Source organism: Arvicola amphibius, chromosome 2 (genome assembly GCF_903992535.2).
Source record: "Arvicola amphibius chromosome 2, mArvAmp1.2, whole genome shotgun sequence".
NCBI classification, from domain to species: domain Eukaryota; kingdom Metazoa; phylum Chordata; class Mammalia; order Rodentia; family Cricetidae; genus Arvicola; species Arvicola amphibius.
The window spans coordinates 39,209,063-39,353,241 of record NC_052048.2 but is presented as its reverse complement, the minus strand read 5'-3'; the positions used below and the strand labels follow the sequence as shown (position 1 = coordinate 39,353,241).

The following is a 144,179-nucleotide window of genomic DNA, read 5'->3' as shown; positions in this document are numbered from 1 at the left end:
GTATCTGGGGTTATCAACATAGTACTAATCTAGAACCAATCTTAGACAACCAAAACCAAGATCTGATGCAGTACTTGCTTATAATCCACAATAATTCTTCTGTGTACTTTGGGTCATTTCATGATTTCTTTTCCTTTTGGATTTTTGAGGCAGGGTTTCTCTGTAACTTTGGAGCCTTTCCTGGAACTCACACTGTGGACCGGGCTGGCCTCGAACTCACAGAGGTCCACCTGTTTCTGCTTCCTGAGTGCTGCTTCCCAAGTGCTGGGATTAAAGGCATGTGCCACCACCACCTGGCTCAGGATTACTTTTAATCCAATTTTGTCTTATCTAAATAGCTGTTTCTCTGTTTTATGTATGGAATAACAGCAAGAACAAAATCCTTCATATGTTCAAGGCCATGCTAATGTTTTCCCACTATCTTCAATCCATAGTCAGTTAACCCTTCCGATGTGGAAACCATGGCTACCTGGGGATAACTGTACCGTGTATTTACATGGCAATCTGATGAAGCTGATCTTGGTGTGTTTCCTGCATTTGGTGGTTCAGAGTCTCAGTTCGTCTCAGCCATGTCTCTGCCACAGCTTAGTGTCCTTGGCATCTCCTGCATCTGAAAGGAAAGGGAGAAAAGAAGCCCAGCTTCTTTTAACTGCCTTGGTCCAGAAGAGATGCAGGCCTCTCCTCACAGTCCACTGGCCAGCACTGACACGTGACCTTATGCAGACATGAGGGTGTTGTGATAGGTCTTCTGTCCCTGAGCAGCGACTTCTCAGCACCAACTGTGAACCATGGAGAGTTGGATGATGGGGAGCGATGGGAGAGCCAAAATGAGAAAGCATGATGCCATACATGCATGAAAATACATGAAGAAGCACACTGAGTGATGGCTCAGTGAGTAGCGGTGCCTGCCACTGTGCATGATGGCCCGGGTTCAATTCCAAGAACTGATATGGTTGGTGGAGGGAGGTAACCACCTCCTGGGGATTGCTCTCTGCCTTCCACACGTGCCATGGCATATTCGCGCTCTCTCTCTCTCTCTCTCTCTCTCTCTCTCTCTCTCTCTCTCTCTCTCTCTCAAAAAAAAGTCCATAATTTTTAAACAACAACAAAACAAAAAGGAAACTCTATTTTATTTAATTACTGAAAAAAGTTTGATGAAAAATCAGTTACAACTTCTGTGGACTTGAAAGTTCTCAGGTTTTTGTCATTAATGTGTTTGGAATATATTGGAATCTGTTGAAGACTCAAAGGTCCTTTCAATATGGCCACATTTTTGCAAGGAATGAAGAAAAACCACCTGTGGTGGGCTGGGGACGTGCATGCCTGCTGAGCATGCACAGTGCACCACATAAACCAGGCATAGTGGGACACCCTGTATTCTGAGCACTGGGGAGAGAAGGGCAAGAGGAGCAAGCATTGAAGGTCATTCTCAGCTACACAGTGAGCTTCGGGCTAGCCTGGGCAAGGAGGACTTGCAAACCTGTGATTGAAAGAGAAGGGGGAGGAAGGGAAGGAGGGAGGGAGGAAGGAAAGGGAACTACCTTGCGGGTACACTCTGCTTTGAGGCATCGTTTCAGCACCTGAGAACTGACCCTATCTGAATCCCTTTTGATGTTCTAGTCTGTGTGGTCTGTTGCACGCTTCTGGACAAGCGAAATGGACACCAGAGGCAGTAACTTCACTCAGGCTCCATTACTGAGTGTGGAGAGAGCAACTCAGAGTTTTTTAACATAATGTTTAGAAATAAGCATCTGAGAAGTGTGGAAACATGCTGTCCTGATTTACTCAGCCCCATGCTTAAATGCTGGCATTAGCACCACTCGCTGAATGTGGAAAGTTGTCTAAAAATGAGTCACCTGGCACCAAAAACCATTTATGCACAGATTCCCCCCCCCCCAGCTTTTATCTTAGCATCAACAAAACAGCTCTGCAAGCTTGTAAATTCTGTGCAGTCTAGGAGAACAAGGGTTCCCCCAAGTGGTGTGTGGTTGTTCATCGTCTAGTACAAGACATTAGTTTCCTGGAACTGATGTGGGATTCTATATGCTGTGAATACCATTGGTTAATAAAGAAACTATTTTAGGCCTGTGATAGGGTACAGTAGAGCTAGGCTTGGGGGGGGGGGACTAAACTGAATGCTTGAAGAAAGGAGGCAGAGTCAGGGAGAAGCCATGGAGCCACTGCTGGAGACAGACATGGTGGAACCTTGCCTGTAGGCCACGAGCCTTGTGGTAAAATATAAAATAATGGAGATGGGTTATTTCTAGATGCAAGATCTAACTAGCAATACGCTTAAGTAAATGGCCAAGCAGTGATTTAATTAATACAGTTTCTGTGTGGTTATTTCAGGAGTCTGGGCAGCCGGGAAACAAACAAGTGGCCTCCTTACTACATGGAGCCTCAGTGGCACCCTTGCCTTTCAAAGGTGCTGACTTAGGTTGCATGATGAACAAGTGGGTATTTATTCTGAATGGATGTGTACAAGCTGCACCTGACTCCTTTGAGTGAGTGTGTTTCCAGCTCATTCTCAGCAATCATTTTGACATACATGCAATTGCTTGTTCATTCATTTAATTACTTATTGTGTGTAAATGCATGAGTGGAGTTCACAGTTGCTGGAGTCACTTCTCTCCTTTTTTTCTCATTTTTTAATTAAAAATTTCCATCTCCTCCCCTCCTCCCCCTCCCCTCCCCTCCCCTCCCCTCCACCCATACCCCCACTCCCTCCCTCTCCAGGCCAAAGAGCCATCAGGGTTCCCTACGCTATGTTAAGTCCAAGGTCCTCCCAACTCCCCCCAGGTCCAGGAAGGTGAGCATCCAAACTGACAAGGTTCACACAGAGCCCATCCATGTCGTAGAATCAAAGCCCATCGCCATTGTCCTTGGCTTCTCAGTCAGCCTCCACCGTCAGCCACATTCAGAGAGTCTGGTTTGCTCGCATGTTCCATCAGTCCCATTCCAACTGGTCTTGGTGATCTCCCATTAGTTCTGTCCCACCGTCTCAGTGGGTAAATGCACCCCTCATGGTCCTGACTTTCTTGCTCCTGTTCTCCCTCCTTCTGCTCCTCATCAGGACCTTGCATATCACCATAGAACCTTCATCTGGCGATGGATGGAGATAGAGACAGAGCCCCACATTGGAGCACCGGACTGAGCTCCCACTTCTCTCCTTTTACCGTGTGGGGCTCATGTTTTAACTACTGAACTATCTTTCCAGCCCTCATACTCAGTGTCTTTTGACAGCTGGTGACTTGACCAATTAGAAATATTATTGATCAGTGTGGTCTTCTATCTGAAAACATGTTAATTCACCCCAGTAAACAATCAAAAGTCTCTTTGTTCATTTTTGAATGTTCATTTCTTTTGTAGTTGGCTTACACTGCCAATGTGATATCCCGTGGCTTAGACTGAATTATAATGTTAACAGCTGTGAATATATCTCATATTGAGTAGCAGGATAATAAAAAGGTGGGGAGGCCAAGTAACATAGCTCAGTTTGGAAGAGTGTTCACTTCGCATGCATGAAGCCCTGAGTTCTATCTCTAGCACTGCATAAACTGGGCTTGATGACACACATCTATAATGCTGGCACTTGGGAGATGGTGGCAATGATCCTGGTTTCCGAAATGGATCATGCGGTCATAGTTGTGAGAAGAGCATGTGTAGTTTCTCAAGCTTATATGTATATTTTATGTGTAATTTAAATATACTTTATAAACTTTTTTTTTCTCAAAGATTCATTTTATGGTTTTATTTCTCTGCCTGTGTATGTGTCTGTGCATGTGCCTGCAAGTGCCAAGGAGGGCATGTGCTCCTTAAATTTTGTTTGTGCTCTGACAAAGAAAGCTTATCTGGAATGCAGAGGTAGCTGCTAGTTAGCCTAGTTAGCAGTAGAGGCCAGGCAGTGGTGACACACACCTTTAATCCCAGGGAGGAGGAAACAGGAACTGACATGGCTGGGTGGGGAGAGGAAGTGATAAGGCAGGAACTTGTAAGAAGAAGTGGCTGCGGTTTACTCCTTTGTCTCTGTTCTTTCAGCATTTACCCTGACATCTGACTCCAGCTTTATTAAGACCAGTTAGAATTCACACTACAAGGTCAGAAGAGGGTATCAGATATCCTGGTGATGGAATTACAGGTGGTTGTGAGATGCCTGGTATGGGTACTGATAACTGAATTGGAGTCTTCTGAAAAAGCAGCAAGTGCTTCTAATCACCGAGCACCTAGCACCTATAAAATCTTTTTTAATTGTAGTATTACCTGGGGGTCAGCTGGGCATCCCTGCTACAGGGATGGGCCCTGTCTCAGAAAACCCAAATGTTCATAGAAAATAAATTGAATTTAAAAAGTGTCACATGCATATTGATGGCAGCTGTGGAAAATTATGTCTGATCACACTGAGGAAGAAAAATAAGAGCTGGATAGTGTTCGGGACCTGTGGGGTTAATTTTCGACTTATTAAAACGTTGGTATAAAAATATCTCTTATTGCTGCATGGTGGTGGCACTTGGGAGTTCAAGGCCAGTCTGGTCTAAAGAGCAAGTTCCAGGACAGCCAAGACTACATAGAGAAACTCTGTCTTGAAGAACGACAAAAACAACACTTCTGTTGTATCTCACAACCAGGGTTAATAATACACCATGAGGCCGGGCGGTGGTGGCGCACGCCTTTAATCCCAGCACTCGGGAGGCAGAGGCAGGCGGATCTCTGTGAGTTCGAGGCCAGCCTGGTCTACAAGAGCTAGTTCCAGGACAGGCTCTAAAAAAGCTGCAGAGAAACCCTGTCTCGAAAAACCAAAAAAAAAAAAAAAAAAAGAATAATACACCATGAGGTCACTTAAGACATAGACTGCTATCTTACTGTATACTCGGGTTGTTTGTTTAATCTGCTTTTAAGAGAACAATGTAACAGTCAACCTTACTGGCCTTGGATTTCCCATGTAATCAATTTTTATAACTCAAGATAATGCATAACTATAATCCTAAATTATGTACTCTTCCATACTCCCAACCCAGGACAATACATGTGTATCATTTGCTCAAAGCAGTAAAAATAGAGGTTGAAAGTAATCTTATAAAATTAATACCAACCATAAATGTTCACTACAACATTTGAATATGGGTGGATAAAGAATTATGTTTGTAATACTGTTTGTTATCTGGGTCAGTTGGAATCAGTGAATTAACCCCTTGAAAAACTCTGCTAAAGATTTCTGTAAAGTCTCCTACTCCTTCCCCATGAGATAATTTCTGTGCTGTTCAATAAAGACAGAGCAAAGTCCTTTGTCAGGGACACACACAGAGACACAGACCTACAAGGACAAATACAGACACAGGGGCAGATTCACAAGACAGCCTCCAGGCAGGCATAGATTCAGACTCACGCAGCAGACAGAGGATGGGAGACACTGGGAGCGTGGAGCAGCTTTTCTGGGCTTTTCTTGGTTAAACAACTACAAAGGGAAGTACTTTTCTTTATTTCCTGGTTTTGTTTGTTTGTTTGTTTATTTTATTTGAGATTAGTAGCCCTGCCTGTCCTGGTACTCACTATTTAGACCAGGCTGGCCTCGAACTGACAGAGATCTGCCTGCCACTGTCTCTTGAGTTCTGGGATTAATGGCATATGCCACCACCGCTTGGCTTCTTCCTTTACTTAATTTGACATGACAGCATTGTTGGTGACTCAGAGTTATTTACTAATATGTTTAATCCATACACTGAAACCAATAATAGTGGCTTTAATTAAGTAACTTCATGAAATGAAATGTTGAATTGGTAAGTTTTCTTTTTAAGATTTATTTAGTTTTATTTTATGTGTGTGGGTGTTTTAGATTATTTATAGAGAGACAGAGGCAGCAAGAGAAGCTTGGTCTGACTATAGGCAGGACCATGTTTGTTTACAGCAAGGGGACGCTTTTGTCACCCATGTGACAAGATAAACAAAATGCCTACAGAAGAAGATGAGATGCGGCTCCTTATAGGGGTGGAAATGACTACTACACTATAGTTTCTCTTTTCTGGAACTGGAACTGTTTGATCTGGCTGCAAGAGGAGGAAATGTAGTCTTTCATTAGGAAACTATCAATTTTGATCACATATGTTATGCACATGCATGTAGGTGCCTGTGAATACCAGAAGAGGGTATCAGATCACCTGGAACTAGAGTTAAAGGTAGTTGTGAGCCATTTTGTGGGTTCTGAGAACCCAAGTCCTTGTTGAAGGAGCTGCAGGCTGTGTTCCTGCCACCCAGCTCCTGGCCACCTGACTAGCTTATGCCCCGAAATAAAAACACACAAACTGTATTCATTTAAACACTGCCTGGCCCATTAGTTTCAGCCTCTTAATAGCTAATTCTCACATCTTGCTTTAACCCATATTTAGTAATGTGTGTAGCACCACAAGGTGGTGGCTTACCGCAAAAGATTCAGCTTGTCTGACCTGGCGGCTGGCTCCATGGCATCTGACCCAGAGAGAAGAGTCATGGCAACTGCCCAAGGCATCTGCCTCACTCCCAGCATCCTGTTCTGTCTACTCCACCCACCTATGTTCTGACCTATCAGGCCAAGCAGTTTCTTTATTAATTAACCAATGAAATCATCAGATAGATAGGAGACACACCTACATCAAGTCTTCTGTAAGAACATTAAGTCTTCTTAACCATTGAACCATCTCTTTAACAGCCTGGATAGATTGCTGGCTTGTTTGTTTTACAGTTATTACTTTATATGTTTGGATGTCTTGCTTGCAGCTATGTCTGTGCACTGAATACATGCAGTGGCTTTGGAGGCCATTAAGAGGCCTTCTGATCCACTGGAACTGGAGTTACAGATGGCAGTGAGCTGCCTCTTTAGTGCTAGGAATTGAACCCAGGACCTCTAGAAGCACAGCCCGTACTCTTAACCATGGAGTCATCGCTCTAGCCCCTGCACAGGTGTTTTAAGAAGCCCTACACCAGGTGGCTAGGGGTTAGGACATAGTTAGGGAACAAGGTTCCAGGAGTCTACAGTTTGCTTTTTTTTTTTTTTTGTAAGTGGTTATGTGACAGTGGAGATGCGGGGTAAGTAAGAGACAGCTTTTGAATTTCACCTTCCATAATCACTGGCAATATGAACATGGAGATCTCTGACCACTATCTCTTCCTTTGTTAGACTGTGTTCAGGAAGAAAGGAGATAATTGAGGTGAAATGGCACTAATCCAGGCACAAAGTCTTGTACCTGGAAATGCGAATTAGTGATTAGAAAGAAAACCTTTTACTTGAGGGGCTTTGACACATAAGTGAATAAGGAGCATTGCAGCTCAGAGGCTTGAGAAACACAAGGCTAGAGTGTGTTTGGTTAAGATCTTTTACATTTCACAAAGCACAGTGAGGCACACCTGTGAAGATCACTTGGGTGCTCTTCCATGGAACCTGAGTTCAGTTCCTAGCACCCACATCAGGAGGCATCCAACCTCCTGGAACTCTCGCTCCATAGGCTCCAATACCATCTTCTGGCCTCTGAGGGTACCTGAAGTTATACACACATGCACTTTGCATGTGTGTTCACACAGACACACACACACACACACACACACACACAGAGAGAGAGAGAGAGAGAGAGAGAGAGAGAGAGAGAGAGAGAGAGAGAGAGAGAGAGAGAGGGAGAGAGAGAGAGAGAGAGAGAGAGAGAATTAAAAATAATCTTTTCTTTAGCATGGTCTTATCCGTTTATTGAGACAGGCTATCACGTAGTTCAGGCTGGTTTCCAACTCGTTATGTAGCTGAGAATCGACACAAACTCTTGATCTTGCTGCCTCCACCTCCTGAGTGTAAGGGTTGCATCACCACACCTATTTTATATAGACGTTGGGCATCAAACCCAAGACCTCTGTCGTATTAGGCTAGTACTGAGCTGTTTTCTCTCTCTCTCTCTCTCTCTCTCTCTCTCTCTCTCTCTCTCTCCTTTTTGACACAGTAGGCCAATATGGGCTCAAACTCATGATTCTTTTGCCTCAGTTTTCTGACTGCTGGGATCACAGGCAGGGACCACATCTCACTGGTATGGGGGTGGTGGTGGTAGCTGTTGTTTGAGATAGGGTCTTGTTATATTGTTACATTCTCTTCAGGCTGGGTCTTTATCTCAGTGGTAGAACACTTGCCTGGCTTGTGTAAGGTTCAGGGGTGGTGACTGCTTCCCCAGTTACTCTGCTACTCCTGAGCACCCCACCATTCCCCAGCTGTTGTCTTTTACCCTGCCATACCTGTAAAGAGTTACTCACTTGTCTTAACAATCCAGTTGATATTTCCAGTTATGTGATATTCTAGAAAAGACGAAGCTATGGATACCATACAAGGACCAGGGATGGGAAGGGAGAAAGAAGATAAGCATAGTGGGTTTTCAGTAAAGTGTGACTAAAATAGTTTTTACAGTGGTGGGCACATGACATTAAATAGTTGTCCAAACCCACAGTGATGTGTAACACTGAGACACCCCTAATATTAATTAAGACCTCTAAATGGGACTAGTCTGTACATGTTTGTTCATGGGTTTAAGAAAATAACTCGGAGGATGGCATTAGCAGTGAGCAAGGATGAGCTTGTGTCCAATGTCCAATTTAATTGAATAAAAACCAAAACTAATGTGTCTCAACAAAACAAAACAAAGAAAAACCCAAGACAATACATATACCAAGAATTCAAATAAAGCAAGATGCCAAATTCCTATACCAGATGGTATGAGCTTTGGGTATAAAGTATTGAGACGCTAAGCAATGTTCAAACAGGAACAGGAATTACTACACTCTCACATAAAATCTTCAGAGATCTCCCATATAAAATGTTTATTAGGGCCAGTGATGTGGCTCAGCAGGTAAAGGCACTTGCTGCCAAAGCTGACTCACACCTCAAGACCCACATGGTGGAAGAGGAGAACCCACTCAAATTGTTCTCTGAGCTGCTTCTGTGTGTGTATGAGCATCCAGGCACATACACATATACACACGTAAATACAAATAAAAAAATGCATATTAAAGCATTGACTTTTGACATTGCCTGTGGGAAGGATTAAACAATGAAATGTCCTTCCTTCCTTCCTTCCTTCCTTCCTTCCTTCCTTCCTTCCTTCCTTCCTTCCTTCCTTTCATTTTCCCTCTTTCTCAACTTCTTCCTTCTTCTTTTTTTGAGGTTTTTTTTTTTTGGGGGGGGGGGTTGGTTTTTTTTTTTTTTTGGTTTTTTGAGACAGGGTTTCTCTGCAGCTTTGGAGTCTGTCCTGGAACTCACTCTGTAAACCAGGCTGGCCTCGAACTCACAGAGATCTGCCTGCCTCTGCCTCCCGAGTGCTGGGATTAAGGATGTGCACCACCACCACCCGGCTTCAACTTCTTCCTTCTGATACAGAATCTTGAGTAGCCTAGACTGTCTCAAACTCTCTTTGTTGCTGGGATGGCTTTGATCTTCCAGTCCTTCTACCTCCACATCCTGAAATGCTAGGGTCAGAGGCATGTACCACTACACATGACATGACAACTCTTTAGTACAAGTGCCTGTATGTAATAAGTCTGTGGGTACTATGATCTTCACCTCCTTCTTCCTTCCACAACCCATGATCTTTCCTTTTCATTCTTCTGTAGTGATGGAGACGAGCAGGCCTGCTTTTCGTCCTGCCCGGCTCCCGCATGGCTAGCTCAGCCCCAGAATAATTACATGGAAACTATATTTATTTAAACACTGCCTGGCCCATTATCTCTAGCTTTTTACTGGCTAACTCTCACATCTTGATTAACCCATTTCTAATAATCTGTGTAGCACCACGAGGTAGTGGCTTACCGGGAAAGATTCTAGCTTACGTCCATCTTGGGTTGGAGAAGCATGGCGTCTGCCTGACTCTGCTTTCTTTCTCCCAGCATTCTGTTCTGTCTACTCCACCTATCTAAATCCTGCCCTATCAAAAAGCCAAGGCAGTTTCTTTATTAACCAATGAAAGTAACACATAGACATAAGACCCACCTACATCATTCTTCCTATGTGGAAAATTGGTGTGGCAAGTCCTTCTGTATATGTGTTGTTTTTTTTTTTTTTTTTTTTGGTTAAGGAATAAAGAAGCTTGCTTGGCCTGTGATAGGGCAGAGTAGAGCTAGGCAGAGAACACTAAACTGAATGCTGGGAGAAAGAAGGTGGAGTTGTGAGACATCATGTAACTGCCAGAAGGTAAAGACGTGAGCTGCCAGCTGGAACCTTGCCAGTAGGCCATGAGCCCTGTGGCAAAATATAAAATAATGAAAATGGGTTAATTCTAGATGTAAGAGCTAGATGTAAGAGCCAGCTAGCAATACATGTAAGTGATTGGCCAAGCAATGATTTAAATAATATAGTTTCTGTGTGATTATTTTGGGTCTGGGCAGCTGAGAATGAATAAGTGACCTCCTGCTACAGAAAATGATGTCTTTTAAAACACAGCTTTTAAAAGCATTTTAAGATTTTTTATTACATTCTCTTTAATTGTGTGTGTGTGTGTGTGTGTGTGTGTGTGTGTGTGTGTACATGCTACCATATGGGTGTGGACATCAGAGAACAATTAACAGAGGTTGGTTCTCTCTTTCCACCATAATAGGTTCACAAGCTCAGATCATTACGTACCTGCTGAGCCATCTTGGCAACCTTTAAAAACATTTTTATTGGTATACACTAATTATACAGAATGGGAGGGTTCATAATGATGTTTTCATAAATATACAAAATATATTTCAACTCTATTTACTCCTGTGGTAGTTTGACTGTAATTGGTCCCCATAATCTCATAGAGAGAGGCACTGTTAGGAGTTGAGGCTTTGTAGGAAGTATGTCACTATGGGGGTGGTCTTTGACATTTTCTGTGCTCACGATACCACTGAGTGACTTCCTGTTCTTGCAAGTCAAGATGTAGCCAGCACTACATCTGCCTGCAATCCACCATACTCTCTACTATGAAGATAATGGTCTGAACCTCTGAAACTGTAAGCAAGCCTCTCCAATTGAATGTTTTCCTTTGTAAGAGTTGTCGTGGTCATGGTATCCCTTCACAGCAATAGAAACCTGTTGGGGACTGTGAACCCCCCACGTCCTGAATTTCTGGTAAACAACTTGTAATGCTTGCAGCTGCTCTGACCACCCTCAGGAGTTCCTCATGGCAGGGGAGTGATTTCTGGTGGGTTTGGCTGGGGCGTGGCTATCCGTTAAGGATTTCTATGTAAGTGGCTCTGCTACACAATAAAGGGGGCATTCCTGTTTCAAGAATGACCCGTGTCTCTGTCTGTGTGTCTTTGTATGTTTCAATACCCAGCCCATTTCCCTGTTCACGAACTGTATGGTAGCGCATAGAGCGCAGACGGGCATGGTGCACTACAGAAACCCTAACTAAGACAGTTCCCATTACCTTTTCTTGCCCTTCCCACTCTTTGTCTTCTCAACTGGTCCCCCTTAACATGGCTTTTTTTATTTTAAAAAAAGTTCTTTAATTTTTGTGTATGTATATCCATACTACATGTGTGGAGAGCAGATAACATCATGTGGGAGTTAGTTCTCTCATTCTACCACGTAGGTCCCAGAATTGAACTCATATTGGGTGGCAGGTACTTTTACCTTCTGAGCCTTCTTCCTGTCACAAACAAACAAACAAACAAACAAACAGAAAACTTATCTCTAAGTCTATCACCAGCCATTGTTGGAAGATCTTATCAATAGGCAACCACTTTAGGGAGGGAAGTCAGGTGAGAGAGCAGTCACTGTAGGCAGATACTCCGGATTTGAAGAGTGTTTTCCGTGAGTAAGCACTTACATAGGTACTGTGTGGGACCAGGGTTTCTAAGATTGTTTTCACAGTGTTGGCTGTGTTAGTTACTTCTCTGGTTGCTGTGGTAAAGTACCTTAACAACAAACAGCAAACAACAAACTTAATGAAGGGATGATTTACTTTGGTTCACAGTTCCCGGGCACAACAAACTTAATGAAGGGATGGTTTACTTTGGTTCACAGTTCCCGGGCACAGTCCATCATGGAGGGAGGAGCTTGAGGGAAGATGGTGACATTGGCTCTGCAGTCAGGAGGCAGAGGCAGATGAACAGTGCTCCCCCTTCTCTCCTTTACTGGTCCGGCAGTTAGAGCAGGTCTTCCCACTTCAGTTAACCCACTCTAGATAATCCCTCTTTAGGCAAGTCCCCAAACTTGTCGTTTAGGTAATTTTAGATCCTGTCAAGTTGACAATCAATATTTACTATCACAGATGCATATTGTCTGTTTGAAATAATGAGCGCATTTACTGGGCTAAATGCCTTAAGCCAGGTCTTTTAAAAAGCCAGTAGTGGAACCCTGGGGGGGGGGGCGGGGCGGGGAATGATGTATCTCTCCTGGTAGCATCAGTGGAAAGGGGCGATGCTGCGGAGATCCTTTCAGGATAGACTCCATGGAAGGCATCAGGTCACATATCAGCAGGACCTGACATTTCCTAAGTCCTCACAGATAATAAATTAGGCAGAGAGAAAGATACAGGCCCAGCTGAGGCCTGAGGGCATCTGTGACTGTGGGGGTTTGCGCTCCCCACAGCAGCAGAGGCTTTGGGAATAGCTGTAAGTTTCTACGAGCTAAAACTTGCTCCCGTCTGCTGGACCATGAGTGTGCTGAGCATTTTACCTAAGAGTCTCATCATGACCACTACGCTGTCAGGTGAGTACTGTGACTCACCTGTACAGCAAGCCTCAGGTGCTCTCCATGACTCCTCCCAGCCTGGGCTCTTTACTGCAACTGAGGCTGCACTTTCAAAGTGGCCTCTCGCAGTGCCCAGCCTTGGCTGCCCTCCATGACCTCTCCTGGCTTCAAAGCCAGCACCACCTGGGAAACTTAGACATTACCAAGGTCAGCTGCCAGTGCCAGCGTGAGGTACAGCCTCGGGCCCCTCTGGACACAGCTTCTGTGTGCTGAGCCTGAGGAAGCGCTTTCCAATAGATCTCACCTCAGTGATGCTGACCTCTTAGCTGAACTGCACGCATCTGACAGCCAGTGAGTGAGGAGCTGGCATTCCCCCCCCCTTCTGTCTTTCTTTAATTTGTTTGTTTTAGTGATGGTCTTACTGTATAACCCTGTTGCTACTGGACCAGGTTGGCTTTAAACAGGTGCCCCTCTTACCTTGAGTGCTTGGATTGTGCTGTTGTACCTAGAATTTCTTTTTAAAGAGGTCTCATGGAGCCCAGACTGACCTCAGAATTACAGTGTATTCAAGACTAGCCTTGAATTCCTAACCCTTCTGCCTCCACCTCCTAAGTGCTGAGACAGCAGGCATGTACAATGTTCAGTAAGGACCAGATTTTGAATCCAATACCTCCTTACCCATACTGGCTCTCTAGTTCACCAGTTTAATATATTTTGCCTTCTACTGTAGTTAGTTTAGACATTGAAAGATTTATGGCAGCATGACCCTGGCAGGTCCCCCTGTTGGTGTGGGGAACCGCAGGGGGCGGGAGAGAGACAGATATGCTGCCTTGCAGAGAGAGCTTGGGTATAGAGTTTATTTACTGGGTATTGGAAAGGGAATAAGGTTAAGTGGGTTATGGAGGTAAAGAGAAAGAAAGGAAAGAAGGAGAAAGGGGGAGGCAGAAGATGCCTCTTCAGAAGAAGGCTGGACAGAGAAAGAGAAAGAGAGGAGGTGTGAGATCAGCTTGCCTCAGCGGGAAAGGGGAGATTGGGGGTGAGTGGAGCTTGTCTCTTAAAGGGAGAGGGTACCTAGGTGACAGGGAAGGCCAGCAGAATTACAACAGACATGTATTTACCTTTTCTATTTTTTTAAGATCATTTTTAAGAGAGAGAGAGAGGGTGTGTGTTCAGATGAGCACGCGTGCAAATGCCTGCCGTGTGTGTATGGCTGCCTGGGGAGGCTGGAAGAGGAGAGAATGTCAGATGCCCTGGAACTTTAAGTTATAAGCAGTGAAGTACCCAGTGTGGGTGCTGAGAACTGGGCACAGGTCCTCTGGAAGAGCAGCAGGCATTGTCATACTGCTAGGCCATCTCTTCAGTCCCATGTCCTACTTTCCCAAAGAAATCAGAATATTCATGAACAAAGTAACATGTCTAATTTGCCTTTTAGATATTCTGAGTATTTGGCCCTTGGAGGCTCTCCCACTCTTGGACAGTCTTTACTTGTCTTTAATAAATCTTCTGCTCAAAATAATCAAACAAACAAAAAGATAGGCAGATGAATAAATAAATAAATAAATAAATAAATAAATAAATAAATAAATGAATAAATATTTTCTTGCCCAAATTTGGTGGTACAGACCTGTCACCCCAACTCCTTGGAAGGCTCGGGTGGAAGACCACTGTCCCAGCCCTGCCTAAGCCCACTAACCCTGAGCTCTGCCTCCAGCCTCTATATATTTTATTGAAGAATCATTCCTTTTTACTGTGCCCTTATAGTACTCGAATCCCAATTTCCACTCATCAGCCTATACACTAGGTGGCTTTCTCACCTCTGTGACCAAATACCAGACAAGAACTGAAGAAAACAAGAGTAAAGCCATTTTAAACCCAGGCCCAATCTTTGTGACAGTTTAATATAGCAGGCACCCCACTCCAGGTACCCCACCCCACATACCTGCAAATTTAGAGAAAAGCCACAACTGTCCCCAAAACTGCCTGGCGTCCCAGAGACCTGAGGACAGCCAATCAGAAGTTAGACAAACAAGCTTTTTTTTTTTTCAGTTACCAGGTAGTTTTGTGGAAAGTTACAAAAATCCCCTTTTGACTTAGAGCCAACTATCCCAAGGCATGTAACTCCTTGCTTGCAGTTTTTTTTCCTTTAAAGACCACCTGCACTTTGAGCTAGGGGCCTTTCTCCCTCATCCACTGTTTTGGTGTGTGGAACAAATCCCCTGATTGTAAGCCTGTAAAACAGTAAAGAAACTTGCATCTGAAAGTCGGCTCTGCTGTGGTCTTGTGTGTTGGGGGGGAGGATGTCTCACGACTCAGGTATAACATTTTGGGGGCTCATCTGGGATTTCTAGATGCCCCCCCATCATGGCCCCTGAACCCCTGACCCTGAAGGTTTCAGAAAGACTGGTGAGTTCCCATTTCTATCTGTCAATCATCTGTCTTGCTTTTCATTACTTTCAGTTTTCCTTTCACATTTCTGACTGCTTTGGAGATGTGGGATCCTCTGAAAATTCATTTTTTTCTGTGGGTTTTTTTTTGTTTGTTTGTTTGTTTTTGTTTTCTGAAACAGCCCAGGCAGTCTAGGCAGACAGGCTGGAACACTTGCAGGAGGCCTTCAGGCGCTACACTCCCTAGGACCTGGAGGCACCAGAGACAGAGATATCCTTGATTTTCTCTTTTATGAACCAGGCAGTTCCAGATATAAAGAAAATGCTCAAAAAAAACTAGATAGGCTAGGGGAGAAAAATATCAGAGATTTAATGATGGTGGCAGAGAGGGTTTTTAACACTGGGGAAAGTGTAGAGGGAAAAAAGAACTCAAAAAGGAAAAAAGACAAGAAAAATGCCTCACTCGAGTGTTAGAGGCACAGTACCATGGGGTGCTGGCTAAGATATTGGCCACATCGAGAGAGATAGATGGCCCACGCCAAGAGATATGAGAAGCAACTTCTGGCTATAGAAAGGCAGAAACAAAGATCAGAAAAACCCGAGACTACTAGGGAGGAATCAGTGTGCATACTGCAAGGAGGAAGGACACTGGGCAAGAGAATGTCCAAAGAAGCAGCAAAAGACCAAAGTCCTGCAGTTAGAGGTGGACAGTGATTAGGGGAGTTGGGGTTCAGCCCCTCCTCCTTGAATCCAAAGGGGAAGGGGAAGAAAATTCACCAGAGCAGAAAACTCAGTGTTGTTAAAACCAGAGGGGCCTATATCTAATAAAAAGACCTGGTATAGAGAGCTATGGAACCAAACCCTACTCATGAACTACCCAAAGAACAGTGGATGGGTAACCCTTTCTTTCCTGGTGATACTGGAATGCCCATATTCCCTTTTGGGCTGAGACTTGCTGACAAAGATGAAAGCACAAATACATATCTCTAGTGATGGGGCTAAGTTACTTTACCACAATGGAGATCCAGTCAAAATTTTGGTCACCAGCAGCTGGAGTGAAGAATACAGGCTCCACCAGAAACCTGTGGCACCTGATCCCTCCATGTGGGACTGGCTGCAAAAGTTTCCCTTAGCATGGGCAGAGAGGGGAGGCATGGGATTGGCATCCCACTGGCCCCCTGCCTATGTGGAGATCAAGTCAAGGGCAGATCCTGTAAAAGTCCATCAATATCTCATGCCCCTCAAAGCAAGGAGGGGAATCACTCCACATGTAAGGCAACTGCTGGAACTTGGAGCCCTGAGACCCATGCAGTTAGCCTGGAACAGCCCCCTGCTGCCAGTAAAACAGCCGCATTCCAATGGTTACTGGCCAGTGCAGGACCTGAGAGAGGTAAACAAGAGGATAGTAGATATCCATCCCACAGTGCCAAATCCTTACATCTTGCTCAGCACGCTGCCCCCTGACTAGCAGTGGTACATGGTCCTGGACTTAAAGGATGCATTCTTCAGTCTGCCACTAGTCCCCAGTAGTCAGCCCTATTTTGCCTTTGAACGGCAAGACCCAGAGATCAGAATTAGTAACCAATTAACTTGGACCAGGCTGCCACAGGATTCAAAAACTCCCTCACCATCTTTGATGAGGTGCTACATGAGGACTTGGGTGAGTACTGAGCCCCAAACCCCTACATAAGACAGTTACAGTAAATCGATGACCTGTTGGTTGCTACTGCCATCCAGAAAATGTGTCTGAAAGGGACTGAGAACCTACTGCAGACCCTAGGAAGCCTTGGATACAGGGCTTCTGCAAAGAAGGCCCAGATCTGCAAACAATAGATAATGTACCTGGGATATGTCCTTGAAGGAGACCAGAGATGGTTCTCAGATGCCCACAAGGAAACGGTGCTGAAGATTCCTACTGCTGCTTCCACTAAGCAGGTGAGGGAATTCCTGGGTACCACCAGGTTCTGCTGCCTCTGGATTCCAGGGTTTGCTAAACTAGCCAAGTCTCTATATGAGGCCACAAAGGGGGGAGGGTGACAAGATTTTATCTGGACAGAGGACAGACAAAAGGCATTTGACACCCTCAAGCAGAGGCTTCTAGAAGCCCCGGCACTGGGTTGTCGGACATTACCAAGCCCTTCTACCTGTTTGTGGATGAGCATAGGGAAATAGCTAAGGGCATGCTCACACAGACCCTAGGGCCATGGAAAAGGCTGGTATCTTACCTATCCAAGAAGCTAGACCCTGTGGCCACCTGCGGACTACTTCTCTTGCCTTTGCATCACAGCAGCAGTGGCCATGCTGGTTAAGGATGCTGACAAGCTAACTCTAAGACAAAAATCTCACCATTGCCATTCCACATGCACTGGAAGGGGTACTTAAACAGCCACCCGAGCAATGGCTGAGAAACACCCGGATGCCTCATTATCAGACTCTGCTCCTTAACCCAGCTAGGATAATGTTTCAAGTCCCAACAGCTCTAAATCCGGCTACATTGGTGCCAGACCCAGACCTGGTAGCCCTGCTGCATGACTGCTCCAGGCTCCTGGCACAAACGCACTGCACCCGACAGGACCTAAAAGATGCTCTGCAATCAGATGCAGAGGAGACATGGTTCACCATCACGAGCAGCTTTGTGCCGGATGGACTAAGGTATGCAGAAGCGGCGGCAACAACCACAAATTAGATGATCTGGGCAGAACCAATGCCAGCAGGGACTTCAGCTCAAAAAGCCAATTAATAGCATTAACCAAGGCTTTAGAGCTAGGACAGGAAAAGAAGATTAATGTTTATACAACCACTACACCTTTGTCAGTGCTCACATACACGGGGCCATGTACAAAGCAATGGGCCTATTGACAGCAGAGGGAAAGACAATTAAAAACAAAAATGAAATTTTGAACCTCCTGAAAGCATTGAGCGCCTCCCCCTTCCACCTCAATTGGCCATAACACAATGCCCCAGCCACCAGAAGGAGGATGGCCCAATACAAAAAGGAAATAGTTTGGCTGATCCAATGGCCAGGAAGGTGACAATAACCTCCCATTTTGGCCCCTGTCTTGGTGGACCCTGGGCCCCCCACTTTACCAGACAAACCTAAATACACCCAGGAAGATCTGACATGGATGAAAATCTTCCCTATGACACAATGCCTTGGAGGATGGTGGAGACAGGCTGACAGGAAAGTCACACTGCCCAAGCAATTGGACCTTCAAATCCCATGCAAAATACACCACGTGCCTCCCACATAGGGATTCATTGAATGCGGACTTGCTGAAACATTCAGAAGTAAAAAATAGAAAACGGGAGCTAGATTATAGAGGACCTGTTCAACAGCTGCCAGGTCTGCCAAGGGACCAAGGCCAACTCCCACCCCAAGAACCCCAGAATTCGGCTCCGAGGAAAAAACCAGATACGTACTAGGAAGTTGACTTCATGGAAGTCAAACCTGGTAAGTTTGGCTATAGGTATCTTCTAATCTTTATAGTTACTTTCTCTGGATGGACCGAGGCATTGCCTACCAGATGAGACTGCCCAGATGATGGCCAAGAAATTGCTGGAAGATAAACTGCCCAGGTATGGATTCCCCACTATGATAGGGTCAGACAACAGTCTAGTATTTGTATCTCAGGTGAGTTAGAATCTAGCCACCATTCTGGGGATTGATTGGAAATTACATTGTGCATATAGACCCCAGAGTTCAGGACAAGTAGAGAGAATGAACAGAACCCTAAAAGACACCTTGAGAGATTGTAGAAGACTGGGTTACTCTACATCCCTTCGTGTTATAACAAGTAAGAAATTCCCCATACCAGATGGACCTGACTCCCTTTGAAATCATGTTTGGTACCCCTCCTCCTATTATACTCAGCCTCTAATCTGAAATCTAGGCAGAACTGAATGACTGGGATGTGCTTGATTCCACCCAATGACTGCAGTGGATCCACAAGCATATACGGCCCAAACTCAGTGCTCTATATGAATCTGCTGCCCCTCCCCCAAGCCCACAGGTTCTGACCAGGAGACTGTGTCTTCATCTGGCGTCATCAGCAGGGGTTTCTCAAGCCATGATGGAAGGGACCCTTTGTCATCTTGATGACTATGCCCACAGCCCCAAAGGTGGATGGAGTGGCAGCCTGGATCTATTATTTGCACACACATCCATTTGCCTGCCAAGAGGACTACTGAGGAGATGGCTGGAAAATTTTGCAACACCCCACCAATCCCCTAAAGGTCCAGCTCAGGCGTCATTCCTGATCCCATTAATGTTGATGCCGAGTCTTTCTGTGCCTGCTGAAGAGAGCAACTCCCATGTACCATTCAAACTGACTTGTATTTTCTTGGACGGAGAGTCATATGAGCCTATATACCAGGCTACTCGTGTGGCCCCATTGAACACCTGTGGCCTGACCTGCATTTCTGCTTCCATGAGCTGAACCATGTCTAGAGCAACAGGCCAGAAAGAGGCCAGGAGGTATGGTTTTTACATGTGCCCATACTGACAGAGGTTTCTGTCTCATCTGGCCCCACAGCTGTTTAGTCCTAAAGAAACACACAGATGCCTATATTAATTATAAACTGGTTGGCCCATTAGCTCAGGCATTCTTATTAACTAACTCTTATATTAACCTATAATTCTTGTCTGTATTAGTCACATGGCTTGGTACCTTTATCAGTGAGGCATTTTCATCTTGCTTCCTCTGTGTCTAGGTGATGACTACAGACTGAACCTTTCCTCTTCCCAGAATTCTCCTGTTCTGGTTTTCCCACCTATACTTCCTGCCTGGCTACTGGCCAATCAGCATTTTATTAAATCAGTACAAGTGACAAATCTTTACAGGGTACAAGACCATTGTCCCACAGCATGCCCAGATCACCTCATGATTACCCAAATTTCCTAGATAGAATGGAACAGGGTATTGGTCTATGTAGAATAAAAAGGGAGTCCATAAGTAACCTCACCCTGAGTATCCTTCTAGGAGTGAGTCTTGCAGTTTTGGGGACAGGAATTGACTCTCTTCTGTCCCAAAGTAAGCATTTCTCCTATTTCAGGGAAATTATAGTTGTTGACATAGAATGCCTTGAGACCTTCATCTCCCACTTACAGGACTCCCTCTTGTCATTGGCTGAAGTAGTTTTACAAAACAGAAGGGGACTGGACTTAATCTTTGTACAACAGGGAGGATTTTACGCCCCTAGGAGAAGAATGCTGTTTCTATACAGATCATTCAGGGCTTGTGAATGATATCATGATCAAAGTGCGGGAGGGACTTACAAAGAGAAAAAGAGAGTGGGAAACCAAACTGCTTGCAGTTTCTTCCTTTAAAGACCCCCTGCACTGGGAGCTAGGGGCCTTTCTTCATCATCTGTTGTGTCAGGGTGTGGGACAAAGCCCATGCTTGCAAGTCTGTAAAACAATAAAGAAAGCTTGAATGATTGCATTGGAAAGTCAGCTTCATTGTGTCCTTGTGTGTGTGGGGGGGGGATAGTGGGGGTAGGAGGAGATCTCACGACTCAGGCAACCTGAGGAGGGAAGGATTTACTCCAGACATTGAGAAAACAGTCCACCATGATTGAAAAGGCTCCAGGAAGGGAGCAGCTTGCAGCTGCGCTGGTGATGGATTACTCATGTCTGGTGGATCACGAAATGAGAAGAATGGGGAAAGCTGTCTCTCAGCTGACATCCTATTTTCCATCTTTCTCTCAGTCCTGGACCTCTGTCCACAGCACGGTGCCATGCCTTCGAGGCAAGCCTTCTTCCTCAGCTAAGAGAAACACCATCAAAGATGTGCTCAGAGATGTGTCTCCAAGCCCACTGGGTTGGTGAATAAAATGGGTCATCAAGCCCATTTTATTTTTGGCTTGTTTGTAACAGCAGTGCATGGGATCAAACCTGAGGCTTCCTGCTTCATGTTCTCTGCCAGGGATCCATTTCCCAAGTTCTCTGACCCTCCATTGATTATCCTGTTTAGCATACATAACCTCCATTTCTGAAATTTTAGTTTTCCCCTCCCCTACTTCCTCTTGAGACTATTTGCCCTCCATGGTTGGGAGGGATAGTGTTTTCTCTCTCCATCTTTTCTGCTGTCTATTCTAACCTTTCATTCACACAGATATTGGGAGCTACTGGATTTACCTGCATGTCCTTAAACTTGTTAGAAAAAATTTTTCTTTTATTTATTTTTGTTCTTCGTTGTGGAGGGCATATTCAAAATAATCTAGATGAATGTGTAGCTATCCTCATCTGTTTTGTTCATTCAATCCATTCAACACTGAATCATGGCTATTTTGATTAAAATTTTTCCTCTTATTTGTTTTATCATTATAACAGACTATATTATTTTTGTTATGCCCAGTCTGTGGGGACCCAAAAAAACCACCAGGGAGGCCAACTCACCAAAATGCAAAAGCAAGATTTATAAACTGAAAAATAAAAATCACATGATCATCTCATTAGATGCCAAAAACTTTCGACAAAATACAACATCCCTTCATGATAAAGATCTTGGAGAGAGCAGGGATACAAGGAACATAATAAAGGCAATATACAGCAAGCCAACAGCCAGCATCAAACTAAATGGAGAGAAACTCCCAGTGATCCCACTGAAATCAGGAACAAGACAAGGTTATCCACTCTCTCCATATCTATTCAATATAGTTCTTGAAGTCCTAGCTAGAGCAATAAGACACCAAAAGGAGATCAAGGGGATACAAATCAAGAAAGAAGTCAAACTCTCACTCTTTGCTGATGATATGATAGTTTATATAAGCGACCCCAAAAATTCTACCAAGGAATTTCTACAACTCATAAATACTTTCAGTAATGTAGTAGGATACAAGATTAACTTAAAAAAATCGGTAGCCCTTCTGTACATGTATGATAAATGGGCTGAGGAAGAAATCAGAGAAATATCACCCTTCACAATAGCCACAAATAGCATGAAATATCTCAGAGTAACTCTAACCAAACAAGTGGGAGACTTATATGACAAGAACTTTAAATCTTTGAAGAAAGAAATTGAAGAAGACACAAAAAATGGAAAGATCTCCCATGCTCTTAGGTAGGTAGAATTAGCATAGTAAAAATGGCAATCTTATCAAAAGCAATCTACAGATTCAATGCAATGCCCATCAAAATCCCAGCAAAATTCTTCACAGACCTTGAAAGAATGGTACTCACAACTTCATATGGAAAAGAAAAAAAAAATCCAGGATAGCCAAAAGAATCCTGTACAATAAAAGAACTTCTGGAGGCATCACAATCCCTGACTTCAAACTCTACTGCACAGTCACAGTACTGAAAACAGCCTGGTATTGGCATAAGAACAGACAAGAGGACCAATGGAACCAAATCAAAGACCTGGATATTAATCCACACACCTTCGAACACTTGATTTTTGACAAAGAAGGAAAAAATATCAAATGGAAAAAAGAAAGCATATTTAACAAGTGGTGCTGGCATAACTGGATATCAACATGTAGAAGAATGAAAATAGACCCATATCTATCACCATGCACAAAACTCAAGTTTAAATGGATCAAAGACCTCAACATAAAGCCACACACACTGAACCTTATAGAAGAGAAAGTGGGAAGTACATTTGAACACATTGATACAGGGAACCACTTCCTAAATATAACCCCAGCATCACAGACACTGAGAGAAACAATTAATAATGGGACCTCCTGAAACTGTAAAAATTCTGTAAAGCAAAGGACACAGTCAACAAGACAAAACGACAGCCTACAAAATAGGAAAAATCTTCACTAACCCCACATCAGACAGAGGTCTGATCTCCAAAATATACAAAGAACTCAAGAAATTGGTCATCAAAAGAACAAATAATCTAATAAAAAATGGAGTACAGACCTAATCAGAGAACTCTCAACAGAGGAATATAAAGTGCCTGAAAGGGCTGGAGAGATGGCTCAGAGGTTAAGAGCACTGACTGCTCTTCCAGAGGTCCTGAGTTCAATTCCAAGCAGCCACATGGTGGCTCACAGCCATCTTAATGAGATCTGGTGCCCTCTTCTGGCATGTAAGCATACATGGTAGGAATGTTGTATACATAATAAATAAATAAATCTTTAAGAAATAATAAAATAAGGAAATGTCCAACATCCTTAGTCATCAGAGGAATGCAAATCAAAACAACTCTGAGATTCCATCTTATACCTGTAAGAATGGCCAAGATCAAAAACACTGATGACAACTTCTGCTGGAGAGGTTGTGGGGTAAAGGGAACACTCCTGCATTGCTGGTAAGAATGCAAGCTGGTGCATCTCCTTTGGATGTCAGTGTAGTGATTTCTCAGAAAATTAGGAAACAACCTTTTTCAAGACCCAGTAATATCACTTTTGGGTATATATCCAAAAGATGCTCAATCATGCTACAAGGACATGTGCTTAACTATGTATATAGCAGCATTGTTTGTCATAGCCAGAACCTGGAAATAGCCTAAATGCCCCTTGACTGAAGAATGGATAAGGAAAATGTGGTATATTTACACAATGGAGTACTACACAACAGAAAAAAATAACGACATCTTGAATTTTGCAGGCAAATGAATGGAGCTAGAAAACATCATTTTGAGTGAGGTAACCCAGACTCAGAAAGAAAATTATTACATGTACTCACTCATATGTGTTTTTAAAACATAAAGCAAAGAAAACCAGCCCACAAATCATAACCCTAGAGAACCTAGATAACAATGAGGACCCCAAGAGAGACATACATAGATCTAATCTACATGGGAAGTAGAAAAAGACAAGATCTCCTGAGTGAATTGGTAGCATGGGGACCTTGAGAGATGTTTGAAGGAGAGGGGAGAGGCAGGGAGGGGAGCAGAGAAAAATGTAGAGTCAATAAAAATCAATAAAAAAGCAAGGTTTATTGTGTATATGTTACAAACTATCAGGGACCTCGCAGCACAGCAGTGAGAGGAGGTACTTCACCATTCTAGAGGGCATTATTTAAAGGCAAAACCAGAAAAGTTACATTAGCAGGGTTTGGGGTGATGGGTTCAATCCTGATTGGCTCGTATCTAGGGACTTTTCAGAAATTTTACTTCCAAACTTCATCTGTTGCTCGTCAAGTTTTCTTATTGGCTGACCTTTGGGTGGGGACATTCAACAGTTATCAGTAATTTTCAGATGGCTACCTTGTTACTTTTTCCCCTAGCCATTTCTGAGGACTGGAATGTTTTACATGAAAAACTTACAGAACATACAAGATAGAGACAGAGTACAAAATGGAGAACAAAACTTTGGTTCTTTATCTCCCCCTCGTTCTAGTAACTATAGTGAACCCAATCATGGTATGAGTAAATTCACACTAATCTACTAATCTACCTATTATTCCATTCAGTTCTCCCCCCCCCCCTTTTTTTTTTACATATAATAGATTGTTAGGAGACCTTTTCAGTCTCTGACCGGCCATTGGGATAACACTTGATCTAATAATTCATTTAATTTAGATGGTCCCAGAAAATTAACATCTGAAGCAAGAAAAGAATTGATGGTTGTTGAAGAGAAAATATAGGAGACACATGTAGATAGAGTGAATCCAAATCTTAATTGTATTCTAGTCATATTGCCTTCCAGAATTTCCCATACAGGAATTTTAATGCAGAGGGAAAATATTATCTTGGAATGGATCTTTTAACCACACAAATCTAGTAAAAAATTAAAAACATATGGAAAAAGTCTCTGAATTATTTATAAAAGGAAAATTGAGACCTTGTCTGTAGTGATGAGCTGTGGGCTGTATTCCTACCTGGCTCCCGGCCGCCTGGCTAGCTTATGCCCCGAAATAACAACACACACAAACTGTATTCATTTAAACACTGCCTGGCCCATTAGTTCCAGCCTCTTATTGTCTAATTCTCACATCTTGATTAACCCATTTCTAATAATCTGTGTAGCACCACAAAATGGTGTCTTACTGGGAAAGATTCAGCATCTCTGACCTGGTGGCTGGCTTCACGGTGACTGTCCCAGAGAGGAGAGGCATAGCGACTGTCTGAGCCATCTACCTCACTTCCTTCTTCCTGTTCTGTCTACTCCACCCACCTAAGGGCTGGCCTATTAAATGGGCCAAGGCAGTTTCTTTATTAACGAATGAAATCAACACAAACAGAAGACTCTCCCACATCACTTGTCAACTAGCAGGTATAGACCCAGCAGAGATTATAGTTCCTTTTACTACTGATGTAGTTTAAAAATTATAGGAAGACAATAACCATGAAAAGAAGCTTGTGCTAATTTTTTGGGAGAAATTAATATCAATAATCCAAAAGTAATAGAATTAACCTTATAAAGAGAACTACTTGGATTCTTCCCCAAATTGTACATGTTGCACCAATAACTTGAGCCCATACATTTTATACTGATGCAAAAAAATCAGGAAAGGCAGGTTACAAATCAGAAGAGTTAAGTAAGGTAGAATAAAGCCCTTATAATTCTGTCCAAAATGCAGAGTTATATGCTATTCTCATAGTACTAAGGGATTTTAAAGAACCTCTCAATATAGTTATTGATTTGTAATAGGTAGAAAGAGTTATCTTGCACATTGAAACCACTGAATTTATACCAGATGATACATGAATTGACTTCATTATTCATACAGGTTCAAGATGTAATCAGGAACAGGCTTTGTCCCATATACATAACACACATCTGATACCATATGGGTCTGCCAGGTCCTCTAGCAGAAGGTAATGCAGAAATTGATCGATTATTGATTGGAAGTGTGCTGAAGACCTCAGAATTTCATAAGAAACATCAGGCCAACAGCAAAGGTTTAAAGAAAGAGTTTTCTATTACATGGAAACAAGCTAAGGAGATTATAAAGTGATGTCCTACTTGCTCTTTCTATAACCAAACACCATTACCTGAAGGGAGTAACCTAAAGGGTACTCAAAGGAATGAGACCTGGCAGATGGATGTGTTCCACTACACAGAATTTGGAAAATTAAAATATATAGATCACACCATTGACACTTATTCAGGTTTTCAATGGCCAACTGCCTTGAGCTCAGAAAAGACTGATTCAATAATTATGCATTTATTAGAAATTATGGCCATCATGGGTTTATCTGCACAAATAAAGATAGACAATGGTCTAGCATATATATCTAATAAAAATGAAACAATTTTTGCTTATTATAATATAAAGCATATTACAGGTATATCAAACAATCTTACAGGTCAGGCAGTTATAGAAAGATCAAATCAAACTATAAAGGATATACTAAACAAACAGAAAGTGATCAAAAATACCCCCAGAAATCAGTTGCATAATGCTTTATTAACCTTGAATTTTCTTAATGCTAACAAGAAAAAAAAACAACAGCAGCAGAGAGACATTGGATAATAGAAAAAACTTCTGAATTAAATCAGCCAGTGTAATTCAAGGATGTGTTGACCTCACAATGGAAACCAGGAGATGTGCTACAGTAGGAAAGGGGTTTCGTTCTTGTGTCCACAGGAGAAGAAAAACTATGGATAGCATTAAAATTAATAAAGATTCTGTTTGAAAAAGAGAAACCTCTTGAGAAAGAGAAATGATAGTGCATTCATGGAGGTGACAATCACACAGATGGTAAGAAAACCTCAAAAGGGTTGGGGCAGGGTTCTGTTCTTGTCTTTGCAGGAAAATATTCATCTTCAAAGAGTCGAGAGACCTTGGACATCTAGAAGCCTAAAGATGAAAAGCTAGCTATCCAGAAAGAATCAACAAGCAAAGAGAAATCTGATTTATGATGCTGCATTATCTGCATGGTAAAATTTGGACACGTATACATTTCTACTTAAAAATAAGATCTGGGTTTGGAGCTGACAATGGCTAGCCTTCTCTACATCCAAGCATGTTGTTAAAAGAAAAATTTAGAATTTTTGTCTCATGTCAGGAGCCATCTGGTATGAGACAGAAAGAAGATAGATTTTAAGAAAATATTTTACATTTCATCATGCCCATTTTGCCTATATTTTATCTTTCATTGAATATATGTCTATATGAATAATGTTTAAGTTTTCAACTATTAACAGTAGATTTTCCTGCAGTAATCTTTGAAGCTTTCAGAAAAAAGATGGGGCCCCACAATAATGACATCACCTAGTTGATATGATGTCATGCTGATAGTGCTACTATGAGACCAGTTTTGGGGTACCAGCTGCAGAAATGGTGCACTTTGTTACAACATTCTGGCCAGAACTCCAAATAAGAACTTAAAAAAAAACCCTATTGACTACTCAGAGACCATTTGCAATTATACAAAACAGCATTCTTGACACTTTTTTTAGTTTTTCAAGACAGGGTTTCTCTATAGCTATGGAGCCTGTCCCAAAACTAGCTCTTGTAGACCAGGCTGGCCTCAAACTCATAGAGATCTACCTGCCTCTGCCTCCCAAGTGCTGGTATTAAAGGCATGCACCACCACTGCCCAGCCTTAATCCTGAAACTTAACCATCATTTTACTTTTATAGGATCCCATAGAAAGAACATCACCCCCCCCCCCATGATAGCAAGAAGCAATTTTAGAAGACAATGTCCCCTCTCCCAACAAAGTTTCTCCTCATGGCTAGGAACAACATTTAGGGAATGATTATTACTTGTATAGAGTTGGGTGTTGGGGTAGAAATTATGTAAGCCCAGAGATCTTAAAAGAAAGGGGGGGAACTGAATGGGATAATAGGTAGATTAATGTAAACTTACAGTAATAAAAATAATACTGAGTAATAGAGTGAATATTTGTGAACTATTACTTATGGACAATTACATTGGTATAGATTTTTGTATATTGATACAAGTTCAAATTATATTTGTTATATTGAATATGCTCCTATTTCTGCTTACAATATTTGTACAATTTTAGGATATATTTATCATATTGCATTATATATTTCTACCTCTGATCAAGATATTTGTACATTGTTTACCTTTTGAGGTCATTGTCCTCATTTCCTGCACAGTTGTTTAAAATTGTTTATTATTTTGATATGAAGTCTTAATTGTTAAGTTATATAGGTATTAAGTATTATAGGTCAATAGTCTTTCATGTTTGTTATACTTTTAGTCAGACTAATTAGGTTCTTTAGATACATAAATATTGTAGTCTGCATAGATAAGTAACCTTCAACCACTTCAAAGATCTGTAGAACATGGCATTTAAATAACTTAGGATTCTGTTGATCTGAGACATGATTGCTCATGGCAGCACAGATCTATTCCTAAGACAGTGTTGAACACCAAAGACACTCCACTTGGAATTTGTTTTCTTCTTGGCACAACTGGCCTTTGGGCAAGAAACTGCCCATGCCTCAACCACTGACAAGCAGGATGTAAGAAAAAAGACTGTCAAATCTTGCCAAGACAGGGTAAAATGGTTTTGAAAACTTTCCTGCTTCTAAAAATGGTCTGTCAGTTATTCTAGGTAGGCCTTAGCCAAAGTTGATTGCTTCAACATTGCAAATGAGACTTTGGGTGATGGCTCAAGCAGCCAGTTGTCTCTATCATCTATTGCACATTTTGGAAGCTTCTTGATTGCACTTCTTGCCTACCCAAGTAATATTATCTCCCTTCTCAGCCTTCAAAGGGGTCGAAAATTAGATAGTCATAGTTACCATCCTCTTATGATCTAGCAAAGCCATTTCCAATACAAGACTTAGACTCCTTAGGATAGAATGTTTGTTAAAACATTAGGATATGTTCCTTGCATAATGTTGTTTATGCTGATTGTAATTCTAAATTTATATTTGATATCTGTTACTAGTGTACATAGTTTTGCATTGGGTTTGGAACTCTCTTATTTAAACAAAAGGGAGAGGTGCTATAGGAGCTCCTTTGGCCAATAGCCTTTAAGATACCAGCCCACTTGGGTGTGGTCTCTTATAATGTAAATGTAGCTGTAAAGCATGCACTTGGTCCCTTGCTTCTGGTTCTCGGTTCTGGCTGCTAGATTCGGTTTGTGTTCCCTGTTAGTGCAGAGGACTGTGATCTAGGACAGTGATCTGTGAGTCTCCCCTAAATAAATAAAATGTGGAGCAAGGCACTGTGGTACAATGGTCTTGTACCCTGTCACTTGTATTGTTTAAATAAAATGCTGATTGGCCAGAAGCCAAGCAGGAAGTATAGACGGGGCAACCAGGCAGGAAGTAGAGGTGGGCAATGAGAATAGGGGAATTCTGGGAAGAGAAAAAACTCAGTCTACAGTCATCACCCAGATTCAGAGGAAGAAAGATGAGAATGCCTCACTAATAAAGGTACCAAGCCATGAGGCTAACAAGGACAAGAATTGTGGGCTAATTTAAAATGTAAGAAAGAGTTAATAACAAGCCGGAGCTAATAGGCCAACCAGTTTATAATTAATGTAGACATCTGTGTGTTTCTTTAGGACTGAATGGCTGCGGGACTGGGCGGGACAGAAACCTCTGCCAACATCATGGGTTCCTGACAGTTAATTCATAAGTGTCTTCAGTCCTGAGGGGTCTGTAGATTTGTGATCTCTGGACCATAAGTTGTATTGTACCCAGCCTGTCTTTCATGAAAATTTCACTAGCCAGTTAAGAATGCAAGGCCCAAAAATCAGTAACAAAATCAGAATTACCTGGGGTCCCAATAGAGTGGAGAGGAGAGTGGTCAACCAAGGGGAGCTATTAAACCAGATTTGGTTCCATGGGGAATGGGGGTTATGCACAAAGGGGGAAGAAGGGACATTGGCAGCTAGCAGTAGAAACAAAATCAATGGGGTTCAACTTGATTGCCACAGCGAAGATGCAGTTTTAGCAGATTGGAGGGATGTTTGGAAGCTTCCCATGTCCATGTGTCTCCTTTGTAATGCTCTGAGATGGTTAATGGGTTGACTGGATGGGTGTGGGAATAGTGCACCCAGGTGATGATGATATCTACCTTGAGGGCCATTAGCATGGTCATCAGAATAACAAACAGACCCTTCCATCTCAGCTCCAAGATCTTGTGCTGATGTCTGTGAATGAGGACCCAGTTGCCTGACCAGAACCTGTGGGGTTTAAGGGGAATGGCTGCTTCATATATGGACCTCAATTTGAGCCAGACCTGCTGGTGGGTTAACTGCAGCCTGCAGAGGGAGTTCAGCATATCCTGGTCATCCAGGGTGGAGATCAGGTCAGTCTGAAGGCTTGCTATCATGGGACAGGTGAAGGGAGTGAGGCCCATCTGATATGGAGAATTCCTCACCTTAAACAGGGCAAAGCGAAGGAGATTCAATTAGTCCGCACCAGTGACTGCTTCCCCTTTGTACTTTTGTTCGTTTAGTACATAACTTCTTCCATCTGTGAACCAGGTGTCTTCTGCACCTGACAGTAGGGTATCCTTCAGTGTCGGGGGCCAGCCTCAACAAAAACACCATCTTCCAGAGTGGAGGCGTGGGGATTTAGAAATATAGTAAAGAATACGAAGACGCGAACGAAAATAATAAACCGCAGAAACATATAGGATAGTATCAGGAGGGAATTTTTCAGTGAGTACTGAAAATTCACCCATGTTTAATTTCCAACTGGTTAAAACCCCTGACCCAAAATGTAGGAGTAAAACAAACGATTAGATTAACATACAAATTGAAAGTCATGGGCTACATTCATGTTCATGCCCTAGACTCACGCCCTAGACCAAACACTCTGTAGGCAAACCACTCCCTGGGTGGAATCCCAAGTTATTTTCACAAAGGGAACTGGAATTTAGTTGGAGCCTTAGACTTTTGTTTTGGGTAGGAACCAACTACTTCCCTGTTTCAGGAGCACCTGTGGACACAGCCTTGAGAGAGCAAAACTCTGATTTACAACTAGGTGGGACTTTGTTTGAGTTAGAAGCACAATAACCTTGAATGAACTAAAAACAAGTCCCAAACCTTTGGCCTCCTTGGGTTTCCACACTTCAGGTCTGGTCTCATGCAATGTGCTTGTACCGGAATCCCAGAACAATCACGCAATGCTGCGGGAGGACCTTCTGCTTTTTCAGCCAATAGCTGCTGAAGTAGGAGCGCACTGTGCTGTGGGAGCGCCTTCCACTCCTTCAGCCAATAGCTGCTGAAATACCAGCCCACTGGGGCGTGGTCTATTTATCTTTAAAAAAGAGCGGCAAGCCTCGGCCCACTCTCTTGTTTCCTGTGCCCCGTTCCAGTTCCTGCTCCAGTGACTAGGCTCCCTTCCTGATGGTTGGTGTATTGTGAGTTTTAGCCCCCCAAATAAATACCCCTTTAAATCCTAACTGGTGTGGGATTGTTTCGCGCATTAACGCTAGGAAGCCTGGAGGTCAGTGTCAGCAACGTGGCTGGGTTGAGAGTTGTTGGGACTTGGAACATAATCTGGGCTGGATTAAGGAGTAAAGCCTGATCGTGGGTCATGTAGGCACTGCTCAGCCACCGGTCTGGCAGCTGCTTGAGAATCCCCTCTAATGTGAGGGGAGAGTCAATAATCAGGTTCTGCCCAGAGTTAGCTTGTCTGCATCTTTTACCAGCAGGGCTATAGCTACTATAATGCGGAGACAGGGAGGCCAGCCTGCTGCCACAAGGTCTAACTCTTTGGACAGGTAGGCTACTGGGCGCTTCTGTGGTCCCACCACCTGAATGAGCACCCCCTTTTCTATTCCTTTGTGCTCATCCACAAACAGGTGGAATGGTTTATTTACATCTGGGAGTCTGAGTGTCGGAGCCTCCAGGAGTTTCCGTTTCAGAGTGTCAAATGCCTTCTGCCTTTCCTCAGTCCAGGTGAAGTCACCCTTGGTGGCTTCATACGGAGGTTTAGCTATTTCTGCGAACCCAGGGATCCAGAGGGGACAGAACTCGGCAGTCTCCATAAACTCCCTAACTTGGTTGGCAGAAGCCGGAGTGGGCCTCAGAAAGCCATCCCTGGCCTTCTTTAAGGATGTATCCCAGGTACATTACCTGTTGTTGGCAGATATGAGCCTTCTTTGTAGAGACCTAGTATCCCAGGTCCCTGAGGGCACGAAGTATCAGACGCGGTTCCCTTCAGGCACCTTTCCGGATCCTTGGCTGTAACTAACAGGACATCCACATATGTAACAAACTTACTTCTAGGTTCTGGAGTCTGCACTCACCCCTGGGTTCATGTAATGTCTCATCAAAGATGATAGGAGGGTTCTTAAATCCTTGAGGCAACCAGGTCCAGGTTAGCTATCCGCTAATCCTGATCTCTGGGTCATGCCATTCAAAGGCAAAGTAGGTCCAGCTCTTAGTTTACTTATGCATATAAGGACGCGTGCTGGTGTCTTTGGAGCCCAGAAGAGGGCACCAGATTCCTTGAAGCTGGAGCTGCCTGGTGTGGGAGCTGAGAACCAAAGATCCTTACCAGTACTGGCTCTTAACCCCTGAGAGTCGGAGCAGTGTGCCTGTGCCCTTGCTATGGTCAAATCTTCTGGAGCACACCTGTTTATTTTTTAGAAAGAGGAAATTACTGGGGCTGGCGAGATGGTTCGTGGGTAAGAAGACTTGCTGTATAAACATGAGCACATGGGTCTAAATCCCCAGCACACACACAGAAACCAAGGGTGGCCAAGAGCTCCCATAACCATAGGGCTGGAGGGTGGAAACTGGTGAATCCGGGACAGAGGGTAGAGACAGGAGTCACTTGTTTCTGGCAGTTGTATCGAGTAGTTTGGAACATTGCCATCCTTTCTCTGGATTGGAGAAGTGTGAACCTTTCTGTTCACAGACCTCCTTCTTGGATCATAAGTGTTATGGTTTTGGTCCCTGGTCCCTTTAAGAGACAAGCCACACCCATCCGCTGAGGCAGGCTGATCTTCAGCTTCCGGCCTGAGCTCACTCTCTTTTCTATTTTCCTCTTGGAGAGGCAGCTTTGCTTCTGCCTCTCTCCCCACTTCTCCACTTCCTCCCTGTCTCTCCTCTTCTCTTCTCTGTCTCTCTGTCTCTCTCTCTGTCTGTCTCTCTCCCCCTCCCTTCCCCCTTTATAACCCTCTGAATAAATATTCATCCTCACTCTGCATGTCGTGTCTATCTATGTCTCTGTCTCCTGCCTGCCCGCCATGTGTCTCCCTGCCTGGGACCAGCCACTGCTCGGGGACCAGCAGTAATCTCTGCCTGGGACTGGCTGTTCCCAGGGCCCGCTGTCTGCTGCCACATGGCTCGCTACCACCATTTAGGACCTACAGCATTTCTGCTGCCTATTGCCGCCGGGGATCTTGCAGCATTTTTTTAAAAAAATTATAAAAATAAGTTTCCCTCAGGATTTAGGCCACATCTTGGCAGAGAGAGAGGGCCCCAAGATAGATACCAGACTCCCTGTTAATCATGATATAGAGGGCTATGAGCCAGTTCTAAATCAGTTTATGAAGATAAAACAGCAGCCCACTACAGACCCTGGTGATCACAAGGCAATTCATACAGGTTAGAGACACAAGAAATGGCTACTTTTATTAAGTTACTAAGTACGCCGCAGAAAGGTGGTTTTGTTGCTGAAAAGGGACCATCAGGATTTTTGGTTTTCTTGGGCCATTTTGAAGTAGAAAAATACCAAATGTCTAGGATAGTCTCTGGAACATAGTAGGTGGATAATTAATGTTTGTTGAATGAAATCACAACCTCAAAAAAATCTAAGTTTGCTGTTGTTTCAGCATAGCCAAGAAGAAATTAGCAGAAGATATAAAATGTATTTTTTTATGTGGAATCCCTGACCTGGCAATGCTAGGGACCTCCATGAGAACTTAAAAAGTATTGATTTCAGGAAGGCCTGGTAGTGCAGGCCTGTAATGCTAGTCACTTAAGAGGCCGAAGCAATTGGATTACAAGGTCAGGGTCCTCAAGGGCTACAGAATGAGTTCAAGGCCATACTCGGTGAGCAGGCTCAACAGGTAAAGGCTCCTACCAACAAGCCTGATGACCGGAGATCAATCCCATTCCCCAAGGGTGGACGGAAATAACTGATTTCCAGAAGCTGTGGCATTCATGCCCACATACACACAACTGAAATAAATAAACAGAAAAGAGAATTAAAAGAAAAAAAAAGGCTGGGAGTATGTTCATAAATGGTAGAGCCCTTGCCTAGCTCTATGCAGAGCCCTAAGATCAAACCTCAGTAGCAAGAAGAAAAAAAATAATGGTTTCAGTTTGCAATATTTGCCTTTGAAATCAAATGTAATCCACTGATTTGTTAAGCAGTAGTACCCAAAAACTGGAATCAAAGATTCTCATGCCCATATTCTTCCCGGTTTGCAATGAGTGCTGCTGGGACCTTCTCATTGCCCAGCACACGGGGAGTGCTGAGGTCACCTCTGATATAGTTCCCGGTGGCAAGGGGACAGTGGTTGAGACAAAGGCCTCAGACTTGGTTTCCTATCCTCAGATTTATTCTTGAGATTGTGCTGGTCTTGCATTTTCTTGCTGCTTTCCTGACTTATAGGGATTTCCTTGAACATCCTCCAGCTGCCTCTGTTGTCTTTTCTCTTTGAAATTACTACAGCCAAACTCTCAAAGTGGAACACCTGGGAGAGCGGTGCCATTCCAACTCAAGCGTCCAGTTGCATTAGGTACTCAGACTAAATTGAAAAACAGCAACATCATTCTCCCTCACCCACACAGTACTTCCTGGGTGCTGAACCTGGAACCTGCTTGGCTAGTGCTCTACTACTGAGTTACAGCACAGCCGTTTTAAAAATTCCTTTGAGACAAGGTCCTGAGAAGTTGACCACACTATCTCTGACCTTGTTCTGAAGTCTAGACAACCTTGAACTTGTCTTCCAGCCCTGCACACAGTAGTAAGTAATCCACAGGCCTGTACCTGCAGTCCTGACTAGAAAACACCTCTTTCAGTGAGTCACCATTGTTATGGTTTTTTTTTCTTTTGAGACAAGTTCTCATTATATATCCCTGGCTTGCCTGAAACTCCTATATAGACAAGGCCAGCCTCAAACATGTAGGGATCTGCCTCTTTCTGTCTCCCAAGTTCTAGATTTAAAGATGTCTTCATCCATGCCTAGCTACTATTATTTGCTGTTTGCTGGTTCGGATTTGCTAGGATTCAAATTCAGGGCTTGCATATGCTAGGCACATGTTCTATTCTCTAGCTACGATTTGAATGGTTGTATCTCTTGAGGCTTAGAGAGTCTTGCTTAGGGGAGTGAGGCAGAATCCTAAATCCTGATACAAAGTTACTTAACTGTTTCCAGTCTCATTTTAGAAAAATTCAACACTCAGGAAGCAGAGGCAGGAGGATTGTGAGTTTGAGGCCAGCTTGGGATATCTATGTAGTAACACATGAAGGCCAATATGGTGGTGTACACCTGTAATCCCAGCCACTGAGAGGCAGACGCAGGAGGAATGTCACAAATTGAGGGCAGCCTTGCCTACATAGTGAGACCCAGGCCAGTCTGGGCTACCTAGTGACATCCACATCTTAAACAACAACAGCAGAAGTAAAATGAAGCACGAGGGTGCATATCTGTAACCTTAGCATTTAGGAGGTAGAAGCATGCGGGCCAGGAGTTCACACTCATTCTCTGCTACAATGCTAGTTTGAGGCAAGACGAAGCTTTATGAGGCTGCCTCAAAATAAAATAAAATAAAATAAAAAATAGTTAACTTAAAATGAATAAAGTAGGTATAAATGCATGCACATGCAGCCATGTACCTACATATATGTGAATACCCACAATGCATGTTTAAATGTATGAAAAATTATATAGAGAATTGTGGGGCCACAGGGAAGCTGTCTGCCTCCTGCAGGGCTTGGCTTTACACCTGAGAAGCATGTCAATGAGACAGGGCACGGACTTAGCATGCACAAGGCCTGGGCCCAAACTACAGCATGAAAAAGAAAAACAAAAAAGAGGTGACAGCTGTCAGAGTGACAGGAGTGCACTGACTCGTGCCTGCAATCCCAGCACTAGGGAGGCTGATATAGGTGACTGCGAGTGTGGGGCCAGCCTGGGCTACCAAGATCCTGCCTCAATAAACTCACACGCCAAAAGCCCTCTCACCGAAGTCTCTTTCCCCCAAACTCTGTAACTTCTCCAAGCAACCATTAAAATAACAATGAATTCTTTTTCTAAAAGCTGAAAGCCTATCCCAAAGCTTGAGTTCCATGACATATTCTTGGCCCCAGAGCAACCTGAAGACCTGAAGTTATGAATAATTTCATCTGTGAACTCCCTGGCTGACTTTTCCTGGCACACTTGCCGATGCCTTGTCAACGCCGAGGGTATTTTGGATGGGCTTCTCTGTGCTGAAAGCTTCCAGCCAGGCCTTGAACTTCACCTTGCAGCGTAGGGAAGTCTCCCTGAGCAACTCAACAGGCCTTGCAGTGCTTCGAAGTGGTCCTTCCGGGCCTTACCCCATCTGGGGAGTGGATGGGGGGGCAAGGGAGGGAAGGTGAGGGGGTGGCAGAAGGGAGTGGAGGGGGAACTGGGTGTTATGGTTTTGGTCCCTGGTCCCTTTAAGAGACAAGCCACACCCACTCCTTCCCCCTCCACTGAGGCAGGCTGATCTTCAGCTTCCGGCCTGAGCTTGCTCTCTTTTCCATCTTCCTCTCTCCCCACTTCTCCGCTCCTCCCCCACCTCTCTCTCCCCTTTCTCCCTTCCCCCTTCATAACTCCCTGAATAAATATTCAACCCCACTCTGCATGTCGTGTCTATCCATGTCTCTGTCTCCTTCTCCCCCACCCCTGCCATGTATCTCCCTGCCTGGGACCAGCCACTGCTCGGGAAACAGCAGCCATTTCTGCCTGGGACTGGCTGCTCCCAGGGCCTGCTGTCTGCTGCCACATGGCCCGCTACCACTATTTGGGACCTACAGCATTTCTGCTGCCTACTTCCGCCTGGGACCATTTTTTAAAAGAACAACACTGGGGTTGGTATGTACAATGAAAAGTAATTTTTTAAATAAAATAATATTTTAAAAAGTAGTCCTTCCTGCCTTTTGCAGCCTACAGAAGCTACTGCAGTGCGTCACGTGACCATTAGGTGGCGCTAAACACAGCGGTGCAGGCTGGAGACCCAGGAAGACGGCTCTGGGTTACACCTTCATCCTTAGAGCATCCATCTGGGAACCACTGGTGACATCTCTTCATGAGCTGAGCCCAAGAACACACACAACTCACTTCTCTTGGCCCGTCACTCATAGGTTGCTTTGTGTTGAATAAAATCAAACTAACCCAGGTGTGGAGGTGAACTTCTGTAATTGCCACACTAGGGAGGTGGAGGCAGGAGGATCAGATCATTCACAAAGAAATAGCAAGGTGAGTTTGAGGCCAGCCTGGGCTACATGAGATCCTGCCCCATACACAAAAACAAATGAAACCCAAAATACAGCCAGGGGTGAGCCAGTGGTGGTGGTGCACGCCTTTGATCGCACCGCTGGAGAGAGTGAGGTAAGATGATCTTAAGTTCCTGGCTAGCCTGGTCAAAACAATCAGTTCCAGACCAACCAGGGTTACACAGCACGATCCTGTCACAGCAATAAAAGAACAAATCAAAGCAATAGCCAAGGAGTTGGTCCACTGTTTAGCACCCCACATTACAGAGGGCAGGGCCCCTAATACAGAATTCTTTGGCCTCAAATGCCCATTGTGGAGAGACTGAGAGAACTGAGGATTAATATTGCTGTGATGAAACACCAAGACCAAAAGAAACTAGGAGAGGAAAGGGTTTATTTGATTCACAACATTGCAATCCACCATTCAGGGAAGTCAAGGCAGGAACATAGAGACAGAAGCTGATGCAGGGGCCATGGAGGAGTGCTGCTTCCTGGCTTGCTCCCCATGGCTCACTAAGACTGTTTGTAAACAGGACCATCTGCCAAGAGGTGGCATCACCCCCAGTGAGCTGGGCCCTCTTACATCAAGACCACCCCACAGCCTTGCCAACAGGCCAATCTTGTGGAGGCATTTTCTTAATTAGATCCCCTCTTCCCAGATATGCCCAGGTTTGTGTCAAGTTGACAAAAATCAACCAGCATACTGGTCTTGACATTTCATCAGAAAACACACCTAAACTGCCTCTGAGAATTGCCCAGGGTGGCTCCCCAGGGACTGTGAATATAGGTTTTTTTCTTAGAAGTGGGCTGTGCTGCTTGCTCATTTTCTAAGAGGCTGGTTAGGAGAACACAGAAAAGGGAAATGCCCCCACTAAGCAGTGGGGCCTCCGTGAGAACAGTACCATCAGTGAGCAAGGCACTGGACTGAGAGTTTATGGGGCTGAGGCTGTTGTCCAGTGAAAGCACCCGCAGAACATTTCAGAAGCTCTGGGTTTGATCTCCAGCTTTGAGATAGAAGAAGACCAAAGAGCACATTTGACTTTGCCATCAGTCCTGAGAGTTTCTAGCTGCTACTTAGGCTCAGCGAGGTAAAGCATTTAGTGGTGATCAGGAGCAGTAGAATGACAAGCACACTCACGTGATACTGGAGTATATGTTTTCATACTCAGATCCACCAAGAAGTAGCATGGACAGTGATATAGAGGAGATTCTGTCCTGTCCCTCTGTGTCACATTTTCTTTTTTCTTCTGTGTGTGTGTGTGTGTGTGTGTGTGTGTGTGTATGAGAGAGAGAGAGAAAGAGAGAGAGAGAGAGAGAGAGAGAGAGAGAGAGGAGAGAGAGAGAGAGAGAGAGAGAGAGAGAGAGAACCAAACCCAGGACTTTACAGATGTAGGCAGGCAAGCATTCTATCTTTGAACTGTACTCTTAGCTCTGTCTTGGTTTTTTTTTAATGTTATCTTTGCTGCTGTTGGAACACAGTCCTCCTGCCTCAGTCAAATCTATTTTAGCTATATCCTTATGAGAGCAGCTGACAGAAATCTGGATCCAATGGGGAGGGAAGACACAGAAGAGAGAGAGAGAGAGAGAGAGAGAGAGAGAGAGAGAGAGAGAGAGAGAGAGAGAGAGACTTAGAGTTTCTATTGCTGAGAGGCGATACCATGACCATGGCAACTCTTACAAAGAGTTTAATTGTGGTTGGCTTACAGCTCAGAGGTTTAGCCCATTATTGTTATGGCAGGGAGCATGACAACATGCAGGCATGGTGCTGGAGAAAGAGCTGAGAGTTCTACATCTTGATCTGAAAGCAGCAGAAGCAATTTGTGCCACACTGGGCATAGCTTGAGCAAAGAAGACCTCAAAGCCTACATCCACAGTGACAGTTCCTCCAGCAAGGTCATACATGCGCCAACAAAGCCACACCTCCTAATAGTGCCAGTCCCTATGGGAGCTATTTTCTTTCAAACTACCAGAACCCTCTTATCTTCTACAAAGTGATTCCTCAAGGGTTCTTAGTTATGGTGATGACTTAACTCTAGTATTTTGTGCCACTAGCTGTTTATCCACATAAGGGCTCGATATTACATAATATTAATATCTAAAGTGCAAGCGACCCTTGCTGAGGTGTCTAAGTGAAGCTTGAGCTAGCATCTTTGTCTGGGATGGCTATCTAGTGACTTTGGGGAATCTGACTTGTCTTTGTCCCAGTCTTTAGGATGTAAGTACACACCACTGTGCCCAGCTTTAGGTATTAGCGCTAACATGCACAGCCCCATTTTTAAAAATTAAAAATTAAAAAGTAATGTTTATTTACTTATTTACTTATGTGTGAGCAAGGAACATTGCCATAGTGTATATGTGGGGGTCAGAGGGCAACTCTTTCGGGAGCTGATTCTCTCCCTCTACAATGTGGATCCAGGCTTGCATTCCTGGGTAGCAAGTACTTGCTGAACCACATCATTGGCCCAGGATGAGAACTTTTAAATTTAAGGCAAGGCTTTTCTTTCTGAGCAACAGGCCCCTCTGAGGCATACAGAGACCTCTTTCCACACCAACACCGCATCAAGGATGTTTCCTACCTCTTCATTCTCACGTGAGCCTTCCCCTTCCTCCCCTCCCCTCCCCCCTCTTCCGCTCAGGCTTCTCTTTCTCCTTGAGACAGAGGATCTCTTCATAGCCCAGACTGGCCTTGAATTTGTGGTGCTTCTCCTGATTCAGCTATGGAATAATCCTTCTGTACACTGTGTGAATATATGTCTCTAAAATTGGCTTAATAAACAAGCTGTCTGGCCAATAGTTGAACAGGATAAAGTTAGGCAGGAAAGCCAAAAGGTGAAAGATGGGTTGAGGGAGGGTGGAGTCAGAGTCACCAGCCAGATGCAGAGGGAGCAGGAGATGATTGTGCCGTGTTGAAAGAAGGTAGCACCTCATGGCAGAGTATAGATAAGAAATATGGGTTAATTTAAAATGTAAGAATTAGCTAGTAACAAACCTGAGCTACTGGCTGAGCATTTGTAATTTATATAAGCCTCAGCTGTGTGGCGGTGGCACATACCTTTAATCCCAGCACTCAGGAGGCAGAGGCAGGTGGGTCTCTGTGAGTTCTAGGCCAGCCTGGTCTTACAGAGCCAGTTTCAGGGCAGGTTCCAAAGCTACACAGAGAAACCCTGTCTCAAAACGCGCGCGCGCACACACACACACACACACACACACACACACACACACGCCTCAGGGCTCAGTGTGTTTATTTAAAAGTGGCTGCAAGACAGGAAAACACTGCCTACATCCTAGTGCAATGACGGATGGTTTTTCTTACAGAGTGGATGACTAGCTAGCTCATGCTTCAGAATGATGAGGAACCTGCCTTCTGGGAGCAGACTGTCTTCTCTGCTTCTTCCCCTTCTTCTGAGTGGGAGCTAATGATCTTCCGCACAGAGTCCATAAGTCAGCTAGATCTTCAGTCTAGGTCACTCTGGGGCTGAGTGACTGACTTGGTCCAGTGCAGAAAAGCCCTGAGTTTACATGGTGTCACTGTAGAGGTCACTAGGCTGATAATCACACCAATCAGAACCTATGCAGTGTCTCTCACCCCTTTCAGCCTCCGGTCTAGGCTATAATCCCTCAGAAAGAGCCAAAAGGAATAAAATGCAGGTCTGAGAAGTGAGATTTCAGGACCCCCCCACCTGACTGACTGACTCATTCAAAATGGCTTTTCTTTTTATTTGTTAGCTTTTTAAATTTGTGTTCAGGTCTGTATACCAGTGCTTTATGCATGTTTGTGTGTCCACGTGGGCTATGTATTGAGGGCAGAGATTGACACTGGTTATCCTTCTCAACGGCTCATTGCCATGTATGTATATGTTTATGTCTGTTTGTCTGTATGCATGCATGTATGTATTTATGTTTGGTTTATTGTTTTTGAGACAGGGTCTTTCTATGTAGTCCTGTCCCGGAACTCATTATGTAGACCTGCTGTGGATGGCACTGTCCCTGGGCAGGTGGGTCCGGACTGTCTAAGAAAACTAACTTGAAGGCACACTGTCTCACTTGAGCTTGTGCCTCTGGCAGGCCTTGCCCTTCTCCATTCCCTCTACCTTGCTAACAACTGTTAGATCACATTCCTAAAGCTAACCACCAATGCCTATTCCCTTATTCGGCCACTTCTTCCTCCTGAGGCTGACTACCAAAGTCGTGCAATCAAAATCCCCCTTCGGCCCACCTAATTAACATGCTCAATTAAAATTAAACACCTCATCCTAGCGGGCTTTCCTCTTTACCTTTATAAATTGCCATTTCCCTATGGACCACATCTGTGTCCCCTCTATCCCTAGGCTGTCCTTTGTCCCTCCAGGACAAATACCCTTTCTCCCCTTCCCTTTTCCCCTTCACCGCTGCATCCTAGCCTGTTCTCAAACAGACTTCCTATTTTCCTCCTCTTAAAAATGACAGCTGCAAGGTAATTTGCTGCTGTTTTCTGCCAGAGTCAGGTCATTTCCCGCTTTAGTTCCTGCCTCCAGGTTCCTGCCTTGAGTTACTGCCTTGGCTGCCTGCATGAAGGACTCTGTAAGCTAAAGGAAACACTCTCTTCCCCAGGTTGTTTTTGGTCAGTGTTTTAGTGAAACAACAGAACACAAACTAGGCCAAGCAAGCACTGTAACCCTGAACCACATACCCAGCGCCCACTGTCTCCACAGCTGCCTCAGTCTTCAGGGATTTCTCTAGACCCAATGTCGCAGAACTATATTATTCTTACACAATGGCTCTGTAGTCCAGTACTTAGCCAGTCACAATCCTGTGACCTTGGGAATTTCAGTATTTATCTCTAACCTGCTGGTGGGTCCCCTCTCTGAGCATGTGACTCTAAATTCCCTTTCAGTCAGCAGCAATGGGGATGTGGTTAGAGATGCAGCTTCCTGCGGCTACCTGTAGCAGTCTGATTAGTTTATTTCTGAGGCCTCCACTCAGGTGAAGCCAGAATTTTTTTGCTGCAGAAATTTCAGCATGTGATAGAAGCGAGGAGATAGATATTCAGCATGTAGGTAAGAGAGAGAGGTGCATAGGAAAATTGTAAGGCATACCTACATGTGAGTGTGTAACGGAACCAACCCTAGACCTTAGCATGACTGATGCCATGTCAGAGGCACCATTCTGAACATAAAAGCCAGCATGCCGGCCCCCTGCTGAAACAGGAACAAAGACCTAATCCATCAAACACATAGTCCACGGTTTCAGGAAAGTCCCTAAATCTACGACACTCACCTTTTGGCTTCTGTAGATCTGCTTCTAGCCAACTGAAGTGTGACAACCAGGATGTGAGTTTTGTGCATAAAAAGACAAAGGGCTGTGAGCTCAGAGCTGCATGACTCTGACGAGTGCCCGTGCAGCCACGGGCTGCATTACAGATTTTCTTTTCGGCTTTCAGAGTGTCCGTGTGGTGGTCTCTGCTGGGCTTACTCATAGCAAGTGTGGACTTCTGAAAGGAAAGTCGATGTTTGGTGTCACGGCACATGCCTATAATGTAGCACTTGAGTCACCTTTGACTACCTACAATTTGGCATCATCCTGAACTAGGTAAGATGCTGTTTCACAACAGCAAAACAAAAAACAAAATCTAAAAGTAATATACTGGTAACTTCAGAAAAGCGGTATTAAAATGGTTTAAATTATTTGTTCATTTATTTATTTTTATGTAGCCCTGACTGGTTTCTGGAACTCACTGTAGATGAGTTGAATTTGCTTTAATCCTGCTGTCTCTGCCTCCTGAGTGCAGAGACACAGCATAGTGGCCCGTCCCATTTAATGTTCTGTTATCATTTTCATCGTGAAGATAAAGAAGAACTTACGAATTTTTTTTTTTCATTTAGCCCAGGCTTACTTCATAGTTCGATCTGTAGCCAAGGATGACCTTGAATTTCTCTCTCCACTTCAGAAATGCCTTGGTTGGGGTCAGACTCAGAGCTCAGAGAAAGCTAATCCAATAATCAACACATCAGCTCAATTCTCTGTGTGTATATGTGTGTGACTACATATTCATGTGTGTGCATGTGTGCATGCAGAGGCCAGAGGCCGATGGTGGAGTGTCTTCCCCAGTTGCTCTCCACCTTTCTTTTGAGAAAATGGCTGCCACTGAGCCACAGCTCTCTTATTTGACTGGACTACTGCCCAAGGACCCCTGGTCTCTACCTCCCCAGGTCTGGGGTTGCAGGCATATGCTGCAACACCTGGCTTTTATTCGGGTGCTGGGATCTGAACTCAGGTCCTCATGCTTGCGCAGAAAGTACTTATCAAGTGGGCCTTCTCCCAGACCGTGTGTGTGTGTGTGTGTGTGTGTGTGTAATGCTAGATTCTCCAGTCAAGGAGTATTTTTCCCATTGACTAACAGTTGTAGAAGTGGAAAGAATTATAGTAAATGTAGATGAAAGATGTTCCTCTTTTTAAAATTAGCTTGGAGCCCAGTGTGGTACATGCCTGTAGGCCAAGCTTCTGGGAATGAAGAGAATCAGAAGTTCAAGGCTGTTCTTGGCTACAGAGTAAATTTTCAGGTACCTTGAGCTAGATTAGACCCTGCAACAACAACAATAACAACAACAACAAATTTTAGCTTGAGCTAGGGGTATAGATAGGAGGTAGACCCCTTGTCTACAAGCATAAAGCTTTGGGCTTGATCTCTAGCACCTCAATATAGATAAATAAGAATAAGACTGGGTCAATTATTCTATATAGTTCCCAGAAGGGAGGCTACAGGAAAGCCAACACACAAGTGCTTAAGTCATAATGATTATGGCCTGAACTTCTGAAACTGTAAGAAGCGAGCCTGCTCAATAAAATGTTTTCCTTGCAAGAGTTACCATGGTCATGGTGTCTCTTCCCAGCAATAGAACCCTAACTAAGACAACCAGCTTCCAAAACTGTTTCCATTTTCCCCTCCTGTCATAGATTTTTTTTTAGAGCTGAAGTTTCAGTGCCTAGGCATCTTAAAAATCACAGACATGTATCTCTCCTAACAGTTCTGGAGGTAAGAAACCTCAACCCAAAATGTTCCATCTTTTATGGAAATAATTCAATCCATAAAGGCCTCCTACAGGCAGTTTTCCATAGGTCTGCTCCAGTGAACTTTAAAACAAACAAATTCTTTTCATATTTGTTTTTTGATTTGTGCACAGGAGCCATGGTGTACATGTGAAGATCAGAGAACTGCGTGTTGTAGTCACTTCCTTCCTGCTGCTGCGTGGGGTCCTGGGGATGGAACTCAGGGTGTCAGGTTTGGCAGTAATAGTCCTTATCCCCTCCCAGTAAACTTTTAAAACTATGAATTGAGCCCTGGCAAGAAGGCTCAGCTTGCATTGGGCACCATAGATGGATTTTAATTTGGGTTGCCAGCTCACAAAAGATGACACGGAGACTTATTATTAATTATGAAAGCTCAGCTTATTGTTTAAGCTTGTCCCATTAGTTCTTATAACTTATATTAACCCATACTTTAAGATCTACATTCTTTTACATGACTCAGTTACCTTTACTTTGTATTGTACATCCTGCTTCCTCCTTGTCTGGCTGGCGACTCCGCCTTTCTTTTACCCAGAGCTCTCTCTGGCCTGAAGTCCCTGCTATAACTCCTGCCTAGCTAGTGGCCATTTAGCTTTTTATTAAACCAATCACAGTGACATATCATCACATAGTGTAAAGGAATATTTCACAGCAGACCACTTACCTTCGAGACCTGAATTTAAACTCTAGAGCTCACATGTTGGAAGACGAGAACCAACGCCTGCACACTGTCCTCTGACCTCTACATATATGCGATGGCACAAATGTACTCCTCACCTATGAAACACACGCACGCGCACAGTCACTTTCCTGTAGTTATAGAGATGCCCCAGCAGTTAAGAGCACTTGCAGCTCTTGTAGAGGACCCACAGGGAGGTCAACAACTGGCTATCTGTAACTCCAGTTCCAGCAGGTCCAGTCTCCTCTTCTGGTTTTCTCAGGCACCACACACATGTACAAAGACACACATGCAGGCAAACATGTATGTATAAAATAAAAACAATTAAATCATCAGTTACCCTTCTGACTTCCCATCTTGGTATAATAAAATCTAAAGTCATTCCCTTTCTCCCCATCTTTCCCATATCCCCCATTTAAAAGCTGAAAATAGCATCTTCTTTTATACAACACACCACAACTAGTTTCCCCGCCGTCATGCCCCCCTCCCTCTGGTCCTTGAATTCTCTATTCACTTCTTCCCCCACTCCAGGCTGTGCCAGTGCTCTGTCTGGAGAATAACCTACAGCAGCAGCACTTTGGGTCTTAAACGAATGAGTTATTAAGTATATAGCAAGCAAAAATAAAAGAATTAATAGCAAGTAGCAAATAGGTAGGCAGACTCCATCAAACTTATAGGCTCACACCATCCACCAGAGATAACTGGAGTGAGTGGCTGATTGAGAGCGCTAATACAGGAAATACCATCAGGTCAGAGGCTTGTGAACATGAAGCAGAAATCAGTTGGGGAAGTTGAAGCAGTCAGCTGGAGTTTCCTTTTCTTAAAGACTACGTTTTAAATTAAAATATAATTGTATCATTTCCCCTTCCCTTTCTCCCCACCTTTCCCATATCCCCCGTTTAAAAGTTGAGAATAGCATCTTCTTTCATACAATACACCACAACCAGTTTCCCTGCCTTCACTTCTCCAGCCAGCTGGAGCTCTCTAAATTCTAGCTTCCTGTTCCCACTGCATCCATCTTTAGGTCAGGGACTAAGCTTTGTTCATTGGCTTCCTTCCTGGCTGTTACCAGCTCACGGTGTTCATTCTAGTGCTGTCTTGCTCTTCTCTTCTCTCCTCGCCATCCCACCCCAGGCAAGGGCCCTAGAGGACACTGTGAGACACACATACCCGGTTCTAGAATGGGGTTGGAGGACGGTGCTCTCAGTGCCAGGAGCTCAGTGAGTTTAAGCACGGTGTGGATTACAGCCACCCAAACTGTCTTTCGATGTCCAGATGTCACTGTCCTTCCCCATTCAGAGTTTTCACTCTTTTTCTTTTCCTGGAATGTGTGTCCACCGGAGACCAGCCTGGTTCTCTTTCTCACTTCCCTCAGCTTTCCACTCAGGGTCACCTGATTTAAAAGACAAGCGAGTCGGCTCCAGTTTCTTCTCTGTTCCTCATCAGTTTGGTGAGCAGTGTGAAGAATCACATGGCGTTTTCTCATTTGTTAGCTGTATGTTCAGTTCTCCCCACTGGACTGTAAGCTCCAGGAGGGCAGTGATTTTGCTGTTACTATTGTTTTGTCGTGCTAGAAATAAGCCCTATGTCTTGCACACGCTGGAAAAGAATTTTATCATTGATCTAGACTCACAGCTCAGGGACTTTTTTTCAACTTCATAATTCCTGCACCCTTCATATATTCTTCATATACATGTATATATATGCCTATACATACAGATATAAACACACACCATACACACACACACACACACACACACACACACACACACACATATATATATATATATATGATCTCATGTGTCTTAGGCTGGCCTCAAACTCAATATTGCAATCTGAGTGCTGCAATGACAGATGTGTACCACTGTACACACTGTATTCAGCCCAGGAATGGAACCCAGGACTTTGTGCAGTGCTAGGCAACTGCTGCTCTACTAACTGAGCTACACCCCTGAGCCCTCATGGACATATTTCTTCCTCCCTCCCTCCCTCCCTCCCTCCCTCCCTCCTTTCTTTTTCTTTTTTCTTTTTGGTTCTTTGAGACAGAGTTTCTCGGTGTTGCTTTGGAGCCTGTCCTGGAACTAGCACTTGTAGACCAGACCGGCCTTGAACTCAGTGAACTCAGAGAGGTCTGCCTGCCTCTGCCTCCTGAATGCTGGGATTAAAGGCAACGCTGGGCTAGTGCACATATTTTTATAGTGTTAGTGTAATTAAATCACTTTTCAAGGGTTACACACCAATAAAAACATTACTCTTCACCCTTTACATTTACCAACCAAAGACAAGAGGCAGAAATTTTGTTTCTTTGTTTCTTTAGCAGAGTTCAGGGTGTATCACAGGGTTTTGGACACGTGTAGTAAGTGCCCAGTTTCTGAATTTCATGTATTTCTTGTGACAGTGTTTTGCTAGGTTCACTATGTAGTTCAGGGTGGTCTTGAGCTCACCAAACAAGACTTGACCTTTAATCCTCCTGCCTCACAGAGTACTGGGTTTAAAAGTGTGCATCCTGCACCAAATTATTCAGAGCTTCAGTCTTGTCGTCTGGCAGGGTCTTGTGGAGCTCAGACTGATTTTGAACTTCTTAACCTTTTCGTCTAGCTCCCAAAAGTTGAGGTTACTGGCGTGCATCACCATGCCTAGTTTTATGCAGTACTGGGCACTTTATTCAACCCAGGGGTGGCTGGAAACCCATACTTCATACCTGTCAGGCAAGCAGCCTACCAATTAAGTTACATCACCAACCCAAATTCTGATTTTTTTAAAAAATTCTGTGTTTAATTCCTCAGAGTACTAACACTTTATTTTAGAGTACATTGCCAATGAACAATTACAGAAAAACCCAGGATCAACTTTTTTTTTTTTTTTTAGATTCATTATTATGTATCTCTGTGTGGTGGTATATGTGTGCAGGAACTCATGAAGTGAGAAAGCCCTGGATCAGGGTTCCCTAGAGCCGAAGTTACAGGCTGTTGAGGGCACCAGAAGTTACAGGTCCTCTGAAAGAGCCGCAAGCACTCTTACCCCCACCCCCCAGTCATCCCCGTAACCCCGCGCTTTTGGTTTGTTGAACTCCTGATCCGCCTGCCCTCACCTCGCAAATACTGAAGTTTTTGGCATGCGTCTATCTAAGGAGACCAATAAGGTAGGGGAAAATGGGGGAATGAACCTACGACTAAGGAGAAGAGACATGCTACAAAGTAAATAGCCGAACACTGAAGTCTGTGCTCGGGTCGTACCACCCGGTGGCGCTGTCGGCGGCGGACGCTCGGGATCCGCCATGCCGCGCCGCTCTTGCCGTACGCTTCCGAGGCTGCGCTGAGCCAGGCGTGGGGGGTGGGTAGGGCGAGTCATATGACCCGCTGGGCTTCCTGGCTCTGGCCATCGCAGCAGCCCGCTTGTGTCCGCCCGAGTCGCGCCGGGGGGCCCGCCGAGGAGCCGTTGGCGGGTTCGGGGCCGATATCCGCTCGTGGGAAGCAGTGTCCGCTGTCGTCCGCGCCTGTCCTCGCTCTCTGCCGGCCGCCGCCATGCTGGCGCTCATCTCCCGCCTGCTGGACTGGTTCCGTTCGCTCTTCTGGAAGGAGGAGATGGAACTGACGCTCGTGGGGCTGCAATACTCGGGCAAGACCACCTTCGTCAATGTCATCGCGGTGAGCAGTCGGCTGCGGGCGGCCAGGCCCCCGTTCCGGGCTTGTCACCTTCCCGAGGGCCGGGCCGTACGCATGTGGGCCTGGGAGGTTGTAGCTGGCGGGTCAGCAGCCCGAGGGTCAATTCCATCCTGCCTTGTGATGGGGGCTGTCCCTTAACGCGGCTCGGAAAGGGTTAATCCGAGCCTGTCACTGTTGCGGCCTTTGGGGCTGTGGAGGCTGAAGGGTTAACTACAACCTGTCACTTGCTCGCCCGGACAGGCTAGTCCGGCCTTCTGTAGAAGGTCTGCGAGGGAGGGGAGCCACTCTTGAAATCTCCACTTGGGACGAAGGAGTCCCATTGTGAAAGCAGGCGACCCGTGTGGGCGCCTCTGTGGAATGCCAGGGGGAGCCTTGGCGCCTCCAGTTCACTTGGTCTTTGTCATTTGTCCATGGCTAGTCGAGGATGGCCTAGCTCACTGGTGGAAGCTGTTGCAGAGACCATTAGTTCCTAGTATTTATTAAGACAAGGAGTAAGGGCGAGGCGCGTTTCTGTTTTCCTGGAGCTGATTGTGTTTCGCGAGTAAATAGATGGAACTGTATTCAACTTAAAGTTGACTATCCTGTAGGGTTTGGTCTTTAGAGAGATTCTTCCCCTCTCCTAGAGAAGGAATTTGTTTGGATTCAGACTCATGGAAATTGCCCCGAGAACTTAAATATAATGCGGTGGCGAATTCAGTGGGAGAGTGGTTGTTGAGTTTTGCTTTTTTGATTGGTTGAGGAAAAAAAGGGGGAAGCGAATGATTTCTTGTAGGTATTTAGAGCCAAGGAGTCGCTGCTCTGTCTTAGGGCTGTGCTTACAGGGTTGAGCTTTACAGTCGTTTTGAAGAGCAGTGGCGGCAGCTCTCATACCTTCGAGAGGATTGTTGTGGTTCCCTCACAGGAGACGGCTGACCCGTCTGACTGGTTTGGATACAGGAATAATTCAGACAGAGTGCCCTGAGAGAAACGAGGCGACTTGTGACTCAGTTCAGGTAGTAAAGAGTGACAGGCGTGAACAGGACCTGGAGAAACAGAGGAGCAGAAACTCAAACTTCTTCTGAAAAAGACTAACTATAAACTATAAAGAAAATTTGTCGGCCTCCTGTTTGGCTCCTTCTGATTTACCCGCCCTCTCCCCCAATAGGTAGGTGTCTAATACCAAGAGAATGAGGCAGAACAGACTTTAGGCCGTCTTTTCTATTAGAACTTTTCTATAGCCTTTGAGGTGTTTGTTTTCTGTTATTTACCCACGATAAGAATTGTAGCTTCCTTGGACAGCCTGTTTTTTGGGCAAGGTTGAATTGGGTGCATATGGGTGTGTCAGTATGGTCGGTTGTATTTGCTGTGGAGGGACAGTTAATGCAAGAACCTGCACCAATGAGTAGAAGTCAAGGGGCATAGCTGCTTTCTTTGATTCTTATATAATCACTAGACAGTATAACTTAATATAACAAGTCTGAGAAGGCCTGCGTTTAAAATCTGTACCTGCCACTTAGCAGTCTTGGGTCCTCTTTGAATTGACTGCGGTTATCTTATCTCTTAGATGCAGATGACCGAGTTGTGGTAAGGGCTAACTAGGAGGAGTAGGGAAGTACTAACTTGTTACTGTTTGTAGGGGCTATACTATCTAATGCCAACACAAGGAAATATATTGAGAAAGGAGTGGCTCTCAGGCCACTGTGGTCTGCAGTCACAGATTTATGACTTGTGAGAATGAAGCACCTGATGTCTCCCTCCTTTTGCATTGGATTCTTTAACAGTTGTCAAATGTTGAATTTAGTGACCTTCTGTTATCAATCAATATTAGAGTGTTTTTGAATTATGGTGTAGATAGTCGCTTAAAAAAGAAATTCCCACAAAAAAGAGAGGCTATGTTTAACTTACTTTAATCATTCCAAATTCTATATATAGTAAAACATTACATAATGTTTTACATTATGTAATGTGAAACATAATATGTACATATATACAAATATATAATTATAACTTGTCAATTAAAATGCTAAGGTTCTAGACATGGTCATGCCTCTTATAATTCGAGCACTTAAGAGACTGAGGCAGGATGATTGCTACAGCTGAGGGTCAACTTGATCTATATCTGTATAACAAGTAACCAGACTAGCCAGAGCTACACAGTAAGAGCCCCCCTCCCCCCCAAAAAAAAAGAACAAAAAATAATTTAGGAAAAAAAAAGTCTAGACTGTAAGCTGGTGATGGGGTTTAAAATGCTGAGAAAGGAGGCTAGACGTGAGCTCAACTTGTGTCTCCTTGATCTATTTGTTCTTTTGAGATAAGATTGGACTTCGTGGCTCAAGCTGTCTCTGAACTCTCTAAGTAGTCCGGGCTGGTCTTGAACATGTGATGATTTTCCTGCTTAACTCTTCCAAGTGGTGGGATTGTAAACATCTAATTTAAATTTCAGTGCATCTACTTAAGAATTTGAGGATGACTTAGTTAATGTCACCTCGTTTACAAAGATTGTGAAGCTGAGTTTCTTGCATTCAGGTCTTGGTCCAATCCCAAGAAGTTGGACTATTCAAGAACAGGGCTACTTAGTTTCTCTCCAGCTTTTAAACCTGGAATGGTACCTTGATTATTACAGAGGATTCTCAGTTGTTTTAGATGTTATTGAAAGAAACATCCCTGGATTTTAATTTTCTGATATGTGTTAGAAATGAATTGTGTTAACGGTGGTTGTTATTGCATAATCAGTCATATGTCCTATATGTGTAATGTATTGTTGAGTAATCGTTTACTGGTACACTTAAATGGGTCATAGCATAGTTGCTAAGAAAGATATAATTAAATTTGTGAAAATATTCTAGGATAAATAACTCTCTTAAGTCTCATATATTTTAAAAATGGATAGTCATAAAAATTTGTACACTTCTGCAAATTGTGATTAATTGAAAAAGTTAATCCATGAATAAATTTACTACTGCTTAGAATTAAGAAAGGACACTCGACAAAATTGAGGAAGCCTAAAGTGTTTTGTTTTGAGATAGGCTTTGGTTGAGGCTCAGGGTGGCCTCAAACTGGTGATCCTTCTCCCTTAGCCTCTGGTATGTGAGTACTACAGGCCTGTAATACCATGCTTACCTTAGTTGTCCAATAGCTTGTAGAAACTTTAAGTCATCTGTTTTGTTTACCTATGTGGCTAGGAGAGCCACGCAGGCCAAGGGTTCCAGTGAAAAAGCTAAGTGGCAGAATCGGGGCTCAAGCCAATGCATTTTCTACTTTTCTCATCTCCTTTTTAAATCTACCTTTGTAGCATGATTTTTAATTGGTCTTAATAATAAAAACCTGGAGTCAGATATTCGGGGGTGAAAACTGGGACGCCAGAGAAGCAAGCAGCCAGCCATTAGTTCTTACCTCTATGAAAGAATCAGATCAAATGGGGTATCCTGTCTCTTAAAGTCCTTAGTCTGAATGAGTTCCTGTCTCTTCCTGCATTATATTCTCATCTCTACCCAGCCATATCCCTTCCTGTCTTCCACCTCCCTAGTGCTGGAATTAAAAGCGTGTAACTTTCAAGCACTGAGATTAAAAGTGTGAACCACCAACACCTGGCTCTGTTTCTCTTTTAGACTGGATCAGTCTTGTGTGTCCCATGGTGTCCTTGAACTCAAAGAGAGCCACCTGCCTCTGCCTTTTGAGAGCTGTGATTGAAGGTGTGTGCCACCACTGCCTGGTCTCTGGCTAGTGTGACTAGCTCTAGACTCTGATCTTCAGGCAAGCTTTATTTGTTAAGCACAAACAGAATAGTCCCACTTACCTTAGATTAGGACCATAGAGAATAGAACTGGGAGGTCTTGATCCTTTGCAAATCTTTTTCTAAGGATGGTAGTAGTGGGGCACACACCTTTAATCTCAGTACTCAGGAGACAGGTGTGTCTCTGTGAGTTCAAGGCCAGCCTGGTATGCAAAGTGAATTCCATGACAGCCACGCCAGAACCCCTGTCTCAAACCATTGCTGCTTTTCCAAAGTGTAGTGATCTGTTCTGTCCCTTTAAGAGACAAGCCCCGCCCACTCCCCCTCCACTGAGGCAGGCAGATCTTCCTTCCTGCTTTCATCCTGAATCTCTTCCTTTTTCCATCTCCCTCTGGAAGAGGCAGCTTCTGTCTCTCCCTTCTCCCCACATTTTCCCTTCTCCCTTCTCTGTCTGTCTGTCTGTCTGTCTGTTGGTCTGTCCGTCTGCTGTTCTCCCCCTTTTCCCTTCCCTTCCCTAACCCACTAAATAAATATTCAGCCTCACTCTGCATGGCCTATGTCTCTCTCCCGTGGTGTGGCTCCCTGTCCGGGACCAGCCATCTTCAGAGACCTGCGGTATGGTCTCTTGGTGTGACTGACTGACTGTCTCTCCTCATGTGACTGTCAGTTCCATTGAGGTCTGTAGAAGGAGCTCCGGGCTGCGTTCCCACCCGGCTCCTGCATGGCTAACTTTACACCCGAAATAACAACACACAAATTGTATTCACTTAAACACTGCTTGGCCCATTAGCTCTAGCCTCTTACTGGCTAACTCTCACATCTTGATTAACCAATTTCTATTAATGTGTGTAGCATCATGAGGTGGTGGCTTACCGGGAAGATTTCTAACCTGCGTCCATCTCAGAGAGGAGAGCTATAGCGTCTGACTTATTGCCTTCTTCCCAGCATTCTGTTCTGTCTACTCCACCCACCTATGTTCTGACCTATCAGGCCAAGCAGTTTCTTTATTAATTAACCAATGAAAGCAACACATAGAAAGAAGACCCACCTACATCAAAGGTCTCTCACCCAGCATGTGGCTCCCTGCCTGGGACTCGTGGCCGCTGCAGCCCCTTGGGGAACTCCGCTGTTCCAGGACTGGCTGCTCTTGGGACCCCCTGCCCGCTGCCTGCCCACCCCCACCCCCCCCCCCAACCTGTGGCATGGGCTCATGGCCTGCTGTCAACTGCAGCCACTCGGGAACCTGCAGCATTTTTATTTAATCCATTACACAGAGGACTTGAACATAGTCTACAGTCTCAGTGCCCATGTTAAGGACCCCAATTCCCAGAATTCTGGCCTCAGAGTACTGACTTACCCATCACACAAATGCATTATATAGTTCAAAAGTGGATACTGTCATAAGAATTTGTATATACTTCTGAAAATTGTGGTTGTGTGTGACTGTGTGACACTGGTGTTATTCCCAGAGCCCGACACAAACCAATTAGGAGACCAAGTCCTGTATGTAAAAGCTAAGAGCCTTTATCTACAATGGTTGGAACGTTAGGAATTTCTTTTGGATGCTGGGTGGTTTCAGTTTGTGGTCTTTCTTGGAACCAAGTATTGCCTTAGGGTAAACCACTGAGACTCTACTGAGGCCTCTATTGAACCTGTTGTGGCTGGGTCCTATATTTGGCACATAGACACACAGTTACATAATTAAAAAACCTTTTCCTATATATAAAGTATAGGGATATTTTGATTTCCTGTGCTGATTTCCTTTATTGTTTATGTGATGGTGTTACTAGGGATTGAACCCAGGGGTTTGTGCAGTGCTAGATGATACTTATTAATAGACTACATCCCCAATCCACAATCTAGTCATCTCATAGTGACATAAATTAGGAGAAAATGTTTATTTATAGAAGGTGGGGGCAGCAGAAAATCATGGATACTTATAGCATGCATTGCTATTGAGCTACCTTTAATATTTAAAAGCAGAAATAATTTTGAGTTATTTTTATTTATAGACAAGGTGACACTATATCTATGCTGATTTTTGTAATGATCTGTCTTGTCCCTTTAAGAGACAAGCCACGCCCACTCCCCCATCTGCTGAGGCAAGCAGATCTTCTTGCTTGCAGCCTGAGTTCCCTTTTTCTGTCTCCTTCTTGAAAAGGCAGCTTCTGTTTCTCCCTTCTCTCTCTCTCCCCCACCTCTCTGCTCTTCCCCCCTCTCCCTTCCCCCTCCATAACTCACTAAATAAATATCCAACCTCACTCTGCATGGCATGCCTATCCATATCTCAGTCTCTCACTCGCTGCGTGTCTCCCTGCCCGTGGCCAGCTGCCTTTGGAGACCTTCCTTCTGTTTTTCCTTGTGGCCTGCTGCAGCCATCGCTTGGGGATCTGCAGTCATCCTTGCCTGGGACTGGCTGCTCTCGGGATCCCCTGCCCACTGCCGGCCGCCACATGGCCCAGTGCCTGCTGCCACCGGGATCCGCAGCATATTTTAATTAATCCATTTTAATCTTGACTTTCTTCATAGCCCAGGCTGGCCTCAAACTTGTAATAACCCTTCTGTTTTCTGGGTACTTGGGTACAAATACAGTAATACTTCATTTTAATTGTGAGTTTTGTAACATAGCTTATTAAATTTATTTGGGATAATATTGGTAAAATCAGTTTCAAAAAATGTGCTGTGACTTAAGTTTAGATGCTTAGCAAATCAAAACGCCACTGTAGTGGCTAGTCTGTTGTGAGTATGTCTTAGGTTCATAGTTAAGGAGCCTGGGGCATGCTGCCTTGTTGCAACTTTTCAGGATTCTTTGCCTCCATCCATTTTCCCATTATTGTTCTATGTTATCTAAGAATCTTGAAAACCCAGTGTTCTCATTAAAAATTTTAGATGACCGTGTTTAGAGGCTGTTGACGAATTAATGACGTCCCCAAGTTTCTGAACATGGAGGCAGAGTAGACTTTGCCTATATATTATATAAATTTTAGCTTTGGAAGCCCTAGAGAGCTTCCTGATTATTTTTAAAGGAAAATGTATTTATTTATGTGTGTGTCTCTGTGTTTGGCTATATGCATGTATGTGTTTGCCAGTGAGTTGCCAGTGGGTACTGGCCTTGCATGCTGGGATCTGAACTCTGGTCCTCATGATTGCATGCCAAGTACTCTTAGCCACTGAGCCATCTCTGCAGCCCCCTTTCTTGAGGTTAATATAGGCCACTTGGAATTTGAAGGGCTGTATAGAGGTGATACAAAAGAAACCATTTGTATTTCATAATTTGAGATGAACTCAAGCCAGTGTTTCAAAGCATTTCTGTCTTCTTTTTCAAGTATGTCTCTAAAAGCCTTTTAAGAAATTTTGTATGGGCAGGTAAGATTGCTCAGCCACCAAACTTGAGTTCCATCTTTGGGATCCACATAGTGGAAGGAGAGACCCTGTCTTAAAAGTTGCCCTTTGAGTTCCACAGGGACTCTGGCACATGCTACATGCTCCCTCACGTCTCAGCAAACAAAGTTTTATTGAATGATCTACTTAAAATCTGTAGTTTTAGTAATGGTGCCAATATTTTTCTGTATCTAAACCTTTTTTTCTCTTTAGCAAAAGTAAGTATGATATGTAAAAATCAGGCTATAGCGATTGGAGAGATGGCTCAGAGGTTAAGATAGTGTATTGCTCTTTCAGGAGACTTGAATTCAGTTCTCATCCACATCAGACAGTTGTTAACTACTTGTAACTCTAGTTTCAGGGATCTGATACCTCTTGCCTTCTGGGGCACTTTGGCTCTCATGGGTACATACCCACACATAGATGTATATACATGAACAGAATTAGAATTAAAAGAATAATTAAAGCAAGCTGTAGGGCTTGAGACATAGTACTGTCATTGACTGTGGGACTGTTGCCAGAATACTCCTGGGCTAGGGGTCCATCACCAACATTCACTAGAAACAGGCAAGGAAAGGCTAGTTTGTTCCAGAACAATTTGACATTTCAGCGTGTGAAATCCACTTTTGTATTTGCTGCAGGAGAACAAAGAAAGCATCTCTCACACTCTGGAAGTCACCACCTACCTACCACCTCCAGTGATTGCCCACAAGTACCACTCTGGCCCTCTGTACCTGAAGATGCTTTCGCATACACCTGCACTGTGGTTATGATTGCAGGAGGCCCACCATCAGGGAAAGGCACAGCTGTGATAGGAAGTGCTTCCTTGGTACAGGAGGAATCTAGGGCCAAAATGCAACAGAGTGGCCCACTGTAGCTAAACTTTTTAGGCCTTCATAGTTTCTATATTTGATTATCTCCTCATCACTGGACATGGTTTCCAGGGTTTTGCTATTTTACCTCGGTCTGACCTGCATTTCCTAAGGATGAGTTCCTGAGTTGGCATTGGATCAGAAGATGTGAACACATTCCCATTGTGTGGCCAAGTTACATTCTAGAAGGTGTATGCTAATGCTGAGCTCTTCCAAGTAGATGCATCTCTACGCAAAGATGGACATCAGAGGAGCACTGCTGCCTTTGCTGGGTGTAAGGCAAACTGCTCTTGCACCGGCAACATTTAGAAATTGCTCTACCGTTTATTGCTGAGCACATTTTAAGGAGTGCCTTTTATGTGTCCGTAGCTGCCAGCACTGGGACTCTAGGCAGCTTTTTTTCTTCTTTTTTTGTTTGAATCTTGCAGTCTGTATAAGTACAGTTCATCTCTTAGCTTTCTAATGGTTGTCCTTGTGGATTACATGTTCTAGGTTTCTGGTGTTTTCCTGTGTCCTTATTTAACTCTTTGGTCTTGTTGTAGTACTGTGATGCTGCTTGTCACCCACTTTCCTCACAAACATTTTTTTTTTTTTTTGAGTCAGAATTCAAGGAAATTTTCTACTTATATTGTCTTTTGAAGCTATGGCATATGATTTTTCCCAAGTTGTAACTTGGGACTGGTGAGATGGCTCAGCAGGTCAAGGTGCTTGGTACTACTAAGCCCAAACCTGCATTCAGTCGTCAGTCTCACATGGTGGAGAGAGAACAAACCGCTGACTTCCACACAGGCTCTCAATGTAATTAAGAAATCACTTGCTTATTGTTTGTAATTGTAAGTTAATTTGTATTCTTGAAGGTCACATTTAAGAAAAACTAGGGACAGTATTAACCCATTTGCCCACTATTCCAGCTTTTAAAAAATGAGACATTTAATTTATTTAATTTTTCTAAGAAGTGACTTTTTTTTTTTTTTTTTTTTTTTTTTTGGTTTTTTGAGACAGGGCTTCTTTGTGGCTTTGGAGCCTGTCCTGGAACTAGCTCTTGTAGACCAGGCTGGTCTCGAACTCACAGAGATCTGCCTGCTTCTGCCTCCCAAGTGCTGGGATTAAAGGCGTGTGCCACCACTGCCCAGCAGAGGTGACAATTTTAGTAAGTGACTTCAGAGTCCAAACCACAACAAGCCTTATGTTCTGAGGTGCCATCTCCCCCTCCCCCGCTTCCCCCACCTATCTTGTGTTATTTTGCGTTTTAAATTGGATACTGACTCATGTTTCATATTTTGTTTAGTTTAATACACTAGAATTATTTTATTTTTTGTTATTGTATTATTTCTTCTGTGTTTGTATATTGTGTGGATGTGTGGCGGTCAAAGTACAGCCTGTGGGAGCTGGTGGTCTCCTTAGATCTTGTGCATCCTGGGGGGGTCAGATTCTGGCCACCAGGCTTATTGGCAAATCTCTTTACCTACAGAGCCATTTTGCAGTCCTAGAATGATATTCTTATATCTGGAAAAACTTTAAGTCTTAAAAATTAATAGAGCTTTAGGGATTACTTAGCAATTTCCAAGGAACTGGTGATGTAGCTCATCGATAGAGCTTGATATACAGATTGCAGAGACTGGTTCAGTCCCTAGGACTGTCAGTGTGCCTATAAATATATCTTTAGAATTATGCTGGCAAAATAATTGTAGGCTTCAGGTATCTAAGCAGTAACATTTTTGCTCAGAAGTTGACTCTTCTAAATTGGGTTAGAAAGGAAATCATGTGTTTCCAGCATGATACTAAAAATATTTTGTACCAATTTACTTAGTAACAGTTAATTTAGCATGCACAAAAATAGTGTTACTATGAGAATATCTTTCGAGGTTAAATTAATTAGTATATGAGTTTGATGTGGTTGAGTTTATTTGAACTATGTTTAAGTGGCTATGTGAGTTAGAAGGTAACAGTTCATCACTGAGGGCGTCAGGGCAGGACAGAAAGCAGAAGCCATGAATGAATGTGGCTTACAGGTTGTTTCCCATGGTTTGCTCAGCTTGCTTTCTTATATAAACAGGACCACCTGCTCAGGGGTGACACCACCCACCGTGGGTGAACATGTAGGTACAGAATAACACAAAGAACTGAGTGAAACAATGAATACAGGTTAATACACACACACACACACACACACACATATACATACACATACATACATACGTACACACAGGTATAAAGTAATTTTTTTGTTGTTTTGTTTTTCGAGACAGAGTTTCTCTGTGGCTTTTTTGGAGCCGGTCCTGGAACTAGCTCTTGTAGATCAGGCTGGCCTCGAACTCACAGAGATCCTTCTGCCTCTGCCTCCCGAGTGCTGGGATTAAAGGCGTGAGCCACCACCGCCCGGCTTAAAGTAATTTTTTCTAGTGTTAATTTTGTTATGGGCTTGGTTAATTTTTTGAGGGCTTGGTGGTAAATGAAAAAAAAATACATTCTGTACTAAAAGCATAAAGTTTAATGTGGCACTTCATAGCTTGTTTTGCATGCCAATTCTGACTCTATATAAGTTTATTAGGTTATATAAACTTGGGGTCTGGTTAATTTTGACGTGCAATGTTTTTATTTGCAGTTTTTTAAATAATGAAATTTATAAAAGTAATTAATCAAGAAACGGCTCATAGTCTACCCACAGGTCAATGTGATGCAGATAATTTCTCAATTGAGGTTCTATGTTCCCAGATACGTTTGTGTTTGTATCAAGTTGACAAACGCTAACCAGCACATCCCTCAGTCCCTGCTTCCTCCAGAATGGTAGTCAGTATGTAAAAACTGAGCACATGGGAAGAGTCAATGTTAGCTACTCTTGTGTCCCTCTGGCTGCCAAACTCATTTTACAGGAATAGATCTTTAATCTGGTTTATGACTTCAGAGGCTTCAGCCAGTGTTGTCCCCATGCTCTTAGAACGTCAAAGTGGCAAGACTTTGTGGCTTACTCTACTACTAACTTTTAAAAAAATTACATTTATTTATTTCTATACGTTGTGTATGCGTGAGATGCTTGTTTTCGTCTACCATATGAGTCCATCAATCAAATCACTGCTTGGCCCACTAGCTCTAGCTTCTTATTGGCTAACGCTTACATATTTATTTAACCCATCTTCATTAATCTGTGTATCACCATGGGGCAGTGGCTTACTGGCAAAGTTTTGGCATGCCAGTCTGTGGTGGCAGCTCTATGGCTTCTTCAAACTCCGCTTTTCTTCTCCCAGCATTCAGTTTAGTTTTCCCCTCCTTGCTCTGTTTTACCCTATCAGGCCAAGCCAGTTTCTTTATTAGGCAATGGTATTCACAGCATACAGAGGGGAATCCCACATTACAGCCCTGCTACTCACTTCTTGGCATTGGAAACAGAAAGATGAAATAGAAGGGGTCAGGAATATATATATATATATATATCTCCATCCCCCAAGCACTGGCCTGTTATGACCTTCCTCCAAAAAGGTGCTACCCCCTACTTTTGACATGCTTTTCATAAAACTGTCATGGTATGACTCTATCAAGGGAAGTAGTCTCAGTGTGGTGGGTTCTATGCTTGAAATCCAGCATTCAGGTGACTGAGGAAGGAGTTAACAGGCCAGCCTCAGCTACATAGTTCTAGGTCAGCTTGGGTTACGGAACGAAACCCTGTGTTAAAAAAACAAAACAAACAAACTAGACAAAATGAACCTAAACGTAGCCGTCATAACTCTGCACATCCCAAGAGGTGTGCTTTACTGATACTCTAGGTATTTCTCAATCTAGTCAAGTTGATAAGATTAACCATACATTTCAATTACTATACTGCTGCAATCTGTTCACCTCAAGAGTAGGGATTTTTCTTTCACTGATAACACTTTAACTGTCCAGAACAGTGTTTGGTACACACTAGGTGCTCAGCCATGTCTCCCAGAAAACCAGTAGTATCCAAAATATAAAATTAAGCAAAAACTAATTATGAATTTACATTAGTATTCCAGTACTCAAAGGATAAAATTATTGAAAAGTAGAAGTTTTATTTATGCCTGGTGTACTGACATACAGTAATCCCAGTGCACTTGGGCAGAGGCAGGCAGATATCTGTGAGTTCTGTGAATCTATATATTGGGACCTAGGCCAGCCAGGGCTACTATACAAGACCATGTGCCTTAGGGTTTCTATTGCTGTGAAGAGACACCAAGACCACAGCCACTCTTCTAAAGGAAAAACATTTAACTGGGGTGGCTTCCATTTTTAGAGGTTTAGTCCATTATCATCATGGCGCAACAAGGTGGCATGCAGGCGGACATGGTCCTGGAGAAGTAGCTGACTGTCCTACGTCTTGCAGGCAACAGGAAGTGTTCTGAAACACCAGACAGTATCTTGAGCATATATGAGACCTCAAAGCCTGCCTCCACAGAGACATACTTCCTCCAACAAGGCTACACCTTCTCAGAGTGCCACTTTCTTTGGGGGCCATTTTCTTTCAAACCATCACACCATGTCTCAGAAAACAAAAAGAATGGGAGAAAGAACAAAACAGGTTTTAGATGTGAATATTGCTGTGGCCAGATCTTGTCTATATCTCTGTAAGTTTTTTTTTTCTTCCTCTGTGAAGTGAGATGATCTTTAAGCTGTTTCCTAGTCATGAGGAGTAAATGAGCAACTGCTTAGTGCTGTGATAGTGCATAGAACATATTCAATAAATGGTCACTTCTAAGTCTCAGTGGTTGGTTGAATTCCTGTCCAAATTTCACTTGATTATATTTTAAGGATTAGTAGCTTTTGTTTAGGAAATAAGTCTCTTTTGCTTAGTTCTTGGGAAGTTTTTGAGTGTGTTAGCATTTAATCTCTGAGACAGACTGATGAAAGGAGAGTGAACTCAGGATCTTGTGCATGCTAGGGAAGTACTATTCCATTGAGCTAAATTGTCAGCCTCATTTTTCTTAACTGAACTGAATGTGAGTATAGTACATTGAAGCAGGCTTGGCAGTGTAGGTAAAAATAATAACTTCTCACAAAGCTGAGGCAGGAGGATTGCAAGTCTTAAAAATTACCGTGCATACAAATAGAAAGCAATATTTTAGTCTTACTTGAAGGTCCCTTTAAAGCATACCCTTGTCCAGAGCTTTTGCATTCTGGAGGGTGGGACCATTGCAGGGACAGTTCTTTCCTTTCTATGGGTTTAGTCTTCTGTCTGTGCCAGAAAGCTGCAAACTATCTTACTGTTTCCTTAAAAGATACTAACGTTTTCTAGCCAGCACATAACAACGGAGTCTTTGTTGGTTTAATTTTTGTTCTGAGCCTATGAGTTCTAAGGTAAATATTCTTTAGTCTCAATAAGCATCAGAACTGAGCAGTAGTAAGGGTAGCTGACTTATTGGTAAAAATCCCACAACAGTGGGGCAAGGGACAGGACACCTGTATTTCCAACCCCATGTTGAAAATTGTTGTTTCTACAATGAATACTGTAATGGTCCATTGACAAGAAATTGTGATATTTATCTTCACCATGTGAGAAGAGAGCTGAGAGTAGCTTCATCAGTGGTTGCTAGCCTAAACTGTGCCTCCAGTGCTAGCAGCTGGGAAGGTAAGACAAGAGAATTGCGAATTTGAGGCCAGCCTGAAGCAGTTTTTTATTTGCTTTGAGAGACAGGGTCCTGTGCTTGCTTTAGCTTTTTTAAAATTTATTTTATTTTAGTTTTTATTTTAAAAAGAACCTATCTTTTCATTTTATATACCAATCCCAGTTCCCATTCCCTCCACCTACCCTCCCACCCCATCCCACATCCACTCCTCAGAGAGGGTAAAGCACATTGCTTTGGGTAAGGTCCAAGGCCCTCTCTACTATATCTACTCCAAGCAAGGTATCCATCCAGAGAGAGTGGGTTCCAAAAAGCCAGTACAAGCAATAGGGATAAATCCTGGTGCCACTGCCAGTGGCCCCTCAGTTTGCCCCAGCCATGCAACTGTCACCCACATTCAGAGGGTCTATCTAGTTTGGTCCTGTGCTGGTTCCTTCCCTGTCCGGCTGAAGTTGGTGGGCTACTGTTAGCTCAAGTAGACTGTTTCATTGGGTGTACCCATCATGATCTTGGCCTCTTTGCTCTACTCCTCCCACTCTTCAACTGGATTTTGGGAGCTCAGCCCAGTGCTCTGCTGTGGGTCTGGATGAAGATCCTATGGTGACATTTAAGATATTCATCAATCTGACTATAGGGCAAGGCCAGTTTAGGTACCTTCTCCTCTATTGCTTAGGGTCTAAACAGGGGTCATCCTTGTGGATTCCTGCATTTGTTCAGCTATGTTCATAGCATTATTTGTACTCTCCAGACCCTGGAAACAACCTAGATGCCCTTCAACTGAAGAATGGATAAAGAAAATGTGGCACATTTACACATTGGAGTATTACTCAGCAGTAAAAGACAATGACATCTTGAAATTTGCATGCAAATGGATGAAACTAGAAAAAACCATCCTGAGTGAGGTAACTCAGAACCAGAAAGATGAACATGGTATGCACTCAATCATAAGTGGATACTAGCTCTAAAGCAAAGGATATTGAGTCTATAGTTCATAATCCTAGAGAAGCTAAGTAACAAGGTGAACCCTAAGAAAGACAATCAGATCCACCTGGAAAGGGGAAATAGACATCGTCTGACAAAATTGGGAGCATGGAGGTGGAGGGAGTAGGGAGGGTGGAAGGGGAAGAGGAGGGGAAAAGGGGAAAGGGGAGGGAAACTTGAAGGAATAGGATAGTTGAGATGAAGGAAGGACAGAGATGAGAGCAGGGAAAGAGATATTTTGATTAAGGGAGCCATAGGGGGCTAGCAAGAAACTTGACACTAGAGAATCAACAAGGATGACCCCAGCTTTAGCTTTTTTGTTACTTACGAAGCTACCGTATTAGCTCTTGACTATGTTAGCCTTCCTAGGTAGATTTGGATATTTCTTTTTGGCAAGCTTTAGAAGAGGGGCTAAGATTGACAGTAAAAGTTAGCAAGATGTGAGTGAGGAGAAAGACAAGGGAGTAAGTCTTTGTAAGTGTTTGACTGTGGTGATGGCAGAATGAGACACCAATGTACTGAGCACTTCTTCTTCCCGTCCTCCCTCCCTCCCTTCTTCCCTCCCTCCCTCCCTCCCTCCCTCCCTCCCTCCCTCCTTCTCTCCTTCCTTTCCTCTCTCCCTCTCTCCCTCCCTCCCTGTCCATCCCTCTATCCATCCCTCTATCCATCCATCCATCCATCCATCCATCCATCTTTATTTACTTTATATATATGGGTGTTTTGCCTGTATGTATGTCTGGGCACCGTGTGCATACCTGGCATTCATGGAGGTCTGAAGAGGGCGTTGAGTCATGGTTGTGATCTGCCATGTAGATGCTAAGGATTAGGCTTAGGTCTTCTGGGAGTGCAACTGGTGCTTTTAACCATTGGACCATCTCTCAAGCCCCCAAGCTATTTTTTTTTTTTGCCTGTTTTTGCTCCTTTCCCTCAGATACCATTGCTTACATATTTAGGTCCTAGATCTGTGAAGCCTTGCCTCTGTTCTTCATATAGGCAAAGGTAATTATGCCTTGCTTTCTTTTTATGTTACTTGTTCAAAATTGGAGTTATTTGTGGTAATTATCTGCACACCTGTCTCTGCTTGCACAGTGTATGTATACTCTCTTGGTATGTATGCTCCTTGAGTACAGCACTGGGCCTGATTCTGTAGGTACATTGTAATTACTGACTTAATATAAAGAAGCAGTATAGAGTAGTGCTTAAATATTTATTTTTAACTTTTGGTGCTTTTTTGAGGCTAGCCCAAGTTATCCTGGAACTTATGTAGCCCTGGTTGGCTTCAAATTTGTCTCAACAGTATCCTTTGCCACTGTCTGCCAAGAGCTAGGATTACATGTATGATCTACCGTGCCTGACATTAGATTTTGATTCTTGTTGAAAGTTTTTGGTCATTTTGAGAGAGAAAAATTAAAATAATATTTTTTGCCATAACTCACTATATATGTGTTTGATCCTCATGCCAAACAGCTCATCTCTTGGGTTTGTTTTCCTGTTGACATATTTAGTTGTCATTACTAGCTCAGGCTTTGTAGATGAAGTTGCAGTGGTTTATGTTCTTTGTCAATGTTGAATGTCAGCAATTTCATCCTCTTTACAACTTCTCAAATTGCTACTGAGTGCATTTTGTTATTGTTCTGTAATGTTGTATTTTAAATGTACAATAGCCTCTTGGGCTCATGTGTTTGAACACTTGGTCCCCAGCTTGTGGCACTCTTGAGGTTGTGCTGAGACTACAGGTGTGTGCCATCACACTTGGCTTGAACAATGATGCATTCTTGGTAAAGAAATAATGTGTTCCTAAGAACTTTCTTGTTACTACATCTTCCCAAGCTTCTGTTTCCTGCTACTCTTTACTCTGATACTCTGATGATAGAAAGTGGTTTATAGACAGCAACTGAATAAATAATGATGTCAGTATCTAGAAAGCACCCCTTTTTGGAATCTGTGCCACATGCTGTGACTCAGTATTTCATTTATGAGCAGAATTTCACTGTAAATGTTGATCAGACTGACAGGGCTAATGGAATGATAATTGTAGTACTCAGTGTTCTTGAGGAACACCCAGAGATAAATGGAGAGGAGCCATTGAAAGAGAACCTGTGTCATCTGTGATGTTTTTTGCAGCCATACCGTGCCCTGCTTAAGAGACTGATGTGAGTTTAGAAATGTCCTACTGATATCTTAAACAAACATTGCTGTGGTGGTTTCAATGAGAGTGCCTCCATAGGCTCATATATTTGAATACTTAATTCCCATTGGTGGAACTGTTTGGGTAGGATTTGGAGGTGTAGTTTTATTGGAGGTGTGTCACTGGAAGTGACTTTGAGGTTTCAAGAGCCCATGCCATTCCCACTTAGCTCTCTCTCTGCCTTGAGCTTTTGGATCAGAGATCAGATGTAAGCTCAGAACTATGGCTCCAGTGCTATGCCTACCTACCTACCTGTTGTCATGCTCCTCAGTATAGCGGTCATAGACTCACTCTCTGGAGACATGAGCTCCAAATTAAATGCTTTCTTTTATAAGTTGCCTTTGGTCATGGTGTTTTGTCACAGCATAGAAAAGTAACTAAGAAAATTCAAAAGGTTTGCATTGTAGTTTAAAGTACTTTGGGGGGAATTAGAATTGTGTTCAATATTTTCAGAATAATGTTATTAGGAATGGTGAGGTAGTTCTGTGGATAAACTCAAGTTTAATCCCACAACCCATGGATGGTTGAAAGAGAACCCACTCCTCAAAGTTGTTCTCTTACCTCCATTTGTGCACTGGGGCATGTGTTTAAAATAGATTTTAAACCCTCAGTTTTAGTAAATAGTGCATAATCTTAGTACCATGGAGGTTGAGCAGGAGGACCAGGACTAAAGGCCATTCTCAACTATATAGTTTGGGACTGGCCTACACTACATGAAACCTGGCCTCAAAAAACCAGAAAAGGGGAAAAATCAATTGGCAAAGTTAAATATGCATTTCAAGATAAAACGCTTAATATCAAATTAGTCCCATCCTGTTTTCAGGGAAATAAACTCTGCTGCGTGAAATTGCAGCATCCATTAGTGGCTATTTAGGTCTTAAGCAAATGTGAGAAACATGAGGAAGTCACCCAGAAACTGTCTCCTACGTTACTGTTAACCCATTGATTCCTACTGTACTGGGAACCTTTACAGCTCAGGATGAGGGCTGAGATGGCTCTTGTAAAATAAAGTACTTTGCTAAACAAGCAGGAGTTCAGGTGTGGAGCATGTAGAGAGATGGAGAGGAGGATCCCTGCTGCCAGCCAGTCTAACCAGGTATCTAGCTCTAGTAAGAGACCCTGCCTCAAATAAATGGATGGATGGATGGATGGGTGGATGGATGGATGGGTGGATAGATAAATAAAATGGGGAATGATTGAGGAAGACATCTGATGCCAGCCACTGGCCCAGAACTCTCGGGTTCCTTCTTTTTCTTAAGTGCTGGGATTATAGGCATACATAACCATTCATGCCTGGCTGTCAGCCACCACGATCACGTGAACAGTTTTCTATTCTGTTCATATGCTATATTGCATTTTAAATTTTTGTTGCTAGGTATCGGATTTAGGAACTTCCTAAGGTTAGGTAAGTTTGCCCCAGAACTGCATCTCCAGCCTACCCTTGGCACTTTGAGTAACAGTCTTTCCTGCCCTACCTGTTATCCCTTTGGTATTCAGTATTAAGTGCATGTTAAAAAGGTGTTCTGTCTCTAGACTTCATCCCTCAGCCAAGCCTCTAAAATATGATGAAAAAAATCTGAATCCAAATCTGTGATGATTGCTTCCCTCTTGCTGTCTTCAGGATTCTGTGTCTTTAGATAGTTTGATGGTATATATCTTTCATAGGTTTCTTTGTCTTTAGACTGCTTAGAGTTATCTGGAATTTCCATAATATTTGTGTTGGTCAGCTTGATGGCATGTCCATGTCCATTGGATCTCATTCACTTGTTTAGACATTTTTTGGGGATATAATATTATTACATTTATTTATAATACAATTATAAAATATTTTCCCTTCCCCTTACCATGTACCCCAGGCTGGCCTTGAACTCAAGGGAGATCCACCTGCCTCCCTCTGCTATACTTTTTTGTTTTTGTTACTTGTTATTTTATTTTTTAGGGAAAGTGTGTGTGTGAGTGTGTGTGTGTGTGTGTGTGTGTGTGTGTGTGTGTGTGTGTTATACACCAAGTTCCAGTCTATGCTTGGGTTACATAGTAAGATCCTGTCTCAAGAAACAATCTATTTTAATTTTATCTGTCAATAAATAGTTGTTTATTAATGATCATACTTGGTCTCTAATACTATGCTTACTGTAGCTCTCTAATACAGATTTCTTTAGTGTTTATGTTTGCATTTTTATGACTAATCAGTGTTCCTGGTTTGAAGGTGCTGCACTTGATGCTTGTGGGTTGGTTGAGTACCAAAATAAATTTCCACTTAGGCAAACTAAAAATTCTAGGCAATTGTTTGGGGTATGGATTTAGTGAGATCATATTACAGTGCTGTTAATGAAAGGTGTAGTACACACAGGAAGTTGTCCTGAGAGGTCTTTGGAAATGAATGTTCTTCAGGAATAGAGGTTACCAGGAATGAGAGCACCATGTTTCTAACTGAAATTGGCACTGGAGACCATTTCAATCCTCAGGAGTTGTCTTTGAAAAGGAGGTTGTTGCAGACTGGCTCCACTGGAACAGGCAGGCAATAAGAATTAATGAGTTGTTCCAAGTGAGTTGGATTGGAATACAATCAGGTGTCATTAGTAGTTCTCACATGCCATTATGTCTTACAAAAAGTTATTGTAAAGAGTATTTTGATCTTATATGTTCAATTTGCATAGCCTGATGCTAAATGCAGTGAGGCTTTCATTTGCTTTTTAGTGTTTCTAGTCAAAAGATCTATCTTGGAATCCATATTGTTAATATGTATCGTGACTGTAGATGTAAAAATTTAGCACTACTTACCTTGAAAGATAAACTTGGCAGCCACTGCATGGGCAAGGCAAACCTTTGTAGATGGATTTTTCTTTGGGCTACCAGCTCACAAAAATGATACAGACACATTAATTATGAAAGCTTGGCCTTAGCTTAGGATTGTTCGTAACTAGTTCTTAAAATGTAAATTAGCCAATATTTTTTTAATTTGTGCTCTTTATGTAGCTTGGTTACCCCACTCTGTACTGCTCATCCTGCTTCCTCTGCATCCAACTGAAGACTCCTTTGTGCCTCAATTATCTCCCCCTCTCTCTGCTGGGAAGTCCTGCCTATCTCTCCTGCTTAGCTATTGGCTGTATAGCATTTGTTTTATTATACCAATCACAGCAATACATCTTCATGCAGTGTACAAATATGCCATAACATTTCCCCATTCTGTCTAAACTCTTAATATAGTAAAACTATATACAATAAGAATAATAATCAGGTAAGGATTACATTCACAATATCCTGTGCATTTGTATTTGGCATATTTGGAGAAAATACTCCCATTACCTATTCTCTCTTGATGAGTCCAAAGCTTTGTACCTAATTTACTTTTTATTGGGACTAAGGGAAACTTAATTATAACTATCTAGTCTTCAACTCCATCAGAGATCTGAGAAAGATATATTACCTGAGTAAACAGAAAATGCAAAGCAAACAACTTCCTAAACTATGAAATGATGAAGAAGTCTGTCTGCCTGGAAAGTCACCCCAGGATTCTTCTGTAATGTTGAGGCATTCATCTTTGTCCTACAGGCCTAGATTATCTGACAGACTATTTTGTAAAGCAGGAATTTTGAAAGACTGTCCTACTTTGTCTTGGCAAAGTTTGGCAGTTTCTTCCTTTTTTGTCCTGCTTGTCCAGTTTGGACAGCATACTATCAACAGTTGAGGCAAGGGCAGTTTCTTTGCTCAGTGACTAACTTGTGCCACAAAGAAAGTAAACTTCATAAGGTGACTTTTCAAGCCCAATATATATATTTTTTTACTTTATTGATTCTTTGGGAGTTTCACATCATGTACCCCAATTCTGCTCACCTCCTAGTGCCCCTGTATCCTCCTCTCACCCTTCCAGAGCCCTCAACAGAAGGAAACAAAACAAAGTGAGCAAACAAAAACAAGAACAAAGCAAAAAAAAAAAAAAGACAAAACAAGAAACAACGACAAACCCTCTTTGCTGCTTCTTTCCTGCTTCTCCAGCACCTCTTCATTCATCCTGGTGACACTGGGGGCCTTGGTGTATCATATAATAATACCCTTTTGTCTACCAGCTTTACTAGCAAATATTCATTGCAGTGAGTCACTGGTCTGGTTCAAGGCCTCTGGTATTTGGTACACCACCATCACTGAATCCTCACTGAACTCCTAGGATATCCTATTGTTGCTCCAAGTTTTGGAGATCCTTCAGGTATCGTTCTACAGGATCAGTCCCTTCATGAGCTTCAGTTTGGGGTAGATGCTAGCTAGGGTGGGCCAACCCAGCTCCCAGCTGTGGGCCTGGGTGGTAGCTGTGCTGGTCAGTCTGGCCTACTGGGGCCACCTGCCTCAGGTGAGAGGGTGGAGTCAGCTCCCCTATGTCCACATCCTCAGAGTTGCTTTACCCTAGTCTGTGGTGAGGGCTGGAGCCATTTCTCCCAAGTGCAGAGGCCAGCTCTCTTGCTATAGTATCCAGTGAGAGGCAAGGCCATCTTTCCCAGGGCCAGTGAAGGGTGGGTCCAGCTCAGCGTGGCCCTCTGATTTCATCTTGGATGATTCCAAAGGCCTCCTGAAATGACATGGGCCACAGACTTCAACACAGCCCCCAGCTGCAGCTGGACTACAGACCTGGATATGGCCCTTGGTAGCAGCTTGGGCCTGGATGACATACTGGCTCTGGTTGGAAGCAATGGCCACTCAGGCTGGAATGGTTCTACAACAAAATGACCACTGGACACCACCAAGGACTCAGGGTCCAAAATTCTTTTTTGAAGGAAATTGTTGATGCCAGGAGCAGATGTGTCTCACTATCATGAAAAGCCTATGTTATTAAAATATTTTAAATTCCATATTCTGGGTTTTTGAAGTGTTTGAAGATTACATATCTATTTAAAATGTATCTTTGTATAACCTTGAAAACATATCTAACATGACTGTAAGTTTGTAATAGATGACTACTAACTTTCATTTCTTAATTTTCCTAAATAGTTTATAATAATAGCTTTCAAGGAACTGCATACATACAATACCTTAAACAAGAGTAGAAGCATATATGCAATATAACAGAAATAACCTTAAATTTGTATCAGTATCTAAAAATCCTTACCAATGTAAAATATTTGAGACTAGTAGTTGTTGTTTAATTCAAAAGTAGACTCAACAACCCACCCTTTTATCCCATCATTTCTATGCTATATTTCCCTTTTTCCCTTCAGAAGAGACCCCTGACTCTACTCTCCTTTGCTCAGCTTTTTCCCTGACCATGACCAACAACAATTTGCAACCAATCCTCCTAAATGATGATAAACATCCATAATCCATTGAATGACCAAAAACCACCCACCATATCTCTGAATCTCTTGGAAATGTAAGCGCTGTGTTCTCTAGACTACTTCCTGCTGTCTGGGAGTGATGACTTCTTTAGGGGATTCTGAGAGAATTGGGACAATGATCAAGTCCTGGGAAAACTAGCAGTAACATTTGTTGTCCAGTCTTTGTGTAATGGGAAAGTGCAGTGTTTATCTGAAGTCCTGGTTGGAGTAGTATGTAGTGGGCCATCTCAAGTAGCAGCTTTGAAGTTGTTCTGGATACAGAATTTTGAGGAAACTGCAACAGAGGCATTCCGAGAGGCTGAATCACATGGGCTACTAGTCTTCATTGGTGTCTGGACCGCTTTTCTCCTAAAACACAAACTTTTAAAGGTAACATACATATCTGCATTAAAACAAGTATAAAATGTGTGGTGTGTACAAGACAGTTTTTTTTTTTTTTTGCTTTATGTTTGAGCAGGTAAAAGGCACCTTTTAATTTTATGTTAAACATTTGTTTGGACTGTATAATCAGACCTCTGTCCATGCCATATGAAAGGATGGCTTTTATCAAATAGTCATGAGGACTCTGTAGCCAACAAGATTTATCATGCCTCATCCAGTCTCAGAGCTGCTCCCATGGTAGAGGGATCAGCATATACATCACTTGTTCTGTAGTCTTTTTTGTTTTTTTTTTTTTTCATGTCTGTAATCAACATTTTCGGATCTCCCCAGTCAAATCTGATCTTTATTCATTTTGAAGAAATTCATAGCTTTTTGTTTCCTGTGGAAACAAAGGCACAACCTCTCTCCCAATGCAACGTATTTCCTTATTTTCATTTTGAAGCCAAAACATTACTAAAAGTATACAAGCTCGTTTAATTCAGCCATCCCTTCCACAATCCAGTGTCATCAGCAGCCGCTATTCTGTTCATTAGCATTCAAAAAATTCGAAATTAACAAAGCACTATATAGGTCCAAACCCCTGCCTTATAATATTTTCCATCCTTATGTGACTTATGTTTTTATTACATTACTCTCTCTTTAAAGACTATTATTTTTAAACTTTATTTTTTATGACTGTCCATACCCATTTTCTTTTCTTTTAGCATCTAAACGTATTTTTAAGCATACTATATCTGTTCAGAATTCTTTTTGGTCTGGACCTGACTTTTTGCATGTCTGCAGCCTTTTCTGACCATGTGAGCCAATCCTTAACCTGCTAGGCCCTCCACAGCAAGGCTAGCTTTTGGTTGCTGGAGGTGGCTCCACCCACTTTGGGTCTGCCTAACTGTCCTAACTGTGCCTAACTCTCCCAGTTCTAGGGAGCTGTTGTGTCTGTCCAGTGGCAGGTGTTTCTATCTAGTCTCGCACAAGTGTTAGCAAGGCCTCTTAAAGGAACTGCACCTCTGTACTCTGAGAGCAGTGGGCTCTGTGTATGTGTTGCATGTTGGATGCCATTTGAGGTAGTACTTAGTACATTGCTTGCAAATAATGACACAGAGACTTACTAAATAGAAATGCTTGGCCTTAGCTTAGGCTTTTCCCTAATTAGTTCTTAAAACTTAAATTGATGCATATTTTAAAATCTGAGTTCTTTTATGAGGCTCATTACTTCATCTTCGTACTGCCCATCTTGCTTTCTCCACATCTGGCTGGTGACTCCACCTTTATTCCTCCCAATGTCCTTTCTGACCGTAAGTCCTGCCTATCTATTGGCAGTTCAGCTTTCTATTACACTAATCACAGCAATACATCTTCAAACCTGCTTGCCTCTCAAAAGCTTCTCATCAGAGGCAATGCTAGAGTGGTTTGTGGGAAGAATGCAGCTGTGAAGATAACACACACCCCAGTTTGAATGTTGGTTTGCTTCCCAGATGAAAGGAATAGAAGTACTTTATTAAAGGACAGCTGTTATGGAACAAAAATGCTTATCTGGCTTTTGAGTTGAAGAAGAGGAGAAAAAGCCAGAGGAAAAGGAGCAGTAAGCATTTGCAGTGATGAGGCAGGAGCTAGTGTAGAAATTTGTGAAAAGCAATTATAAAGAGACAAGTCCTGTGTCCATTCTGTAAGAGAGTTTGTTAGTTTTCTATATCTGTATCTGATCAAAAGTGGCATAGCTGGGCTGAGGCTTAGAAATCTAGACTCGTTTTGAAGTAGCTCTATCAGTATGATATGTGGCAATTGTCTTAGAATTTTTACTGTCCTTTTAAAGTTATATAAATGATACATGAAAACAAATTTTTACAAATTTATGTAGAACCATGTGATATGCAATCGTTTTGTAATCATACACTATATTGATGTTTAAATCAAGGTAAACACATCTGGGGATGTAACCCACAGCCTTACACATGCTTAGACATGTGCCCTACCACTAAGCAGCACTGAGCCCCTGTTATTTCTTTATGGTGAAAACATTCAAAACCCTTTGTTGTATGTTTATGAAATGGGCAATATGTATCATTATCTCTAATTGTCCAACACATTTAAATTATCTTGGATATAAACATCAGAGGATTTTACTGGTTACCCATTTGCTCTGTATTACCACCTCTTTTGCTCTTTTGCATAGACTATATTAATAGTTCTTGACCACTATTTTTTGAACTTATTTTTTTATTGATACTTATTGAGCTCTACATTTTTCTCTGCTTCCCTCCTGGCCTCTCTCCTCCCTGCTTCAACCCTCCCCCAAGATCCCCATGGTCCCAATTTACTCAGGAGATCTTGTCTTTTTCTATTTTCTATTTCCCATGTAGATTAGATCTCTGTATGTGTCTCTTAGTGTCCTCATTGTTGTCTAAGTTCTCTGGGATTGTGATTTGTAGGCTGGTTTTCTTTGCTTTATGTTTAAAAACCACTTATGAGTGAGTACATGTGATAATTGTCTTTCTGTGTCTGAGTTACCTCACTCAAAATGATGTTTTCTTGCTCCATCCATTTTCCTGCAAAATTCAAGATGTCATTTTTTTCTGCTGTGTAGTACTTCATTGTGTAAATGTACCACATTTTCCTTATCCATTCTTCGGTCGAAGGGCATTTAGGTTGTTTCCAGGTTCTGGCTATGACAAACAAAGCTGCTATGAACATAGTTGAGCACATATCCTTGTGGCATGATTGAGCATTTTTTGGATATATACCCAAAAGTGGTATTACTGGGTCTTGAGGAAGGTTGTTTCCTAATTTTCTGAGAAATTGCCACACTGACATCCAGAGGGGCTGTACCAGCTTGCATTCCCACCAGCAATGCAGTAGTGTTCCCTTTTCCCCACAACCTCTCTCCAGCAGAAGTTGTCATCAGTGTTTTTGATCTTGGTCATTCATACAGGTCTAAGATGGAATCGCAGAGTTGTTTTGATTTGCATTTCTCTGATGGCTAACGATGTTGAACATTTCCTTAAGTGTCTTTGAGACATTTTAGATTTCTCTGTTGAGAGTTCTCTGTTTAGGTCACTACTCCATTTTTTTTATTGGATTATTTGTTTTTTTTGATGACCAATTTCTTGAGTTCTTTGCATATTTTGGAGATCAGATCTCTACCTGATGTGGGGTTAATGAAGATCTTTTCCTATTTTGTAGGCTGTCGTTTTGTCTTGTTGACCGTGTCCTTTGCTTTACAGAAGCTTTTTAGTTTCAGGAGGTCCCATTTATTAATTGTTTCTCTCAGTGTCTGTGCTGCTGGGGTTCTATTTAGAAAGTGGTTCCCTGTGCCAATGCGTTCAAGTGTACTTCCCACTTTCTCTTCTATAAGGTTCAGTGTGTGTGGCTTTATGTTGAGGTCTTTGATCCATTTGGACTTGAGTTTTGTGCATGGTGATAGATAAGAGTCTATTTTCATTCTTCTACATGTTGATATCCAGTTATGCCATTGACCAATATTTTTATATTTGTTTCTTAGTTTCTCTTTTCGTTCTATTCATTAAATAAATGATTGAATGATTAACTGAGCATATAATGGGAGAGGCAGAGTACCTCTATGGGTTTATAAGACTGCAGTTGAGCGTAAACATAGAGTTTGCTCTGCCCCTTATAGGCAAAAGGTGTTGTGTTCTAAGTCCAGATGCAGTAAATAGAAGACATTATAAGGTGTGGGAATTGAACCCAGATCCTTTTTAAGAGTAGCAAGCACTTTTAACTGATGAGCCATCTCTCTATATTAAAATATCTCTCCCCCATTAAAAAATCTTAAAAGTTGGGGCTGGAGAGATGGCTCAGAGGTTAAGGGCACTGGCTGCTCTTCCAGAGGTCCTGAGTTCAATTCCCAGCAACCACACGGTGGCTCACAACCATCTGTACTGAGATCTGGTGCCCTCCTCTGGCGTGCAGGCATACATCGAGGCAGAATGTTGTATACATAATAAATAAATAAATCTTTTTTAAAAATCTTAAAAATTTTTGTACGAGCATAGGTAAAAGTTTTGCCTGAGTTTCTGTGTATTACTTGCATGCACTACCCGCAGAGGCCTGAAGAGGTTTTGGATCTTTTGGAACTGGAGTTAAAGGTGGTTGTAAGCTGCCATGTGGTAATGGGAACTCAAACCCACTATGTCCTCAGAAAGAGCAAAAAGTGTTCTTAACTATTGAGCTCTATCTTGTCAGCCCCTCCAATAATTTTATTTATGTGTATGGGTATTCTGCCTGCATGTATATATGTGTGCCATGTGTGTGCCTGGTACCCTGGAGGCCAGAAAGTGGTGTCAGATTTCCTGGAACTATAGTTACAGATAGTTATGAGCTGATATACAGTCCTGGGGATCGAACCCAGATCCTTTGGAAGGATCTGAAGTATCAATTCAGTTAAGGATTTCACTGAAGTATCAATTTACATACCAAAAATTTTACCAATTTTAGATGTACAGATCAGTGATTTCAACAAATTGTCTTAGTTGCGTATCTGTGGCATACATCTCTAATGTTTTCTGCCCTCAAGATCTCTTAAGCCTACTTTATTCCTAGTCCCTGCTCCAGATAACCAGTAGTCTACTTTCTTCCTTTTTTCTCTCTGTTTTGTAAAGATGAAATCATAATCTATATGGTCTTTTGTGTTTGACTTTGGTTTTCTTTTTAGAAAGGATTTCACTGTATAGTTCAGGTAGTCGTGAACTCATGATCTTCCTACCTCACTTACCTGATTCCTGGGATTACAGGCTATTTGCACCAATTAGTCATTAAGAGAGGAAGAAAGCAGGCAGTGGTGGCACCTACACATTTAAACCCAGCAGAGGCAGGCGGATCTCTTGAGTTCAAAGCCAAAAGTTCTGTCTCAAAAACAAAAACAAAAAACAAACCCCAGCCCTCCCCTGCCCCCCTCAAAAAAAAAAAAAACCAAACAGAAAAATAAAAACATTGTTTAAAAAAAAAGAGAGAGGGAAGGGGGAGAAGGATTCTGGGAGAAACCAATATGCTCCTAAAATACCCTTAATTGAGGCTATAGCTTATAACTTTATGGAGAAAAGATGACAGTTTAACCCACAGTTTTCAGATGCTCACAGGCATACACCTCCTTCAGCTTGACTTCTGTTAAGAACCTCCTGGCAGCTGGCATCTCAGTGGGGTGAGCATTTTTAAGAGGAAATGATCACACTTGCAAGTCAGGAAATCAGAGAGGATTCAGGGTCAGGTTTCTACACTTGGAGTGCTGCTCTCTTTATCTAGCTCTGGCATACTAATGGTCACTGTCTTCTCTCAGACTGTAGTCCTGATAACCAGCACACTCTCTAGACCCACACTGTAAGGGACCCACTGTAGCCACATGGGGACAAAAACTGTATCTAGACCATAGCATGTGGGAGTGCTATTGTTTGCTTTTGGGGGTTCCCACATGGTTTTTACAGCAGCTGTGTAACATAGTCTCCTACCCATTATATACAGCAAAGGTTTCGGTTTCTTTACATCCTTGATAATACTCTTCTGAGTCAGGATTTCCCAGTTTAACTCAGATTGTGGCCACAAACTTTTGATCCTCCTGCCTCAGCATTCTGAGTCCAGGTGGGATTGCAGTTATGTGCCATCAAGCCCAGTAATACTTATTTTCTGAATTTTAAATGTTTTGTCTTCTTGGTAGCGCTCTCTCTCTCTCTCTCTCTCTCTCTCTCTCTCTCTCTCTCTCTCTCTCTCTCTCTCTCTCGTGGGATTTGAATTTGGGCTTTCTTAATAGTGATGTGAAACATATTTTGTGTTAGTTGTGTATGTGGCACATTCATGGCCATGTGCCATTTTGATAGCATTCTTGAGATAAGGGATCACTGTGTAGCTCTGTCTACTCTGTAGACTAGGCTAGCCTTGAACTCAAACAGGTCCACATACACCTGCCTCTCAAGTGCTGGGATTTAAAGGCTTGTGTCACCATGGCTCAGCTAGTATTAGATTTTCTTTTAATGTATACCTCATGTGGACTGGGTGTAACATTTCATAGGATTCCAGTTTTTGGGAGGGCAGAGACAGTATTGGCATAAGTTTAGGGTCAGCCTGTGCTACTTAGTGAGACTGTTTCAAGTAAACAGTTATTATGTGTGCAAGTTCTGAGAATAATGTTGAATATAATTAAAAGTAGTGATTTCGAATATTGTTAATATTTTTTCCTGCCTGGATCAACCAAAACACCACTGAACAGGAAAAAAGGAAATCTTTCTGAGTTCAGCATAGAAAATTAATTTGTAAAATTGGAGTTCTGTATGCTGAGAACTTAAAACTATAGAATGCATGTTTGGGTAACATAAGGTCACATTACACAATTAGCCAGTGTTAGGCCTTGGGAGAAGAAATACTCTTATTTGTTTGACTGGTCTCTTGGAAATAAGTCCTGTTTGTTTAACCAACACACTGTTGACCTCAGAAGTCTGTCACTTCAACTGAGAAATGCTCATAGTTGGTAAAGTGTCTAAAATAAAAACTTAGTATTAACTATGGTTCAGTATGATGTGTTTCACCATAGCATCAGAGGGTATTGTGTGAAATGTGAGACTCCGGAGTAATATGACATTGTGCTGAAAACTGGTCAAGATTAGAGCAATAACTGAGTGGAGTGACATGCTCGCCACTAAATACTGAATGTTGACAAAGGGTAGCTTACACTCTGGCTGGTGTATTAACAGAGTTATTAATTTCTAAAGTTTATTTGGAATATGGGAGATGAAGCAAGACAATTTGAAAGCATATTAAATTCTTGATCTTTGGTACATTATAATATTTAGTATAGCATAAACCTAGTGTCTATTCAAAAATACATAGAGTACTGGGAAAAATTGAGGACTTAGCTGTGTAGTTTTCTGTGCATGGTGTTAAGCATGCCATTTATAATTAGAAAAGGATTGATTTAAAAGCAGTGTCATACAATGATTATTGGTTGTTCAGTTGGAAATAGAAACTTTCTGAAAGTACATAATCAAATATTTATGTACTGTGTACATGCTTGTGTATTTTTCTGATTGCATGTGTGTTTAGATACTTGCAGAAGTTTGCTCCTTCTCCCACAGTGTGGGCCCAGTGACTGAACTTAGTCACCAAGCTTGGTGGTGAGGACCTTGTACCTACTGAGACATCTTGCTGGCCCTGATCAGCATTTTGAATGTAAAATATTAATAAAATACTATTGTAAAACATCTTAGTCTTTTTTTGTTTTGTTTTGTTTATTTTTTTCAGGACAGGGTTTCTCTGTATAGCCGAACCCGTCCTGGCACTAACTTGTGTAGACCAGGCTGGCCTCGAACTCACATAGATCCACTTGCCTCTGCCTCCTGAGTGCTGGGATTAAAGGTGTGCACCGCCACCGCCCAGCTCTTAATTTTAGTCTTAACATAGATACTAAAGTTAAAAGCTAAAAAGAGAACAACGATTCATAAAATAAGGTTCTATATTACAGCCTATTTTTGTAAGCCTTATCAGAGACAAACTGCTTATCAGTAATTTTCTTCCCTCAGAACTATTTGGCCTTTTTATTTGTTTCAGCATTAAATTTTAACATTTTTTGCCAAAGCAATTTAGCCACTAAAGTTAAAACTGCTTTACTTTTGACTTTTCAGTTCTTTGTGAAGATACATGTAAAAGTGAGAATTTTTAAATTTTCATATGCAATATGAAAAGTCTTCTGCATTTTTAAGGTTTATTTTTATTTTATATGTGTGGGTGTTTTGCCTGTATGTATGTAAGTATGTATGTCTATCATGTGCATGTAGTGCTCACATAGTCCAAGAGAGGATGCCAGGTCCCATGGAACTGGAGGTAGAGATGGTTGTGAGCTGCCATGTGGGCTCTGGGAATCAAAACTTGACCCTCTGGAAGAGCAACTCGTGCTTAACTGCTGCTTAGCTCCCCCTCCAGCTTTTATTTGGAGACAGGGCCTCACTATATATAGACCTATATGGTGTGGAACTTGGTATTTAGAACAGGCTGACCTTGAACTCACTACCTTCCAAGGGATTAAAGGTATGCATTACTATGCCTGGCAAAAGTTCCCTTTTTAAAATTAGGAAAATCTGTAAGAAATTCCAATACATATCCAAAATGTCTTTTTTAGTTTGTTTGTTTGATATACAGTCTGTCTGTGTAGTCTGGCAGTTCTGTCTCAGCATGTCTAGTTTGGGATTACAGGTGTGAGCCACCATGTCTGCCCCCAAATGCACAAAAATCTTCATTCAAGTATTACTATTGTATATATGTGCACGTCCATGATGTGTTTTGGGAGCATGCATACCATAGTGCACATTTGGAGTCAGAGGAAACTTTTGGGAATCATTCCTCTCCTTACACATTTATGTGGGTTCTGAGGATGGAGCTCAGGTTACCAGGCCCATTTAGCAAGTTCCTCGCAGTTCCAAAATACACTTTCCAGTGAGGAAAATAACACTTATACAATAACACTTATACAATAACACTTATACAATAATTATGGCTGACAGGAATATTTTCTTAGATTATTTCCACCACTTAAATTACTTTTATCTATTTATTTTTGGTTTTTCAAGGCAGGGTTTCTCTGTGTAAAAACCCTGGCTGTCCTGGAACTTACTCTTTAGACCAGGCTGGCCTCAAACTCAGACATCTGCTTGCCTCTTCCTGGGAGGAAGTGCTGGAGTTAAAGGTCTATGTCCCCACTTTTGGTCAGTTTCAGGCATGTTCCCTGGTTGTCTGTTTAGTCTCTGAGAGCCCCTGTGAGCCTAGGTTAGTTAATTGTGTGTGCCTTCCTGTGATGTTCTTGATTCCTCTGACTTCCACACACTTAAATTTGTATCAATAGACCAAGATCCATACCAACGCAAAGTATTAATCTCTATATCATATCTGCTTTATTTTTTTTAGAAATTGACTATGACCATTAATCAGTTATAATCAACCCCTTTAAATGAAAACAAACATTTATAAACAATTATTTTGGGAATTTGGGTGTAGTTTTCTCCAAAATGCTTCTTGCTGTTTGGGTGAAATATTTTTTTTAGGTTCAGAGACCTTTGTGGGGGGGTCTTGTTCCATCAAACCACATTAGCCTGGAAGGAACTCACTGGAACTTCCATGGAAACAAAATCAGAACCTCTTTTCGAAAGCAACATATACTTACACTCAAATTTTGAAGTCACGATACCTTTATATTACTTTTACTGTCTCTTTAAAGACTTTATTTCTTTTTCCTACGTACATTTTTTTTTTGAGACAGGGTTTCCCTGTAGTTTCTAGAGCCTGTCCTGGAACTAGCTCTTGTAGACCAGGCTGGCCTCGAACTCAGAGATCCGCCTGCCTCTGCCTCCCGAGTGCTGGGATTAAAGGCGTGCGCCACCACCGCCCGGCCTTCCTACATACATTTTTAAACACACTTGTGACCAGTTCAGAGGCTTATTTCTGTCTGAATCTATCTTTATTGTGTATCTGTAATCATTTTCTGACCAGGAGCACTTTTAATGCTAAGTGGCGTGGTTAGGACTAAGGCTGCTTTGCCTTTTTGCTCTGCCCAGTCCAACATGATGTAGGTTTGTTCATCGCCAGCTCTGTGAGCCATGCTCACCACCCTAGTTCCAGGGACACGACAGGTCTATGTTACCATTAAGCTATTTGTAACATGCTGCTCATAAACCCCATTTAACTGAACGAAAGAGCCAGAGTTCATGCTGCCAGCCCAAACTAGGAAGCCACCATTTTTTAAAGAAGTCATACACAGTTTTTTTATGCTAATGCTGAGTCAGGAAGCCTTTTCTTAGAGGAGCCATACCCGCTCACTGCCAGCAAATAGAGCCTATCTTAAAAAAATGTGGCTACCAAGAAGCTATGCTTAACTCTGTTCTTTTGCATCTTGAATTCCTTCCCAAGCTCTCTCAGTTTTTATGTGATAGTTGCTCCACACTGGCGGAGGCTGCTCGTTCATTTCCCGACCATCCTGACCCAATTTAATTTCACCATTGCTTGGTTAATGACTCTAGTGTATCCCTAGCTAGCTTTTACATCTTAAATTAACCCATTTCTATTAATCTGTATTGCCACGAGGTGTTGGCCTACCAGGAAGGTTCCAGGACATCTGTCGCCTTCGGCAGCTACGTGGCATCTTCTTGATTCTGCCTATCTCTATATAGATCTCTGTTTGAACTTCCTGCCTGGCTTTACTCTGCTAAGCCATTGACCCAAACAGCTAAATAAAAGGAACACACATACAGAAGGACATCCCACATCAAGATATAGCAGTGATAACTATTGTTCAGTAGGCTGATCTACCAGATGAGTGATTCTCTGTAATAGGGAGCCCCACCTGGAAAGGTCATGGAGTTATTGTCTGCTCCTGTGTAATTTTTCTCATAAATCTCTTCATCTCTTCTCTAAAACTTCTTCTCTTCCCTAAGAATAGCTTTGGGTGTTTTTCCACTGCTTATGTGTTTATCTCATTAAAATATTCCATCTACAGGACACATATACCTGGGTGGTCAACAAGATTGACTTTTTATATATGAAGAGTCATATATAAAGTGTACACACACACACACACACACACACACACACACACACACAGTTTTGATATATACCGGGACATGCTTTCTAACTGGATCTATTTATCCCACAAGGACTGTAGGCACATAAAAACCTGCTCTGTTCCTTTTTATTCACACTAATATAAAAAATCAATTTCTCCTCAATCTAACACAGACTGCACACAATTAGCTCATTTTTTCCTCAGAGCAAGTTCAAACTAGACTAAAGGCTTTATGTAAATAGATCATAAGTTTGAAACTTTACAGCTATGTACAAGGTCAGAGCTGCAGATGTCCAACCAAGGTTACTAAGAAAAACATATCAATTCATTGCTTGCCAGTCTACTAACAATATACCCGTGTCTAAAAGTTGTCATTGGGCACTGTGCTTTCTCCCTATCCCACCCGCTGTCTGGTTGTGGTATTGCTTCTATCGCCTTGGGTCCTTATGTTGCTGTGGCAATGGCTCAGCTCCTTAATTGCTTACCCTATGAATGTGATTTTCACCAATGAGAAGGTAACTCTTGTCATTTCCTTGTAGCTTCCAGGCTCCTAAAGGAGAAGAGTTTATAGAATAGACGTAGTTAGAAGAAGAAGCTAGGAAAAGTTAGATGTAGGACAGGAGAATTAGGATAGGGGCAGAACAGTAAAGAAACTGGCATGAAAAAGTAATGAGCGAGAGATTAATTTTTTGCCCTCAGATCCCAAGGCCTTCATTTGCTGTAGCATTCTCTCTGAACCCTGAGAGTGAATTAAGGCTGATACTTAATAGCCCTCCTTAATACTCATAGGAGCTGTGTCCTTTCCTGAATGGATATGAAAGAGGAGAGGATTGGGGCGGGGGGGTAGGAGGAGGATACAGCAGGCTTGTAAAATAAATAGATGAATTTTTTAAAAAAGGAAAAATAGGTACAAATGCAATATTGATACTTGAAGATTATATGATGTTATGGTTCTTTATTATTGATCAATCTAACTTGAAATATTTTATTTTGTTTAGTCAGGTCAATTCAGTGAAGATATGATACCCACAGTGGGCTTCAACATGAGGAAAGTAACTAAAGGTAACGTCACAATAAAGGTATGTTGGCTTCTCATATTCTATGCATGTGTGTATTTATGGATGCATGCATTCATGTATTACCCTGTCTCTCTCTTTATACTTGATTTAATTGAAGAATTTTCTGTTCCTCTGGTTTTACCTTCTGTTTATAATTCCCAAGTAATGGTTGGATTGTTGCAAAGACTGTAAATCAGTTATTTATGTTTTCTGATAGCTTAAAGTGTTTAAGAGTTGAAATGTAGTTAAGTGTCCAGAAAAGTCAACTTACCATGTGGGTTAGTAGAAGTAACATTTGATATCTTGAGAATTCCAGAAATTAACAGCCCTATCTGAGCAGTGTTGTATATTGAAAGGTGGTACTTAGTGGTAGCAAATATCGTAATTGGCCTTTTTCTTCATTATTAAGTCTAAAGTTTAAATAGGAAAAGTGTAACTCATTTTTAGCATAATTTCCTATTAGCTCCTGGACTGCAGGAATGTTGGGGGATTTATTTTTTTCTTGTCATTCTGCAATTCCTGCAAGTTTAGGCCTCTAGCCCCAAACCATGTGAACATTTTACCCAGTTGTTGACAGATCTGCTCTGTGGCTTTTCTGATGACACTCCTCATTTTGTTGCCTGTGTGTCTCTATGTATTTTACCAGCGTCAGTGCTTAAGTTGAAAACTACTTTAAAGAAAGCCACAGCTTAGGAGAGTCATATGTCGTACAGTGCTGAATAAAGCAGGCAAAACAGTGAAATTATTATGGAGAACTTCAAGTGAAGGAGTGTTGTTGAGTCTGTTGCTTACAGAATAATTTAAAAAGGCACACTTAAAGTTTAGGAGATCCTGAGCTGTTTTTTGTCTTGGCATCCCAGTCTGGATGTTGCATGCTTTTGTAGATGTTAAAGTTGTTGTTATCTTAAAGATATATATATATATATATATATATATATATATATATATATATATATATATATATATATCCATGATTAGAAATGTATTGAGTAATAGTTACTATCACATTGTCATATTTAACCAAGTCATTGCTCAAGCAGAATTTAGATCTAGAGTTACATATTTAGAATTCCAAGTTGAGAAGAGGCTGCCACATTTTACAGATTTGAGTTTTGGGTTTCAGGTTTTGGGAGTACTTTGCTTCTGTGACATTTGATATGTCTTTGTGATTGTACTCCATTTCCAGTAGTACCTTCATCAAATGTGCTTATTAAAAATTGTCTTGTTTTGATTAAAGATCTGGGACATAGGAGGACAACCTCGGTTCCGGAGCATGTGGGAACGGTATTGCAGAGGAGTCAATGCTATTGTGTAAGTTGGCATGGGGTTTTTATTTTTTTGTCTGATTAGTCTCTGAATAATGTAGTTATGTATGCTAAATGTAGGACTTAATTTCTTTTGATTAGAAGTTTCAATATTGTAAATATTAAGAAAATTAAAAATCTATAAGTAGTTCATTGAGATTCATAGATGGCATGTTGAGATGGTTTTGTTTTTAAGTTACATGATAGATGCTGCAGATCGTGAAAAGATAGAAGCCTCTCGAAATGAACTCCATAATCTTCTAGATAAACCACAGCTACAAGGAATTCCGGTAAGTTTGAGGAGTCTGATATTTTATATTTGCAATTATATATTTAACATTGAACCAATCTCGGTATTCCTAGAGAGTGGTTTTAGGATTCCCACTTCCCACAAGTATGGAGATCTGAAAATTTATGCTATTTTTCTTTCCTTTCCTTTCCTTTTTTTTTTTTTTTTTGAGATCATGCTTTATGATATAACCTGGGATTTGTGATCCTGTTGCCTCAGCCTCCCAAGTGTTGGAATAATAGGAGTCTGCCACCATACTGGCTTCTCACGTCGTTTGTGGAAAATGGCATAGTGTTTACATGCAAACAACATACATTCTTCCATGTACTTTGAATTATATTTAGATTACTAATGATACTTAATACAACAGACGTGTTTTGTAATAGTTTCTGACTACACTCTTTAGGGAATGATGGCAAAAGAAAGTCTGTACATTCACAGTGAAGTTACAGGTCCCCCTTCCCATATTTTTGCTTAGTTTTATATTTGCTTTTTGAGATAGATCTCACTGTATAGACCAGGCTGGCCTGCATCTTACTCCATACATAGCCCAGGCTGGCTTCCCACTGGACATTTTTTTTTTGCCTCAGTTTCCAAGTACGAGAATTAAAATTAAAATTCTAAGTCTCTTGCCTGGCTTCCCATGTGTTTTTGATGTGTAGTTGGTTGGGTATGGAGCCTGTCAGTCTAGAGAACTGTTAATTTTATTTGAAATTAGTAAAATGTCATTTTTTTAATGGTAAGAATACATTAGCTATAACATTATGAAATTGAGAAGTTGAATTTATCTTCCTGATCTTTCTCTGCTACTTAGATATTTTCTCATTGAATGAATTATTTGAAATACTTTTGAAGACTCATATGTCTCACCTGGTTGTGGTTGCTTGTGCCTATAGTTCTGTGCTTGCAAGCCTGAGGTTGGGAGGATTGTTGTGAGTTCCAGGCCACCTGGAAAAGTCCTCTGTTGATTTAAAGATCTGCTGTATTGGAGTGTAGTCCCAGTTCTGGAGTATGTTCTTACAAACTTGAGTCACCTTTGCTCTGTGACTGCTGGATCCTGGATTTTGGACTGTCTATAGCTGCTTTAACCAGATAGCCACCAAAGTATGTAGTGAGAGCGGTGTTCAGTGCTGGGGATATAGTGATGGGCAGAAGTTGGGTAAGAATACTGCATGCTGGGGGGAAAACATATGGGGGATACATATGGGAAAAAACATTTAGTAGTACAGCTCTGGTAAACAATGTTAAGACAGGTGCAGAAGTCCTTAAGAATTGCAAAGATTTATGCCACTCAAGGTGAAGGAAGAAGGATCTCTGAGTCCGTGAAGTATGAATGGAAGTCTGAAGGATGTGTGGGAATGTGAAAGGAATGTGGGAATGGTTAGTAGGGAAGAGTTCAGGCCCTTTGGTAGTAGGAAGCCATCTCCAGAAAACAGAGCCTTGGGAATGACTGGGTTGAGTGACATGCTGAGCTGTAGCTGGGACATTAGAGGCCACACTTACAAGATAGTCTTGTGGATCGTCTTTCACATGTTTTAAAGGAAGGGAAGTGCTCTCTGTCACAGCTACTATTTTTTTGTTTGTTTGCTATATTTCTATCTTTTGAGATAGAATTTCATTGTGTGTGTGGGTGTGTGTGTGTGTCTTTTTGGAAAAGATCTCACTATGTATATACTAGCCTGGCCTCAGAGTGAGTGATCTGTCTGTCTCTGCCTCCAGAGTGCTGGTATTAAAAGCATGGGCTATCATACCTGGCCCTCATACAGTGTATTGTTGTTTTTTACTTTTGTGCTCTTTTGGGGGCCTGCCACCCAACTCCCAATAAATACATGGCATTTTACTCTTTCTTAAGCCAGGCAGCCTTAACTTGGCTTGCTTATAGCTAGCTTTTCTTAAATTATCCTATCTACCTTTTGCCTCTGGGCATTTATTTATTTATTTATTTATTTATTTGTTTGTTTGTTTATTTATTCGTTTATTCATTCGTTTATTCATTTATTTATTTATTTATATTTCTGTATACCTTTCTTTACTTCTTACTCTGTGACTTGCTGTGTAGCTGCATGGCTGGCCTCTGATGGCCTCCTCTTCCTTTTTTGTACCTAGACCTCTTCCCAGATTTCTCCTCTTTATTCTCCTTGCCTGCCAGCCCTGCCTTATCCTTTCTCCTGCCTTCCTTTTGGTGGGTCAGATCTTTATTAGCCCAAACAGGTGTTTGAGACAGGCAAAGTAACACAGTTTCACAGAGTTAAACAAATGTAACATAAAAGAAGGCAATACACCTTTGCACCATTAAACAAATGTTTCACAGCATAATCAAATATAACATATCTTCAAATAATATTCCACAGCCACAATGTATTTTATTCTTTTCCCATTCACTCCTTCCCAGTCTATTCTCACCCAGCTTTGTACCCCCTTTAAAAAAGATTTTTTATGGTCTACTGAGTCCAGTTTATGTTGGTGTATTCTCATGGGTGTGGAACCATCCATTGGAGTATGGTCAGAGAGGCCACACTTTTAAGGACAACTGATTTCCTCCTCTAGAAGCCATTAACTCTACTAGCTCCTGAAAACCTGGGGGAAAATCTGTTGTCTCCTTTTTTACATTTGAATGACACAGATAAACCCTTAGCTGTGAAGTGTTTTTTTTTTTTTTTTGTTTTTTTTTAAAGTAGCTCTGAGTAGAACTAAATATATAGATGAGACCAGCCTCAAACTTAGAGATCCACCAACCTTAGCCTCACCTGCAGCAGTGAAGATATTTAGATTTTGGTTATGACTCTCTAGGAAATCTCAGAATGTACATCATAGCCTTAGAATTATTTAGTGCTGAGAAGTAAGCCATTGGACATGCGTATGTGTCATGACTTGTGTTCGGAGGTCAGAGGACCACAACTACCAGCTATGTGAGTGAGTCCTAGGGATTGAACTCAAGTCATCAACCTTTCCTTGCTGAGCCATCTTTCAGCTCCTAGAGTATCTTAGAATGTTTTAAATGCAAGTTGGCCACAGACTGAATTGAGGCTGCCTTTATGGTAGGTAGGTTATGTAATACCAGGATAAACTCATAAATGTGTTTTTATTTATATTTCTCAAGTGTGCTTCATAATTAAGGTGCATGTTAACATGAAAGTAGTTTTGGAATATTTAGATACTACATTGTGCCTGTGGTCTTTTTGTACATAAGATTCACCCATAATATCTTTTCTTTTTAAAGGTACTAGTACTTGGAAACAAGAGAGATCTCCCAAATGCCTTGGATGAGAAACAGCTAATTGAAAAAATGTAAGTTGTAAGAAGAGTAATGTTGAGAAGCTTGTTGGTAAATTATAGACTGTCCTCTGTTTATTCAGTAATGATTATACCTTGTTCTTAGATGGATAAACTGGGCCAACGAGAAATAGATCTCTAAACTTTGGTTAGTGGGGAATATTCTTTTCATAGTAATGGAAATAAGTGAAACTGTAAAGAGTGCTGAGTACGACAGCTGCGCCTGTTTACCAGTCCCGTCTCTTACAGGAATCTGTCTGCTATTCAGGATAGAGAGATTTGCTGCTATTCAATTTCTTGCAAAGAAAAGGATAATATAGGTAAGAAATGGCTGCTGGGTTTTGGAAAAAAAGAGTACTATGGAAAAATACTTCGTGTTGTGGGGACTCACTCTTTTTTTTTCCAATACTTTTTAAAGGCAGGGTTTCTCTGTAGGTTTGGAGCCTGTCCTGGAATTAGCTCTTGTAGACCAGGCTGGTCTTGAACTCACAGAAATCCACTCTACTAGCTCCTGAAAACCTGTCTCTGCCTCCTGAGGCTGGGATTAAAGGTGTGTGTCACCATTGCCCAGCTATACTTCACATTTTTAACTGAGGGATTACCACCTTAGGAAACATGTGGCAATATATGGAGATATTTTCTTTTGGTTCTCATAACTGGAAGAGGGTAGAGACACAGATGTTTCTAAACATCTCTTAGTCCCCACAGCAAGAATTAGCATTGAATGTCAGCAGAAGCAGGGCTGCTCTTCACTGTAGTTTTTAGGATGTAGTGTGGTTCTTTAAACTCATTACTTCTTTAAATACTCAGTAGAATTTCAGTAGAAATGTGAAACTTTAGGACGAAAAAAATAATCTTTTATTACTGTCAAGAACTAGCCAGATAATTTTCTAAAGGAACAACAGCAACAACAAAACTAACTGGGCATGATGGTGGATACCTGTTGTCCTGGCTCTTGGGAAGCTAAGGCAGGAGGATTGCTGTGAGTTTGTGGTCTACCTGGGCTATACGGTGACTGCTAGTGTACCTATGACTTGGTAGCAGGATCCTGTCTCAAAAAGAGGGGTGGGGATGGGGAGATAAGAGAAAGTCAGTCTTGTATTCATTAATTCAAGGCTACAAGGGATTCAGCAGTGGTGGTGAGAATTGATTGGTGTTTGAAGTTGATCATGGCTCACTGGGGTACACTAATAGTCATTTCAGGGCTTTGTTTGTAGTGTTACTGAGGCTAAGGAAACCACTGTCCTTTCACTAGACTCAAACTGAGCATTAATCAATGAATTGCTTCAAAAAGTATTTGAGTGCACATGGTTTCCTGTGTTTTACTGTCCCCTTCATGTGGCACAGGAAGTGTTTTGATCTCAGGACGGTGTCCTGGAACCACACGAGGAGAGTGTTTACTCCTGTGACACTGACTCCAGAGACTCTTCTCTGCCTTATGCATTTTTGTTTAGTCTGTGGACTCGCTTATCTTTGGGATCTTAGCCTCTGTCCATTGGTTGTGGAATATAGGAAGGCTTTTCTTTTCTTTCAGTTTCTTAAATATGAAAATGTAGTCATTTTATTTAAAGCTTACTTTCCTCCTGATTTCACACTATTGTGTATATGGAGACTGTTTGCTCATTTCCCGACTACTCAGACTTGAAAGATCACACAGAAACTATATTAATTATAACACTGTTTGGCCAACAACTCAAGTGTATTTCAAGCTAGCTCTTATATCTTTATATAACCCATTTCTCTTATTTTATATTTTTCCACGATGCTTGTCATTTGCTACCTCTTGCTCCTTGGGCAGCTACATGGTATCGCCCTGACTCCACCTACTCTGACTATATCTCTGTTCGAATTTCCCACCTGGCTTTGCTCTGCTAAGCCATTGGCCAAAACAGTTTTATTCATAAATCAATAAAGCAACACATATACAGAAGGACATCCCACATCACTGGTTGATAAAAGTTGTAGAAGACTTGTGTCAGCAGTTATTAAATCATTGTTTTCCCAACTGTGAATAGTCACTTTTGTTTAGCTCCTGGCCCTAGTCTGTACTTGGTATGTGTGGTCTACAGCTTCTCTAATGTGTTTTAGTTGGGAAAATGGAAGACTGAATTTACAATTATCTTTCAAGCCTAGAGAATAAGAGTGCTACATAGAATAATAGATTCTCACATAGCTTTCAGATCATTAGTACATTTTAAAGAACTCAGGATGACAGTTCATTGCTATGACTTAGCTGCCTTCTCAGTCTGAACTTTTTCTGGCTCTCCTGAATGGCTGTAGTTTTGACTGTCTTGTTGATTCCATGTTAGTTGCTTCTCTTCTTCAGATCTTTAGAACTGAAATCCTGTCAGATCCTCTGGATGTGAATCACTTGGGAAGTAAACCAGTTGTGTCTGGCCATGGTGGTGCATGTCTTTAGTCCTGGTGCTTAGGAGGCAGAGGCAGAGGTCTCTGAATTTGAGGCTAGCCAGGCCAGAGATTGTTTCTTCCCTACTCCCTGCATTCACACATGAGATCCTGCCAGTTGTGCATCTTCCCGCTTCTCTATATACTGTGTTTGGATTGATTCAGGTTTCCATTCTGTCCTGTCCTGTCAGTTGAATGGAGTCAGTCTGCATATTGCAGACCTCTAAGTTGTTCTGTTGTACTTGTTGGCTTGCTGAAATAAGCTAATATAGCTTCCCCATTTCAAAATTTCCATTAATTTCCTGTTGACTTGAGAATAAAGTCCTAACTTGTTAGCACCACTTTATTTACTGAGCATAACTCAAATGCTTGTACTCCCTTAGACATTGTTTTAAAATTAATTTTTAATACAAAAGCAATGGGTTTCATTATGATAGTTGCATGCATGAAAGTCATACTTTGCTCACATTCCTTTCTCTCTTTTGATCCCTTCCCTATTCCTGCTGGGCTTACACTTCCCCCAGATAGTTCCCTTATCTTTGCTTTTATGGTTTTTGTTTTTGTTTTTGTGTATGTGTGAGAGAGAGAGAGACAGAGAATGTCCAGATGCCTTAATTTTGTCCTTTATGGGTGAATAAAACTCCCTAGAGACATTTTGGTTGTCATGGTGGGGCTGGCACATAGTTGTTAAGGCCATGGATGCTCTAAACCATTCTCTGAGGCACGGGAAAGGTTCACCTCATGAAATGATTAGTCAGCTCCAGATGCAACAAGGACCAGGCAATAAAGCAGTGGCCTAGGTGTCAGAGTTTGTGGGAACCCTATTTTCCATGTGCCTGAGCCACATCTTAGCAGCCCCCCATGTTCTGCAGTAGGGCATGCATTCTGAGACTGCCAGTCTTTGCGTGACATCAAAGCCCAGGTAATTTTATCTTTATTATTATAGTTAGAAGTATTTTGAGGTCAGAGATCATGCATATCTTTGCCTTCTTGGCTGTTTTGTTTAGATCCTGATTGGTACCAAGTTCATGTTCAGTATCTGATAGTTTCTCACATTGCCCTCTTGAAGCCCTGGTGATGAAGTTCAGATGCAGAAGAGACTTAGCACCTTGGACATTTTAAGTATTGTCTGTGTGTTTAGTTTTGTAATGCTGATTTCTTAACTCTCACTTTCCCTGCCTTTAGATATCACACTTCAGTGGCTTATTCAACACTCAAAATCCCGAAGAAGCTGAGACATCCTCTGACGTCTTCCAGTCCTTCTTGGCTATAATCAATCCTAGAACTACTGTCCGTTCCTCTGAAGTACTTCCCAGAACATGGTCCTTCCTAAACCCAAGAAATTGCCTTTCTCAGAGTTTCTTTCTCATGTGCACTGCTGAAGATGTCTATTCCTATTCTTCATAACAAATCGGCTCGAGTTGTCATGATAAAGTCAGCACACACTAAAAGGCCTCACACACTTGTCTGGTGTGGAGAGGCCCTCTTTCCTTTCTTTTTTAAAAAAACACCCACATTTTTGACCATCATAAAGTAAGAAAATTGCATATTGCCCTTCTGGTCTTTCTGGGCCAGATTTTTGTATTGGTTTTCAGTAAATGTCTACCTATTTCATTACAGAGTCCAGTAGCTTATACTGGTACTGACTTGATGCAGCATGGAATTCCTAGTGCCACACACAGTATTTAGAAAAACTTCAAGCCTGACTCATGTGGGATATAAACATGTTTATCTCATCCCACACATGCATGTGAAATGTAGAGTTACACTGTAGGAATAATTGGTCTGCCAAGAGTTAGCAGAGGTACCAGGTCAGCACAGTGGGTTCCTTACACTGGAAGACTTCCTACCTGGTAAATTTTAAACATTCTGCTTTCTGGGACTCCTTTGTCACCAGATAGCATTTGGGGAGATGGGAAGAGTTACAACATGCTCTTTTGTATCCAGATCATTAGTTTTCTTCCCCCTTTTAACACACTTTTTTAAAGGGATGGGAATTGAAGATTTTTTCAAAAGCTTTCATGAATTTAGAGCATTCCAGCTCGCGTAATAAACCCGTTAAGCGTGTCTGACTTTGTGTGAACACATGTCTGTTCTTTGTCTCCAGACATCCGCCCTGTGCTACTGCATGACACCTGTAACTCCTGACTCTTTATATCTAGTCATGAAGTTGACTTTCAGCACAAAGGATACTTAGAAACAAATTCTTATTTTTTCTTACCAATGTAAGGCTTGGCACTCTTTTCACTGGTGCCACTAGACTTCTTGATTGTGACAACTCTAGACCTGCCTGCTTAATCTAATCATGCGCAATGTCTACAGGTTGTTTAATGATTGGCCACGCAGAGAACTGAGGAACCAGTGCTGTTTATTGTTTGCTTCTATGATACAGAGCTGTACAAAAACTTACACTGAACATATTTTGTAGCTTAGCGATCTCCACTTACATAAAGGGACATATTAATACTGGTTCATTTGTAAGTTGTTACTCATGCTGATGTAGTGATAAAACCCTGTGGTTACACCTGCTTCTATGTTGTCTCACACTGTGTGTGACTTGTCTCTTCTGTTAAGCAGCACTATGTCGGCAGTACATACTCAGATATGTTGAGCACTCCAAGTGTAGTCAACAGTAAGTTCTTTTAATGAATACCGTTTTAATTTATAGACTGCCACGGCCTTAAAAATATTCTGTACAAATAACTGCACTGTGTTGCACAGACACTACTTGTTTTCTTCATTCATATTTTTATTGAGTAGAATCTGGGCTTTACAGTTCTCGTTTTATTCATGGAAGCATGTTGCACTCTTCCCAGAGGATGGGATGGGTGGTTTGAAGGAAGGGATGTTTAAACTAGCTCATGTAGCCCAACAATGGTCACTGTGAACCATTTCAAAGAATGTGGCGACTTGCTTGTGCCTAAGAGGAGGGATTGGAATCAGAATGTGTAACTAAATGGGACTGCATAGGTTTTTGTTAATTGACCTATAGCTAAACCTTAAAATGTTTGTATGTTTTTTCATTGCTTTCCAGCATTTCAGGACATCTAAAAGCTACTACCAACATTTTCCTGTGCATAACCTCTGCATGTGAAAACCTAACAGTTACTGAACTTTGTAAATACGTAAATTTTTTTATTTAGGCGTGGATGCATTTTTCGTCTGTTTACTGCTCTTCTCAGCTTTATTCAATAAACTTGCATTTTGAGGGTTGCATTGACAGTTTTACCTTAAAATGTGCATCCTGATGAAAGGTGCAGCTCTTGGGAATGGAGTGGAAAGAGAATTACTTGTGAAGGGCTCCACAGACCACGTGCTGGAAAGAAGCTGTCGTCTCAGTTGTCAAAGGATCTGGTTCGTGGGACGAACTAGGAATAAACTTTTACAGTATCTACGGAATTGGTACTATGATCCCCTCCCTTGTTGAAAGAGGATTCTATTACTAATAAACAGTAGTGGCATTTGGTGGGTGAGCACTGAGGATTGAGCCTCATCAGTGCTAGGTAAGCACTCTGATACCACCAAGCCAATACCCTTTCTCTTCTACCCACAAATTTAAGACTTTTCGGTGGTAGGGGCTAGTAAAGAATTTTATTATTCGGTTTATCTAAAAAACGTACGCTGCCAGGAATTGAACCTAGGCTTTTGCGTATTCTAGGAATGCCCTCAACCACAGAGCTACATCCCAGCTTTACAATAAACAAACAAACAAACAAACAAACAAGCAAACAAATAAAATAAAAATTGAAGATCTAATTAAGAAACTGAAATTCCAAGACACATCTACTTCAGATTGCAAATATTTTCATTCTCATGGGATGGCTTAATGGGTGAAGCACTTACCTCCTAAACTGGAACTGGGATCCCTGGCAGTAGATGTTAGGCCTTTGTGGTAGCCTAACTGTATCCTAGGACTGGAGAGGAGAAGAGTGTCCATGTGTCCCTCTAGATTAGTGGTAACAGTGAGATCTGGGTCTGTCTGAGAGACACTGCCTCAATATAGAAGGTAGAACACTCTGGGCTCCAAGTGTGCATACACTCCCGCACAATATACATATATGTATGGCATACAAGCCATACGTACACATGAAAAAATGAAAATGCTGGTTTTTCTACAAGCCCTATTTTTAGAGTAAGGTATTTGGCCCATGTTGCTAACATGTTATCTGAACTGTAAAATATATTGATTTTTTTTTTCTTTAAAATGAGAGTTATTGTAGAAATGGTAAGTTAGGCTGTCATTACTGTATTACTAATTGGGTGCATGATTTGGCATATCTACCACAAGATTTTACTATTTTATGAAATTGATGTAACAAGGAATGCGAGTCTGGATGGGACTGGGGAAGACATTCAAAGTACACATTTAGCTTAGTTCAGAAATGGAGAGTTTATTATTTTAAAATGTTTTGTTTTGAGACAAGGCTTTGCTTTGTAAACCAGGCTGGACTCAAACTCACCATCCTCCTTCCTTAAATCCTGAGTGCTGTAATGATGGTATGTGGCTAAAATCACAGACTCCTATGATATGTAAATTGGATGCTTTGGACGATGGCTGTTTTAGTGTGCTTTATTTTTGACTGAGAAAGTGATTTCCTTTGGCATCTATAGTTGAATCAGGTTGATTTGGTAATTACAGCCTCTCAGAAAGTCTAGAGGGTGGAAACTTAAATGAGATACAGAAGGTACCAATCTGTAACATCCTGTTGGCCAAGTGCTTTACTCTGAAAATGTGCCACTAAGGGGAAACTATCATGTTTGTTGTCTAAAATATTTACATTTTATCGAAACCTGAATGTCCTTCCTCCAACAGTGTACATTTGAGTCAGGAGACTTGGGAAGAAAAATAGTTGTGCAAATAGTCACCTAATAGTTTGCTGTTCTACAGTTCGACAGCCCACAGCAGGTATTTCCTGTTGGTAAAAAAAACCTCCACAGATTTCTGTTTAAAATTGAGCTATTAATAAAAGTGGTGTCCTTGTCATTGATGCTTCTTGGGTGTTCTTAGGGAAACAAGTTCCTGACATTCTAGACAATGCAGTGAGCAATGTCAGAAATCATCCGTTACACCATTTCATTAATAATATCTCTCGTGATAATTCCATTTTAAAACAAAATTACCATACTTAGGTAGTGTAGCTCTCCCAGTAGGAATCAGGAGGGAAGAAAGATACCCCAGCCTCATTTTGCTGGGCCTCACAGTCATGTGTTGGTGATAGGAAGGAATGTGGGGAAGAGGTCTTGGTTTAACATGCTGATGAAGCCTGATTATGCAAAGAGTGTCAGAGTGGCCCTTGGGAGAATGCTTCCTCTTTTTTCCGTTTTCTTTTTTTGGTCATTAACAGGTGGTATCCCTGCTGAGTTCCTGAAGTCCCAGCTTTCCAGTCCATCGAATGAGAACTATCTCTCCCTCCCTCTCCCCCTCCCTCCCCCCTGCTCCGCCCCTCTCTCTCCCTCCCTCCCTCCCTCTCTCACTCCCTCTCTCCCTCCCTCCAGTTTCTCTGTAGCTTTTGGAGCCTGTCCTGGAACTAGCTCTTGTAGATCAGGATGGCTTTGAACTCACAGAGATCCGCCTACCCCTAAGTTGCGAGTGCTAGGATTTAAGGCATGCACCACCAGGGTTTTTTTTTGTTTGTTTGTTTGTTTTTGCTTTTTTGGATGAGAATTTCTAACCCAGCTTCTTACAGTGATTCTGGCAGTTTAGAGGTCTGGATAGTACCTAGAGCAGACATACACAACCCCCACCTGGCTAGTGATTGTGTTAGTGTTTTATGTGCCCTCTACTTGAAAATAGAGATGTGTTTACTTCCTTCCCCCACTTTGTTTTAATGTAGTGAAGTGCTAGTCATCACAGTTTACAGAATTATGCAACCACTTGGATTTGAAGGAAGTGCTGTTAAAATATACAGACTTACATTTGGGAAGGCGTTTATAGTTGCAGGTGTTTTTACTTTATCCATTGAAGAAACACATATGCCTACTAAGAATTTTGGACTAAGCTGTTTAGAACTAATGTATAATAACACTTTGTAGCTGCTGTAGGCTCAGCAAGAATTTATTTCAGCTTTTGACAAACCCAGAACACTTAGAAAATACTTCCTTTCAAACTACGTGAGGGGTTGGGCACTGAGCAGACCTCTACCTTTTCTTTTGACACATGGGACAGAGAATGTCAGTGGTATTGTCTCCCTCCCCTTGTCGTTGAATTGCTTTTGGCTGTCATACCATTTGCCACGGTTCATAGAAAGACTGAACATTAAGATGATTTCTCTTTGTGGCAGGATAAGTAATAAAGAGCTGGGGATGAACCGAAGGAAGTTCACTACCTTTGTTTATTTTGGGGACAGTGGACTCACTGTGATACTCAGGTTAGTCTTAGACTTTTGGTCTCAAAGGATTCTTCCTGCTGTAACATCCTGAGAAGGCCTTTAGGCATGTGCTGTTGTGCCCAGTTATCCCTCCTCCATCCCTATTACATTTTTTTAATTAGTTAACTTTTTTTTTTCCTTGAGAATGTCTCACTATGTAGCCCCGACTTCCTGATATAAAGACCAGGCTGCCTGGAACTCACAAGAATCTGCCTACCTCTGACTCTCAAGTGCTGGAATTCAAAGTGTGAGGCTCCATAGCTGGCTGAATAAATTAGCTTTTTATAGATAGTCACTTGTTTCCACGAGACATTATCTTGGTCCCACCCACATAAGGGTAACCACTGCCAGGTGACATACCAGTCTTATTTTCTTCTTACAAAATACAGTTTCATTAACAGGGTCAGCTGTGGATATAGTACTGTTTTAAGTGTTTTATGTGAGTGTATTAGAGTTTGTGGTAGGTACTTATCTTAAAATGGGGATTTCTTTCTTTTTTTTTTTTCTTTTGCAGCTGAGGAAACAGGTGCAGAAACTAGCTTAGCAAGGTTACTCAGGCAAGATTCTGACTGGATTCTCAGCTGTCTCTTGGGAGCTGCACTGTTCTTAAAGTGAAAGGGACTGCATTTTCATACCAGTCCCATGATGCTCTTGTAAAATGGATTTGGAAAAATCTGCCAAACTTTTTCCTGAATAATTGTTTTATTAGCTAGGTATGATGGTTCAAACTTACAGTATCAGCATTTGGAAGCTGAGGGTGGAGGATCACAACTTGGAGTCACACTGGGGCTACAGAGTCAGATCCTGTCTCAGAAGTGTCCGTCTCCTCCCACCTCATCCCCCCACCCTGCCCCACACACGCCGAGACAACAGGGTTTCTCTGTAGCTTTGGAGCCTGACCTAGGACTAGCTCTTGTAGATCAGTCTGGCCTCAAACTCAAGAGATCCACCTGCCTCTGCCTCCTGAGGCTGGGATTAAAGGTGTGCACCCTGCCTGTCTCAGATTTCTTTTGTTTTGTTTTTTGAGACAGGCTTCAGAATTGTTTTGAAGGATAGATTTTCTGACTAGATACAGATGTTTCAGTTTCATCAGCTACATTCAGTCTGAGAAGTCCTAAAGGGCCGGTAACATAATTCCACTTTTGGAAGTTTCTATGAAGATACAAGTGGAAATATGTGATAGTGTCCCCAAAACCTACTGGCACCTGTTGTCAGTTGTCCCATGAAAAGCATCTTCATCTGCTGTTGGCTGGTTTTCTCTAGTTTTTAGATTGATTTTTTAAAGATTGATTTTTTTTTAAAGTTAGTGCTTTTCTGTAATGTGAGAACAGGCTCTGTCATCAGTGTGGCTGACAGCTGACTAGACTGCAGCATAAATTTAAGCTAAAATATGCACAAAATAGCAGGGAAACAAAGCATATCTTAATGTTCACATTCAGTTTGTCTCCAGGGAGGCAGACTAATAGACCAGGGTCAAGAGCTGTAGTTGGACTTCCGGAAGCCTCCCCAAGCACCCCCTCCCTTTTTGGTTTACTGCTTGGGCCTTTTTCTCTCCCAAAATAAGCTCTAACAACCCGAAGAACTTGACTGTTCGCTGGCTGCTGTGTTGTACCCTATCGCGCGTCGCAGGAACTCCTTTGGAATAAGAACATCACACAACTTACCCAAATCCTCCCCATTACTTCCTTGATGATTGATGACATACATTACTGACTTAGTTGCTTCCCCTACTTTTTAAGTTTGATAGATATGCGGTGTAAACTTAGGGAAGGGAAAATTGATAGGTGCTCCAAGTTTTGAATCCTTACACGAAAGTCACAGCCCTCAAGAGATAAAAATCCGTAACCTGCTTAATTATAGGAATTAGGACTTACAGGGATTATACCCAAAATCTGTCCTACATTTCTGAGGTCGCCGCTGCCTTGCACTGTGGGAGGAACTGGAAAGGATGTTTAAATAGTTCTGATGAAAATGATTTGGTGTTAGTCCCACCTCCCGCCCTGAGGGATAGGGTGGGGTCTCGGAGTATTTTACAAGTATCAAGGCGTTCCAATAAAACAAACAGAATGGGGTATTGCATAGTCTGAGCCAGGCATAGGAAGTCCCACTCCCACCCAAGTTAAAAACCTGTCCTGGATATGCGCTGGTACCTCCTTTGCCTAACCGCCCAGGCCCTTAACTTTCTCACCTCTTCTATCCCAGACCTGGAGGGGCTTTCTCCCTACCAACTTCAAATCAACAAACATTCCACCCAGGGGTATCATTTTCCCGAAAAAGGGCGGGTCAGGGGCCGCTTCTGTGACCTCGCCTGGAGCTCCTGTGCTGCGCTCTCATTGGTTGGAAGTTCTCTCCCCAAAAGCTTGCGCGACCTAGGCTCGCCACGCCAGCCCGACCTGAAGCGGGTCCGCCCTGGGGGCGTGGTCCAGGCGGCGGGCGGAGCCTGGTGGCCCCGGCGGCCTATAGAGCGGGAGGGAGTCCCCGACCGCGCCCCTCGAGGCCGGGCCCGTGCGAGGCCAATCCCGGGCGTCCGGTGGGCGGACGTGGGGGCCTGGCGGGCCGGGCCGGGCCGCGGGGCGGGGGACAATGGGCCAGTTCCTGATGCGTCACGGGGGAGTTCCTTAAAGGGGAAGTGAGCGGGATCCGGGCGGACGCGCGGGGCGGCGGTCGTCTAGAGACGCTCTCGGCGCTTCAAAATAATGCCCGCGGCGGTCGCGCGACAATGCAATGGCGAGCGCTCGTCCTGGGGCTGGTGCTGCTACGCCTCGGCCTCCACGCGGTGCTCTGGCTGGTCTTCGGGCTGGGCCCCAGCATGGGCTTCTACCAGCGCTTTCCGCTCCCCTTCGGCTTCCAGCGTTTGAAGGACCCCGACGGCTCGGAGCCGGTGGGTCCGCCGGAAGGCCCGGCCTGGCTGCATCGGCCAAAGCGCGGGCCGGAGGGGCGGCTCGAGACCCCGCGGGAGCCGGGGCCGGGCATGTGCGGCCAGGCGCACTGGGGCTACGCTCTGGGCGGCCGTGGCTGCGGCCCGGACGAGTACGAGCGGCGCTACAGCAGCGCCTTCCCGCCGCAGCTGCGTGCCCAGATGCGCGACCTGGCACGGGGCATGTTCGTCTTCGGCTACGACAACTACATGGCGCACGCCTTTCCGCAGGACGAGCTCAACCCCATCTACTGCCGCGGCCGGGGGCCGGACCGCGGGGACCCGTGAGTAGCCTGCCGGATGCCCCGCGCGCCGTCTTCCGCCCCTCCGTGTCCCTGAAGGGGTACCAGGGTCTTTAAGGTCCGCCGAAGTCCGAGGTTCCCTCTATCCGCCGCGAGGTGGACCGCCATCCTCTTGATTCTCCTGGACCCTCCAAACTTCGGGACTTCTGTCCCTGTCATTCTCTGTTGCAGATGGGGAAACTGAGGGCTAGAGACCAGAAGGGACAGTCACAGTGGCAAGGCATGCCGCTGCTCCAGATGGACATACTATCTAAGTGCCAGCTATAGGCTTCCTTTGGAAAACGCAGCTTCAGAACGAACCCTCCCCACTCCCGATCAGAACGCCACACCCAAGGCTTTTTAATATAAAGATTGAGGCACGGGTTCCGAGAAAGGGGCCGTCCTGTGAATTGGACACAGGGGATGGGGTGGGGATGGGGTTAGTATTTCTCCTTCCCAGGGCCGCTGCCTAGGCTAGGAGAGCTAGTTGGGAGGGATGGGTATTGGCCGGCCCAGCTTTGCGATCTGTATCCCCTAAGGATGGTTCCTTAGGCGCCGAATTGACTGATACTGTCATTGCTTGGTATCATCGTAAACACTAGTGGGGTGATAGTGCTGTCAAAAGGTCAGGCAGCCCTCCCAGCCTCCGAGTCATGGGAAGGTGAAGTTCCAGGGTTACTCTGGTGGACTTCAAAGTCCAAGAGAACGGAGCACCCAGCCAAGATCCTCCTCCCTAAAGGGTGTGCACTGCCACCGACCCAGTCAGGCCGGTTGGTGACTGTGGCTGTTCCCTCCCCTTAGATGGAAGTGGAGTGGAGTTGTTCGTTGTTTTGGCACTACACATGGGCATCCTTGGACACCTGGCATGTGTATTTTCCTTCTGGTGGGAAGCAGTGGCGGATTCTTAGGTTCTAAAAGAAAAGCTAAGGGCTGATGAGATGGCTCAGCCAGTAAAGACGCTTGACACTACTTAAGTTTGACCCTCTAGGACCTACTTGGAGGGAGGAGAAAGAGAACTGAGGAGACTCCAGTTGTCCTCTGACCTCTACATGCCTCTGTGACTCACATGCACAGCTGTCCCCAAAACATTTAAAAAAATTTTTTTTAAAGGAAAGCTAACTCTAAAAGGGCATAGAAAGGGCTATGCAAGTGGGTTGGTGAGGTGCCAATATGTGTCTTCATTTGCAACCTAATAGCTGATAGATGGGTAATAGCAAGGGAACATCCCACACAGAGGCACTGGGCCTTGCACAGTTCTGTTGGGTTGACAAACTATTTGTCTTGCTTCGCTGGATCACCCCGTCCCTCTCTTTCTTGTTTTTTTTGGGAGTGCAGGGAATTGAACCCATGGCTCTATGCACTTGAGCTACATTGTAGCTCTTCTTTCTTTCTCAGAAATGTATTTTTTCTCAGTTTCTTTGGGGGAAAACTATACATTTTCTTGAAGTAACACTACTCCTTTTTAGGTTATAAGGAGTCCGAGAGTTGTCTTCACTCATAAAGAGACGCTGGGGAGGACTTCCTGTCTGTGGTTTAGCTTGGCTTCAATTCCAGCTTTGCGCCACTGCTCTCTTCCCCTTCAGCCCCCTTCCCCCTCTACTCCCTTCCCTACCCCCTCCTTAACTTGTAAGAAAAAAAAAAAATCTTTACATCTAGGAGGGGAAACTGAAAAATCCCTCTAGTTATTTTCAGTAGCTCTTTTCTGCCAGTTCCTGACCATATGGCAACACATTTTATTTATTTATTTATTTATTTATTTACTTACTTACTTAACTTATTTTTACATAGTTACAACTTAAGTATGTGCCTATTTTAGATTTTTTTTTTTAATTTTACAAAGACACTATTTTATTTTTGTTCCAGTAAGGTTGACAATAGGCGTCTTGACACAAGAACCGGTTTGAAAAGCTATAGATGACCCCTGTTGGGGTCAGCCTCCCTAGAACATTTTGCAGAGCATTCCTGATACACTTCCAACAGAATCTTTAGTATGTCGTGTGTCCAGGTAGCAGAATTATGCTTCCCTTCCGTTAGGCCTCTTTGTCTCACTGTCTTTCTCTGTCTTCTCCTTCGGAGTAGAAACTGCTGTACTGATGATGTGGGGCTTCCTCCGAAAGTGGCTCTTCCTTAACGCGCTTCCTTTTACCCTTCTTTTGTTCCTCTTTTTCTCTTCTGTCTGTTGGTCTGTCAGTCTGTCTGTCTTTCGTGCTGAGGCTGAACGATTCAGTAAAAAGCTCTGGCTCCAACTGTCTTAATGAGCGAGGCTTGGTCACTCATCCCCAAGGTGCCAATTAAAGAGACAATTACTGGCACAGAGCAGAGAAAAGAGAATTAACATCCTGGGAAGTGGAACAAATAAAGGGGTCCAGCTGTCCCTGAGTTGGGCTTCAGGATCCTGCCAGGAGCCTTAAGTCGAGTGGGTGGGAGGATTGGGGCAGAGAGGGTGTGAGATATCTGTGTAGTGCAGGTCATGCTGTGGTGTTGGCCTTTACAGTATGAGATCAGGTTCTTGTAAGGGGACGTGCTTAGAGTCCAGCCTCCCCATCATGGATAATTGTTCTCATCTAAGGCAACCTTCCGTCTTAGAGGAATGAGAGGGGGTGTGAATCACTGTTCTTACACAGGCGCTCCTGGAGTGATTAACATGCCCGTGTGTAGAGAAACTCAGGATGAACCAAAGGAAAGGAGACATATGCAAGAGGAAGATGGGCATGGCAGGCTTTCACCCTCTTTTTAGTCATTCTGTGGGCTTGAGAAGTGGGAGCTTCTGAGCAGACGCAGCTTCTGAATGCCTGTTGTACTAGGACCTTGTGCCTGCTAGGCAAGTCGTCTTCATTGAGCTACACACACCCAGCTCCTTTTTCACTTTCTATTTTGAGACAGCCTTTTTGAGTTGAACGGCTGGCTTTCAGCTTGTCCCACAGCTGAGGCAGGCCTTGAATTTATGATCTTGAATTCAGACTCCTGAGTAGCTGGAGTACAGGCCCTACCTTACCAGGTCCACCTTTATTGTTTTATTTTATTGTTTTGTAATGAGCTGTAGGAGCTTTCGGGAGCATTTCGGAGTGGTGGTGAGAGCTCTTCAGCAAAGTGAGGTGGCAGTGGTTGGTTGAAATTGTGGGTCCCAGTGGCATCTTGGGGTGCGTAGGCCTTTTTAGAAGTCTATGGTAAGTGTGGTTTGCTTTGGTTCTGCAGTGGCAACTTGTATAAATTGAAGTCAAGTCTCTGATTGGGATGATGGCCTTAGTAATTAACATTGGGGAAAGCTGTCTTCTGACTTAAGGTTGGCAGCCTTTGTGTCTCTGACACTTGTGAAGAGCCCTGGGATTTTGTGTCTTTGAGCAGAGACCCCCACACTGGCCAATTCAAGGAATAGAAAGCGTAGGGTTCTTTATTCGTTTGTCTGTTTTTACTGGCTCTCACCTTAGTATATATAGTTCCTCTTATTATTTGATACAGGAGACTTTCAAGCCTGTGCTTTCTCATTCTGATTCTGAACAAGTAGGAAGTGCTTACATTTCCCAAATAAACTGTAATAAAGAGGGTTACATTTTTTCCCCCTAATACTGAGAATTGAAACCAGGGCTCACATATTCCAGATAAGTGATCTGCTACTAAGCTACACTCCTGGCCCCTTTAAAAATTAGACTTTGAGGGGCTGGAGAGGTGGCTCAGTAGTGAAAAGTGCTCGCTACCCTTACAGAGGACTGAGTTTTTTCTCAACATTCAAAACCACCTGTAACTCTTGGGAGTTCCAGGTGATCTGGTCTACATGTAGACACAAACACACACATACAAAGTAAGATTTTATTTTGAGATCTGGGGATATATTTCAATGGTAGAGTACTTGCCTAAAATGTAGGAGGCCCTTAATTTAATATTTGTTCTACAAAAAGCAAAGTAGCAAAAAATTGCTTTGAGACACAGTCTACCACACTGTACTCAACCTTAGGATTCTTCTGCCTCAGCCTGGAATTACTACAAAGTGTGCCATCACCATGCCCAGAAAATATCTTTCTGATTTCAAAATTCAAGTATGTTCATTATCATTTTCTAATATTACTTTAAAAAGAATGAACTTGATATTAGAAAATTACCTAAAACAGTACAAAAACAAAATGTGGGTGTTCTCTCCTTTCTTCATGTTGCCCAGGTTGGTCTTCAGCTAAAGAGGTAGCAGAGGCTGGTGTCAGCCCTGATCCATCTGCCTTCGGTCTCCCAGGTGCTGTGATTTCAGGCACAGGCACCGTAGCTGGCTGTGTCATTTCTTGTTAGTCATCCTCTTGCTGCATATCTTGATAGACGTGGGCCCTGTGTTAACATGAAGTAAACAAATCTTGAGCCCTATGAAAACAGCCGGTCTCTGTCTAGCTCCTGACTGCTGTTGCGTTGTAGAATCCCAATTCAAACCTTTGAGGAAATTTAGATAGTTCTCTACTCCTGTGGATGGCAGCTATAAATTCAGGGTTTGGGCCTGTGAACAGTGCTTGATTCCATCCCCCCCCCCCCCCCCCCCCCCCCGAAACCATAAAACAAAAGGAAATCCCACTGAACAGATCCAGTATTGGTTCCTCACCTAGTTCGTTCCTAGACACCCTAGCTTACGATGGCCAATTCCCGGGCTGAGGAGATGACTCAGTGGGGTAGGAGTGTTTGCTGGGTAAGTAGGAAGACTTGGGTTTGAATCCCTAGCAAGCATGTAAAAAGCTGGGTGTGGTCACTCCTGAGCCTGTAACCCAAACACTGTGGGGTGGAGACTGAGAGGATTTCTGGGACCTGCTGGCTGCCTGGTGAGTTCCAGGTTCTGTGAGAAACCCTGTCTAAGATGGAGAGACAGCTGGACAGGAGAAGTCTTCCTGAGGCCTCTTACCATTCATGAGTGCCTGTGCCTTCACACACATGCAGATGTGTACACACACACACACACGGCCTCTTTCACAATTCCTTTTTCAAAATTCTTCCAGATTCAGGCACAAGTCTTGAGCTATAGAAGGTGATTCTTCTTAGTTTGCTCATCTTGGGTTTGATTGCTTCCCTTTGAGCCATCATTCCCCATTTTAACCGTGTTTGAGAATTGAGTCCCGTCCCTTTTGCTTCCTGGATTACAAAGTCCTTGAATGCACCGGACTGTTTGTCAGGTTATCTCTGCCCACACAGAAAAGATAAGGGTTCCAAACAGCTGTTGCAGGTTGAGTATATGCAGCGTGGTTTCTTGTCTGGTTTTCTAAAATGTCTGCTTGATTTTATTAGCTATGTAAGCAAGGATTTTCTAGCAGAGGCTTTGATCTTCATCTTCTTTATCTCCTTCCTTCTCTGCTTTCTTTCTTCTTTGCTTTTGTTTAGAAGTAGTAAGAGCTGCAGAGTGTCGCAGGGGAATGATTGCCATGAATGTTCATGCATGTGTGATAAATTAGGAGGGAGTTGTGTTGTGATTGATCAGCTGCTTACATGGGCACTTGTACTCTGATTTTGCCTTGTCTGAAAGATTGACTTCCTCAAGTGCTGCTAGGTCAGACAGGGCTACAGTAAGCATGTCCAAAGAGCAGAGCTGTGTCATTATCTGCAGGACGGGCTGACCAAAGGAAGCTGGAAAATGTCTTGCCGTAGGGCTAGGTCCAGTTGTTTTATGGAATCTGATTTTTCCTTCATTCTCTACCCTCTTTTCCCTACTTTGATAATTTGTATTATTAATTTTGTGGTTTTTTTTCCTGAGCCATGATCTTGCTGTGTAAGCAAGGAACTCTACTCCTGCCCCAGCCTCCTAAGTGCTGGGATTATTTGGTTGAAAAGAATTCAGACTGTTCTAGTGAACATTCTAGATCTTTAAGTGGGTTTTCTGACTAGAGTAGAACTCTCACAGTTATTACAACTACATTAAAAGAGTCAACTCTGGTAAGAGTTACCAGTTGTCACTGACTCTTTGGCCAGTGTTACTGAGGATTTGTTGTTTAGGGAGGGTCAGTGCTGAGGTTTACACCCAGCATCTCAACATGCAAGGCAAGCATTCTGCGGGTAGCTGTGTACCCAGCTCTTAAACAGTGGAACACTATGTCCCTTTGATGTGTGCACTAACAGAAAAAGCACAGCAAACACGGAAAGGTGCTGAAAATTACATGTGCCTTCTGTGGCTTCGGGGCAGCTAGGGAGGTGACACCTGCCATAGATTAGGATGATGTAGGGTTCTTGTTCATTTCCTTCAGTTGGAACGCTAAATGATATGGCTGCCATTTTCTGATGGGGTGGGTGTTTGGAACTCACTCTGTTTCTGAGCAGCATAACCCTGTAGTTAAATATTTAAATCCAGCCAAGTGTTCCTGAGGACACTCTTGAATGTGAGGATGTCTGCTTTGACCCTCCTCCAACCCTTGGCAATTCCGTCTCGATTGCCTTTGAGAGAGCTGTTTGAATCCATAGCTTTCATCCTGAGAGCATCTTTTCTAAGTTTCTTTAGAGGATCACACAGAAGGTTTGTGGTTAGTGCAGTTTTACAGTGATGCTGTTGGTTGCTTTTTCCTATGTAACTCCCTCTGGGAACTTTTTTTTTTGGTTTTTTTTTCTTTCTTTCTTTTTTTTTTTTTTTTTTTTTTTTTCCGAGACAGGGTTTCTCTGTAGCTCTGGAGCCTGCCCTGGCTCTTAGGCTGGCTTCGAACTCACAGAGATCTGCCTGCCTCCCTGATAGCTGGGATTAAAGGCCTGTGCCACCACTGCTCCACTGGGAACTTGTGGGTTTTTTGTTTGTTTGTGTGTTTTGTTTTTTTTTTTGCTGTAGATTCTTTGTCCTCTGTTAAATGCCCAACGCACACAAAATAGAGCCACTAGAAGGTTCAGATAAGGTCAGATGTGGAAGCTGGCTATGCCTTCTTCTTCATGTAAACCCCATTTCACTCTGAATGAAGCCGAAAAGGCATTTTCTTTTATTTTTATGCGTGTGTGTGTGTGTGTGTGTGTGTATGTGGGTGTGTGGGTGTAGGTGTAGATATAGTGTGTGCCATGGTGCGTATGTGAAGGATAACTTGTGGGAGGTGGTGTTCTCCTTCTGCCATGTGAGTCCTGGGGGTTGAACTTAGGTTCTGAGGGTTAGCATCAAGCACCTTTTCCTACTGACTCATCTTAGCAGTCCCCACAGGTCTTTAGAGAGACCACAGGTCAAGGCATCCAGAGTGCTGCTCTTAAAACTTCTTTCACAGGAAGGAGGCTGCACTGGGAGCCTTTAGGATGACGTAAGGGCAGGTGGCATGCAGAGAAGCGGATGGAGGACCCCAGATGTGAGTGCACCCGTGGCTGGAAATGGAAGTGGGGCTCTCTCATTCTGACTCTGGTAGATGAGATCTGGAAGCAGTTGTCCCATTTCTTCTTTTACTATCATTTTCTTTTCCTTTCCAGACTCTGCAGTTATTTTCTGGCCTTGTGGTAATGGGACAGAGGAGTCAGTGACGTCTGTGACTGACTTTCTTCAGTCATGCCAGGCCATTTTCACTGTTTGTCTAGCCTTCCCGGATGTATTCGTTCTCATTGTGTGTCGTAGTTTGAGCAGTGAAGAAATACCAGGTCGTATGACAGGATCCCTCCTTCAGTCCCTAGTGCTTGTGAAATTGAGAGGGTTTTGAAGCTAGACAGGATTAAAGATCCTTGATGGTGAGAGTGTGTCTCAGAGCACCAGCGAGCGACCTGCCCATCTCTGGACTTCCCCATGAGTTCTCTCACTACCGCCTTATACCCGTGTATAGTGAGAGGTAGTTCCTCAACCTGTAGACACACAGACCCTGCTGCTCCTGAGACAGAAGACCCCTTCCCCACTGCTGCCCACAGTCTGTTTCTGGATCATGAGCATGGCCAGCGGTTTTAGTTTCTGATGGCTGTTTAGTTTTTTGTCCCTCCCCCTTCACCTTAAATGTAAAGTACCTTTGTTTTAATTTTAATTCTTTCTTTTCCAGTTCAAATCTGAACATCAATGATGTCCTGGGAAATTACTCCCTGACTCTTGTTGATGCCTTGGATACACTTGCAGTAAGTGTTCAGCTTTTTCTTCTTTAATTAAGATAAAGTATTTGGGGGTTTATTGTATTTCCTCGTTTCTCCCAGAAATGGAAGGAAATGCTATACTCAGAGGCTTTGATGAGTGTTAATTATTTTAATGACCTTCATGGGAAGGCAATTAGAAAACATTCATACATGTATGTATATGTGTATGTGTGTGTGTGTTTCTTTCTTTTTTTTGTTTTTTTTTTTTTTTTTTTTTTTTTTTTTAGCCACCCTGTCCTACCAGAGTCTGGAGAATCTTGTTACTACTTAGTCCCTGTAATCTGTTAGATTGCAGACTGTATTGGTTGCTTTTCACACCAGGGCCAAAAGCAAGTTAAGGGAAGGAGTTTGTTTTGGTTTAGTGGACACCCTCCAGAGGGAAGTCCAGGTGGGAAAGGCATGGCATGGCAGCAGGGTCAGGAAACTGGATGTTCACATTTTCATCCACTTATGGTGAGACTCCTAAAAATTCTATAAGGTCCCCAAATAGCACCAACAGCTGGGCACCAAATGTTCCAATACATGAGCCTATTGGGGGTGGGGGGACGGGACTTCTCATTCAGACCACTACGAGGACCTTTTAGCCTTTATGTCTCTCTCCCAGAAAGCAGGCCACACCTCCGTGCTGCTAATTGTCTAAGGCGGAGCTAATGAAAAGAAAAGGAAACTGTGCCATGGCATCTCAGCCCCTGCTCCTTTCCCTGTGCAAGATAAATTTATGGTCCTACTGAGTGCCTGCCTCTGTGTCCTTTGATACATGTAGCAGACCTAACTATATCATGAGCTATGAAACTTCTCCATAACGTGAAACCTCTGAGTCAGAAGCTCTGGTTGTTCTCTGGAACTGAGTGGGCTGTGTCCCCTTTTAGGATCCCCACCCTACCTCACACATCAATCTCTCCTAATGGCTCTCAGACCTTAGCATCATGGCTGTGACCGTGAGGCTCTCTTCCCCTTCTCTTCTCTTCTGAAGGCTAATTTTGTGTGGGTTCCCTATTACAAATCCACCCTTCTTCTTCTTAGCTTATAGCACAGTACTTGAGGAGTAAAAGCCAGAAGATCCCAAGGTCAGAAGGTACTCCCAAATGCTTCTAGCTACTGACTTCCAAGGAGTGTCTGTGCCCAGTGCCTGCCTGTGCATGAGGCCCTCTCTGTGGACACCCCTGTTGTTTCTTGCTTCCTTGTTTTGGCTACTGTTCACTCTGTATGTGTCTTGCCAACTTGCATACTGCCTTTACTCTCTCATTCCTTGGCAGCCCCATTGACCGTGGGGAGCTGGAGGCCTTTCAGCAGAAACACAAGAACCCTCCTGAAGGTGATAGGCCATACTCGACATGCTGTCAGGCTGTGTCTGTGTGCTTCATGGCCTAGCACCATAGAGTATGGCTTCCAAGGGACGTTTCCAGTGATTCACAATCTCCTTAGGAAAGTAATTTTACAAACTCTTCCTGTTTTCCTTGTCCAAGACAATCTTTACTATTAGAAAGCTGTTGAATCTGTCGAGTACTTTATTTAATAATGTATCTGGTTCCTTTAAACATCCCTAGGAAATGTTTAAAGCTGTCAGTTAGGAGTTGGAATTGGGTAAGGGAGCAAAGTTTACACCATGATTGTCTCGTGGTTTGCCAGTAGTGAAACTGCAGGATTTGGAAAGAGGTGGAGATAATGTTCTGTACCTTCACTGTACAGACTGCAGAAACAGGACTGGGCCCTGCTTCTAGCAGGGCTGCTGGGTTTCCTTCTAGGCTCTAGTTGCAGGGCACTTCCGGTCTCCCAGTATTTCCTTCTGAAGTGATTGCTGCTTTGTTAGGTCATCCACCATCACTTCTCAGAATGTGCCCAGACAAGTAAGTGCAGCGCAATTAGCGCTAACCAGTGAAGCTGCTGGACGCTGACTCAGGCCGGGTGTGGAAGCAGGGTTAGAAGGTGCGGGTGCAGCTTGAGAAGCGCACCCTCTTCGCCCTCCAGTTAGTTCCCAGGATGTCTTGGCTCCTGCTTGCTGAGTACAGAAATGCTGTCATTATTATTTGCTGTACTCTCCTCCTCCCCTGACAGTAATTAGTACATAGTAGGACTCCAGAGTGTTTGTTATTTGACTGCTTACTAATCCAGTTTTGTCCAACATGTATTCTTGGCATAGTATTGTTCTCAGACATACCGGAGAACTTCTGACTGTTGGAGAGCCACAGCATACAAGAGCATTTTATTTAAAATTATCTAATAGAAAAGTTTTAAAAACATTTAGTGTGTGTGTATATGTGTGTGTGCACATGTCATTGCATGTAGGGCATATGGGTGGAGCAGGAGACAGTTTGCTCCTACTGTTTGGGTTCCAGGGATTGAACTCAAGTGGTCTACTTTTTAGCAAGTACTCTTATCTCCTGAGCCACCTTACTGGCCCTATTTATTTAATTTTTGAGACAGGGTCTTAAAAAATAAGGTTTAGGCTGACCTTAAGCTTGTAGTAGTCTTCTTGCCTCAGCAAGTGATGTGATTGCAGGCATGTATGTATGCATGCATGTATGTATGTATGTATGCATGTATGTATGTATGTATGCATGTATGTATGTATTGGGTGGACTTGGAGATTGATCCTGGGATTTCGCATACGGGAGGCTTGTGTCTTCCCCTGAGCTATATTCCTTGCCATTTGTTTTGTTTTGGTCTTTAAGTCAGAGGCTCTAATCAGTGACCTTCATATCTCAGTCGGCTGAGTCTTGAAATTACAGGGGTGAACTGTGTATCAGCATTTTCAAAATTCTGAGAGGCCCCTCCTCCGTCCAGTCCTTCTTCAGGCCTGGGTGATTCTGCACCCTGGTTACTTTGTGCTCACTGGCTAGCAAATGTGACAATATACGGGGTGTGACTGTAGTGCACCTGGATGTCATCACCTTCCCCAGCTCCATCTGAGATTATATCAACCCTGCAGCTGCACCAGATACTGTTCTTGGTGCACATCTGTGAGGAAACAGACCCATTTCTGTGGTTTTCCATTGTAGACGGTCTTGACTGTGGTAGCGCGTTCTCAGGAGTTCTTTTGTTAGCATTTTCAGCAGATGTTTGCAGATGTGCTGTGAGAGCCCTTGGGGAACACAGTCCCCTGATTATTGCTTGTGACCTGAACAAGATTGCATGTTCCTTTAAGAAGGAAGAACTGTAAACAGAAAGCCTGCTTCTGCTTCTGATTTGAGAAACACGCAGCAGACCAGTACACTAAGAAATAAGGCACACCTCCAATAATGAGTGTCTGAAGAATCATTTCTTCTTGATTTAGTTATCTAGTAATTGGTGGATGTTTGTGTCCTTATGAAAAATGGTTATAAAATTTGAGTGAAATCAAATCGTTTCCATATAGGTTAACGTATATCATTTTATGACAGATTTGCCTTTTTGAAGGGACTAGCATGTTATGGCATTGTTTCTGCACACCTCAGATAGGAACTTTAATTGTTACATTGGACATAGAACTGATAATTGGTATGTTTTGTTTTTAGTTTTTAAACATTTTTTGTACAAGTATGTACTTGTTTGTGTGTGAGGGTTAACATGTGCCACAGCATTCGTGTGGCGACCAGAGGACAAACTGCCTGACTTTTTACCAGGGTTCAGGGGTCATCACTCAGGTCATCAGTCAGGCTTGCACGGCAGGTGCTTTGACCCACTGAGCCATTTTCCAAACGCCACTTGGTCTTAGATGTTGCTTGTTCCTGCTGTATTGTTAGTCCTATTTCTCAAAACCTTTACACCTATGGACAGCAACAAGGCAGTTAGTTTTCCAGCTATCTTGGATTTGAAAAGCAGAGATATCTTGAAAAACAGAGCTAGGATCATATTTTTGTTAGCTAATTTTCTGATTTATCTTTTCCTGCTCCACAACTGTTTAGAAACTGTTCTGCCTTGCAAATAAAGGTCAGCTCAGTGCTTAGGGAAGAAGGGACCGGAAGGACATGGCCACGGCCAGGACGGTTCTGTTGGGTGTTCATGCACCTTGTGCCACTTGGAGACAGGATCCATGAGTGAGTGGTAGGAGGCAGGCTCGCTGTCTGTCCTGGATCTGACAGGAGTGTGAGGAGTCACTGCCACCTCCCTTTTGTGTTCCTCCCCCACTGTGGCAAAGCCATGGGCAGTGCAGACGTGGTGGCTGACCAGCCGCTTCAGCGTCATTTCAAGCCGCTTGTAATGGTGTGTGTTCCTCTGTTTAAAGATAATGGGAAATTCATCCGAGTTCCAGAAAGCAGTCAAGTTAGTGATCAACACCGTTTCATTTGACAAAGATTCCACGGTCCAAGTCTTTGAAGCTACAATAAGGTAAAGTAGCATATGTCTTTTTTGGAAGTGGGGGTAAGGGACTTAATTCCCCTAAGGATATTTCAGCTAGAGTCCATGAGGGCAATATGGACTCCACGTAAATTATTCATGTCCATTTTAGTTTAGTATTTATGAAAACTTGTACTTTTGATACTTTTGAATATTGAATATCATCTCATTTTGGACTACACAGAAACATACATTTTAGCAAGTATATAAGAGAGTTGTCCCTCAAATGCAATTTCAATGATTCCATTCATATCTTTCCTTGATTCCTTGTTTACTGCCTTAGGAATCCTCTTCCATGGTTTTAAATGGAGCTTTGCATCTCTCCACCCACAAAAACCACTGCTTGCTCTTTTGATGTCTTTTCTTCTTGTATGGTTCTCATTTATCACCCACTCTTTGCTAAATAATGGTGGAATCATGGCCTATACCCAGTGTTGTGCCCAGATTTCTTTACTATGAAAAGTTGACTCTTTCCCTGTTTAAATATTTTGAAAATTGTATTGCTATACAACAGTCCAGATCTGGATCTGAGTTCTGAAATTGAAGTTATGAAATGGTTTATCCTAAAATAAGAAAACAATAAACATTTGTTTGAAAAATGTTGCAGTCCTTTTTCGACAATTGAGATGGACACTTAGGTATCTACAAAGCCATAAATCTAAGAGGGTAGCCTTCTGCTTTCCAGGATCTGATTTTATCATTTCCTTCTCCATGTTGTCTCAGTAGACACTGGGGCAGTTCCTCAGTCACCAGGCAGTCAGACCTGTAGAAGTTCCATGGTTCTGTTGTGCCTTGTTCTCTTTCTCATATGGCTAATGTTTCTTTACCAAGCAAGATAAATCAGTAGGAATTTATTGATGCTCATAGGAAATAATGTCCTTTGAGAATAGCAGTGGGCGCTTTCCTGGTTAGCATAGTTCCATAATGAATGTCCTAAGGGTAAGATGACCAAATTTGTTACTACGTTAGGTGGCATTCATCCTCAGTCGTCTCAAATGGATAATACCCATCTTGCTGTCAGCAATGCAGTGAACTGAGAATCAGTCCCTTAGAGCCCAAGGGGACAGTAGGAAGCTACTGAACCAGGTTCTTCTGCACCAGGCAGTTTGGAACCTGAGAAGAAGTAGAGACATCTTTCATCTTTGTAAACTGGATCCTGTGCACTTGTAACAATATGCTTTTATTATAATTTTTCCTTCCTGTTGTCAGGGTTCTGGGAAGCCTCCTTTCTGCTCACAGAATAATAACTGACTCCAGGCAGCCCTTTGGTGACATGACAATTGAGGATTATGATAACGAGTTATTGTACATGGCCCATGACCTGGCCGTGCGGCTCCTACCCGCTTTTGAAAACACCAAGACAGGGATCCCCTATCCTCGGGTAAGTGACTGCTTTGTTCACTCTTTTGCTATTTTTGAGACATGGTATTGTGCCATATAGCTCAGGCTGGCCTTGAACTTGTGATTTTCGGGCATCAACCTCCCAAATGATAGCATTGCAAGTGTGAGTTACCATACACACAACTTCACAGTTTTTCTGAATTTTCACAATTCACAATTTTCCTGAATTCAAACTTTCATAAAAGGGATGGGGCCTGGCTATGAGAAGAGAGTGATGTCCTTGGTCCAAAACATAATGCCAGTTGTTAAAACTTCAGCATTTCCTGAGTGCCTTCTGTGTTCCAGGCACACAGTTTCCCGAGGACCCTCACTTGTGGGCAGGAATTCAGTGAATGCTCATTTGAATGCTTCACATGCCTGCAAGTGAAGCCTGCAGGACCAGCCAATTAGATGCTGATTTAGATACAAGATCTGGAGTGAGATTGTGTATTTGTGACATCTGATTTAGCAAGCCAAATGACTCTTCTGGGAATTGTGTCAGCCTTTGCTGTAATCCGGAGAAATGCCAGACCACAGCACCTCCTTGATGAAATCGGCTGTCAGGCTGTGGCTGAACCTCTGCTTCCCTCCCAGTCCAGCAGAGTAGGAGTGAGTCTTTAGAAACTAGGCTAGAATCCATTTACAGCTTGTGTTTGTCTCTGACCCTGTAGGAGTTACTTTTCTGTTGCTGTGCTGAAATGCCAAGACCTAAAGTCACTTTTAACAGAAGAATTTGTTTTAGCTTATGGCCCGAGAGGGAGAGTCCAGAATGTTAGGGAAGGCATGGAGCAGCAGGAAGCTGTCTGACCACATCTTATACAGGAAGCAGAGAAAGTGAACAGGAACCCCCAAAGCCCACCCCAGTGATGTACTTCCTCCTGCAAGGCTTAAAGGTTAAGATTCCATAGCCTTAGCAAACAGCCCGCTGTCTGAGCACAAACACATGTGCCTTTATGGGGCACCACAGACCCCAGAGCCTGGTGCTTCTGTAGTCGGGAAGGGCACTTGGCAGAAAGTGGTGAATTAAGGAATGAGGATAGGACTCTATGTTCTTACTGTTTACTGGTGTCTTCATCTTGAGTGTCACATGACAGACAAGTGGTGAGCTGTATTGTTTGGTCCATTAGCTGAGTCTCGATGGGACTTTTCAGCACTGAATTCTTAAGCTTTGCTATAAAACTTCTTTTTTGGAAGTGAGATCTTGCTTATGAGCTGAGGCTGCTTGAACTTGCTCTGTAGCCAGACTGGCCTCCACATGACCCTTCTGCCTTGGCTTCCGACTGCTGGGGTACAATTGCTCACCACAACTTTTGATTCTTCCTACCCCAGGTGAATCTGAAGACGGGTGTTCCCCCTGACAGCAATAATGAAACCTGCACAGCGGGCGCTGGTTCTCTCCTGGTGGAATTTGGTATTCTGAGCCGACTGCTGGGGGATTCCACTTTTGAGTGGGTTGCCAGACGAGCTGTGAAAGCCCTCTGGAACCTTCGGAGCAACAATACAGGATTGCTCGGTAGGGTTCACCACGTGCCATCAGTTGGTCTGTGTAACCTTTGGTCCCCTTTCCCTCTTTCTCTGTACTCTGCTCTTTACTTCATCTTCCTAGTACAAATGGACCTGGAAATTAATAACTAGAACACAGCCGTTGGTGCTGCATGGGTCCGGTTTCTTCACATGACCTTTTGCTTAGTGTGAAGTTTTAGGGTTTGATGGAAGATTAATAATGGTTCAGCTGTTTTCAACTTTTAGAGCCCTTGGTTTGGATCCCTTGGTATAGACCATTGGTAATTATTGTTAATAGAAATGCCATAAAAGGAACAGTCTCAGAGGCAAACTTTATTGCTTCAATATAAGGTTCTAAAAATACAGGAACTTAGCATTTCCAATAGAGAGACTTTCTTCTTTAAAGAAAACGGGTTGGGGTGGAATCTGGGTGAAAGCCTAGTTGAAATGTATTAGATTTTCCCACCCTTGAGGATATTTAGTCAAAATATTTAAAAATTATTATGGAAAGGTTTAAGCTTTAGTAATAGACATAATAACCAATAATATCCCTTATATATTTATCATGACATTTGTCTTTAGTAACTATCTACATTTTGCTAACCCCCCAGTGTTGTTTTAAAATGGGTTTTTAACATCATAAAATTGTCTTACTGGGAGATAATTTCTTTTTGACATCTGAAAATAAGTTGGTTGTTTTGGAACTATATTGGATCATTTATAAAAAAATTTAAGTAAATTTTGTCTTCTGAGGTTTATGTGCAAACTTTATACATTGAATAGCAACAGTAGAAATAAAGTCTCTCAGGCTGGAAGTGGTGATGTGCACCTGTAAATACAGCACTCTGGAGGCTAAGGCAGCAGTTTCGGTGAGTTTGAGGCCAGCCGGGGCTGCATAGTGAGGCCTTGTCTCAACACGGATGGCCGCTTAGCTTTCCATGGGTCTTGTTAGTCCCCATGTCTAACTTCTGTGACTTTGCAGTTATAACACAGAACTAAGAGAAACAAAGTTTTTATGCTGTGTGCGGTTGGTAGATCTTTCTGATGTTTCCAAATTGTTGCCTTATAGTTACCAGTTTTCAAAACTATACTTTATTTTGTTTGCTTGGTTTTTTTTTTTTTTCCTTTTTTGATAAAACTTTTGCTGCTTAGCACCTACTGGCTTCCACTTTCTGTGCAGCCGAAGAGGACCTCAAACTCCTCATCCTTTACATTCTGCACTTCCATACCTGGCTGGTTTTTTATGGTGTTAGAACTCAGGTCCTTGTATGTATTAGGCAACTGCTCCACCACTGATATATATCCCCAGCTCTGACCTTTTGTTTTTATAAGTGTTATTTTCAGGACAGATTCCAAGGAATGAGAATATGGGGTAAAAGGCTGTGAATGCTCCTTTGGGTTCTAAAATACATTACCACTCTGGGAAAGCAAAATGTCAAGCCTATTTTTTTCCCATTAAATGTTTATTCCCATTTTTTATCTGTGACTGAATGTTATATGCGTGCATATATGCACATACACGTGAGTGCTATAGAATGATCTCTCTGTTTTCCAAGTTACTGATAGGACTAATCAAAAAAAATTTAGATTCAACTGTCCGTTCCTCTTACCTGCCTGGGATAAGGCTGCTGAGAAACGGTGGGACAGGAGGAGGAACCCGCCGTGGTTGAGACCTGAAGCGCCTTGTGTGTTTGTTTCCACAGGCAATGTTGTGAACATCCAGACAGGCCACTGGGTTGGCAAGCAGAGTGGCTTGGGTGCTGGGCTGGATTCCTTCTATGAATACCTCTTGAAGTCTTACATCCTTTTTGGAGAGAAGGAAGACCTGGAGATGTTTAATGCTGCATATCAGAGCATCCAGAGCCACCTGCGAAGAGGGTGTGTGTCCCTGATGGCACTTCTATTGCCATACAGTGTGTTGGATTCCTGCCCAGCTCTGCTTTATTTGTTTGTTTTATTTTTACTGTGTATTTTATTGTTTTTGGAGGGGGTATGTGTGCCATGGCGCACACATGGAGGCCTGAGGGACGACTGGCAGGTACCGTGGTGGCGCAGGAATGGAATCTGGCTGTTCAGGCTCAATGACAAACATCTTCATCCCTCAGACCTTCTCACTGTCTCCTTCAGTATTTTAAATTTTGGGGGTGGAGTGTCACCGGGTAGCCCTGGCTAACCTGGTATCATTTGGACTCGGGCCTGCAGCAGCCCTCTTGAGTCTCCTTCCTGAGCGTGGGAGTCACAGGTGTATTCCACCATACACAGCAAGGGGCTGTTCCCACTCTTCAGTTGGCATGGCCTGCAGTTGACGTAGCACCTCTTGCAACAGCCTCCTGTGTGCTGGGATTATAGTTGTCACTCCCCTACCAGCTCCATTTCTCTTAATATAAACTTTCAGGGTCTATTTGTGTTCTCCCTTAACTGATTGTTAGTCCTTTGGGAGTTGGTCATTGTGTAGCATAGTATCCAAACCTGGTGGCTTAAAATATCTCACAGTTCCTAAGGGGATCTGGGAACTGGTGAGTCATTGATTTTGGGCCAGGATCTCAGATGAAGTGCTCTTAACCCCTGAACTGTTTCTAACGATGGATAGTTAGCCCAACCCCTGCTCAAAGTCTGCTTAAAGTACTGTTTGCTTTTTCCTTTTCTGTACATTCAGAATGTCCATAGAGACTGTGTCCCTGGAACTGTGCAAAGTAGCTGGCCCAGCCCCCAGCTCCCCTCCCCCAGGCCTTTCTCTATACGTGTTTGTAGTAAGTGGCTAATGCAAGTAATAGCTGCCGAGCTTCTGCTTTCATGAGCTTTTGACTCATTTCTATATCAGCCGTTGTAGGGACCTTTTTTGTGGGAACTTTTGGGGGCTGGAGAGATGGCCCAGAGGCTAAGAACATGTCACTTTTGCTGAGGACCCAAGTATGATTCCCCAAACCCATAGCTTCAGGGCATTGGGCGCCCACATGCACATGCTTGAACACACATGCAGACACTCACGGGCGCACAAACAAAACCGAAACTCTTGCAAAAAAATACCTAACACTTCTGGAGTTGTCATTTTTGCCTTTGTTTCCTTTTTCTAGTGTGGGTGCTGAGTGTGGCTGTCACTGCAGCTCTTTTGGTTGTTTTAGCAGACAACCCTTAAACTGTGGATGTGAACCGCAGCATGGTTTGAATGTCATCGTTAGAGAGATTATGCTAATTTTGTTTGCTACAATTTTACCGTTTTTGCTACCGTTTACTCTTCTTTGCCCACCGAGACTCACCACCCTCCTGCCTCAGCTTCTGTATTCACTACCGTGCCAGTTCATTTTGACTTTACAAAATACTGAACGAAATTGAGTAGACAGCTCTTCGGGTCCTGCCTTGATGCATCCCCTACAGGTCTTTTTTTTTTTTCTTTTTTCAACAGGACTGTGTTCTTTCTGTACCAGAAAAGAGACTCTGAGGACAGTAAAACATGCTTCCTCGCTTGGGTCGAGGCCAAACAGACCAATTCTGTTACATGTCAGTGTTCTGAAACTCGGATGTGAAAGTGCTTTTTGTAAATGTAATGAAGTCTTGATAGTTCACAAAGGCTACATTTAGAATTGCTACCTATTTCTGTCTGTAGGTTCTTGTGTAGACACCTACAGGCAGTCTTACTGTGAAAGGTTTGAGGAAGGCGTTGGGAAGAAGTTAACATTGGTTTTGCTTCAGTGAAACCCCAGGAGGTAAACTGACAGAGGAATAGAGCTGCAAGCTTCCTTTTCATCTTGGCTTGTACTCTTTGGACCCACAGCCGGGAAGCCTGCAATGAAGGAGAAGGGGACCCACCACTCTATGTCAACGTGAACATGTTCAATGGGCAGCTCATGAACACCTGGATTGACTCTCTGCAGGCTTTCTTCCCTGGGCTGCAGGTATTTGCATTCATTTGTGGCTCAGTGGGGAAGAGTGCTTGCCGCCTGAGCCTGTAGATCCTCCTGAGCCTGTAGATCCCGGTCTGAGTCTTCAGCACTCACCTGAAAAGGCAGTGGTAGCAGCAAGCATCTGTAATCCTGGCGCTGGGGGTGAGGGGGACAGCACACAGATGAGAGGCTCACTGGGTGCTTGCTGGTTGCTAGCTTAGCTCCAGGGAATAGGATGGAGAGTGAGGGAGCAGATGTCCTACTTTGGCCTTCAAGTGTATCGCATGAGCGAGTGTACGTATGTGCATACAGTGTAGATGCATGCATGTGTGCACACAATCCCAGCTTATTAAGAATAAGCCTTTATTGGGAAAGCACCCTCCCTCCTTTTATCCTGTGCATTCTCTGACTGCTTTGGATTTGGAAAATAGCACATCTTGATCTCTCTGAAATCAGTCCCTAGACTTGAAAATCTGCCTGTGATTTTAGATAATTTGCCTGTGTTGTCTCCATAGGTTCTAATAGGGGATGTGGAAGATGCCATCTGCCTCCATGCCTTCTACTATGCCATATGGAAACGATACGGGGCCCTTCCAGAGCGCTACAACTGGCAGCTCCAGGCCCCTGATGTTCTCTTCTACCCACTGAGACCAGAGTTAGTGGAGTCCACCTATCTTCTCTACCAGGTAATGGGCTTGCAGAGCAGTGCTTTGCCCTTGGCATCGTGACTTGATAGACTTGCTACCTATTTCTGTCTTGCTAGACTTCTCTTGATTCTCTAGGATGGAGAAAGTATCTGCAGCCAAATACACTTTTAACCTCACATTTAATATTCAAGAGAAGACTTCATCTCACAGTTTCCAGATTTCTTTGGCCAAAGAACCCTTAGGGGGATGTGATTTTTTTTTTCCAGCTCTCTGGTTACATAAAAGTATTAACCCAAAAGGGTTTTTTTGTATGTATGTTTCTAAAAGAGGGATTTATTTTTGCATGATTACTGTAGTAACAGAGGAAATGTTACTCTGAAATGTCTCCTTGACAGCTGAACTTGGCACACAAACTTTTTCACATGTTCTACATGCATCCACATAGTCACAGACCCATCAACGTAAGCTTTTAACTTCCCAAGAAGCTGGCTCTAGTGAGCTTAGTAGATATGAAAGAGGCAGCTACAGTGTGCAAGGACCCTCATTCTTAGAGATCCTGATGATAGGATTTGTTCTGTGCTTTAGATTTAGATTTATTTAAAAAAAAAAAAAAACTGAACTAGAAGTCACTGCTTCTAGGTTGAAAAACATGTGCGTGTGTGTGGTGGGGAGACTCCAGTGTGTGTGTGTGTGGGGGGGGGGGGGGAAGACTCCAGTGAGACTGGCTTAGAAAAGGGAAGAGGTGATCTTGGACCTGATTTCTCTGAGCTTAGTGTGAGGTGATGCTTGGCATGCTCTGAGGACTTCGTCCCCGCTGCTGAGTGGCTTGTCAGTGGTTTAGCCCTGTGCCTGTCTAACGCCTCCTTCTTATCTGCAAGCCACCCTTGTCCACCATGCACTTAGAATCCAGAGGAATCTTCCCCTCACAGGTTTCTCCTTTAAGCCTGTCCCAGGCTCTTAGTCTGGAGGCGGCCAACATGCTCTGTCTCCTCTTGTTGCTGTAGGTTGGCAGCAGTCTGAGTTAGAAGTTTGGGGTAAAAGTCTTACTTTCCCAGAGAATCCCCATAACCAGAGAGCATGTGACAGAGGAGCAAGGAGCTGAGCTCCGATTTCCTGGGTGATTAGAGGAGAGTGCTCAGGTTTCCTTTACAGTCTCGTCCTAGAGGACTGTCGTCCCCTTCACTGTGCCTCTGCAGTGACTGGGATGAGGTGAAGTCTTATTTCCTTGTGTTTGTATCTTAAGTTTCTAGGGACTTGTGAGGCAAGATGGAAACTGGATTTCTTCTCTGAAATAGTACCTCCAGGGGAGCATTGTTTCTGCTCTCACCGTGATAGTCAGCAGTAGAGCCAAAGTAGTGCTCTTCCCTTGCACACATTTCCTGAGTACAATTAAATACATCACAGGTATTTACAGTCTGAGTGCCTTAGTCAGATGGAGTGAGTCTCACCCTGTTTCTTCCTTTCCTCAGGGAATCCCTGCAGTCCCTATGATGTGTGTTGATGGGGTCTCTTCCATGCCCTTCCTGCATCACACTCTCTTGTGTTCTGTCTAGGCAACCAAGAATCCCTTCTACCTCCATGTAGGAATGGACATTCTGCAGAGTCTGGAAAAATACACAAAAGCCAAGTCAGTGCTCTAAATTCCTTTTTATTGTTTGGATGCTTAGATGCTTACTATTGACTGAGAGTTGTTCTGGACAAATGATAATTTAGTTATGTATATTTATATTTGAAATTTTTATTTAAATTTTATGTGTATAGATGCTTTATCTGTTTATATGTCTGAACCATGTGTGTCCCTAGTGTCCTTGGAGGCCAGATAGGGCATCGGGTCTCCTGTGACTGGGTTTCAGATGCTTGTGGGTTGCCATGGGAGTGCTGGGAATTGAACTTGGGTCTTCTGGAAGAACAGCTAGTGCTCTTAACCCCCAAGCCTTTTCTTTATCTCCCCCTCCCCCAAGGTTTTTGTTTGTTTGTTTTTAAATATGTTAATTATGTCAGAGTGTGTCTGTGTGAAGAATTAAAGTTGGTTGTGAGCTGCCCATTGTGGGTACTGGGAACCAAACTGAGTTCCTCAGCAAGAGCACTGCAAACTCTTAACCACTGAGCCATCTCTAGTCCCTTAGTTATTTTTTTAAATTATGTTTACTTATTGTGTGTGCGCACTTGTGCACGCATATGTGCATGTGTGTATGTAGGAAAAGGGTTGCCACATACATGCCACAGTGTATTAGTGGAGGTCAGAGGACAACCTGCAGGAATCTTTTCTATCCCTACACGGTGTGGGTCCTGGGGTCTGAACTCAGGTTGTCAAGGTTGATGGCCAGGAAGTCATCTCTCTAGCCAGGAAATATTATTATTTGCATTTCAAATGTGTAGTACAGATGTACAGATATTAGTGTTAGTTTGATAGAGAAATGTTTTATCTTTTAATACAGTTGAATTTCTCATTATAGTGGAAATTGTATTTTTATGCTCCCCCAATATTGTGTAAGATTTTAGCAAACTGTGTTCTTTTTGAGAAGTTTATTTTTATGCCAGTAATTCGTTAAAGTACTTAAGCAGCACAAAAGATTAAGAATGTAAGATTCTTGCAATCTGTACTTATGGGTCACCATGGTAAATACTGAAGTACCCATGCATAGTATCTTTTCAATTTATTTGTTATATTTATGCATATGTTGTATGTATATATATGCATACACACACATATATAAACATACTTGTATTTTGTAGCCTGCGTTTTTTGTATATTACCCAGAAGTATATGATAGAAAATGCTGTTTTAGGATATGCCAATAATAGTTCATTTCCACAAATACTGGGATGAACAGTTTAAATCAGTCCTTCTAAGTTTATTCTCATTTTCGTGATGCCATGTTTGACTTTTGGTAAACACCCTCTACTGTCCTCTGTTTCCAGTTTGACACTAACCTGATAAGAAGCAATCTAAGCATGCTTTAAAGTAAATTTGCAAATAATTAATGCTTAAAAAAAAGAAAAGGAAAAGAACAGCCCTTCAGCCTAGCATAGTTATTTTTTATATGGTGTTGGAGAAATAGGTTGATTGTCTTGATAATAGAGTATTTTAGCAGGTAATGAGCACAAGGGAAAGAGTCTGAAGCAGGCTAACTGGACCCTTATTTTGTAGATGTGGATATGCCACGCTGCATCACGTCATAGACAAGTCTAAAGAGGACCGGATGGAGAGCTTCTTTCTCAGTGAGACCTGTAAATACTTGTATCTGGTACGTGTGTTGTAAGATTAACCAGAGGTATTTAGTACTGCAGAGAACAAACATTTGTGCAGTCTTCTTTCTCTTGGACAAATATTTACTAGTCACTGATGTGTGCTGGGTATTGTACGTTCCCAGAGTTACAAAAGGATATTGCTGTCTTCCTTCATGGTTGTCAGCCTCCTGGAGACGTTATTTGTCCTGCAAACAGAAATGAGCTCATGGCTAGGAACTGTGGGAACTGTGGTAAGGACTGATAGAAAATCAGCTTTATGGTGGCGTTCTGGAGACTTCTGTGAGGAAGAAAGCAGTGCTTTTCTTTTTTTCTTTTTCCCCTGGGATATTGGACATTGAACTCAGAGCCTTGTGCAAGCCAACCAGCCAGGTGTTTTACGACTGAGCTACACTCATGTGGCATTGGCTCAGACCTGCAGCCGGGCTGCCTGCTGGTCCCCATGCACATCTTCAGGCATGCCTTTGTGTATGTGGGGAGGGGAGAGTTTCTGGACCTGCTAGAGACCTTGGGATTGTTTAGTTCCTCCTCATCCTACTCCTTTGGGAACTACAACTTGCACTGAGAGGTCATCTAACTTGATTGAGGTCTTGGGGTGAGCACATAGCTGAATGAGGCTTGCGCCATGTCCTGTACTCTTTCAGCTTCTGCATTCTGTCACAGACATGTGTAGTGCCTATATGCTTATGTGTGTAGCCTTTTTTCTGTCATGGCTACATACAAAGGACACTTGAAAAGCCCAGAGTGTTTGGAGATTGAAGCAGCAGCAGTAACAATAGATTGTGTCCTGTAGTTCACTGGTCCTCAGACCTGGGGCAAACTAGCTAGCTAGGACTGAACCTGGAGCCTTGTTAAGACTTCCTTCACATTGAGTCTGAGTCTTTGAGAAAAATGGGCTTGAGAATTTAATTTTGACAAAAGCCTGCACTGATAATATGCAAAGCCATGTTATGGATAAGGTGATGGGTGTAATCCATGTTCTTCGTCTCTGATATCCCCGTTTACAACCTGGGGTATATGAGGCAGAGGGTAGTTAGTTCTAGGATTCAGGTGTGAAAATTATGTGGCAAGCCTTTATAGAAGCCTGGGCCTGGGTCCTGGCCCTGGAGTTTCTGATTCTCTGGTTCTTGACGGGGAGTGAGGACTGGGGCACTTCCAGGTTTCCAAGTTTAAACAAAGTAAATCCTGCATTGCAGCCCTGGGCTGGGAATCGAGCTGTCAGCTGATGCCTTTTCATCCAGGTTTGTTCCCCAGAAGCTCAGAATCCTTTGCTGTGAGTTAGTTAGAAAAGTTCTCCAGTTACCAGTTGTAGGTTTGTTCTTAGATTTGGGGCTGGGTGTGCTTTGTAAGGACTTAGAGCTGTATCCTGGCTCCAGTTCTCTCCAGTTCTTTCCCTTCCCCTTTTCTCTTCCCCTTCCCTCTCCCCTCCTTTTCTCCCCTCCCCTCTCCTCTCTCTTTCCCCCTTTTCTCCCCCCACCTTCCCTTCTCCCTCCTCCCCACCCCCTTTCTGCCATGGCTAGCCTGGAACTCACTGTGTAGACCAGGTTGGCCTCACACTCATAGAAATCTACCTACCTTTGCCTTCCTAGTGCTGAGATTAAATTTATAAACCACTATGCCCAACCAATCCCAGTTTTCTTCTTGCTTCTTTTTCTCTTTGTCTAGCTGTTTGACGAAGAGAATCCAGTACACAAATCTGGAACCAGATACATGTTTACAACAGAGGGCCACATCATATCTGTTGACAAGCATCTTCGGGAATTGCCTTGGAAGGAGTTCTTTGAAGATGGAGAGCGGGACCAAGAGGAAAAGTTTGTGCACAGGCCTAAGTCTCAGGAGTTCAGAATCATTAACTCCAGTTCTAACGTGAGTTGCTTTTTCCACTGCATGTGGGAGAAGAAAATATTAACTCCTTTGGCATTCAGAATTCTGACACGAAATAGATGACACATTCAGATTGTGTAATTTGACAAGAGTTCCTAAAGGAATCACTTACATCGGTGGCACTAGGCTGTAGGGAAACCGCGACCAGCAGTAGGGGCATCAGTCCTGGCTGCAGGGGGAGGTAGAGAGTGGTATAGCATTCTGGAGAGGTAATCATGAGAGGAGAGGCCACTGGCAGGTTCCACTGCTTATATTTAGCTTCAGTGATATTCAGGAAGGAAGGCAGCTGCATCAACAGCAGATCCCTCCCCCATCTCTTCACCTGATGTCTCGAGTCGGGTATTGTAATTGTTTTGATGCAAGGTCTCGGTTATTAATGGAGCACAAGCTGGCTTTGGACTGTGTGATGGAGGCTGGCCTTGAAGTCTCCAGCCACTAACTCCCAGAGCCAGAACTACAGATGCCTGTCACTGTGCCTGACTCCTCCTGATCTCCTACTGGTGCTCCTCTGTGGCTGCTTCCACCCAAGCCGGAGGGCAAGAAGGAGTGTTGCTTTCACGCATGAAAGCACATTCCTCTGGGTAAGGAGAGGGTCCCCAAGGAATACTTCAGGAAGCCGGCCTACCACCCTCCAGGAGGACAGGGAAAGCAGTCACTCTTTTTAAAATCGTCTTTTTATTATTGTTTTGTGTTTTGAGACAGGATCTCATGTAGCTTTGTCTGGCTTCAAACTTTCTGTGTAGTTGAGTCAGGTTGCTAGTTCAGGGACATTGGCAGTTTCTGGAGTCGTTTTTGGTACAACTGGAGGCTGGAAGTTGTTGCTGGCCCCTTAGGTGGGGAAGTCCAGGGGTGCTGTTCTGTTCACTCCCCTCTGATGCACCGAGCAGCTTCCCATAACAAAGAAGATTCTGTCTCAGAATGTCACTTGCCGTGGGTTCGTGTTTCTTGGGGTTCAAATCCGAATCTACTTTTGTTTTCCCAGTGCAACCGTGTTCCTGATGAGAGGAGATACTCCCTGCCCTTGAAGAGCATCTACATGCGCCAGATTGACCAGATGGTTGGCTTGATTTGACCTGCTCACCTTAGTGTGGCCAGACCTTAAACCAAATCCAAGCATACCAAAACCTCCTCTAAGATGGAAGGGTTGGAGTCTGTTGTCTGTGACGCTGTAGAAGTTTCTGTCCAGCTCTTACCTCTGGTTGATTCTTGCACATAGTGTTTCCCTTCTCTTTAATAAAACACCCTATTTTTCTGGAGGATACAATTAGAAATGGGAAGCTATGTGGGAGCTTCTTGTGATACGCTGATGTTCTTAAGCACAATGGATGCACCTCTTTGGATTGTTCTTCCCACCTTCACACGTAGAATGCCCGTCTCGTCTCGTCGCTTTGTCTCCACTTGCTGTGCTGAAGTATTGCTACCTCTCTGTTAGAGGGTCAGGGATGAAAGCCCTGTGCAGAGGTCCCGAGGTTTACTTGGCATCACTACTTACAGCAATGCAAGTCTCGTCCCTTCTCTCTCTTATGTGCTCATCATGCTGTTCCCAAATAGCCAGCCATGATTTTGGATCACCTGGTCTATTTATGTCTTAAAGTAATTTATACAGTGTTATTTGTTTTAGTGTAATGGTCTAGCCAGAAATCCTCCAGGTAGCCTCTAAAGTTAGATTGGAATCTACAAGATAACAGATCTTTTGAGCTAAAAAGCATTTATTTTCAACATCAACTTACCTGAAGAACTCATGGTTCCAGAACCAGGTGCCTTCTAGGGAGAGGAAAACCTTAGGATTGTGTGAGCTTCCATCTCTTGTATTTCATAACCAAGGATGCTCGATGCTGACCATCTTTGGGTTAGAATTCTGTTCTTTTTGGCTTATGTGTAGTGCCAATTAGATAATCAGGGACAAAGAAATGATCAGATGACTTTCTGACATCCTTGAGCCATTTCTCTATGTGATACAGGCTTTAGATTAGTGCCTTATGGGTTTTGTTTGGGCCATTGGCTGTTGCAGCCACTGAAGTGACTATTGACAGCTGGTTTTGTATTGCCATATGATAGAACCAGTTAAGAGCAGGGTGGGCATGAGGAAGATTCCTGGAAACAAATTTGTCAGTCTTTGCCTTTTTAACCTGTGATTTTAGCCAGGCATAAAGGAGGAAATTAAGAGGAAATACTTGTTATTCTTTCTTTAGCAAATAAAAAGCTCTCTGAATTTACACTGACTGTTCCTAAGAAACAGAGCTGTGTCTGACCCTGAGCCTGACCTCCTTGCTTTGTGACATGTCCAAAGGCATCCTAGGCAAAGGGCAGGGCATCTATGAGAAAGCCAATCCAGCCTCACGTGTCTTGTGTCTTTCCTGTACTGTTTATACACTTAAAATTAGTTCATTTCAGTGTTCTGTAGCCAGGAAAAAAGCCTCTGAACCATTTGATTTTAGTCAAAAGAGAGAAATTGTATTCTTTCTTCAAAATGTGTTACTGTTTTGAAAAGAGATATGTCATTCAGTTCCTTGGCATTCTTAGAATGGGGATTTCAGTAGTGAATGCATCACCTTTTAAAAACTTACTATGCAAATGGTTCTATTTATTTGTTACAAATATTAAATGCTTCTGTTTTCTTTTGATTTCACAAGTATTGTTCTATATGTATCAACAGTGTCTCATCTTCTGTACAGAAAACTTTGAGAAAATTATCTATTTTATGTTTTTGTTAATTTAGTAAAAGTGTTAAACATGTGCATGTGCAGGCGTGTGTGTGCGCCCCAGGCAAATTCACGTGTGACTATGAACAATCCACTAGGGACAGTTGAAGACCTTCCAGGGAAGAAAGTGCTATCTTCATGCTTCTCTCCTCTACTGTCTTCCCATTTCTGTGGTTCTGTGGCAGCAGTGGTGTATGTCAGCACCCGGCAGTCTTCTCTCCTGGCCTTCACCCATCACTCTGGAGCAGGTTTGGGTTATTTCTCTTCCTGTGCTCCTTGAATAGTGATCTGTGTCTGGAAGGAAGTATCACGGTGCCTTGAGTACTCTCGGTGGCTCTCAGGGGTACAGGCAGACATGCAGTGCATTTTATTGAGTCTCAAACCCTCTTGACTTTTGGGTACTGGACTTCTCACCTGCTGAGAAGGCTGGGGGTAAGTAAGACAATGTCTATAAGTCATAGTTATTGAGCTTCTAGATTGTTCGGTGATTGTGGGGCCAGATGAAGAACACTGCCTGGTACCAGTCGTATAAAAAGCATTTAAGTCAGGTTCGAAGCTGACTTGCTTGCTTTCTGAACAGTCAGAATGTCATCAGCTGCGATGTATATCTTGCAGTATGTTTGCTGTTCCTTCTAGTCTGTGTGCTGAAATATGGATACGAATTCTCTAGTTCATTCGTTTGTTCCAAGAATACCCGGAATGTAAACAGATAGCCTCACAGACATCTGTAGAGTGGACCATGCTTATGTTCCCAGGAGTAGCCAGTGTCTGGTGTCCAGTTCAGCCAGCGTGTTTGAAGTGTAGCAAGCTGCCTTATGGTTAGGTGTGGTAGAGCCTAGTTCTCCTGTAACCAATAGGCTTGCCTTAGCTGCTCTAAACACTGTGACAGAGAAACTCCATTCTCCTAGAAGAGGGGACACAAAGAAATGCTTGGTGGCTCTCTGATTGCTTTGGCCATTATGAAAAACAGGTTCGTTTCCCAAAGCTTCCCTTTAGTTTCTTCCTGATCTGCCAGAGCTGGCTTTTTATAACTGAATGGCTAGGACTTTTCTTGTCTTGGATTGTGGCCTCTGCACATGATATTCAAATCGTTTTCTGTGTGCTGAAGGGAAAGCACATGAGAGCAGTGCCTGCGCAGGTGAGTGTCAGGGACTCCATATTTTTCCGGGGTGATTAAGTGCAGTTGTCTCCATGCCATCTCTCCTCTCACCCCTGTGGAATAAAATATTCCTCTTAGCCATCTCCTGAGCTCAGTTGGTGGATGGGTGCCCGCTGTAGCTCTTCACTTTGGGTCTTGTAGACTCTACATCAGACAACCTTCCCTTCAGGGCTCTGAGGTCTTGCTCTCTTGACAGGTACACATTTAGTGCTGGTCAGAGGCCAGGCCTGAGTGGTCACCGCAGTCACAGAGTGGCTGAACAGGGACTCGAGAAGAAGGTGCTGATCTTTGCTTTTCCGTTCCAGCTGTCCAGCACCTACTCTAGTGCCTCTTCCCTGCGGGGCAGGGACTCCTTGTGACTTGGAGAAGGCTATGTGTGGGGGCCATGTGGCCCCGATTAAGCAGGGCTCAGGGTCATGGTCTTTCTTGAATTTGGATGTGAATCTCCTAAAGATGTCGAGTACCTGTGAAACCGTACTTCACTACCTTCCTCTTTATGAGAGGTTTTCAGGTCTTTTGTTTTAGGGTTAAATAGCAAGCTACAAAGCTATGTTTTTATTTATTACACACACGGAACATAAATCTGTTTTTACAAAACAAAACAAAAATCTAGAGTTGGAAACTCTGGGATAATTTACCGAGATGCACAAATGCTTCTCTCTCTGTGTGATGTGCAATATGCTTGGCGACCATAGATATTTTATGTTTAATCTGTAAATAAGAAATGTATTTAAATTAAATGGGAGATTTTTGTAAAAGGACCAAATGTTCTTTTATAAATGTACTAAGGAATATCTTGCTCTTTGAAATTTATTAGGATTTTTATGAATAATTTTTATTAAAAGATTCTTTTTTTGAGTTGTCACTGTGTTTCTCCTTTGAATACTTGGATATATTCATTTTTGTGCAGGAGAAGGGGAAAGTCCTTTAGAGAAATGATCGGCTTTGATGACTAAACTCTTTAGATTTTGTTTTGTAGTTTCCCTCAACAGCTAAGCTTTGAGACATTTCTCTCCAGTCGTCTGTCACAGCTTTGTGTTTGAATAATGTCCTTCACTGTGGACTCTGTGGACTTTCACACGTCCCATTGCTACCCCCTTACTACGTTCCCCTCCAGTGGTTCCTTCTCCGACTTGTTACCTGTTCTCTATTGTCCTTAGCAAGGCTTAGTGGTGCTGGGCAGTGATGGCGCACGCCTGTATTCCTCACTGTTCAGAGACTTGAGGCTAGCCTGGGTTACCTATCCGTAAAAAGAAACCAGGGTCCCTTGGCTGGTGATATAGGGAACATTGTCCTTAGGAAGCTTGAAGAGCTTATAGAGGTCTGCTCGCCCTTCCTGCACTGCTTTCTCAGGTTTCTGGTGATAAAGTTAGCAGATCCTTTTTGTGGTATTTCAGTGTCCCCATCTTTGAGCCATAGGCAGTTCTGAAAAAAACGAGGACCAAGCAGTGCCAGGAGGCTCAGGAGAGAGCCCTAAGATGAGAAATATTTGCTTTTTTGAAAGAGCTCTACTTTTACCAGAGAGGGGGCTCAGCAAGTAAGAGCACTTCCAGGGGACTGGGGTTAGAATCATAGTACCATATCAGGTGGCTCACAACCTCTTCTATCTTCAGTTCTAGAGGATGCCCTTCTCTGACCTCCTTGGGCACCCACACAAAAGTGCACATGAACACATTCATGCACACACTCGCTCATGTACACACAATCTTTTTTTTAAAGTGCTATACCATTCTAAGTTGTTCTGGCGGTGTTTGTGAAGTGCCATGGGTTTGTACCATCCTCATAAAACCACACTGCTCCAAGTTCATGGACACAACAAACGAAAATCACATAGATACTGTCTCTGGTGTCTATTCAGTTTTCCCAAGGTTCTTCGCCTCAATGATTGTGAGCGGACATCCTTGACCGGCCAGTATTGAGTGGTATGGAGCAGTCGTTTGTGAAGACAGAGTTTCCCGGTTGAGAGCCAGGGACTGTGGGTCCTAGCTTTACACTGTCACTAGCAAGTTAAAATTATTTTTATTATTTTTAATTATGGGTCTATGTGTGGATCTGTGCATGTGAGTGCAGGTGCCCGTGGAGACCAGAGGCTTCAGATTCTCCCTGTAGCTGGAGTTTAATGTAGTTGTAAGTAGCCCAGTGTGGGTGCTTTATTATGTTGCTCAGGCTGGTCTTGAACTTGATCAGATCCTTTGCTACCTCCCCTTTGCTAGGATTAGGGAAAGCCTCGCATCACCATGCCTGGTTGTGACACAGTTTGACACACAGTTTTTGACCAATTATCCCCATATCTCCTTTATCCCATTATCCCCTTAACCTTTTTTAACCTTTCCATTAAACTCTTCTTCCCAAGCCCTGCTCCTACTTTGGGGTATGTGGGTGTGTGTTAATGAATTTCTTTAGGGTTGTTTTCATGAGCATGGGTGAGGAATGGTAGAGGGGCAGCTTAGAAGCGGCTATATCATTGAGAAATAAGGCTTCCTTCCTGCAACCAACACCATTAGCTGCCTGTAGCTCCTTGGGGAGGGATGTGGTGATGGGACCCGTCTTACACAGGTGTTCGCTTTGCCGTGAGTTCATGTGTGCAGAGCTATATTGTATCAAGCAGAGGATAGCTCACAGCGCTCCCTCCCATCCCCTCTCCCAGTTCCCATAGCCTTTCTTTGGAGGGCGGATATAGGAATATTGAGGCTCATTTAGGACGGAACAGTCTAATAGCTTCAATATTGCTGTCATGTGGAATAGGGCATGACCGTGTGGTGGTGAGGACTGGGACAGATTCCCATGTGTGAAGCACAGCTCCTGGTATGTGTCAGGTACCTGTGTTTCCTACAACAAAGGTCAAGGTGTATTTGTTTCCCAGAATAGGCCTTTGTGTATATTTTATTTATTTTTAAATGTTGTGTTGATGTGTGTGTTAGGGATAGGGTTGCATGGGTGGAAGTCAGGGGACAACTTGTGGGAGTTGTTCTTTGGGATTGGCTTGGTGGCAAGTGCCTTTGCCCACGGAGCCATCGGATAGAACCCTAGGATATATTTAAAGCGTGTATGTGGCCCTGGGGTAGCCCAGGGCTTTAAGTAGGTATCCTGTCACTGAGCCATCCTACGTTTCTTTTTATGTTTTTATTTTTGCCATCTTCCTGCCTCAGTTTCCCAAGTACTTGAGACTGCAGGTGTGCACCATCATACCTGACTTCAACAGGCCTGTAGGAGGTGTGGGCTAGCCTCACATAAGCCTGCTTGGAAGCTTTGTTTTGTCCCTTCTGAATGTGTGACTTGGTTTCAGTTGTTACCCTCATGTCGTTTCTTGGTCATACCACCTGGACTCCCATGATTCTCAGGAGGGCAGAGTATACTACAACCCCATTGTGTCAGAACGTGTTAATGGCAGCATCTTAAATCTTTACCTGTGTTACCTCTACCACACTCTTCTCTCTTAGCACATGAGGCCCAAGTGGCGACTGGTGATAACTGTGTCCTCATGTCGCCAGTCTTTGTGGGACCCACCTGTCATATGTAACTTGCACATAGGTTAGCAGCCTTACACACACACCTTAGTGATGGAGGCAAGTTCTGTTTCTCTGTGTCTACCTGTGAATGCACTGGGGAAATAATCTTCCCTATAGTCAGCACTGGACCAGTCTGGACCTCTGACCTCCAGGTCTTTGGGGAACCAGTGTTAATTGTGGGGAGAAGTGAGATGAATGTTCCCAGAGGACACAGTGCAACATGTCTCATCCCTGGGACACCTTCCCAGAGAGAGAGGTTGGGTTGGGTGGGCAGACCTGTAGGCAGAGGCTGCTTGTTTGTTCCCGGCCACCCAGACCTGAAATAATCACCCAGAAACTATATTAATTAAAACACTGCTTGGCCTATTAGCTCAGGCTTCTTATTAACTAACTCTTACATCTTAAATTAACCCATTCTTATTTTGTGTTTTACCATGAGGCTTGTGATTTACTAGTAAGGTTCCAGGGCATATGTCTCCTTCAGCAGCTACATGGCAGTCTCTCTGACTCTGCCTTCTTTTCCTCCTCTATCTCTGCTTAGAATTCTTGCCTTGCTCTATTCTGCCCTGCCATAAGCCCAAAGCAGCTTCTTTATTAACCAATGGTAACGAAACACATTCACAGCATACAAAGGGGAATTTCACATCACAGACCTTCAAAGTACTGGGTGCTGGGGCCCTCAATGCTTCAGGCAATAAAGACCTTTTTACCTCAACTTGGAGTGTTCTGTGTGACTTTGTGGGTGTGGGAAGAGATTACTTTGGGGGGGGGGGGTGTCTGCACTGGTTTACCACACAAAAAAGCCCACTTCGAAGAGATTCCTCAAACACCATCTTGACAAGTTGGACTTTCTTTGGCTGAGATATTTTGAAGCTCAGCCCTGCAGAAACTTGGTCTGGCTGTGGTAAGCAATTATTTCCTTACAGAACATGGCCTGACAACCTGAAAGCCTGCTTATGAAAGTTGTTTGTTTTTGTTTTTAGGACCAGCTTCTGTTCAAAAAGCTATCTGGACAATACTTTTTTTTTTTTTTTAACAAATGTTGACTTTAAATTTTTTTAAGATTAAAATTGTTCTGTGTGTTTATTGGCTTGAAATTGTTTTCATAAACATATTTTGATCATCTCCCTTCTCCAGCTCCTCCTAGATTCTCCCCACCTTCACACCCACCCTACTTCATGATTTATATTTAATTTTTGATTACCTATGTATGTGACTTTGTGTAGGGTGTGTACAAGTGTGCCACGTGCCTGCTGAAAGCTGAAGAGGGTGTCAGACCCATTGGAGCTGGAGTTAAGTTGTGAGTCACACTATGTGAGTGCTAGGCACTGAACTGAAACTCCTGAAAGAGCAATATTCATTCAACCACCGAGCCGCCTTTCTAGCCCCCAAACCATGGCATTAAAAGTTAACAACTGTAGAGGGTTTTTGTTTGTTTTTAGATTTTGATGCTAGGAGTAGAACCCACGACCTTGTGTGTGGTAAGCAAGCATTCTACTAGCATACTGCTATCTCGTAAGTTACTTATTCAAATATTATCTATTGAAATCTTAAAATCATTACAATTGATTGTATATCCTCAATTATTAAAGCATGTGTTTCCATAAATTATTGGGAATTTTTAGATCGCCTCTTTTTTCTATTTGCATTGGGTATGTCCATTCCTCTCTCACCCCAGGATTTCAGTGTCTTGATTTAGAATAATCCTTTGAAGTCTTACAATGTACACTGCAAGTGTGTACGGTTTGGCAAGTACTCTACATGGTGGTTTGTTGACTTTCCTAAAATTGTAAGTTCTACATATTAAAAACATCAGGGTTTAGCTAACATTGTAATTAATATAAAACAGTATGTATATATAATTATTTAAGTGTTTATAAATTAAGCTAGGTGGTGGTAGCACAAGATTTTAATCCAGGCACTCAGGAGGCAGAGGCAGGTGGATCTCTAAGTTGAGGACAGCCTTGTCTACAGCAGCGATTCTCAACCTTCCTAACGCTGTGAAACTTTAATACACTTCCTCATGTTGTGGTGAACCCCATCCATAATTTTTTGTGGGGTTGGAGAGATGGCTCATAGATAAAGAGCACTGACTGCTCTTCCAGAGGTCCTGAGTTCAATTCCCAGCAGCACATGGTGGCTCACAACCATCTATAGTGGGACTTGATGCCCTAATTTAACATAAGGTCGTACATGCAGATAGAGCCCTCATATACATAAATAAATCTTTAAAAATTATTTTTTATTTTAATTATTTATATATTTATATTAATTATTTTATTTAAGTATTTAATTTTTATTTTTAATTTAATTTTTCCATTGTTAAGAATTGTAATGTAAATATTTTTGGAGATAGAGGTTTCCCAAAGGGGTCAAGACCCACAGGTTGAGAACTGCTGGTCTTATAGAGTGCTATCCAGGACAGTCGGGGCTACACACAGAGAAACCTTGTGTCAAAAAACCAAAACATAGCCGGGCGGTGGTGGCACACGCCTTTAATCCCAGCACTTGGGAGGCAGAGGCAGGCGGATCTCTGAGTTCGAGGCCAGCCTGGTCTACAAGAGCTAGTTCCAGGACAGGCACTAGAAACTACAGGGAAACCCTGTCTCGAAAAAAACAAACAAACAAAAAAAACAAAAAACAAAAAAAAACCATAAAAAACAAAAAAACTAAAAAATATTTCAGTATTGTTTTTATGTGTATGGGTGTTTTGCCTGAATGCTTGTCTGTGAACCACATGCAGTGCCCATGGAAGACAGAAAAGGGCAAGATCTTCTGTAACCGGAGTTACAGATGCTATGTGGGTACTTGGGATCATACCCAGGTTCTCTGCACGGGCAGCCAGTGCTCTTAACTGCTGAGTCATGTATCCTGACCCTGTGTGATTATTTTTGAAATTAAGATTTTATTGAGAAAGTTTCTTTCTTTTAGAAGTCAAGCCCCTCCAAGTGAATTCTATATTTGTGTATATATGCTTATACATTGCTAGTGGGAAGTTAAACACAAACCGTTTTGGAGGGGCGATCAGCATTATCTTGCAGAGTTGAATGCCCGAGTGCCCTCTGACCAGGCAGCTTGGTTGTTCAGCTACCAAGAGGGTCACTGGCAGTTCCATGTTTAAACAGCCATGCTCGACAGCTGCAGTGCATAGGACCTTTTTTTTGTCATTGTGATTAGGGTTTTTTTTTTAAAATTTCATTTTATGTGCTTTTATGTGCATAGAAGTTTTGTGTGTATGTATACCACATTCCTGGTGCCCTTGGAGGTCAGAAGAGGTTGAGGGATCCTCTATAGCTGTTACAGATGGTTGTGAGTAGCCAGTGTTTTAACTACGGTGCTATCGAGACCCAATATTTTTGTTAATGTTTTTGATACACAATTAATAAAAACTCAGAGAAAGATATTGGGGTTCAACCTGAAGACGAGAAAAACAAAGCAGCCAGCCACTGTCCGAAAATGGTGATTTTGTCCCCAGGAAACCTCAGAATGAGACTGTGACTGAGAGCTGTCTCCTGTTTTATAATCCTCTCTAGTTCTGGGATTCAAAGCAAAGCATGCACCACTACCGCCTGGTTCCTATGGCAAGCTAGTGTGGATACTGGGATTAAAGGTGTGTGTCATTGCTGCCTGGTCTGTAAGGTTGACCTGTGTGGCTGTTTTCCTTTTTTGATCTTCAGGCAAGCTTTTTTTTAATTGAAATACAAATGAAAGGCCACTACAGGTTTTATTGGAGCACAGTCTTGCTATTTCACTCACAAATAGCCAATGACTGCTTCTGTCGTACAAAGGCCTTATGGATTCCAAGCGTCCACATATGCACTCTCTGGCCCTATACAAAAAATATTACCCACTTTTTGTCCTTTGGATATAAGGAATCGATTGATGACAGGGCTATTCAAAGAAGAATTGTTTGTCAAAATAAAACAAAAACAAAAACAGCCCAAACCAAAACAACAGAAACATTACAAAACAAACAAACAAAGAAAATTACCACACCGCACATCAAAAGTCAACAATCTACGCTGAAATGTTACGGAATAAAGAGCAAGGAACAATCAATTTATTCATTGTTCACAGCTCACCCAAACTAAATCCATTGCTTAGAGATACAAACAGTTGTAGAAAATTATATAAAACGGGTAAGTGACATAATTTTGCTAAAACAGCATAAAGATGTTGTAAATTCCTATAATTTTATATCACTTTGACTTTTTTGAAAAAAAAAACATTTACTCACTTATTTCATTTTCAGAATCTGTCAGGTATACTTTGGGGGATCTCAGGAAAGAAGGCAAACAAACGGACATCCTGGTCTGACTAGCAAGATGTTTTTGATGGTGGATAGCAGAAAACAACCTAGAGATGAGCAAGTGGGTTAATGAAACAGGTTATAATGCCAGCACTCAGGAGGGTGCAAAGTCCAACGTCAACCTCAACTGCCTAGCAGGATTGTAAGAGCCAGTTTTAGCGCCCGTCTTTCCCGAAACAGTATTTGTCAGGCATGACAGGGCTGCCTTCCGTATGAATTCATATTAGCTGTGACTACATGTGCAAGACCTTTGCAAGAACGTGTCAGCCCAAACCCAGCATGCTTGCGGCGAGGGTTCAGGAAGCCCTACCTGTAGTTGAGCTTTTGGTGGCTGATAGCAGATAGAGAAAGCCTTCGGGCATGAGTTCCGAGAGAGGCTGTTCACGCTCCGCCAGGTAGTCCTGCTCCCACGCACAAGCTGGTAGCACTGAGTGACTTGGTGTTAAAAACAAAGGACATGAAACAGAGGAGCAAACAGCGGAGGACTAGGGAAGGATTCGAAGGGAGGAGCTTGTTGGGAGCAGTGAGACCCCAGATCCTGAATTTCTTGTAATCCCCTGATCTGAGGGCCTACAGCTGCTCTGATCACGAGACCCTTCGGGAGTTCCTGATGGCAGGGGAGTGGTTTCTGGTGGGTTTGGCTCTCTCTATATAATCTGCTCCTGAACACAATAAAGGGGGCATTCTTGGGGAATTCAAGGATGACCCATGTCGCTGTCTTTCTGTCTGTATGTGTCTGTGTATTTTAACCTCCTGCCCCTTGCCGGAAGCTCTGGAACTGGGTTCAAGTGCACTGAACGCAGACACGGGGGTGCGGTGCACGGCCGGAGCTGGCGTGGATTTGATCAAAACACATTCTATGCATGTATGAAATTCTCAAACAGTTAAAAAAACTGAAGGAAAAAAATGAAGCATGATAAAGAGAAAGGTGGAGGACAGAGTTTCTCAGATGCGTTGCCTAGGGTTGGCAGCCCTGAGGAGGTTGTGTTCTTTGTGGTTATGACTGAGAGATTGCTCTCAGGTTCGTGCCCACGACACACTTCATTTCAAAGCCAGGCCCTGCTGCCTCGTTCTCAGACTTCGAATCTCTGACTTCTTGCTTTCCGTGTGGAAGACATGAGAACAGGCAGCTGCTGGTTACTCTCTGGTACAATCAGCAGCCGGAACCTGATTTACTCTGAGTGTAAGTGCCAATAAAGCCTATCTCTTTGTCATATTTAAACAAGTAAGTGACTACCAGCTGCCAGCACAGCAGGAGGCTCATGCTGGTTATTCATCTGTGGCACTAAATAATGACAACTGAAAATATATCATATCAGGAACACCAACTACAATGAGTTTATCGGTCTCACCAGAGGCCCATAAAAGTCCCCTCCTCTGGAACTATCGAAGCATTACCCCAAGACTGAGTGCGCAGGCCTGATAACTAGTTTCTCAGTCACTTGTCATGAGTCTCATCTCCCTGGAATCCAGTTCAAGCCCAGTTTTCCTGACCGGGACTCTCAGTCCACTCAAAACTGACCTTCTAAATGCCCTGCCCCCAGCCTGGCATCTGGCATCTCTGCCCGAACAGCTCCGTGCCTGCAGTTTAGACGATGTCTCGTCTGGTCCCCTACAGACATCTCTGCGCCTGTGTCACCTTGCTGCTGCTGACTTCAGGATGCCGTCTCTGAACTTTGCATCCTCTTTGAAGCCTTTCTTAGTTGTCCAATGATGTGTCTCTCATGTATGTTACCCTGGGAATTGGATATGTGATCTGAAAATTAATGCCAATAATTCACATTGGAATTATTATTACAGGAAAGGACCTCTATGTGCCAATGGCCAGCCATCAAGTGAAATTAGGATTTTTTTGACAAATTGTCAAATTAGATGAAACTAACATAGCTTGTGAATTTATTGCTATTTAATAAATTGACATGATAGAAGGATCTGGATATTTCTGACATAATAAGCTCATAACATATCTTCCCATATCACAAGCAAGTGGACTGTCATTCTGGTCCACTTTCAGTTCTGTCTGATATGCACATGTCCCATGTTGGTGATCAATTTCTGGCAAAAGATCAAGCCAGTCAACATTTGACCATGTGAGGGGGAGGGACTCATGAGCCCCCACTCCTAGCTGAGGAGCTATTGACAGTCCACTGCTTCTCTAAAGGTGTGGCTCCTGATAGGTTGTTCATGCTCTAGTGGCTGTCCCCACAACCATAATTATATGGTCAGTACACACGGGAGTTTGTTGGTTTTTTTGTTTTTTTTTTAAGAAAAACTAAGTACATAAAGTTGGGAGAGTGTGGCAAGCTGGGTTGAACTTGGAAGGAGTTAGGGGAGGAGTGAGAGAGGAATATGATCAAAATGCATGTATGAAATTCTCAAAAATGAATGAAACTATTATATTTTTATTTTTTGAGAATTTCACACAGCATATATTTGTCATAGTCTTTCTCCCACCTCTCAACTCCTCCCAACCCACCTAATTTTATGTTTTTTTCTTTCAAAAACAAAAACAAAGGAAAAGTTACAGAATAACACCAAGTCTGATTTGTGTTGGTTAACTACTCTTATGCATAGGGCCTGGCCTGGAGTAGGGGTGACACCCAGTGTCACTCATTCAAAGAAAATAGATTTTCCTTTTCCAGAAACTATCATCTGTGAATAGCTCATTGGCTAGGGGTGGGACTTTGTGCACAATACCCTTCCTTTGTTTTAAGATTTGATCTGGTGTAAGGCTGTGCAGGTCTAGCGCATGCTGACACAATCTCTGAGTTCATATGTGCATCTGCCATGTTTTGTCTGGAAAACGCTGTTTTGTGAAAATAACTCAGCCCCTCTGGCTCTGCCTTCACCTTCTGCTGCTGTGAAAAGACACCATGCTCAAGGCAGCTCTTAAAAAAAGAAAGCATTTAGTGGGGGCTTGCTTGCAGTTTCAGAGGCTTAATCTATTATAATCATGGCAGGGGGCATGGCAGCATACAGGCAATCATACTGCTGGAGAAGGAGCTGAGAGCTTTATATCCTGACACTCTGGCAGCTCACAGAGCAGGAGAGGCAAAGGGAGAGAGAGCCTGAGCCTGTGTAGGGTTTTGAAACCACAAAGCCTATGCCCAGTGACACACCTCCTCCAATAAGGCCACACATATGCCAGCAAGGCCACACTTCCTAATCATTCCTAGAAGTTTGTGTTGGTTAATTTTATGTCAACTTGACACAAGCCATCAGGGAAGAGAGAGCCTCAAGTGAGAAAATAGCTCCATAATATTGGGCTGGAGGCAAGCCTGTAGGGCTTTTTCTTAATTAGTGATTGATGGATGAGGGCCCAGAACATTGTTGGTGGTGCCATCCCTGGGCTGGTGTTCCTGACTTCTATAAGAAAGCAGACTGAACAATCCATGAGGAGCAAACCAGTAAGTAGTGCCTCTCTATGGCCTCTGCATCAGCTCCTGCCTCCAGGTTTCTGCCCTCAGTGCTTCTGATGATGAACTCTTATATGGAACAGTGAATAAGATAAAACGTTTTATTTTCAAGTTGCTTTTGATCATTTTATCACAGCAATGGTAACCCTAACTAAGCTCATCAACTGGAGACTCTGCAAATGTATGTACCTATGGAGTGTTGCCTGAGGTTTGCTGTTCTGCCCAGTCTCTCAGCCAGTCAGCTCCAAAGAAACACACAGAGGTCTATATTAATTATAAACTGGTTGGCCCATTAGCTCAGGCTTCTTAACCCAGAATGAATCCACAGCCTTTCATTTCCTGTGGAAACAAAAGCAAAACTTCTTCTCCAAAGTAACATATATTTTGACTTAAATTTTGGAGTTAAGGCATCTTCAAAATACATATGTTGAATTAATCCTGCAACGTTTATAATTAAATGTCTTTTAGCAGCTGTTGCTTCTTCCTCAGCCATCAAACAATTCAAAGACAACACAATAACATACTGTATCCAGATTCTCTGTGTATTTTCCATCTTTACGTGGCTTTACTTTAAACTCTATTTCTTTTATTTTTATTTTTAATTTTGTTTTTTTGAGAACAGGGTCTCTCTGAGTATCTTTATGTGTGTCCTATAACTCACTCTGTAGACCAGGCTGTCCTTGAACTCACAGAGCTCTGCCTGCTTCTGCTTCCCAACTGCTGGGATTAAAGGTGTGTGCCACCATACCCAACTACTTTTCTCTTTCTTTTTTATTTTAAGGACTTTATCCTGTTTCTTTTCTCTCCTAAGCCTACATACATTTTTGAACACACTGTAAACAATTTAGAGGTTTTCTTCATCTGAATCTATCTTTATTATATCTCTCTTTTTCTGACCACATGAGTCTTTAATTTGCTAAGTGATATGGCTAGGATTAAAGCCGTGGCTTTGACAGCTGGATCCACCCCATTTCTTAGCTTTCTGAGAGTCTAGCCTCATGGAAAAGGTATAAGACCATTGTCCCACAGCAATGGAGGTGGGAAATCTCATCCAAACCACCACAGACTCAATTTTTTTCTGCCTTATACCAGAGCCTTGAAGGGAGGGTTGTGATAAAGACAACCCATTCAGGGCTGAGCACTCCAAAGTCTTTCACTCTCTGCATATCTAGTTAGTTAGTTGGTGTTAATTACCATTTGCAAGAAGACATTTCTCTGCTGAGGTTTGAATGGGGCACTGATCTTGGGGATAGCAATATGTCATCAGGAGTCATTATATTGCTGTGTTCATTTGCTAGAATGATAATTGATGGTTTCCCATTCCCTTTGGACCCATCTTTCTAGATCATTAGCCAAAGGCTCCAAATAACCCTCCCACCAACACTACAGACTGTTGCCAGTACTATTGGTTATTCTTCACAATTGGCAGTAAGACCTTATTATTGAAGACATCACATACTTATGGCATAGAACATGTAAAAATCTAGCTGGTATTCTCCTGGAAGCTCTGTCCCTACTGGCTAGCATTTACAGTGCTAGTATAAGGTACTATGCCTGCTATAAGAGGAGAATTATTATTATTCTCATCCAGTTATAAACTCTGAGAGCTATAACCATTACCTGTCCTCAAAAAAGATACCCACAGTTGCAATAGTAGCAACAATTTTATGGTAGTAACTGTCCTAGTAGGGCCTTCTCTTGTGATAAAACACCATGACCAAAAAAACCTTAGGAGGAAAGGATTTCTTTCAGCTTACTACTCTCAGGTCACAGTCCATCTCTGACAGAAGTCATGGCAGGAACTCAAGGCAGGAACCTGGAGACAGGAACTTGTAGTGATGAGGTGAGCAGGCCTGTTTTCATCCTGCTCGGCTTGTGCATGGCTAGCTTAGCCCCGGAAATAATAACACAGAAACTGTATTCATTTAAAACACTGCCTGGCCCATTATCTCTAGCCTCTTCTTAGCTAACTCTCACATCTTAATTAACCCATTTCTAATAAATCTGTGTATCACCATATGACTGTGGCTTACCAGCAAGATTTTAACCTACGTCCATCTTGGAGAGGAGAGTCATGGCATCTGCCTGATTCTGCTTTCTAAGCTGCTGTCCTATCAAAAGGCCAAGGCAGTTTCTTTATTAACCAATGAAAGTAACACATTGACAGATGACCCTCCTACACCAGGAACTGAAAGAGAGGCCATGGAGGAATGTTGCTAGTTGGATTGCTTCTCGTGGCTTACCCAGGACCATCTGCTCAGGGATGGAATCTCCCACAGTGTCTGACCCCACCCCCACCAACCATTAATTAAAAATGCCCTACAGACTTGCCTTACAGGTAAATGTTATGGAGGCATTTTCTCGATTGAGAGTCTCTTCCCAAATGTCTTTAGTTACTGTCAAGTTTACTTAAAAAAACACCACACAGTAACCAACCAATTTGGATTAAGGGCCTGTGTCATGAAACAGAACCCATACCTGGTTCTCTTGGTTTTTGAGACAGAGTTTATCTGTAGTTTTGGAGCCTGTTCTGGTATACCTGGTACTCTTAATGAGGCCTTGAACCTGAAAATATTATATTTCAGCGAAAATAATGAAGATAATGCAGAAGCAGCTCTAAGCCTAGCATAGTGAGGGGCTCCCACTTCCCCTTCAGGAATTCTTCTTTTGATCTGTCTTTGCTAAGCAAGCTAGGAGCCTGGTGCTGTCCAGCTGTCCAGCTGCTTGCTGTGTAACCACATCCACACTTCCTCTCTGTTAGCTCAGCTTCCTTATTTTCTCACCTCATGATGGAGGAGGGTCATCTGTCTATGTGTTACTTTCATTGGTTAATAAAGAAACTGCCTTGGTCCTTTAATAGGACAGAAAATTAGGTAGGCAGAGTAGACAGAACAGAATTGTGGGAGAAAGAAAGCAGAGTCAGGCAGATGCCTCAGACAGATGCCATAGGCAGTCACCATGCTTCTCCTCTCTGAGACAGATGCAGGTTAAGATTTTCCCAATAAGCCACACCGCCTCGTGGTGCTACATACATTATTAGAAATGGGTTAGTCAAGATGTAAGAGTTAGCCAATAAGAGGCTACAGATAATGCGCCAGGCAGTGTTTAAAAGAATATAGTTTCCGTGTAATTATTTCGGGTGTAAAGCTAGCCAGGTGGCGGGAAGCAGCCTGCCAATCCTACTACAACCTCACACTCAAAGAGTTCCAGGACAGCCAGGACTACACAGAGGAAACCTGTCTCAAGAACTGAATATGCATGAAGCCCTCCTTTCCCAGAACCTCTAAGTAAAACTTACCTGTGTATGTCCTGAGTGGTAGTATATTAAATTTGTACTCATCATCTGAAGACCCAGGGGATGACCTGGCCCAGCATTCTCTCTTAGGATCTAACAGCTCCAGAGCAATACTTTGGACTCAGACCATTGACTGGTGCCAGGGGAAGCAACAGCCCCTGTAAGGGCCATGGTTTATAGACACCTGAAAGTCAACCAGTCATTAAGATCATCTTGTGAGACCTCTATCCAGCTTCCATTCACTCAGCTTCCAATGGATGGCTGCCAGCTTTGATATTGAACCTGTAACCCCCGCTTGGCGGGTCAGCTATTCAGGGTCCTCTGAAGGGGCGCTAACTTGCAAGACATGGGCTGAAGAAGAGGAAGGAGACCAAGCAAGATTCTATTGTCAAGGTCTGTAACAAGGGTAGAGAGACAGAATGCATGGTCCTCTCCCTGCAGTGCTTTGCCTTGCACCCCTTTTGCTGGTGTGCATGCCTATCGTGGGCAGGCACACATATCTCTGGGTTTTATGTGGCAAAATCTAAAATTTTTAACATATGCATTAAACCCAAACATTTTACAGGGTGTGTCAAGCTTTTCCCAACATCTATAAGCCATTACAAATATCATTAGGTCAATTGCAGTAAGAGTACAATGACAGACATAGTTATATCAAAACACCATCAGTTCCAGTCTCTGAGCAACAGTTAAAATCCCGCTCTTTCCCCTTCTTAAGAGAAGAGGTGTTAAGATTTTAATCAAAATGAGTTTTGTGTCCCAAAGATTAAAACAGTCAGATGTTTAGTCTGCATCTTAGCTCCAAAGCAAACAGAATTCAAACTGTAGAAAATTGTAGTCACCAATGGTCAGGTCATCTCAGCAGGGCATCTGTGTCTGTGTCTCAGGTCTGGAAGCAGCTCAGCATTTGTGCTTCAGGGCAGGTGGGATTTCTGGGTGGGGTGAACTGGATTCAGCTACCTGAAGCACACCTTGGCAATTATCTCAGCTGAATCTCTGGAGGCAGGATGTGTAGAGTGGCATAGCAGGTCCTGCTATCAGGCACTTCTCTCCGTGGGGGCAGGGAAGACTGGACCAAGGACTCTCCTCCAACTCTCTCTCCTCGAACTCCTCCATGGAGTGTCTGCAGCTATGACATCATCAGGTCCAGCTTTATTTTCTTTCTGTGAAACAAGGCACAAACATATCCTCGACCCCAAATATATATAGGTCAGGTTTTTCTTATAATGCATTGAAAGGGCTTTTTTACCTTGCGTTAGTAAAGATCAGCTTGATGTTATCATTTTAGATCTGTTCGCATCAGGATCTGTTTGCAACTTTTTAAGTTGCTTTCAAGGAGCCTTGGTATCATAAATACATGCA

The 144,179-nt window shown here is 42.9% G+C and overlaps 2 protein-coding genes across 2 annotated transcripts; both read left to right on the top strand.

Annotated features, from left to right (window-relative positions):
* Positions 1–48,354: 48,354 nt before the first annotated feature.
* On the top strand, positions 48,355–94,962 carry Arl8b (ADP ribosylation factor like GTPase 8B). The gene is made up of 7 exons (XM_038319804.1): positions 48,355–48,669; positions 82,647–82,727; positions 83,944–84,017; positions 84,207–84,300; positions 87,520–87,587; positions 87,822–87,892; positions 91,164–94,962. Exons 1-7 carry the CDS (start codon positions 48,547–48,549, stop codon positions 91,211–91,213), a joined length of 561 nt encoding a protein of 186 aa, XP_038175732.1. The 5' UTR covers positions 48,355–48,546; the 3' UTR covers positions 91,214–94,962.
* A 3,991-nt stretch (positions 94,963–98,953) lies between these two features.
* Edem1 (ER degradation enhancing alpha-mannosidase like protein 1) lies at positions 98,954–129,146 on the top strand. The gene is made up of 12 exons (XM_038318419.2): positions 98,954–99,547; positions 107,479–107,551; positions 111,771–111,874; positions 113,093–113,264; positions 114,593–114,776; positions 116,470–116,644; positions 118,539–118,659; positions 119,163–119,333; positions 120,848–120,921; positions 122,446–122,542; positions 124,209–124,409; positions 125,410–129,146. Exons 1-12 carry the CDS (start codon positions 99,066–99,068, stop codon positions 125,497–125,499), a joined length of 1,944 nt encoding a protein of 647 aa, XP_038174347.1. The 5' UTR covers positions 98,954–99,065; the 3' UTR covers positions 125,500–129,146.
* Positions 129,147–144,179: the final 15,033 nt, after the last annotated feature.

Bases quoted from the DNA above. Each gene is read 5' to 3' on its own strand.
- Arl8b (XM_038319804.1), top strand. From the start codon at position 48,547: ATGCTGGCGCTCATCTCCCGCCTGCTGGACTGGTTCCGTTCGCTCTTC. The intron at 48,670-82,646 runs GTGAGCAGTCGG...TATTTTGTTTAG, and splicing joins CCTTCGTCAATGTCATCGCG to TCAGGTCAATTCAGTGAAGA. The intron at 84,301-87,519 runs GTAAGTTTGAGG...TTCTTTTTAAAG, and splicing joins CACAGCTACAAGGAATTCCG to GTACTAGTACTTGGAAACAA.
- Edem1 (XM_038318419.2), top strand. From the start codon at position 99,066: ATGCAATGGCGAGCGCTCGTCCTGGGGCTGGTGCTGCTACGCCTCGGC. The intron at 118,660-119,162 runs GTATTTGCATTC...TTGTCTCCATAG, and splicing joins CTTTCTTCCCTGGGCTGCAG to GTTCTAATAGGGGATGTGGA. The intron at 122,543-124,208 runs GTACGTGTGTTG...CTCTTTGTCTAG, and splicing joins CCTGTAAATACTTGTATCTG to CTGTTTGACGAAGAGAATCC.